The following is a 131,095-nucleotide window of genomic DNA, read 5'->3' on the forward strand; positions in this document are numbered from 1 at the left end:
TTAATAATCTTTATGAGGCTGACGGCGGCTATTTGAAATAATATTTCACCAGAATTCATAGATGTTCAGGCTTTTCCATGTAGATTTAATGCGAAGCTGTCCGACAAAATTTGGAAGGTAAAAATACTCACGATTAAATCGTCCCGCTAACAAGAGACTACAGAAAAACTCAGGCATCTCTTCGAGTTAAAAAATCCTCAACAGGCTAAAAACTTCAAAATAACAAAACCAAATGACGTCGGACGAACTGCTCTTGAACGACCACCGAGCGGTTAGCTTCTGTAGCATCCAGCTGAGTCCTCGGGTGGTCAAGCGATCATGGTGTGGAGTTAGGGCTGGACGAAAGTGTGATTGAGGAGTGTTGGTGAGCGGGAAGGACGTAACTGAGGTGGGTATAGCTTTAAGATTAGAAAAACAACCCTTCACACTATAAAATTGTCTCCTCGAAACAGTTTTGGTGAATCGGATAAAAAGAGACTATTAAGGCGTAAGGCTCTGAGAGAGCTGCTCAGCCACTTAATGCTCTCTGGGCTGTACCTGTTATACCGTTTTTGAGGTCAAAAAATTATAAGCGTCAGTCGAAAATTAGGTCAAGCAAAAAATCGCATAAAAAGAAAACAGGATTAATATAATTGCTACAAACTTCCTTTGAGAGCATTTAAAAACGAGATAATGCTTAACGAAATCCCAGCGCATTTCTCTAGCTAATGATGTACAAATAAGCATTGAGTCAGCAATTTTAAAATTTGGATCTAGTGTGTTTTCATTTCACCGTACCGTATATGCCACTTTCAAAATTTTAAGTTATCAAAGAGGAAGTTACTACGAAAATAGTATGTTAATTAGTGGATGGGTATAGTACGAGTTTTGATCCCAGTGAGGGAGGATAAAAAATCGATTAATCAATCAAAAACTTTTTAAAACTTGTCTTCCTTCCACTTACATTTGACAGGAGGGTCTAAAATTAAGTCTTCCTTCAGAAAAGCTTAAATACAGTTTAAAGCTCAACCTGCAACACATCTCTGTTTCGATAAAGGAAATAATTAAAATGAAAACAGGAGTTTATTAATTTTCTACAATTTAATTAGCATTCTTGATTGTTTCATATGTCAAAATTTACACAATTGCATAGATAAGATATACATACTGAAAATATAGATGGCCAATTATTGATAGTAGCTGTAACAATGGGGAGTTTAATAACAGCAGATACAACAGCACAGGCGTCAACACTGATTGTGGAGCATGCCTACATCAAGTTGTACACGTACCTTTAACATCAAGCCCATCACTACTATGCGCTATATAACTGATGCGTGTTATAAAAGTGGGCACTATCAAACGGCACCAATAAATATTTTTCATTGAGCATGGATCAAAAGGACGGCAGGTGTAAATGAAAAATTGCACACGAGCAGACTCAGTTTGCAAACTTAAGCATCTTTTCCGTTTCGGCTTCAGAGGATAATGCTTCAATTGAGTGAGCCCCCTTAGTGGTTTCAGTATACCCGCAAAACTCGTCTCGAGATCCTCTATTGACAGGATCCTCCTCCTACCCCCCCCCCCCCCCCCCGTTCATGATGTACTTTTTAAGAGCACCAGATGCAATACGTAGTGAATAGCGGTAGGTCTTTTTAACAATTAACACAGCAAAGTAATAGCAAAGTGCAGCTAGCAGAGTTTTTTCGAGGGCATATTACATACATCCTATGAAAGTTACGGGCTATTTAATGGCGTGGTTTGTGTCATTCGACATTCTGGTTGCAAGAAAGGATGCTATCAATATGTGTTGTGCTCAGCAATTGTTTAACAAAAGACACAAATTACTATAACTACTCGTTTTGAACTAACTTTCGATGGAACTGATATAAAAATTTGTAGCACTTAATTTTTGAGATACACTGTAGAAGACGTTGTCGTTCAATGTCAAAATTAGGGCCCAATAGACGCACAATGAGAGCAAAAACTTTCGAACGCCAGGAAGCTCGTAAATTCGCCAATGGATATAATTAACTTTTAACACAATTCGTAAATACGAAGAGTAAAACTTAAGATATAATAACTTTAACATAGACGGCAGATTACAAGAAAAGCTTCACGATAAAACTGTCCTCCATTGGTACTGAAACAAGAAGACCATAGCTGAAAGATTGCAAGATAAAGCTAGAACAGCTTCGTAGATTAGCAGTCTCAAATTAACAGTGTAATTAGTGCTAAAAAGCGGACAAGGCCTATTTGTGTTTAATAACTTCTTCAAATTGTTAAAACTGCTTCCAGACGAACTACTACAAGCCAAAAAAATTGAGCAAAACACTTTTCGCTGAAACAATTATGAGTTAAATCTGAAAAAAAAACGATTTGAAAAAGCCGCATATGATTAAAATCTCAATCTTTCAGAATACTGCAATAACAAAAACCACTCTCTTATTCGCTCTGCTTTTTCACTTTTGTTCAGCAGGTTGACCTAAACACTTATTTTCGCTTATTTAACTTTTGGACATTAGATCCTGTGAAAAGACAAGTCATCGATTAAAAAACATTACTAAAGAATTCCGGAAACAACTCTATGTTAAAGAATAACTTGAAAAAAGATGGCAGATTACAAGAAAAGATCTACGATTAAACTTCCCTCCATTGGGATTGAAACAAGAAGACCATAGCTGAAAGATTGCAGGATAAAGCTAGAACAGCTTCGTCGATTTGCAGTCTCAAAATAACAAAAAAAAAAACGTGGCTGGCAAATTGCCAGAAAAAAGTAGCGATAGCTTTGCAATCTCAAACAGAAATGAAAAAGACCGCCGGAAGACTTTGGGACCAACGAAGTATATGTTCACGTAGGCCGAGCCAAGTAATTAGCAAACAAAATATGCTTCTCGTTCATAGCTATTAATTTGAAACAGTAAAATTTGCGCAAAAAAATTCGCATTCAAAAAGCGACCACCAATTGGAAGAAATAGCTATAAAAGGGTACACACGGAGAAACCAGAGAAACAAAAAGGAAACTTAATGCTTAAAAATCCCCACAAAATGCTACCTCCTAAAAATTATAAGACAACCCTTATAAAATTTGGTGTGCTCCATCAGTAATCCACCAAAAGCCTGTGAGCGATAGCCTAATCAAAAACGAAAAAATGCACACAACAAAAAAACCGGAAAAATTACAACTATCACTAACAGCTATCATCATATAAACATGATATAAAATGCACTATATAACTAAACTATTGCAAAACGCTGAAAATCAGAAAAATTAGGCAAAAACTCTTAGAAAAATGAGACAGATCTTGAACAAAGTTACTCAATTTGTTTAATGAACACAACTCAACTAAACTCAACCGAAGAAAGATCTCAATTGCTATAAAAAAATTGAATATTATAAAAAGTAAAAGCGTACGAGTCAAAATGGCACAAAGAGCTCATAATATTATCTACAAGTCTTAAAATTTCTTCAAATTGTTGAAACTGCTGACAAACATACTACAAGACAAAAAATGGAGACAGTTTTGGCTGAAATAATGATGAGTTAAACTTGAAAAAACTGATTTGAAAAAGCCGCAAATGATTAAAATCTCTCTCAGGATACTGCTATAACGAAAACCACTCTCTTATTCGCTCTCTTTTTGAATTTTTGCTCAGTAGATTGACCTAAGCACTTATTTTCGCGCATTTAACTTTTGGACTTTACATCCAGTGAAAAGAGAAGTCATCGATTAAAAAACATAGCTAAAGAATCCGGAAACGATTCGAAGTTTTGATAACACTTAACATTTTTGAAACAATAACAGGAAAATTTATATGAGAAAATCAAAATGAAAAAACAAAGAAAGTATCTTATTCAAGCTGCGACTCCAAAAGTACTCTTGGTAAGGCTCTGTAATGCAGAAACAGGTATTTGGCAACAAAATCAAACAAAATTGACAGACAATATAACAGGTCCATAAAGAAAAAATCGAGCAAAAGGACAGTTGATGGCAAAGGCAAATTGAAATTAGTTCTCTTTCAAACAGATTCTTCTAAACAACGATAAAGAAGCAACGAAAAATTTAAAAATCAAGGTGAAAAAAAGTGAAAATTGTATAGTGCCCTGTCTAGTTTTCAAGTGTCACTAACAACACGTATAGTAAAAACACCCGTAGAACTGATCTTAATTAGAAAACGATCACAGCGAGAACCGTATGAGTGGAACAAATAGGCAAACAGCTTAAGAAACAGACAAAAATAGGCAAACCAATTTTATTTACCAAAAACAACCGAAATTAAACACAAACCTCCTTAAATGCGATCAAAAATTGAAGAGAACGAAAGGTGGTCAAAAACTTAAAAACAAGGCAAAATAGTAAAAAAAATCAAAATTGACAGCAAACGTGTAAAAACGAAATTTATCTTTCATCCAAAAGAAACTATATCCAAGAGCACTATTATAGGTTTACATTATTGAGAAAAACCTCTTTGACTGAAAACTTGGTGCTAAAACTAAGAAACTGCTTTCAAAAAGCCGGATGAAATAAAAACCCGCTTGCTTAGCGAAAATTTTTTCACACAAAATTTTCTCGCTCTCTCATATTAGAACAGAAACAGAAAACCATTCACTTCTCTCACAGCTCTTCTGCAATTTGACCAAAAAATTAATTTTGTTTTCAATCATTTCACTTCCTGATTCAAACGACCTCCAGCAAAATTACCAATCAAAAACAAGACCCTCCACTAATCCTTCTCTTCGATTCATAAAAACAGACCAGAAAAGAAACATTTCTTTTCTTTTAATTAATTGGTGAGATTTAAAATTTTGATTAGGAATCCATATAGCTTAAAACAAATTCTATTAGCTGCTCTCAAATAACCTTCATTCAGTTGTTATATACGCAGTTGACTTTACCTTATTGAATTAAAGTAAAAAAAGACATTTTGACAGCCAGGAAAGTCACGCACGCAATTCAGTAGAAATTGTATGAATGAACGAACGAACGAACAGAAGGCAAAAGTAAAGTGATTGTGATGTATTCTTATGATTGTAAAATCTTGACGTAAAAATTAATATAGCAGGACAAGTACCAAATTTCAATCCAAAGAATCGAATTAACAAAATACCTGATAACCAACATACTTCCGCAACATTAAATTTCACAGTCAACAAAGTAAATAGTCCAACGTGCACAAAAACAAAATAAACAAAAAATATTAAAAAACAATATTATCTCAAGCAAAATAGGCAAACACTGAAATTTAGAGGAAACAACGTTTTTGAAATAGTAGCGTCAAAGAAAAACAATAAACTAAGAATTGACATCCTTAATCACAGCATACAAAAAATTTTGGAAGTTAAAAATTCACCTTTAGCAGTTTCGTTAGGCCAAAAGGGGATAAAAGGAACGCGAACAGAAGGCAAAATTCAAAAATTCGCCAAAAACCTTTGATAAACCAATGGTATCTAAGTCAATGAAAATGATACAAAAAAAGTTGAAGCCGATAAATGACGCACTAGAAGGCCAATGAGATCAATTATTTTTAAGACTAAGTAAAAAAAACCATACGAAAAGCAACAAACAGGCAAAAAATCTACTTAAAATTTTTCAAGAGAAATATTTTAATGAGATAAAAACTACTGCTATGGACTTAAATCATAAACTTTGTTCATGTATGCCTTATTATGCCAATTAAGTCAATATTTTTGGGAAAACAATTTGTCTCAACGTCAAGGAAGTGTAAGCTATGAACCGAAACCATAAATTTGATATTGCACGCATTAAAAGCAGCCAATCTCTGATCTGATGATTAATCAGATTGAATTATAGAACAACAGAAAAACACGCAAAACTCGATGAGCACTGTAATTAATGAGATTAAGCGATAAGACAAAAAGAACTTAATAAACTGATCAAGACTAGAAGAGCCACCATTTTTTTTAAAACAAAATGTAAAATAGTAGTTTAAACATTTAGATATCAATTCACATTATTATATAGCTTTTTACGCCTCTTAGAGATTCAATGAGACCACTCATTACAGACTAAAAAATAGAACAACGAAAAGGACTACAAAAACGAGCACATAAAAACAATCGACTAACGTCGGTCAAATTGCTCTCAAACGACCGGCTGGATTTGGTAGTAGCCTGCTGTGGCTTAGGGATGTGAGTATTTGGGGTGATCGGTGTGTGTGTGTGTGTGTGTGTGTGTGGGGGGGGGGGGGGGGGGTCAAGCGATGGGGGCAGGGTTTTGTGAAGGCTACATGAGAGGTGGTTCAAATCAGGCGGAGGAGGGTGGACAATTCGTGTTTTCAAGGGGGGGGGTGACTGAGGGGTCAAACTTTGAAGATTTAGAACCACCCTTCACACCACGAAAGTGTCTCCTCAAAACAGTTTTGGTGAATCGCATTCTTAAGACACTAGTAAGGCGTAAGGCTCTAAGAGCACTTAAAGCCCTGTGGGCGTTACCTGTTTATCCCATCTTTGAGGACTAAAAGTCAAATGGGTCAAACAAAAAATCAACCAAGCGAAAAATCACATAGAAAAAAACAGGCTACAAACTTCATTAGCAGTTAATCACTTATAATACATAAAAAACGGCTAAAAACTTTGTAAGCAATTAATCACTTATTCATCATTTTTGTCAAAAAAAAAACAATGTCATATAAACCATGAACTCCATTTTGATGAGTTACAAAAACAATTATCATTATTAAAAGACAAGTATGACATTTTGAATCCATTACTGAAAAAGATAAAGAGAAAACCTACTCGCTATTTTGCTCCCTAAACTAAACTACTTCCGCGTGATTGAAATCACATCTCCTTAATGTGAATTCTCATTGACATGAAAAAGTTGCAAAATGGGAAAGGATCATAAAATCTAAATCCTTAGATTTTCAAAAAACAAGAGAAGTCCAATAATAGCCCCAGCTACCATTGTGTGGCTATTAAAAAGAAGGATTTAAAAACTACAGAAAATATCAGCTTTTCTACTTAATTTGGTGATGTTCCGAATTAATTATTTATATACTTCAAAGCTGCCCTCAGATTACATTAAATAAAATCAAGATACCATTATTTGACCTCAAGTCCATCAATTCGAGAGTCCGAAGTCTACTTGAGTTACGTGTTGTCAGAAAGCTATTCAAGCAAATGAAAAAATACCCGCTTCACTGAGCGTGAAAATAAGGTCACACAAGCTATTTAGTTTTTTAAAAAGAAGGTTCTTTCTAATTATAGCCCCCCATGAAATTATAGCCAGCCCCCTATTATTGTATAATTATGTTGGGGGGGGGGGGGGGGTGGGGGTCAAGCGATGGGGGTGTAGGATTTGGAGGCCTGGACGAGACGGGGGTTGGAATCTTGAGAATGAGGAGGGTGGCAGTGTTGTGTGTGTGCGTTTTTGCGAGTGTGTGTGTGTGTGTTTGTGTGTGTGTGTGTGTGTGTGTGTGTGTGTGTGTGTGGGGGGGGGGGGGGGGGTCCACGGAGGCGTAAAATTTTTAAGATTAAGAACCTGCTTTCACACCATGAAACATCTTAAAACACAAAAACGTCAGACGAAAAATCGGTCAAGCAAAAAATGGCATAAAAAGACCACAGGACTAATGAAATTGCTTCGTATTTACTAACGTAAATTTAGTTTGAGAGCAATTAAACAAAGGAAGCAAAATATTTCTCACTGAAATTATATGTTTATCCTCTTTCTTTTGACCTTTTGATTTTGCTTTTTTGAGTTTGACCGTATTCACTACATTGTGTAATTCAATACGTGAAAGAATATAAAAACCATTCAGTTGAAACAGTGAGGTAAGTCCGAAGTCAAACGTGAAAATCGTGACGAATGTAAAACGAAAAATGTGATCAAAAGGTAAAGCAAAATAAAAAAGCATAGCAGGACAAGTCCTGACGTACAATTCAAAGAAGTTGCATTGACTAAACAAAAACTTGACCTAGAACGGACTATGAGTGAATTGGGAAAACCATTTCCAACAAAATCAGATCAAAAAATTGAAAAACTGCAAAATCAATGTCAAAAAGCCGCATGTGAACAAAAACCACTAGTGAAAAAAGAGAAACTTGGTTCAAACAACTAATTAGGCCTAGAATGATTTATGAATGGATTGGGAATACCATTTAGAAAAGAATCCGATGCAAAAAAAACAAAAAACAGTATAAATCAACGTGAAATTGCCGCATGCGAACGAAAAACCACTAGCGAGAAAGCGAATTTTTGTTCAAACACCGTTTTCTCACTCTACTTTAAAATTAGAGCGAAAAAAAAACGCCGCAAAACCACTCGCTTTTTCGCTCCAATTCCTGTTTCGGCCTGACCAAAATCACCACTCCAATTCTCCAAAAATCATGAAAATTTGTGAACAGATCTTTAAAAAGATCACGCCCAAATACAATTCAAATTCTTTGAGTTGTAAAAAAAGGAGAGCGCTTATATAATAGCCGTTGAGAGGCTGGCGGCGGCTATTAAAAAGGAAATGAATTATTTGCCAAATTGGTGTACACTTGTACTGTGATTGAATAACTCTACTTAACAAAGCCTCACATGATAGAGTCGGAAGCTCGGTAAGATGCCAACGCATAACATTCCTACTCCTCTCATAGCCAATTATCGTTAATTTTTTGTCAACTGCAGAACAGAGCGTAGAATTTCAAATAGTGAGAAACCTAGAAAAAAGACTTTGTTGAAACTGTTGATGAAACAAGACACCAGCTTAATCTAATAAAAATTGGTAGAACTAGATCATCATCACTATAATGTGAAGGAAAAGAAGAACATGAAATGTCAGCAAAATATCTGAAATTGGAGTACATTCTATCGTGAACTCGCCATATGTTGATTAAATACTTGAAGGCCCTTAAACAACGGACAATATGAATACGCTAAAATGGCAGAAGAAAACAACTAATTATTTGAAATTGTTGTTAAAAATCCTACAATTCAGCAGTTTGAAAATGATTACTTCAATAAATGTTTAGAGTACGATAAAGAGTTTACCGACAAACTGACTCTCTGTATTCTGATTTCAGTTTCAAAATAGACAAATAAGTAATTCATCTAAAAAACGGAAATTGTCAAATGGACCAAGCAGAGGAGTAATAAGTAATTATTTATTCCTCTGTCTTAAATCGTTCTGTCTCCTGAAATCTAAAAATCGCAATTTCAAAAATCTATAAGTAGGAAAAAGAAAGCAAGATAGAAAACAAGCCGAAATCATTAATTTAAAAAAAATGTAAAAATTTTGCGAAATAATCCCATAGTCTTTGCTTTTTGTTCGTTTAAAAATTCCAATTTGATCACACAATTAAGGATTTCATGACGTTTACTCTTTTAGATTGCATAATTCTTAAATTTTAAGGACAAGTTTTCCTCCATCCCTACACCAAAACAGATCTTGCTTTCAAAACAGAAATTTTTCTAAAACACTTTTTTAAAAAATGCAACAAAAGATAATTTGCGGAGAATCGGAAAAACTCCAAATTCTTGGTGAAAGAGACCTTTAGTATACTTTTTGAGGAATAGTGTTCTATTGCCTTGTTCTATCTCATGAGCAACAAAAACGTTCACTAATGCAACTAACTGCAAAATTCAACAAAAGAATTTAATAGAAGGACAAGCAAGTGAAACAAAACCGCTTGATAATGACAAATTCAGCTAAAAGTAGCCTTTAAAAACAGTTTTGATGTCAAAGAATTTCACTATAATATACAACTGAAAGGTAAGAAGAAATGCAGTAGAAAATAACAGTCTCTGCAAGTTTAAACCCCAACAAAGGTTTCTATTGACTACCACGCTCAGTTTTAAAAAATGAGGCTGATAAGGATGGCTCTCGAACGACTGGCGAGACTAGAGAAACGTTTATGCTCCAAAAATTAGGAACTAGCGGGGGGGGGGGGGGCATTAACCACTACACTACAAGGGCTACGTACGATATTTGCTCACAATCGGGATTTATTCTAGCAACAGACAAAATTTCTGATTGCTCGACATTCAAAACATACCCGGCCGATTGCCCGCAAATAGTCGCGATTGATTCCCACAACCCCGATTGGGATTGAAAGAACAGAAAAACTCATTGATGATAGAAAACTGCAAAATTTTTTTGCTTCAATTTGTTCTTACGCATACTCCTGTTAATTAATTAGAGGAGAGGTGCTAGTAACAATAGCACAAATACCCGGCATATTGCCAGACAAAATCCACCGCTGATTCCCATAAACAAGATTGGGATTGAAGAAGAGAAAAAAAACTAGTGAAAAAATGATATTTGCGGAAACAATTTTAATGTCATTTTAGAGCTGAACGTACTCCTGTTTCGTAGTGAGACCATACATGGGGCTGTTATCAATACGAATAAGCATTCGAGATGGTAACTAAGAACAAAGTTCGAGTCACGGGCATCTAAAATCGGGCTTTATGGGTTTATTCGGTTTCTATTTCTGATTTCGTTTTTTGATACTGACTCTGTTCATTTTGAATAGCTTTGTTGAGCAACTGCTGTCTAAAAACCCTTTTTTAGCAGAATGAAAGGACTGAAACTAGCCTAGAGGGGTCAAAAATATTCCACGCAAAATGTTCAACAAGCTGTGAACTAAGGTAAAGCGAAAAAATTTTATTCGACGAAGTATAAAAACATAGCAGGACAAGTCCTAAAAAACAATTCAAAGAACTGTATTAATTTATGCGCTGACAATCATTAACTCCACTTTAAAAGGCAAATGAGAGCTGATTGTGATGAGACCAAGTAATAAAACAACACCAGAACAACAAAAACAAGCGAGAATAAAAATTCAACTTTTATTTTTTAAAAAGACAGGATCAACATCAAAAAAAAAAACAACTGCTAAGAACTCAAACTGCCAACTATAATCTTTTGCTTCCCATTCACGAATATGACCTAAAAACAGAAATGATGTCACGTACAAAAATTTTAACTGCAAATCAGTAGAACTTAAGTCATTGAAAAAGTCAAAATTGAATCATCGATGAAGACGACGAAATAAACAAAACATAGCAGGACAAGTCCTGAAATACAATTTAAAGAAATGTATTAATTTATGACCAGACAATCATTTATTCCGCTTTAAAAGGCATATGAGAGCTGTTAGTTATGAGACTAAGCAACAAAACAACACAAAAACAAGCCGGACCAAAAATTCCATTTTTATTTTTGAAAAGGCAGCATTAACATCAAAAAACATTTCCTATGAACTCAAGCTGCCAACTATATTCCTCTATTTCTCATTAGCAACCTGTCACTAAATGACGATGAGTCCTCTCACTAAAAGTATTAAATAATAAGACAAAAATAACGAAAAATTGCCATAAATCTCGCTGAAACATTTCGAACACTTAGCATGAAAGTCACAGAACGCAACAGATACTGAGGGATCGCAACAGCAACCAATGCATACAATTACATCAATTATTTGAGTCCTCAATGACCACCGCCGAGTCCTGTCATCAATGAGATTAAGTGATAACACAACAATAAGTACAACAAATACTAGAAAAACTGAAAAAGTCACCGATTTAAAAAAACGAACAAGCGTATAAGTCTCAAAAAGCAATAAATACGACTTGAAAAGACTTGCTTTAATTGAAGCCTTTTTAGCAACTAACGAAACCTCTCGATAATTAGACTAAAATAAGACGAAAAGTTGAAAAGAACTTCAAAACCCAAAAAAAATCGATAATTATAATTCAAAACAACTAGTTTATTATTATTATTCTAGTCAGAGAAATCACAAGCTTTGAACAAAAATAATTGAATCGATTAAATTAAACCCCTTTTAGCAGCATCAAAGACCTGATCCAACGAGATTAAACGATAAGACATCAAAAAGTACAAATACTTGCATAACTCAAAAATTCACTCAAAATTTTTAATAAAGTAGTGTCAAAGTCATAAAAACGACTAGCCATTAAATCGAGTCATTAATGAGGTTCTTTTAAGCCTCATCAGCAATCAATCAGACCTGTCATTGATAATACTAAGTGACAAGACAACAGATAATTTTAAAAAAGGGTGGCAAATTCTAAAAATCACTAATATTTGGACAACAAATAGTGGCAAAGTCATAAAAAGTTTCAGCTTCCCCTTCATGAATTCAAGCAAAGTCAAATAGGCACAATTAGAACATATATGCAAGAAGCAGAGGAAACTCTGAAAACAGAATCACCAATCAAATTCGACTTCTCATTGACGTGGAAGAGCCGAAAAAAAAGCGTGAACAGATCTTAAAAAAAGACAGCGCACCAATACAATTAAATTCTTCGAATTGTGAAGAAAATTAGGAGCGCTATAATAGCCGGCAAAGAAGCCGAGGCGGCTATTAGTAAGCATTAAAGAAGGTAACTAAGACTTATAACAACGAAATTCAAGTAGCGGGCATCTAATATTGGGCTTTGGGTTTATGCCGTTTAATTCTGATTCTGTGTTTTGATACTGACTTTGTTCATTTTAGATTGCTTAAAACTTTGAATATAATGAGCAAACAATTAAACCAGAAAAGTGAAAACTATTTTACGTAAAATGTCGAAAAATCGGCAAGAAAATAGGAACGCAATAAAAGTCTATTGAAAAACCGACGACAGCTATTAGTCACTCAAACAAATCAAAAGTCACGCATTAAAAGTCATACGGGAAGTGGATTCGGAAGAATTTTCGGGACGAAAACGGTCAAGCGAAAACTTTCCATAAAAAAAGACAATGGCTTCAAGCTTCGTTAAATAATTTTTTCAAACTTCGTTCAAAAGCGATTAATAAAATGATAACTCCCGAAGTGAAAATTTCAATTTCTTTCTTACATTTCAAAACAATTAGTTTTTTCGATCAACACATAGCCTTTCTTTGATGGCATTTTAACAATTGGGAAGTAACAATATAGGTACTTTATACCGAAAACAATAAACGATTATTTAAAAAATTGATTATTTTTAAGTCTGAGAAAAACTAAACCGAAATTTATGCTGTATGCTGCTGCTGGTGAAACCACGAACTTCTAATGAGATAAACTGGCATCGTACGCCAATCTCTCTAACACGAACCAAAAACAAAATGCATCGACAATTCAAAATAAATTGGTTTTCATCAAATCATTGTGAATAAATTATAAATTTTTTTTCAGATCTTTAGCCGAAACGACAAAATTAAGCATTTGATAATTTGTTGAATCTTTCGGAGGGAAAAAACAAAATTTAGAAAAAATCACAAGAACGAAGAAATATCTGACATATTGCAGATTGAAACAAATTCATTTTATATCAAAAGAAAACGTTCAAACTTATGCAAGACGACTGGAATAAAAAGGGACACACGAAAGCCCCACGTGGTGAAATGAACGAATCTAGTAAGCATTTCAAAATTCCTCTACCTACATACCTACATATATGCATGAATATGCAGACAGCAAGTGGTGCATGATTTCAGGCCATATCTGCCGGTACTTTCGAAATTTTGACGAATAGCCTGTTCTACTCCAATAGTACATTGCATTCATGACATACGTTGAACAGCACCAGAAATGACCAGCAGTGAATCTAATTTAGGTAGCCGTCGAAGAAACGGTAACAAAATTCTTTAGCATAGGGTGCGACACTAACTGTTTGCACATCAAATAGGCCCATGAATCATTGATCATGACACAGCGGCTACTATGACAGGGTAACGATGCAATGCAAGAGTTAGCGTTTCTTATACATAATATATATAGCATGAAACGATATGGGGCTTCTTCTACGGAAAGCATAAATAGTGTTCAGTACGGAACTGCAAAATATATTGATTCTAAGCTTAAGAAAGGGAGCGATTGCCGAAATTAATTTGGAATTATTAAATAAGCATATGTCATGCTCACAGGCCCACTCCAACTGTATTCATGGTCAAGACGAACCGAGAGTTGTAGAAAGCAATATTTTTGACACACGACGATATAAGCTCCGGAATTTAACTTTCATCCATTACTAATTTTTTTTGTTAAAATTGTGACCAACGAATCAGTTGCGTGATTCTAGTTGAGCATGCCAGCGTAGTGTTCAACTATTATGCAAAACTTGAATATCGAGTTTCAAAGTGGCACAACGACTTGCACGAAGCTGACAGGAAATCTTCCCACTTTCGGATTGCCATCTAGACGACCCTCGAACCAGTTGTCGTCTATCTTCGATGTGAGCATTATCTTCTGGCCCTCTTTGAAACCCAGTTCCTCGGGAGACTCCGCTTCGAAATCAAAAGTTGCAACGCAATGGGGCCTGAAGCATAAATAAAACATTACACGCAACGGAATACGGCAGGTGAAAACTCTTAACTATGATGTATAACTACGGGCGCGATAAGTAATATTGTCTTAAAATTCTAGGACCACGACGCATTATGTGATTTTTAGCCAGAGAATTGAAGTACGACAACTATTTCAAGCTTTCCGAGACACGCTCAGTGAGCAATATCTTTCTTAAAGACTGGAGCCGACACTCACCAACAGGTGTCATCACATGCTTGAACGTAGCCAGTTTGCCCACATAGTCTAGCTTGACCGTCGCGTATAGACAGCAACCGATAGAGAAACAAACCAATTAACTTCGGATGAATTGTTCTCAATCGGAAGGCGGGGGGCAATTTAATTTAGGGGTGCAGCTTAAACTTTGCTGGGTGCAAAAACTCGGATCTGATAGGGGTTCAAAACCGCGACCTTACGGAGAGCAGTCAAACTTCTCAACCACTAAGCTACAACTAATGTTGCTCAAACGCTAACAATCACTTTTAAATTAGCAACAAACTGCATTTCAGAATGAGCGCAATTGAAATCACTTAAAATGAAGCACAGCTTGAAAAAGTCACTAGAGAAGTCACAGAATGTTCTAGAAAAAAGCGCAAAAATGGTCAAGCAAAAACCTTGCATAAAAAGAACAGGTTTACATTAATTGCTTCAAACTTCGTTCGAGAGTAATTAAAAATTATGGAGTCACCATTGCAATCTAGAGACATAAACCGACTAACGTCGCATGAGTTTCTCTCGAATAACAGACGGGGCTTAGAGCTTAGAAATATTTTATGGGGTGCAATAGGAACTTCCCCACTGAGGTTCCAAACAGCATCTCCATGTTCACAGCCTTACATCTTTATCACTCAGCTACGAAGGATTTGGTTTCTTTTCTCTCACAACCAACGAACTTTATTTCAGAACGAGAACAAATTAGATCAATCAAAAATAAAGTATGAAAAAACACTCAAGAAGTCAAAAGAATATTCCAGAAAAAAGCATAAAACTGTCAAGCCAAAATTTTGCATAAAACATAACCGATTGAATACCCGAAACGGCTCCAAGAAACGTTCAATATAAACTAACTAACCTTACATTCTTCAGAAAAATAAAAAAGAAAACTATCAAAAACTCAAAAAACTTAAAACCTTGTTAGACACCGTTTTTCTTTATTAAAGAGCGCAGTTACGTGGGAGGGGTGTACGTGGGGGCATAGGTAGTAGGGGGGTTAGGTAGGAAGGTAGGTTGGGCGGGGTCAGTAGTTTAGATCATACCCACCAGATTGTAAGAAAATTGTCGGCGTTGATTACCAAATCCAAGATTAGGATTGAAAGAGAAAAAACTAGAGAAAATGATTTTTGTACAAACAATTTTGAAGAGCGCACTAATTTGATGTCATTTTGAAGCTTAACGTACTTCTGATTCGTAGTGATACCAAAGAGGGGCTATTATCAATACCAATAAGCATTAGAGATGGTAACTACTAAGAACAAAGTTTGAGTAACGGGCATATAAAATTAGGCTTTATGGGTTTATCCCGTTTCTATTTCTGATTTCGCTTTTTGATAGACTCCATTCATTTTGAATTGCTTTGCTGAGCAACTGCTGTCTAAAAACACTTTTAGCAGAATGAAAGAAGAGTAAAACTAGCACAGAGAAGTCAGAGATTTCACGCAAAATGTTGAACAAGCTGTGAACTCTGGTAAAGGGAAAAACTTTTATTCGACGGAGTAAAAAAAATAGGAGCGCTATAATAGCCGGCAGAGAAGCTGAGGCGGCCATTGATACGAAGGAGGTACTTATATGGGATCAAAACTTCTCAAAATGAACTCTTCGCATTGAATATTACCAGGAGTTCCTTATTACTTTACAATACAAGCTAATCTAATTTTAAACTTCATTGTTCGAAAACAGAAGTCAAAGTTCAAAAATGGAGGTAATTGGTCGAAGAGAAAGGAGTCAAAACTCAAGTCATGAACAAACTTGCTTCAGTTAAAAAAATCTGCATAAAACCAATACTCCTCTTCGAGCCCTAACAAGACAGACGTTTATAAAAAGGGCTTCAAGTTCTGTCCGAGAGCAATTATAAGGACAACCAAAAGGTTTCAAAAACTAAATGAAAATTTTTATCAAAAGTCAACTTTTTCGTCCATTCCCCTGCCAAGGCCTTATTAGTACCAGTGTTCCTCAAACAAAAGCCCGCCATTGACCTTGAAATGTTGAGCATATCTTCGAGTGACCTTAGTATTAGAGTGGAAGTTAATTAGAGTGCGCTAAACGATTAAAGATACACTTGATTTGAAAACCTATTGCCTATTCATGCAACGCACAAAATATAAAGGTCCACACTAAGGGAAGAAAAATGCTGTTTTGATGTTTGAGGAGAGAAAACCATCGTGAAATAAACATAGCAGGCAGATTGTTGGAAACTAGGCACCCTTTAAGGATTTGAAACACAAAATTTAGAGAAAAAAGTTACATAATTTGTTTCTAAGTGTCAAAACAGTTCTAATTTGATAAACACTTTCAGTAATATTCTCAAATACTACTTAATTCAGCTTCTATCCTGCGAAAGCTATTAAGCTTTTTACGAATGCCAGCTAGCAATCATTCTAATGCACTTTGGTAACCTTATGCACAGTGATAATGACCGGGCTGTATTGGTTTATCCAATTTCTTTTGATTGAGCTCCTTTGGAAGAAGAAAAAGGACCACTCAAACAAACATGATTAACCTAGCTTTTAACTGCAATAGTCATTGAAACAATAATACGACAATTAATTATGGAAAAGTAGCTGACAACAAAAACTGATAAAGCATCTGATAAACTCTTTACAAATTATTACTAAAAAACTACCGCTAAAAGACCTTATAGATTTTAACTTCCGCTACTTAAAAAACTGCCATTACTCAAAATTCATATAGAAAAAAAAGAAGGACAAAGTCAAAGAACAAAATTCTGGAACAATTTAATCCACAAAATGCTGAAAATTTTAGAAAATATTGTTTTATTACTTTTTAGTATTATTTCGGCTCAAGCATTCACCTACCCATAACCTGGCAGAAACATACAAAAAAAACTATGAAACCGCGAAAAAATTGGATTATTTATTTAAGTGAGAAGTGCTAGCCTTCAATAACACCCTTTGGAGCACAAGCAACCGAAGAACACTAAAATATAGACCTAACCAGAGAAATTAAAAAAAGAAGCACAGCCAGAAGAATTAAGCAAAACAAGTTGTCAAAGAAGATAAAAGTTCGCAAAAATTTATTTAAAATTTATTAAGTAAATTTAGCAAAAACTAACAACTCAAAATTATTAACATAACCAGCTAACGTCGGGTGAATTGCTCTGAAACAACCAGCGAGCGGCTGGCTTCGTCAGTAGCTAGCCACAGTTTAGTTGACCAGCTTTAGCTGAATTAACGAGGCGATTAATATAACTTTTAACAGTAAGAATTGCCGATTGACACGATGAAGTTATCTCCTTAAAGCAGTTTTTGTTAATCGCATTCTTAGAGTATAATAGGCTCAGGGCTCTAAGAGAAGTTAATGCCCTCCGAGCGCTAACTTTTACCCCGTTCTTGAGTCAAAAAGTCAAATGGGTCCGACGAAAAATCGGTCAAGCAAGAAATCGCATAAAAGAGACCACAGGACCAATATAATAGCTAAAACTTTCTTTGAGAGCAATTAAAAAAACAGACCAAAAAAAGGAATTCTCTTCGGTTTTATTAATTGCTGAGACGTTATATTTCTTTAAGAATCTTTATAACTTCTGCTGCTCCCAAAAAACCTTCAATCAGAGTGACGCATACTGTTTACCTTCTCTTCTTGAATTAAAGCATAGAAAAGTCGTTTCGCAGGCAAGGAAAGTCATTTTGTAGACCGAGGTGAGTCAAGAGTAACCAAAAACAACGAAACGCGAATTAAAAAAGCTCCATCGTGGCGTCATATGTTCGCAATGAATAGCTCGCTTTCGCAGTTATCGAAATGAAAAACATAAGAAACAAATAGAACAAACAACAGACAGAATCTAAGAAAATACGTATTTTTTGAGCTGATATTCAAATACAAAAACGATAGAAACCCTTAGCTACAAAACGGAAGCATTAAATTAAGTAATTTCAAAATTCAAGGAAAAAATTTTCTAAAAAACCTGATAAATTAATTTAAGTAAAAAACAATTAATATAAATTACGAAAATTAAACTGATTGGGTTAATCATAATTAGAAAAATTACCCGATGAGATATCTTACTAATAAATCGGACAATAAAAAGAAAAAAGCCCATAAAAGGGCACTATTCGCAACTTCACTAATAATTTGTAAAAACAAATAGTCAACTTATCATGAACCATTACCTACCCCTTTAGGATTTCAAAAAGCTTCAACTATATACACTTAGAAAATATGCAACTCCTTTAAATAGCATCGATGGAAAAAAAACAGTGAAAACAGAAGACAAGTTGACACAAGAGAACAAAAATTCTCTCGAAAACTGAAACTTTGTTCATCCATCAATTTCTCACCCGATTCAAAAAGCCTTTGGAAAATACGTCATTTCTTAAGACCACTCACTTGTTCGCTTCTTTTACTACTCCAGTGTGCCTGCTATTACTACTCTACTTTGAACAGAAGTTAAAAAGTCACACTCAGAGCTATACACTTAGATCACAGCTATAGTAGTAAAAACATAGCCGGCAGATTGCCGGAAAATATCCGCGACAGACGATTGTGGCCTTCCATGAATTGAAACAACTAAAGAAATAAGATAGACAGATCGACCACCAGTCCTTTAATAGACCACTGGACATTCTGGGTTATATTCGGAATGTCAATTTTATGACACACAAGGTCTACAAGGAAACATAGCTGGCATATTGCCAAAAAATAGTAGCAAAAAATTTGTAGATGATCGGCAGTCTTAAAAAGATAGTAATAGAAACAGACCAAAAATTCCTTTTTTATTAAAAGATGAGATGTTATATTTTTATTAAGAATTTGTTTATCCTTATATTACTTCTATTCAGTGTTCTCCAATAACCTTCAATTAAAGTGACGCACACTCACTTGACCTTATCTCTTTGAATTAAAGCACACAAAAGTCAACTTTAGAGTGAGGAAGTCATTTTTGAGAGTGAGGTAAGTCACGTGTGACCAAAGACGTTTTCACGCGAAAGTACAGAAAACTCGCTCCAATAAAAGTTAAAAACGACGTCACACACGCATTTCAATTGAAATTGAATGAACGAACGAAAAAAGCAGATGTGAAGTGATTGTGACGTCATATGGTCGTAACAAAAATCTTGACGTAGAAATAACATAAACCACGATGTCCCCAATAATAGCCGCTATCGCTTCGTGGCTATTAAAAACATACCCGGCAGATTGCCGAAAAATAGTCGCCGTTGATTCCAATAAGAATGATTGGGATTGAAATAACAGAAGATATTGAAAAAAAAAAAGATTTTTGTACAAAAACATTTTTTTAAGTCCGATTTATTTTGATGGCATTTCGTAGTTGAACATACTTCTGTTTCTTAGAGAGAGGCTACAGGGGCTCCTATCAATAACAATAAGCATTAGAGATGGTAAATAAGATTTATAGGATCGACGTTCAAATAGCGGGCATCTAAAATTGGGCTTTATGGGTTTATCCCGTTTCTATTTCTGACATCCATTTTTGTACTAACTCTGTTCATTTTGAATTGCTTTGCTGAGCAACTGATGTTCAAAATCACTTTTAGCAGAATGAGAGAAGAGAGAAACTAGCCTAGAGAAGTCAAAAAGATTTCACGCAAAATGTTGAAAAGGCGGCAAAATGAGGTAAAGCGAAACATTTTTTTTATTCGACGAAGTAAAAAAACATAGCAGGACAAGTCCTGACGTACAATTCAAAGAATTTTCATTGACTAAACAGAGAAACTAGACCTAGAATGGACTATGAGTGAATTGAGAAAACCATTTTTAAAAAAATCAGAACAAAAAAATAAGAAATAAACAGAAAATCAGTGTCAAAATGCCACATGTGAACAAAAAAACCACTAGCGATAAATGAAAATTTAATTCAAACAAAAAACTAGGCCTACAATGAGCTGTGAATGGGTTGGGAAAACCATTTAGAAAAAAATCCGACCCAAAAAATCGGAAAAATAGTAAAAATCAGAGTGAAATTGCCGCATGTGAACAAAAAACCACTACCGAGAAACCGAATTTTTGTTCAAACACCGTTTTCTCACTCTACTTTAAAATTAGAGCGAAAAAATTTCACGCCGCAAAACCACTCGCTTTTTCGCTCCATTTCCTGTTTCGGCGTGACCAAAATCACTACTCCAATTTGACTTCAAAAATCATGAAAATGTGTGAACAGATCATAAAAAAAACATAGCAGGACAAGTCCTGACGTACAATTCAAAGAATTTTCATTGACTAAAAAAACTAGACCTAAAACGGACTATGAATGGATTGGAAAAACCATTTAGAAAAAAATCCGATCCAAAAAATCGAAGTGAAATTTCCGCATGGGAACAAAAAACCACTAGCGAGAAAGCGAATTTTTGTTCAAACACCATTTTCTCACTCTACTTTAAATTTAGAGCGAAAAAATTTCACGCCGCAAAACCACTCGCTTTTTCGCTCCATTTCCTGTTTCGGCGTGACCAAAATCACCACTCCAATTTGACTTCAAAAATCATGAAAATGTGTGAACAGATCTTAAAAAAAAAGACAGCGCCCCAATACAATTCAAATTCTTTGAATTGTAAAAAAAAGACAGCGCCCCAATACAATTCAAATTCTTTGAATTGTAAAAAAATAGGAGCGCTATAATAGCCGGCTGAGAAGATGAGGGCGGCTATTAAACAATAAATGGCTTCGTTAACAAACCGACTAACGTCGGATGACTTGCTTTCGATCAACAGTAATTCTACCGGTGAAGAAAACAACCCGGCTCTTGATACAATTGGATGAAATCAGCATGATATATCACCTTTTCGGAACGGCAGGTAAATTTGGAGGCGGTCCAATATTCGCTGGTTTAGGGACGACAGGTGGGGGATTAAGCGACGGATAAAGTGAATTTCCTCCTTGTTTTGGAGTGGTTGGTGTAGTGCCAAGACTGGAAGCAAACGGGGTTGCAGCGGAATTCTGACGGAGAGCTGGGACAGGTCCAGAGGGTGGAGGCATGCTAGGCGAAGACCAAGGATCTCCGGTGGAGTTGGACGCATTGTTGAATGGGGGAAGCTCCCAGGGGTCCTGAGTTGTCGGATGTGCCGGCGCTGGGCGACTGTTACCGTTTAGCATAGACGAGCTGTTTGCTAAGTCTGGATTGCGCGCTGACAAATTGTTGGTTGAATTGCCAAACTGATTCAGGTCACTAGGAGCTAAAACAAGCACACAAGGTTTTTCCTTGATTGATAAAGTTACTATTTGACAACAATCGTGCAAAGACTTTGTTACATGACCTTCATATAATTGCTTGTTCAGTCCAGAAACAGAGATTGGTTATTTTATTCAGTTAACTTGAGCTGCTTTTGTTGAAAAGAAAGAGTGGATGCCCTAGGGCAAGCTTCTGTGGTCAAATCACGCATCAGATGATAGACTGGTGGCAAGTTAGACCGAGGACAGTTAGTTAGGAAAAGACATATTTGTCCAAAATGGAATTATTGGTGAGTAAGAAGATAGAAGGGACGCAGTTTGTACCTGGAGGAGGAGTTGAGTAACGAGGTGGTAATACGCGACCTGATAACAAAGATGACTAGTCAGCACTCTTTAAGGCTATTTTCTACACACCGACAGAAAAAATAACAGAGCCAGCAAACTGCCGGACAATGGCCGCCATTGACCCACTTGGCGCACAAAAAGTTCTTATTTGATGTGCAGTTGCAGGTAGATTCTTAAGTTAAACTTAAATCACCTCCTAAATAAACTGAATGCTAACAAAATTACAACTCATGTCAGTTAGAGAACCCAGGGTATAATTTCATCGGTCACTAAAACTTCGAGGCTGAGAGCTTAGTTTGAAATTTTGAACTTATGAGTTGAACTTAGAAGTGAAAGTCTAATTTTTTGTCCTAAACTTAGTGTCCTATAGTAGACTTTCACTTCTTGAATCGAGCCGCTACCAAATTATCCGCTGCTACGCTAGCAGAGAGGGAGAAGTTTGGTTTATTTCAACTCTTGTATATTTTTAGGAAAACTTTTCTTTCATTGATCTGCAAAACTGTGCAGATTAGTGAAAGAACACTTTCGTACCCTTTGGTTCTCGTACCCAAATACTTTGGAACAAAATCTTGGTCCCTCGGGCCTCGTGCCAAGCACTCAAGCGCATGCGCTCTCGTGTCAGTGCACTAAGTCCCTCGCGCGACCAAGATTTTGTTCTAACATATACATAGCAATCTCACTAAAGGACTTTGAAACCAAATGAACTTTGATTTATGACCGGGTTTTATCGGTTTATCGTTTCTCCTTTTGCTCTTTTCACATTCACCGTATTCACTATATTGCGTAATGCAATGAGTGAAAGAATTTAAAATCTATTCAATTGAAACAATGAGTGAGGTAAGCAAGAAGTCAAACGTGAATGTTGTGACTTATTTATAATGAAAACTGAAAAACGTGATCAAAAGGTAAAGTGAATTAAAAAACATAGGACAAGTCCTGACACACAATTCAAAGAAATTTCGCAGAAGAAACAAAAAACTAGCCCAAAAATGGACTACAAATGGATCCGGAAAACCATTTAAAAAACGAGCAAAAAACGAAATCAATGGTACAAATTAAAGTCGGATTGCAGCATGTGAACAACAAAATACAAGGGAAAGCGCAAAATTTTGCTCAAACAGTTTCCTTACTACGATTTAAATTAGAGTAAAGACATTTCACGCCGCAAAATCACTCGCTTTTCCGCTTTAATTCCAGTGTCGCGAGGACTAAATTCATCACTTGATTTTCACTTCAAAAAATCATTAAAATGTGTGAACAGATGTAGAAAAAGACAGCACCCTAACACTATTCAAATTCTTTCAATTGAAAGAAATGAGTGCCCATAATTAATAGCAGTTGAGAGGCAGACGGTGGCTATTAAACAGCATTCAAAATATCAGCGGTTTTTGAAAAAATGGAAGGAAGTCATAATTACGTTTAAAAAATCATCCAAAAAGAACATATAAAAAAATCGTAAATTAAAACAAAGAAAAGTTTAGAATACGACCAAACAGAACGAGGTCACCAAAACTAAAAAATCAGAACGATAAGAGAAATCCGCCAATACAAAATTTTATCTCTTGTTTCATAACCATCAATTCGTAACTATCAAGTTCTTGATTGCTATATTACATTTAGAACCGTCCAATCCAAGGCGACTAGAGCACGGTAATAATGCAGAAAAAACCGGCCCTGATTAACTTGACCAGAAAACAATGCATTCATTACGCTGTGTTATCTAAACAGCCGCAGTGTTGTTAAAATGAGAACATGAAAAAACATGCTAAACTGAGAAAAATAGGAGTTGAGTTAAACCTGTAATACATCAGGAGACGTCCAACGGCTTTGGGAAAGAGAAACATAGACGGCAGATTACCGGAAATTAGCCGCCGTTGACGCGCTTGATGCACATCGGGATTGAAACAGAAAACGAAAAAGAAGATAAATTGACCAAATTTTTTTCTATTTTTTCCAGTGTCAAAAAGTGTTCCAATTCGGCGTGCAGTTTCGGTTGGATTCCAAAACTATACTTAATTTAGCTTTTAAACTGAAAGCTAATAAGCTTAATACCAATAACAGCTAGCAAACACTAATGAACTTTGATAACCTAATTCTCAATGACTTAATGACCAGGCTTTATCCCGTCTCATTTGATTTTGCTCTTTTTTGACCTTGACTGCATTCATCTTGCGTAATTCACTGAGTGAATGGGTTTAAAAACCATTCAGGTGAAACAGTGAGTGAGGTAAGTCAGAAGTCAAACGTGAAAGTCGTGACTTATGTAAAACGAAAAACGTGATTAAAAGGTAAAGCGAATTTAAAAAATGAAAGTGCCTAAATAATAGCCGTTTGAGAGGCTGACGGCGGCTATTAATTAAAAACATTTCAATGTTACCACGTAGAGCGCAATGTCAAAACTAAAAATTATTGCAAAACAGGTGGTTTTGAGATACTTTATAGTACCCACGGTTTTGAATTATAAGCTGTGATGAGACCATTCCATGGATAACGAAAACCAGGAAAAAATCTTGATTGAGTTTACAGCTCTCAAGACCCAATAGTTGTTGCATTAGCCTCCACAAAAAAGAAGACCGAACTAACGTTGGGCGATTGGAGTGAGGGGGGGGGGGTGTTAAGTGCTGGGGGTGGGGTGAAAGAGGGGGGGGGGGGTCAAGATTTTAAGACAAAGAACCGCCCTTCACACCTTGAAATTGCCTCCTCAAAACAGTTCAGTGAATTGCATATTTAAGGACTAGCAAGGCGTAAGAATCTAAAGAGAACTGCTCGACCACTTAATTCCCTCCGAGCACTATCAGTTATTCCCTTATTGAGGACGAAAAATCGGGTCAGACGAAAATTCGGTCAAGCCAAAAATCGCATTAAAAAACCAAAGGTCTAGTATAATTGATGCAAACATCGTTTGAGATCAATTAATCACTTTTTTTCTTGAATCCCTGAAACTTTCCATTGATAGAACTGTGAGTGAGAGCGAAAACTTTTATCTGAAGACAGATTTCAACGACAACTATCTTCACCATAAAGAAATAGAATTTATGAAAGCACTCCTAGCAATTATACCCTGGAAGCCTGCAAAAACCAAGACCGCCATGAAAAAATACTCTCTTAAAGATTAAATCATCAATATTAAAAACTGACAGACAACCCAATAAAATGGGTTCATATAGAGAAACTTGAAGGGAAAGGAGATGACGGACAAAATCGAAAAATATTCTCTAAAAACTCTGAAAGCAATTTCTGAACTCAACTCTAGTTGCAATTTCAGAATCATTAGTTTGAGAAAATATTAATTACATTCTCTCGTACATCAGTCACCCGACCAAAGTTTGACAGAGAAGTAACAAACAACAATTTAAATATAAGAAGAGCAAAAATAATTTGAAAATTTGCTTAAATTAATTGCGTGAATGTTCCCTGTTTAGCTTTCAAGATTCTTTCCTACCATTATTCGGCAAAGAATTTTTATAACTTTTCCCGACAGATAAGTCACTGATGAACAACGCAGGAGAGAAAAATCAGTCGACTGTTGAAAACTGCTAAAAAAAACTGGAAATTTTTTTAATTGTAATTTATGTTTGAGAAAATTGCCCTGACTAGATTCGAACAGTCACTTTATAGTAGCAGCACTTAAAAAGTAACTCTCAACTTAGAATTAACTGAGAAAATTGACAGCAGGAAGCGTAGGGTCAGAAGAAATTGCCAAAAACAATAAAAAACATACAGAAATCGGCAAACTATCAATCAAACTATCGATCATAATGAACAACCACCAATACTGCTATACCTTTTGTCAGTCACATAAATCTGCAAACGCTATAAAATATTGAAGAAGAATACAAAAAAGCTAAAAGCTTAAAATTGGCGAAATGGTTGAAAATAGATGAAGATTAAATGCATGTGTTATATTTGCTTCAGATGGTTGAAAAATTTTCCACAAACTACTACTGGATATTTGTGGCTAATTGTGAGAAAAACTTTTTTTGAAAAATTGGAATTGAAACAAACTGCTTTAAAAAAGCCCAGAAAATTCCCTCGATTAAGGAATTTTTATACCTAGTTTTGTTGCTCTTAATATATACAACGGTTTTCAACGATATGAACAGAAAATTACTCTATTTTCTCTGTTTTTCCATTCCTTCAGCGGCACTGACTTTAACATCCTGTTTTAAATAATTGATCCAAAATTTTATATATTTATTTAGCAATCATGGCTCAAAAACATTTCAAAGCAATGTTTCTGTCTAAAAAAAATAGACAAACTGAAAAACGGTTCCAAATATTCGCTAAACTTGAGAACTTTATAAACTTTAAAATTATAAACATACCCGGCAGAGTGCCGGAAAATAGCCTCCGTTAACTCCCATAACAACGATTGGGATTGCAAGAGAAAAAATTGAAATAACGATTTTTTTTAAGGAAACAAGTGAGAACTATTTTGATGTCATTTTGTAGTTAAACATACTCCTGTTGCAGAGTGAGACGATACAGGAGCAAGTATCCTTACCAATAGGGATAAGAGATGGTAACTAATTCTTATGAGAACAATGTTAGAGTAACGAGCATCTAAAACTGGGCTTTATGGGTTTATTCCGTTTCTAATTCTCGGTTTTTGATACTGACTCGGTTCATTTGGAATTGTTTTGCTGCGCAACTGCTGTCTAATATCACTTCAAGCAGAATGAGCGAAGAGTGGAACTAGCCTGGAGAAGTCAAAAAAATTTAACGCAAACTGTTGAACAAGCTGTGAACTAAGGTAAAGCAAAAAATTTTAGATCAACGAAGTATAAAAAGGAGCGCTATAATAGCCGGCTGAGAAGCTGAGGCGGCTATTAAAAATAAATTAAAATTGCAATCTTTAACAAATTTTCGAGAAATTTCAAAGATTAAACATCAAAAAAGAAACCATTTATTAATAACACGAAACTAAATTACTGGCTGGGCACAGAACGTGTTCCTATTCATTAAAACGAAAACAAATAAAAATAGGACAAAAATTACAAAAAACGGATTATAATGTATAAAATTTGATAAAACAAAAAAGAATTCACGTTAAAAAGAGTTGTTCAATGCACGAATTGAACGTTGCCACATACACTGATTTTTCGGGAAAAAAGTCCGCTCAAAGATCCAATAAGGAAGAAATCAATGAAAAACCTAAAACTTAACTTGAAATATGAGCCGATTTTACACTTGAAAGGTATTATTAGGCTCTGCAAAACTTTGTGTTACCATTTTCAGAAATTTATACATCAATGAAGCTTCGATCAAAAACAATTTCTTCAAAAAATTAAAATACAAGTAAAAACGTTAAGCCAAATGGACGAAAAACGGTTATCTATAAGAGCCCTGCTCTCAAGAACATTTTTCAAAGTCAAAAGGTCATCCACTGAACGCAGCGCATGATCAAAAAAACTTCTCTCGCTTAGCTAAAACCTGTTCACCATGAACGCTTTTCTCACTTTCGCTGCTTTGTCAAAAGGTCGCGTGAACAAAACTACTTCTTGTAAAAAAAATGAAAAAAGACTGATAGAAAACTAATACTCCTCTTCGAGTCGTCAAAAAACCGATAGAAAACTAATACTCCTCTTCGAGCCATAAAAAGGAGAGCGCCTAAATAATAGCCGTTGGCTGACGGCGGCAATTAATAATGATATTACAAAAACCATGCCAAAGAAAAACAGCCCATCAGATGAATTAATTTTGACAAAGTAATTTTTCAAAAACTATTTCTCAAAACTGATGATGTATTGATATTGAAATGTACTTAATAAATAAACCATGTACATTTATGAACTGTGTACAATGTGATAAATGTACCAATGATATTGAAAGTACTTTTAATTCAATAACAAGTTGTGCCCTATCAGAAGTTAGGGCACAACTTTAAGAGGAACAGCTAACCAAATTCACCTTTTAGAAGATGTGGTTACAGAGATATAGAACGGCAGAAAATGAACATAGAAGGCGAATTACTAATAATGCTAGGAACAAAAATATAGAATGTGCAATGTCAGTGCCAATGCGGAGAACACGTTTCTGGCCATTTTATCATGATGGCCAAAGATCTTAACAAGATCTCAACAAATTGGATTTTATATTATCTAAGCGGTTTTTCCTAATAAAAATGAGCCACCATTAAAAAAAGGCCGAAAAATATTCTTTTGGATTTGTCGCTGTGCAAGAAGCACAATTTCGTTTGTTCACTTTATTCTAACAAAATTTTTGGACTGGCAAAGTAATTGAGAGATGAAGCAAAATTGCTAGTTTAACGTCTCACAATGCTTGTAAATAAAGGTATCGATAAGAGCTTTTTTCCCCCTACGGAACATAAAAATCATTTGTTGCTCTTGTATTTAAACGGGGCGAATTTGATAATGCGAAGAAATTCATACCTATTTTAGGTAGAGGCGCAATCTAGTACTTTTAAAAAATTGAAATTTAATCAAATATACATCTTTCTAAATGATAACAATATAAACAACCGTAACAGCGCTTATCTAATTCAATCTCTCAAGAGCTTGACTTAAAAAAGCATGAAAAACATGCACATCGGGATTGAAATCGAAAAAAAACATAGCGGGACAAGTCTGACGTACAATTCAAAGAATTTGCATTGAATAAAAAATTACACCTAGAACGGACTAAGAGTGAATTGCGAAAACAATTTCCAACATAATCAGATCAAACAGACACTATCTCTAGCATAAACTATGAATGGATTGAGCAAACAATTTAGAAAAAAAATCCGATCCAAAAAATGAAAAAAAAACAGCAAAAATCGAAGTGATATTGCCGCATGTGAAAAAAACCACTAGCGAGAAAGAAAATTTTTGCTCAATCACCGTTTTCCAACTCCACTTTAAAATTAGAGTGAAATTTCACGCCGCAAAACCGCTGGCTTTTTCGCTCCACTTCCTGTTTCTGCGTGACCAAAATCACTACTTCAATTTGACTTCAAAAATCATGAAAATGTGTCACAGATCTTTAAAAATTAAAAAAAAAAATTTAAAGACAGCGCCCCAAATAAATTCAAATTCTTTGAATTGTAAAAAAAAGAGAGCGCCTAAATAATAGCCGTTTGAGAGGCTGACGGCGGCTATTAATAACTTACAATGAAAAACAATGCATTAAAAGCGACTATTTGCCATTAACAGAAGCAACCTCAAAAACTGAACTTTTTCCGAAATAATTTACAGTGTTAAAAGCCATCAATCGATCACTTTTAAACTCATTTTGGATATCGCTTCGGTTGTAACCAGCTGGCTCCCAGAGATGATAGCATTTGGAGGGGGTCAATTGATTGGGAGAGGTTGAGTGGGAGCAAACTACCAAGATTAAGAACCGCTCTTGAAACCAAGCATTTGTCGCCTCAAAACAGTTTTGGTGAATCACAATCCTATAGACTGGTTAAGCGTAACGCTCAAAGCGATCTACCCTCCGAGTCTTACCTGTTTATTTCATTTTTGAGGACGAAAATTCACAGGGTCAGACGAAAAATCATTCAAGCGAAAAATTGCATAAGACCACTGGACTAAAATACTACGAACTTCGTTTGAGGGCAAACAACAACTCAATTATGCGGTAAATCCAGTTTCAAAAGGAAAAAGTTTCACCGTTCCCACAATTTAAAGTTACAGCATACACTTCAATTAAAATATTTGGTAAAGCCATCCGCTTTTCAAAAATTAACGAAACAAGAACTCTGCAATAGCAAAACATAGCCGGCAGATTGCCGGAATAGCTGCGAAAGATTAGACTTGCGTGCCATATAAAATAGAGATAGAAACAGACACAGATTTAAATTGAAAAAGTTATCGACGCCGCTCAAAAAGCTATGTAACATAGCCGGCAGATTGCCGGAATAGCTGCGAAAGAATAGACCTGCGTGTCGTATAATAGAGATAGAAACAGAGACAGATCTAAATTGAAAAAAAAAATCGACGCAGCTCAAAAAGCTAGGTAAAAAACATTCAGCGATAAATTAATGAAGAGTGCTAAAATTCATCCCAAAGAAGCCTTTTATTAGGGACCTTTACTGCACAAATGAGTTCCTTTGACCTTAAACAAATTCAACCAAAATCACTACTTCAATTTGACTTCAAAAATCATGAAAATGTGTCACAGATCTTTAAAAATTAAAAAAAAAAATTTAAAGACAGCGCCCCAAATAAATTCAAATTCTTTGAATTGTAAAAAAAAGAGAGCGCCTAAATAATAGCCGTTTGAGAGGCTGACGGCGGCTATTAATAACTTACAATGAAAAACAATGCATTAAAAGCGACTATTTGCCATTAACAGAAGCAACCTCAAAAACTGAACTTTTTCCGAAATAATTTACAGTGTTAAAAGCCATCAATCGATCACTTTTAAACTCATTTTGGATATCGCTTCGGTTGTAACCAGCTGGCTCCCAGAGATGATAGCATTTGGAGGGGGTCAATTGATTGGGAGAGGTTGAGTGGGAGCAAACTACCAAGATTAAGAACCGCTCTTGAAACCAAGCATTTGTCGCCTCAAAACAGTTTTGGTGAATCACAATCCTATAGACTGGTTAAGCGTAACGCTCAAAGCGATCTACCCTCCGAGTCTTACCTGTTTATTTCATTTTTGAGGACGAAAATTCACAGGGTCAGACGAAAAATCATTCAAGCGAAAAATTGCATAAGACCACTGGACTAAAATACTACGAACTTCGTTTGAGGGCAAACAACAACTCAATTATGCGGTAAATCCAGTTTCAAAAGGAAAAAGTTTCACCGTTCCCACAATTTAAAGTTACAGCATACACTTCAATTAAAATATTTGGTAAAGCCATCCGCTTTTCAAAAATTAACGAAACAAGAACTCTGCAATAGCAAAACATAGCCGGCAGATTGCCGGAATAGCTGCGAAAGATTAGACTTGCGTGCCATATAAAATAGAGATAGAAACAGACACAGATTTAAATTGAAAAAGTTATCGACGCCGCTCAAAAAGCTATGTAACATAGCCGGCAGATTGCCGGAATAGCTGCGAAAGAATAGACCTGCGTGTCGTATAATAGAGATAGAAACAGAGACAGATCTAAATTGAAAAAAAAAATCGACGCAGCTCAAAAAGCTAGGTAAAAAACATTCAGCGATAAATTAATGAAGAGTGCTAAAATTCATCCCAAAGAAGCCTTTTATTAGGGACCTTTACTGCACAAATGAGTTCCTTTGACCTTAAACAAATTCAAATTAAACTTAAGTTTTAAAGTGCAAAAGTCATTTTATTGAGTGAGGTAAGTCACTTGTGATCAAAATCTAATCACACAAAAAAACTTTTGCTAAAGAGAGTGAGAAATGACGTCACGCGCGCAAATGCCGTTAGTGAGAGGAAGAAGTCATTCAGAAAATTTGACTTTTTCAGCTTTGCTGTGTGAACAAATGTAAAACGAAAAAAGAGCGTCAGACGACGAAACAAAAAAAAACCAAGAGCACCGCAATATAGCTTCGCTCAGCTTACAGCTTCGCAGCTATAAAAAAACATTCAGCGATAAATTAATAAAGCTTGTTTGTTAAAATTCATTGCGCAGAAGCCCTTTCACTAGGGACCTTTATCACACATGAGTTTCTTTGACCTTAAATTCAAATTAAACAAGTTTTAAAGTGCAAAAGTCACATTTATTTTGAGTGAGGTAAGTCACTTATGATCAAAATCTAATCACGCAAAAAACTTTTGCTAGACAGAGAGAGAGAGAGAGAGAGAGAGAGAGAGAGAGAGCGCGAGAGAGAGAAAGAGGAAGGACATCAACGCGCAAAAACCGTTAGTGAGAAGAAGTCATTCAGAAAATTTGACTTTTTCAGCTTTGCTGTGTGAACAAATGTAAAACGAACATAGCAGGCAGATTGCCGGAATAGCTGCGAAAGAATAGATCTGCGTGCCAAATAATAGAGATAGAAGCAGATACAGATCTAAATTGAAAAAATCGACGCCGCTCAAAAAACTAGGCTGAAAAACATTCAGCGATAAATTAATAAAGCTTGTTAAAATTCATTCCACAGAAGCCTCTGATTAGGGACCTTTACTGCACATGAGTTCCTTTGACCTTAACTAAATTCAAATTAAACTTAAGTTTTAAAGTGCAAAAGTCATTTTACTGAGTAAGGTAAGTCACGTATGATCAAAATCTAATCACGCAAATAACCTAAAAACTTTCGCTAAAGCTAGTGAGAAATGACGTCACGCGCGCAAATGCCATTAGTGAGAGGAAGAAGTCATTCAGAAAATTTGACTCTTTCAGCTTTGCTGTGTGAACAAATGTAAAACGAAAAAAGAGCGTCAGACGACGAAACAAAAAAAACCGAGAGCACCGCAATATAGCTACGCTCAGCTTACAGCTTCGCAGCTATAAAAAAGAGCGTCAGACGACGAAACAAAACAAAAACAAGGACACCGCAATATAGCTTCGCTCAGCTTACAGCTTCGCAGCTATAAAAACAATTGCCGCCCTTTGACAATAATGTGATTCCAGTGATACCTAAAAGCTGCATCTCGCAATCACTACACCATAGAGTAATGATCTGATCAAATTGAACAATTTTTGGTGGACAACTTTCAAACAGTTAGGAATATAGCAGGCAAATCGCCGGAATAGTTGCGAAATATATTCGCATACCGTATATTACAGATACTGATATAAGTTGAAGTTATCAAAGCCGCTCAAATAATTGAAAAATATTCAACGAGTCATTAAAAAAGCTGGTTAAAAAAGTTTAACGATAAATTAATAAAGCTAATTAAAAATCAGCAGCTAATTAGAAAGCTAATTAAAAAAGCTAATTAAAATACCGCAGAAGCAGTTTTATAAGGCAACATTATTACACAATTGAGTTCCTTCGAAATGAACCTAATTCAATATAAACATGAGTTTTAAAGAGCAAAAGTCATTTTATTGAGTGAGGTAAGTCACGTATTATCAAAATCTAATCACAAAAAGAACTAAAAACTTTAGCTTCAGAGAGTGAGAAATGACGTTAGTGAGAAAAAGATATCATTCAGAAAGATTGAATTTTTCAGCTATACTGTGCGAACAAATGTATCAAAAAGAGGCCCAGACAACGAAACCAAAACATAGCTGTAAGAATACCGGAAGTAACTCAAAGCATCGGCCCTACCAAAAGACGAAAACGTCACTGAAGACGGAAAAATTATTGTGTGTCTGAAAGAAATTATTCTTTGTCTCAACAAAAGTTAACTAAAATAATTAACATAGCTGGGAGATTGCCAGAAAACAGCCGCAATAGCTTCGTAGATCTGCAGTCTCGACAAAAAACAAAAAAAAGACTGACAAAAAAATTAGTCTTTTCATTGAAGGCTGAGATGTTATATTTTGATTAAGAATCTGTATTAGTTTTTGCTGCCTCTATTAGCTGCTCTCAAAGAACCTTCATTTAGAGTTACACACATTCACTTGTCTCTTTCAATTACAACCTTATCTCTTTAAATTAAAGTAAATAAAGGTCAATTTCAAAGTGAGGAAGTCATTTTTGAGAGTGAGGTTAGTCATGTGTGACCAAAAATTAAATCACGCGAATGAACATAAAAATTTGCTCCACTAAGAGCAAAAAATGACGTCACACACGCATTTCAGTTGAAATTGTATGAACGAATGAAAAAGAGACTGTAACGTCATATGGTCGTAACAAAAATCTAGACGAAATAAAAAAAAACATAGCAGGAGAGGTTCTGATGTGAACTAAAACAACAACTAGACCTATAACGGACGATTAAATTTGAAAAATTTGGATGATTAAATTTGAAAAACAATTTCCAAAAAATTCAAATAGAAATTTTTTTTTAAAAAAAAACTGAAAATCAATGTCAAAAAGCCGCATGTGAGCAAAAAACCACTAGCGAGAAAGGGAAACGTGGTTCAAACAAAACAACTATGCATGGATTGGAAAACCATTTAGTAAAAATTCAGATCCAAAAATTGAAAAAACAGTTAAAATTTAAGTGAAACTGCCGCATGTGAACAAAAAACCACTACCGAGAAACCGAATTTTTTTTCAAACACCGTTTTCTCACTCTACTTTAAAATTAGAGCGAAAAAATTTCACGCCGCAAAACCACTCACTTTTTCGCTCCACTTCCTGTTTCGGCGTGACCAAAATCACTACTCCAACTTGATTTCAAAAATCATGAAAATGTGTGAACAGATCTTAAAAAAAGACCGCCCCAATACAATTCAAATTCTTTGAATTGTAAAAAAACCAAGAAAAAGCCAATAATAGCCCGAACTATCGCTGTGCGGCTATTAATAAAACTATCCGCTGACAAAACCAGACAAATTACAGCATTGACACCATTGAAGCGCTCAATGAAAAATTTAGGATGTCATTCAAAAACCAAAAAAAAAATTGACAAACGGAACTAAATCTTAAGACAAAAAAACAATGATCGTGAAGTCTTTAACTCGCAAAATTTGTATTACTTTAACATCTCGTAACGTTACAACAAACTCCAATAAATTTTCCATTTTAACGTCAGCACTTAACATCTTAACCACTAAGTGATAACAGCTTGGATCCTCAACCACTCACAATCCCTTTTATATTAGCAATAAAAATTGTGAGCAGTTGAGATCACTCAAAAATTCGAAGTTAAGCGTGACAAAGTCACTTGAGAAGTCGAAAATATTCCAGAACAAGCAAAAAACGGTCAAGCAAAATTTTGCAAAAAGAAGACAAAACCTTTTACAATAATTTTCTCCAACTTCGTTCGAGAGAACTTAAAAAATTTGTAATTAGAATGAAAAATATGAAAACATAGCTGGCAGATTGCCAGAATATAGCCGCAATAGATTCGTAGAACGGCAGTCTAAAAAAAACAGTAAATAAGACAGACCAAAAAAATTCGTCTTTTCATTGAAGGCTGATCTGTTATATTTTGATTAAAAATCTGTATAACTTATTGCTGCCTCTATTAGCTGATCACAAATAACCTTCATTTAGAGTGACACACACCCATTTGACCTTATCTCTTTGAATTAAGGTAAATAAAAGTCAATTTTCAAAGTGAGGAAGTCATTTTTGAGAGTGAGACCAAGTGTAAAGACTTTTAAGTCAAGTGTGACCAAAAATTTAATCACGCGCATGAACAAAAAAACTCGCTCCACTAAGAGCGAAAAATGACGTCACACATGCAATTCAGTTGAAATTGCATGAACGAATGAACAAAAAGTGGCTGTGATGACATATGGTCGTAACAAAAATCATGACGACGAAATAAAAAAAAACCAAGAGAAGGCCAATAATAGCCCCAGCTATCGCTGTGCGGCTATTAATGAAAAACTTTTCTTTGAATTTCAAACATTTTAAGCAAAAATATTTTGATTTTGATTAAAACAAAATTTAAAGCTCTCATAATGCACAAAAAGGCACATTCTATTAAATCAAACAATAATCGAAATTAATGTAATTGACTAAACCCCAAAATCGACTTGGCACAAGTAAAGAATTATACCGAAAAACGCTTCACGATAAAACTGAAAAAAGCAACGCCTGGTTGTGGACAAAACCTTTTTTATGTACACTGATTATCAAAAAGTTAACAACGAGCAAAAGAAATAAGCCAAATCGACGAAAAAACGGCTAAAAATGGTTGTAAAATTCAGTCCTAAAATTTTTCGAAGTCAAAAAGTTATTCAGTCAATGCAAAGCATGAACAAAAATTTATCTCGCTTAGCAAAAATTAGTTCTTTCGCTTCTAGCTCAAAACAGCGCCTCAACACATTATACTTCCGGTTTCTCAAGAAAACCCATAGTCCTCTTCAAGTTTTAAAAATAACCAGGAACTCAAAATAGCTACCGCAAAATAGCTACGCCCAGCTTACAGCATCGCAGCCACCCGCGCCTCAATTTTATTCTATGCTGCGTTTGACATTTATTTTATGAAATCGAAAAATCTGTAGCTAAAAGCAACGACATGACAAGAGAAAGTGTTCATGGCAGTTTTAGATGGTATAGATTCTCACTGGATGTGCTGAGACTACTGCTGGCTGCGAGTGACTGAGGTGGCTGAAGTTTGAATCCTGAATTGCTGGTCCCAAAACTTCCCAAATCACCTCCCATCTGGCCAGAAGCTGCCCCTCCTCCATTAGCAAAACTAGGGGGTTCCGATCCAACTGGTGTGCTTGCCGCGGATGCAGCTTTGTTCCTGGGCGCAGCTGTCGGAGTGCTGCCCAGCAATGAGCCCCCTTTGGGCCGAGATGCTGATTGTGACTTCGCTTCCTCAATGCTGAGATAAAACTGCTGGATTAATCCAAACTGGCCACTGAAGGGTTTATCCAAGTAATAACTATAGTATCTTATAACATTTTAGCCCAAAAAGCACTTGAAGTTGTATATTGTGATGATTGCCAAGCTAAGAGCATTAGCGGGAATGGTTTCTTCATATTTACAAATAAAGTGATTCGGCATTTTCATCATGGAATATCGTTTGTTACTTTTAGCCCTATATCCTCGACACCAATACAGTGACCCACATTTTAAAAAGAAAACAATTGCAATGAGAAAACCGATCACGGAACAGAATAGCGTAAAATTTTCCTCTTTCACTAACATTGTCAGTTTGTTTTCCCCCACATGAGTACCGTAACTACTATTTTTTTGCGCCAAAGTGTTTTCAGATTATCTTTCCGCAGAGACAAAAGTATGGAAAGACAGACTTGTGGGCAATTGATATGGTGGGCAATTGCAAAGGTCAGGTAAAATTGGAGGACTTGAACTGCTGTTATTGTTTCTTAGCCACTACCCTATAACACAAACTTAGCCACTACCTTTTAGCCATTGTTCCCCTAGTTATCGAAATAAGCAAACTTTTAAAATAAAACACACCAACAGACGGCCACAAAATAGCCGCCATTTATTCCCATAACACAGATTGGAATCGCAAGATCTGAAAAATGATTTTTATACAAGACATATTTGAAGTGCGAACTATTTTGATATCAATTTGCAGCTAAACATACAGATGCTAGTACCAATACCAATAAGCATTAAAGATGGAACCAACACATTTGAGAACAAAGTTCGATAAGCCTGCATCAAAAATTGGGCGTTTCCGTCTCTATTTTTCATTTGGTTTTTCAATACCAACTCAAATTCTCGATTGATTTACTGATCACTTTGAGTGAAAAGAATGATCTTAGGCAAAAAAACAAAGGAAAAATTAACCAAAAAAAGAGATCTAAAAACAAACATAGCTGGCAAATTGCCAGAAAATAGACGCAATAGATTCATGGATCTGTAGTCTCAAAAAGAAGGTAAAAAAGACCAAAAAAGAAACTTATTCTTTTCATTAAGGGCTGAGATGTTAAATTTTGATTAAGAATCTGAATTATTGAACTTATTGCTGTTTCTATTAGCTGCTCTTAAATAACCTTCAATTCGAGTGACAACAAGCACCCATTTGAATTGATATCTTTGAATTATAGCAAAGAAAAGTCAATTTCTGCGAGGAAGTCATTTTTGAGAGTGAGGTAAGTCACGTGTGACCGAAAATTTGAATCGCGCGAATGAACAAAAACTAGCTCCACTAGGAGTGAAAAATGACGTCACGCACGCAATTCAGTTGAAATTGCATGAACGAACGAAAAAACAGATTTGAAGTCGTTGTGACGTCATACGGTCGTAACAAAAATCTTGACGACGAAATAAAAAAAAAAACAAGAGAAGGCCAATAATAGCCTCAGCTATCGCTTCGCGGCTATTAATAAACATAACCGACTACTAACGTAGGGCGAATTGCTCTAAACGACCGACGAGCGGTTGGCTTCGTCAGTAGCTAACCACTGTTTAGTGAGGCTAGCTTTAGATTAATTGAAGGGGCATAAAGTGAGAGAAGCGGTGTGAACCACAGCGGGGGTGAAAAAGAGGATTGGGGACTGATATGGGGGCGGTGGATGGGTGGGGGTGTGGTATGAATTTCTAAGAACCGCCCTTCACACCATAAGTATAAGTCTCCGAAACAGTTTCTCTTAATCGCATACTTGAAGACTAGTGGGCTGAACGTCTCTTAGAGAACTTCATGCAAACTGGGCGTTCAAAAGGGTCAGACAAAAAATTCGCCAAGCGAAAAATTAGGTAAGAGACAAACAAGATTAATATATTTGCTACAAATTGCTTTTGAGAGCAATTAACAATGATTTCCTAAAAAGTGCCTGTTAAGTCATTTATGATAAAAACATTTTTACTACAACTCATTGTTAATGAGGATCAGAGATGATGAAGTTACGCCACATAATAGCAGCCGAAGTGCGGTATCAAGAAAAAGAGAAAGACAGACAGAGAGAGAGAGAGAGAGAGAGAGAGAGAGAAAGATGAAACGTGAACGAAAGAGAGAACTAAAGAAACCCTAACCGACAGAGGGAGAGAAAGAGAGATAGAAATTTTTTTCAAGATGGGATTCGACTCCGCGACTTCTAGTTTTCTAGCCTTGCTAGTAAATAAATCATATAGAAAAAAACAAAAGGAAAAATTAAAAACAAAAGTTTTCAACTTCGCAGTAAAAAAAGTTCAAAATCAATTTCTGTCTTGAAAGTTCTGTCGAGTATTCAATAATATTAGCAAAAATTTGAAAAAGCTAAAAAGAACTGCTTGATTTGCCGCATGTGAACAAAAATTTTGCTCGTTCAGTGAAAATTTTTCAAAAATCTATTCATCGCTCTCTCGAAAACAGCTGATTGAAAAAAACTATTTTCGCTCCATTCTCCGATTTTATTCAACGCCCAGACCATTTTTTAAGCGTTTTAGTCCGTTCCCTGCTTCAAAATTCACACTAATAAAGTTGATTAAAAATACCGTCATTTTCTTCTTCAAAAATCACTCCAATAAAAACTCATTAAAACTTCGCCAGTTCTGCTCTTCGAGTAGTTAAAATAGACCAGCTTTAATAGCCGGCTGAAAGGATGATAGCGGTTACTAAAAAATCTCCCCAAAAGCATCTCCCCAATAAGAGTTTCGTTCCACTTCATTTCGCAGGCCGTAATTACAGCAAAAAAGCTCTGACATTAAATTTCAATAGAAGCACAGCAGATAATTTTCTTAAAACCTGTGAGATAAAATGCTTAAAATGCAGTCAGGGAATTCTCCATCTCGAGAACAGAGCCGACAGATTTTACATAAAAGCCTCGAAAGGGGCCACTGTGTCCCATCATTGCAACCGACAAATAAACAGGCAAGAACAAACAGTTAAAATCTAATAGCAAATTTTCGCAGATTCAACTATATTTGTGACTTGGAAACACATATCCTAAACACAAGTTTATACAAAATTCTCAACTAATTGTGGCATCCCGAGAATCTTGAAGATGAAGACCGTTTCGACAAGGTCTCTGTTTAAACAGGGACAACCGATACCGCAGAAAAATTATGTAACAATGATAGAACTCAAATCAGACCCGGCAGATTGCCGGAAAAAAGCCACCATTGATTTCCATAACCCCCTTTGTATTGAAAGAACAGAAAAATGAAAATATTGCCTGTTTACAAAAAAAAAAACATTTTTAAATTGCCAAATTTTTAATTTTGTTGTGTAGTTAGGCATACACCTTTCTCTTAATGAGAGGGTACAGGAGCCAGTAATAATACCACAAAGCATTAGAAATGGTAATTAAAACAAAAAAAGGTTTAAGTAGCGGGCGCATGTGCCGGTCTTTATATGGGTTTATGTAATTTCTGTGTTTGATTTCGTTTTTCGGTATTAACTCCGTTCATTTTTAACTTCTCTGCTGAGCAACTGCTCTTTAAAAGAACCATGAGCAGTGTGAAACTAACCTAGAGAAGTAAAAGATTCCACGCTAAATAATGAACAAGCTGTGATCTAAGGTAAAGCAAAACAAATTTTTATTCGACGAAGTAAAAAACAGGCCAACTATAACAGAACCCTGGGAAGATTAGGGCGGCTATTAAATACAACTAAAAAGCAAACAACTAAATAAAGAATCAAATCAACTAACTTGGGACAAATTGCACTCGAACGACAGGCGAAGTAATTTTAATCAGTAGCTGTCGCCTGGATAACAAACACATTATGGGCGCAAAAACAACCAATCAAAGATGGATCCGAACCCCGATATACGGAGTCATTGTCAAACGCACTAACCAATCGACTACAACGCCCTTTCCTATGCTAAAATATCTTTTATTTCAGGACCAAACTTACTTCGGAGTGAGTGCAATTCAATAGTAGTCAACGAATGATCTTGAACAAGAGCACAGAAGCGATCGGGCCAAATTGGTGCATGACACGCGTTGAAAAAAATGCTTCGAACTTTGCTCCTGAGCAATTAAAAAGGCTAAACAGAAAATAGCACAAACTCAAGAAGTCAGATAAATGCTTACAATGGTCAAAAATAGCCAACATATTGCCAGAAAAGAGCAACGATAGCTTCATAAATCATTCATATCAAACAGATAGTAAAAAAGACAAAAGATGTCTATTCTAAATGCTGGGACGTTATACTTTGACTAAGACTCTATGTAATTTATTGTTGCTTCTGTCGGTTGTCTTTAGATAATCATCAATCGGAGTGACACATGCTCGTTTAATGTTATTTCCTTGAAGAAAAGTGAAGAAACGTCAACTTTAGATTGAGGAAGTCATTTTTGAGAGTGAGCTAAGTCAGATGTGATCAAAAACTTAATCAGACGAACGAACAAAAACCTCGCCGGTCCACTTAGAGTGAAAAATGCCGTTAAGCTTGCAATTCAATCAAAACAGAATGAAATAATAAAACGCAGATTCGAAGTGATTGTGAGGTCAGATGGTGGGAGCAAAAATCTTGCAGACGAAATAAAAAACCATAGCCCGAAAAATTCCGGAAACAACTCAAAGTGAAAACATAGCTGGCAGAATGCCAGAACATAGCCGCAATAGATTTGCAGATCTGTAATCTCAAAAAGATAGTAAAAGAAAGTGCCGAAAAAAAACTTTTCATTAAATGCTGAGATGTTATATTTGGATTACGAAGCTCTATAACTTATTGCTGCTTCTATTAAATAACCTTCAATAAGTGACATGGACTAACTTGACCTTACCTCTGAATAAAATTATAAAAAGTCAATTTCAGAGTCAGGAAGTCATTTTTGAGAGTGAGGTAAGTCACGTGTGACCGAAAATTCGAATCGCGCGAATGAACAAAAACTAGCTCCACTAAGAGAGAAAAATGACGTCACGCATGCAATTCAGTTGAAATTGCATGAATGAATGAAAAAAAGCAGAAAAATAGAAGTGGCTGTGACGTCATATGGTCGTAACAAAAATCTGTACGACGAAATAAGAAGAACCAGGAGAAGGCCAATAATAGCACCAGCTATCGCTGTGCGGCTATTAAAAACGACTAACCTCGCTGACCTAATGAACATTCAAAAAACAAACCAACTAACGTCGGAAAAATTGCTCTCGAACGACAAGCGGGGAAATTTAATTCAGGGGCTGTAGCCTAGATTAATTTTCCTTAATGGTTGCGAAAACATCAGCCAAAGGTAGGTTTCGAGCCCCGACCGACTGAGTCCAATTCCGTCACCTCAACTAAGGACTTAACCACGCGCCCATCAAGGCTTTCTAATCGTCTCTCTAACAATCGGATGTCAAAGAAAAGCGCAAAAGCACTCAAGCAAAAATCTGCATTAAAAAGACAAACACGTTTACAATAATTGCTTATAGTTCGAGAGCTTTTAAAAACATACGCATTTTGAAACACCAGCAGGAAAAACAACACGAGAAAGCTAACTGACAAAAACTGATAAAAATTACTTTTAATTCCGACTCCAAAAAAAACAATGGCCCCCAAAAAAAAACAATGGACCCAAAAGACCCTGTATTATAGGTTGTTCGGAAAAAATCATTGCCAATTACAAGACATTTTCAAAAATGGGTTTCATAAAAATTTCATAAAGAACAAACTGAGGAAAGACAACGGAGCTGACGATGGACAAAAACGAAACATTATTTTCCAAAAATCCACCCAATATTAGGCGGAGAAACATTAACATAACCGACTAACGTCGGGCGAATTGCTCTCAAACGACCGGCGAGCGGTTGGCTTGGTCAGTAGCTAGCCACGGGGGGGGGGGGGGGTGCACCGGGGGCTGATGGGGGCAGCACTGGGTGGGGGGGGGGCAAAAGCGCGGTGGGGGGGGGGGTGGAGCCAATAGTGGGGGTGGGGGGTCAACAAAGGGGGGTGTCAACCTCTAAGAACCGCCCCTCACACCATAAGTATAAGTATAAGTCTCCAAGACAGTTTGAGCTGAAACAGACCTGAAAGGCTCTAAGAGCACATAATGCCCGCTGGGCGCTACCTGTTTATCCCGTTTTTGAGGACGAAAAGTCAAAAGCGTCAGACGAAAAATTGGTCAAGCGAAAAATCGCATAAAAAAAGACCGACAGGACTAATATAATTGCTACAAACTTCGTTTGAGAGCAATTAAAAACAATAATTAACAAATGCAAAGAAAAAACCTCAAAAACGAAAAATTTGTATAATTTATTTCAGATAAAGTGCCATACCAAGCCTTCGAGTGTCACCTCATAGTCGCAACACATGTACAATATCTCTTTACTAAGAATTGACCAAGAAAAACTTATTTATATATTTAAGTATAGTTAATATTTTCCCCCAGATCAATGATACTTTAAATTTCCAAAATACCAATAATATTTTTCAAACTTGAGGAAGTGAGCAAGGTACACCTGGTTTGAAGGGACGATTGTATCTTTCGCAATGCAGAGAGGGAATTGCTGAAGTAGTCAATTTGCATATCCACTAAAGACTTCATCGTCGCCAGCACCTCAACCTAAATTACAGAAAATAACTCACTAAGGTCGAAGAAACGATATCAAGCTACGTAGATTGTCAATCGTAGCGTGCTTCAGAGCCACGTAAGTTGGGCTTTAATTTCACTAAAGCGCTTAAAATCTTATTAATTTCGCTATGGCGCTTGTCAGTAAAGATCATAATAGACCACTACTGACATTTGAACGAACGACCAAATCTCGGTGCACTTTTGAGCAGATTTTTTGTAGTATAATGCAGCCATTTAAGTACAGCTGCTGAAAAATTCTAGGATCACTTCCGTTGGTGCCCCCCCCCCCCCCGTACGTTAGGAAACCCAGTTAATAGGACCTGTCATTACATCAGGAACCATTATGCAAAAAATTGGTACATGCTTCAGGGGGTAACAAATATTATGCACACACCAAGCTTGGGGGGAGCTTAGGCAGAAACAAACGCGAAAAAGTCACTCGAAACATTAAAGCGGTGAGACAAAAAACAATCACGGAAGACATTAAACGAAAACTAGTAATTATGTCGAAAATTTAGTTTGAGAGCAATTAAAAACATCTCTATTATACGCACAAGTGATACCTCTCCAAAACTCAATATTCAATGCAATAAAGTTTTTGATACAATGATTTACGTCCCTTTAAGAGTAACTTTCACAAAACGATTAAATCAAGCTAAAAGTAATTTTCGGATATCTGAAAATTCTGAAAACCAAAATTTATCAGACAAAACCACAACTCACAGAATTTTGGGGAAAAACCCGGAAGAGTCTAAAAAAAATCTAGAGCCAACAGTACTTTAGACAGCATATTGAATAGGAAACGCCAACTAAAAAACATACCCAGCAGATTGCGGTAAATAGCCGGCGTTGATACCCCTAACTCCAACGTTCTGCAAAAAATGCTCAATAGACAGCTGTCACGATGCAAGAGGAAAAACTATACATTATAAAATATATAATAAAATAGGTTTTGTTATAGGAAAAGCTTATTTTGTGTATTCTGAATCAGAAATGCCGCAAAAATTAAAATGCGCATGCAAAAATGTTATATATTGTAAACTAAACGTAATACATGGCAATCAGTTATAAATCATTAGGGTACTGGTATAAAGCTGAAACATTGTGGCAGACGTCTTAGCATCATAACAGTCCAAAGGAAGGTAAATTGGTATACCATGTACCATAGCCACCCCTTACTTCAATTCCCTGGCATTTTTAGCGCTCTAGCTAGGCCAACTTAAATTGGAAGTAATGCTATAATGGCAACATGCAGTCTACTTCACATGCAATACAGGGCATGAGAAACACTGGAGAGAAAACAGGGCGCATCATCATGAAGAAGGAAAGGCTTTGGCGCGTGGATTTATTGGAGGTATTAGCAGTGCGCTAAAAGCGGAACAAAGAATAGACTTTAAACAAATGACCGTATGTGGCAAATTTCAATTCACTCACACAGTCAAGAAGTGCACTCGAGGCACTGAAGGCAAAATTGGGCAGGATGTGTAGAACACATTATCAGGAAAAGACTAAGGATTCTCGCAATTGAAGCTACCAACACAGCAACAATACGTCTTTGAAAGCCGCCCCAGAAATTTTGAAAACTGAACAATTGACCGGTTTGAATGTAAATCCCTCCGAAAATGATAAAATTCAGGTCACAAATACTTAGATAAACGGGCAATTATCGGTCAGAACCATTGAAAAATCAAGATATGACAATTGTAATTAAAGGAAGTCATTTATTATAAGATTAGAGAAAAACGATTTCAGAAATATACTAGACAACTCTTCTGCTAAATGGCCCGTCTTATGAGCCTTAAGGGACAGCATTCAATACGCATATACAACCACCCTAAATTGTAGTAATATGCACCTTTGTGCAACTCGTGTTCAATTTTTTTTTTACACTTCAATATTCCCTGTGCGACCTAACTCATTGAAAAAAGGTAGATTTTGAAGAGAATAATTTACTTCAAGTGCTTTTTTATTCTAATTTGATTACCAACGTTGATTGATAACAATCGGTTTGAGGTTCAACAAACGCAAAAGCAAAGGGTAGTACTACCGATACTATTACGTGCAACGTGCTACCTCTGAGTGACCGCAGACTTTTAGATTTTTAGGAAATATAGCAATTGAAAACAAAGTCTTTAGATCAAATTGCCGAAAAAAATTGGAGAACACAGAGTATTATTCCTTTCATATAATTTTTTCGGGAGCAAGAAAAGGTGAGAAATTTCTCTCAATATTTTACAATGACTTGCAACCCTTTTCCTTCTTTTAGCTCATTTTTAACCAAATTGGTTTCACTAGTCTCCATTAAAGGTTCCAAAAGGCCTACAATTTTATTTCATTGTATCCATTAATTAATTGAATCCAGATTAAATGTCAAGCACATTCAAACATTTATTTCATGTTTCCTTAGCTAGACATTAGTTTGGTACAAGATTTAGTTTGCAAAAACAATAAATTGAGAACACAACCGACTAATGTAGGAAGAATTGCTCTCGAACGACTAGTGGGGCCCCGAATTTATACAGCCTGTTTCAGTCCGTGGGGGAGTAACTAAATTCACTCAGGCGGCTACAAATGACGCACTTACAGGTTATTATATACAAGCATAAACATAGCTGGCAGATCGCCAGAAAATAGCCGCAATAGATCGTCAGTAGATCGGCAGTCAAGACAGGCCAAATAAATTTGTCTTTTCATTGAAGTCTGATCTGTAATATTTTGATTAAAAATCTGTATAAGTCAATGCTGCCTCTATTAGCTGATCTCAAATAACCTCCATTTAGAGTGACACCCACCCATTTGTCTTTATCTCTTTGAATTAATGTAAATAAAAGTCAATTTCAAAGTGAGGAAGTCATTTTTGAGAGTGAGGTAAGTCAAGTGTGACCAAAAATTTAATCACGCGAATGAACAAAAAACTCGCTCCATTAAGAGCGAAAAATGACGTCACGCATGCAATTCAGTTGAAATTGCATGAACGAATGAACAAAAAGTGGCGGTGACGTCATATGGTCGTAACAAAAATCATGACGACGAAATAAAAAAAAAACAAGAGAAGGCCAATAATAGCCCCGGCTATCGCTGTGCGGCTATTAAACACTAACATAATTTAAGGTGAACAAATACACCAATTGGACTTTTAGTAGTGAACTGCCGCTACTTAAGTTCAACTATGGAAACTTGTGAATGAGAGACACTTAGATCTTACAAAACGAAAAAGTCGAGGCAGTAGTAGAAGTCAATTGAAAAGGAAAAATGCTCAAGCTGAAAAATTAGCTGACAGATTGCCAGAAAATAACCGCAATAGCTTCGTAGATCGCAGTAGCAAAAAGTAGTAGAAACACAGACAAATGTCTTCTTTTCAATATATGCGGAGACGTTATATTTTAATTAAGAATCTGTATAACTAATTGCTGCTTCCCTTAGTTGCTCTTAAATAACCACCATTTAGAGTGACACACTCACTTGACCTTATCTCCTTGAATTAAAGTGAAGAATGATTTGAAATGGACATCATATGGTCACAACAAACATCTTGGCGAAATAAAAAAACCAAGAAGAGGCAAATAATAGCCCCAGCTATTGCTTTGCGGCTATTATCAAAAACGGTCAAAACGTTTACAATAACTGCTTCAACCTTCTTTCGAGAGCAATTAAAAAATAATCACTTAAACAAAGTTCACTTCTCTTCCAAAACTTTTATATTCAGCAGTTTTGCGTTGCTTAGGACAAATTCGTGACTAAATCCGCTGGGTTTGCAACCTTTCTCCAGTTTCCTTGTTTTTGCTTTTTGCCAAGTTCAGGGCAGTAACGGACATATCTCGTTTGTAAGTGTTGATATCCGATGGAATTGCAATTTCATATGTTGCTGATGAAAAATATTCAAAAGGAGTTTTTGATTTGGAAAACATTTTCCTTTTTAGAGCGTACTCTTTGTTTTTATCTGATCATTATCTCCATCAGATCGCTTTCTCGGCCGTAAAAACAAGTTCAATGATCAAAATGGGACAAAATTTTACTTCTTATAGGTAAAAAACGCTGGTAATTTAAATCAAATTTTGAAACCATTTTTATTCGTTACAGGGCACAACAGATAACTGTAAGCAATCTTTGAATCTGATGAGATTATCCTCAATGAGGCATGCTTCACGGCACTGCAACCCTGGAACCTTCACAAAACCTGGCAATTAGTCCGTGACACAAGTTTAAAGCATCATCGGAGAAATTGACCCTCAGCAGTGCAGTTGTCAATGGAAACAAACATTCATTTATTTATTACGTAGTCAATCCTAAGACTACCGACAGCCTCAATTGCGAAACATAACCGACTATTGACGGACGAATTGCTCTCTAACGACCGTTGAGCGCTTGGCTTCGTCAGTTAGGGCAGTAGGCTTCGCGCAGCTTGGGTGTGGGATGCATCGGGGGTTTGGTGGGGGCAACGGTGAGGGTGCACGTGGCCACGTCCTTACGGCCTGAAAGATGTACAGTGGTGGGGATTGGGGGAGGGGGGCTGATGTAGGAGAGGGGTGAAGTGTGTTTGTGTGGGGGGGGGGGGCGTCAATTTCTAAAAACCACCCTTCACACCATGAGTATACGTTTCCAAAACCAAAACAGTTCTGTGAATCGCATATTTGAAGACTAGCGAGCTGAAAGGCTCTGAGACAACTTGATGCCTTCTGGGTGCTACCCGTTTATCCCTTTTTAGGAAACAAAAAGTCAATCTGTTCAGATGAAAAATCGCGTCAAGCAAAAAATCACACACAAAAATAAAGACCACAGGACTAATATAACTGCTACAAACATTGTTTGAGAGCAATTAAATATCTTGTCTCCCATATATTATTTTTAAAAACTAAATGAAGCATCAACATTAGCTTTACATCAAAACCTTTCGAAGCTGCTTTCCTGTTGCTATGAGCCATGTTTTCTATTCTGCGATTTTTAATTTTTTCATTAGTCCACTCTTTATCCCGTTTTTGAGGACGAAAAGTCAAATTGGTCAGACCAAAAATCGGTCAACCGACAAATCGCATTAAAAAAGACCTCAAGACTAATATAATTGCTACAAACTTCGGGTCGTTCCCATTATAGCCCCCCCCCCCCCCCCCGTTTAAGGCTCAGATAACCTATATCCCCCAACCATTAAACAAAATAATTTCATGGGGGGCTATAATGAGGAAGATCCCCAAACTTCGTTTGAGAGCATTTTCAAAATCAAATTGGAGTATAATTCGAAAATGCACTCATATTTTTTTGAAAAAAAAATGCTGAGTTATTATAATGAATAGATGCTGAAAAATTAAACAGACTAAAACTCGCGTTTCACTCCCTTTACTGCTCTGGCTTGACTAAAGTCATCACTAGATTTTTAAGACTCGAAGATGAGTATTGGCATTCTACAGGTTTTTTAATTTAACTTCGACCTCGTTTCCGAAGGCTTACTTCTGTTTTTGAACGTTTACTTCTGCTTTCGAACTTTGGCCGTTAACAGCAGCCTAGTTTTAATATAATTATGAACTGCTGGTAATATTAAAGGTCAAAACATCATTTAGAGAAATTTTCTTGATAACGGTATCCTGTCCTCCTTTTAATGTTTACAGAACAGCTTCTACATCAATCTATTTCAATATTTTGTAAAATTGGCATTTGGTGTAATCTCAACTTGACATTATTGTTCAACTAAAATGCACCGAGTTTTAAAAAAGCAGAATTTTGGTGCCAAATTTTGCAATAAACGGACTCCAATTGAAATCAATCGAAGAGCGATTTAAATATTGTAGAAAAAGAGACATTATGCGTCAACAGCTCATGCAGAAGAAAAATAAAGTCGATCACGCGAGATAAGACAAATCTTTCTATTTGACCATTTGGATTCTAATAAAACTTTCGGCATAGATTTTCTAAACCAAGAGCCTATCAGCTGAATTTTTGGACTAACATCGGAGTTGATTAGAGAACGCATGGCAGTTTCACATGTCTGTTTGCTTTCGTTGAATTTGTCTTCTGAGATAGTCATTTCAGCCTCACTGATCTGCTTTCCCTTTTCCTTCTGTCGTTTTTTACAATCGTAATCAAGTCTACGTGACTCCAGCTTCTTCAGGTTTGCCTAAAACAACAACAACAGTTTCAATCATTCAACTAGATGAGGATTTTTGCTGCTACCTGGCAATTTGAACGTCTGGTACTACACATGTCAATCAGAATTAAAATCAGATTTTCAACTAGACCAAATTGTAAGAAGATTATGATGGTCTCACAATTAGTTCGAGTTATATATATTGGGCCGGACCGAAAATATTTTTCTTCCTTTCAATTTTCAGGGAACACAGGGACACGGGCTTTAGAGCATTGTGCACATTTGATATGCTTCTTGCGACGCCGTTCCAGCAACTTGCTAAAGAAGTCAAAAGATTATAAATGGTCAGTTACACGAGGACAAAACCTTTAGCGAACTTAGACCGCTATTTATCAATACTTTACTCATTTGGCTTATAAAAATCAAATTCTCTTTTTGAGCCATTCAAATTTTCCATTGCAGACCACCTTTAACATTTTGTCAATTGTAGACCCAAAGATGAGGAAGTGAATAAGAGAATAAGGTATGCACACCACTCTTTCTCAAAATTTTTCTCTGCTCTTGACATTTTGATTGCCCTACACACTTGTTTGCCGCATCAACTTTTACATCCTGTTTCCGTAACACTTATCCATTAGAAAAAATGCGACATTACTCAATTACAGCTGTTGTTTCACGGCTATTAATAAATCATTTTAAAAATTCTCCTGAAGGTATTTTGAGGGATCAGTGTGTGCAATGAACATTATCTTACCTACAATCTGTTACTGCATTTCACTCAACGTTACTCATCGAGATCTCCAACAAAATATTCATTTCAGCACTACGTTTTTCTATTTTGGAACAAATAATGAATCTCCTCGCCCCTTCTCTATTTTGTCCTAATTTTTCTGAATAGAGCGTGCGTTTGTTCACAAGACAATCGAAAGTTAAGAGCAATCAGTATCTCTTAAACATGTTTGACTTAGAACTATAGCTAACTTTTTCCCCCCACGTTGTTTAGAGCAACTTACAAGAATAGATTTGATCTCTTTGTTCTCCAGACAAGCAAGTGGTTCCAGAAATGTCTGTTGGACACCAGTGTCCAGATTGTCTTTGATTTCTGCCATCTGGCCATACCCTTCAGACAGATTCCGAAAGGTGACCGCTGAAATATTCAGCATAATTATCTGAAATTAAGGATCAAGCAAACACTAGATATACGCATGAGTTTTGAGGTCCAGGGATTGACGTGCCATGATAGACAAAGTATGTACATATTAGACATTAGGACTGGTTACTAAATAGCAATTTAAACTGAGCTGACCTGAGGCCCCAATTGTTGCGCATCACTAAGGGCAGTTTCGGTTTCAGTTTTCTGATTCTCATTAATAGTCTCAATGATATTTGAAGAGCTGATGTGATAACTAACCCAAATTGCCTGGATGCCCTTCAAACTCTTTCGAGTATTTCTCTAAAGTGTCCGCAAACTCCTGCTCCGTCTGCTGATACTTCCCAGATCTCGTTTGTTTCCCTTGCACTTTACTAGTCAAGCTCTTCACGGTTGCACTAGCTCTCATGGCTAAAAATTAACAAGTTATCTTGTGCATGACAAAAAGGATCATAATAAGCCCTCGCAAATCATTCAACCAAACTTTAACACTACACAATGACAATTTAATGGATCATAGTATGTCAACATGTTCCCATAGAATGTTGTTAAATGTTCCCATAGGGTTGCAGATTAAATCTTGCATAATAATTTCCAATAAATAAAAAACATGAAAACGGAAACGTGTTCTATAACAATTGAGTGAAAATATCTACATATATTTTGCGAACAACTTAAAAAATGTAATCGTATTTTATAAAATTGGACAGCAAAAATCTCTAGTTTGTACTTAGCAAAAAGACACGAAAACAAAATTTTGTCATATGACAAGACTTTCAAAAGTTTATTATTTATGAAATATTATTAGTGAAAAAATATGAAAACCGAATAATTTTGGCTATTTGAGCATCTTTGAAATAAAAAAAACTGTACCCTCTTTCCAAGTTCACACAAGACTAAAAGAGATGAAAACAGAGAATCTGAGTCCTTTTCACTTTAGATTGATTTTGTTAATTTTGAAGAAGAAGCCATAAAACATTTGGAACAAAACAATTAGGCAGGTCTACTCTTATCAATTCAATACTTTCCCTGGCGCGAACCGTTTTTGGTTTGCGCGATAGGGGTGTCAATTCCCAATTTTAATACCAATGACCAAGTAACGTCATTTAATGACCAGTAGCCGACAATATTCCCCCCACATCAATTTGACACATCTTTTGTCTTAACGAAAGCAACACTTGAAGATAGGTACGACCAAAATTTGCAGTCAACAGGCAAATATGTGGATTTTAGCATTCAAAGACCATTACTCAATGCAATAAACAGCCGGGCAGCTGGCAGGATACAAACGTTAAATTACATTAAAGTTATGATTGCATCATAGCGCATTTTTCAGTTTTCATCCTACTTTCGATTTGTTCATCGAATCGGCTTTGCACGAGATCATCAAGAGCTAAATTGGAATTTCATGTTTTAAAGCTGTACTTGAAGGTAATGTTTTGGTCACTTTTATTAAGTGCACGTTTCAATTGTACTAGATTGTTTTTCAAATTTCTCAATCTAGCTAATAATTTATCATCGTCAACGGACTTTGAGTTGTTACAATTTACCCCAAGAAGTTTTTTTGGCGACTTCAAAGTCGCCAGCTTAACTAAATCATCAAGCTTGTTCTACAGACTTACACATTGGTCACTTCGAATAGTTTTTACGATAGATCTTTGATTAGAATGCATTCCGATTTCCTACATGAGGTTAACAGGCTGACAATGCTGATGAAAGTATTGTTCTGCATGATTTTAGCTATTTTTGAAAGATGAACATATAAGCCACAGTTTGTTTTGGATCAAATTTTTGTTGTGAAGCAAGTTTTGTTAGGAATCGGCACTAATTCTGGGTATTCCTGCTTTGTGTTCTTTATTTGCTTATATCAAATCGCAAATTAACAACTTCAAATTTCAACAATCTTTGATATTGAGATGGGTAGCGAGAAGACCTAAATATTTGCTTTTTCTGATAAACTAATTGCAAGAAAGATCAATCTACAAATATAAGCTATCATTTTCAAATGCCCACATTTGAGGTAGAAATCAGCAGCTGTCAAAATTGGTGGGTAGGTAGGTAGGTCAACATTCAGAAAGTTAACTTACAATAAAAATTTGATCGAAGCGAAGTGCAATTTTCAGTATTCGCACGGTTTGTATTTTGTTCATTTCAATCGGCTTTGCTTGAGAAAATCAAGATTTAAATTAGACTTTCAAGTTTTGCAAATTCAAATTTTAATTTTTGGTAACTGCGCATTCATTGTGAACTGAAGTGCATATTAAAGTGAGGTCTTTTCCGTATGTACCCCCCCCCCCAGTACTTTATGCACCTCCCAGTTACAGAGCACGTGACATTACATAGCAACTCATTGTAAAAATATGATACCTGCGTATGGAGGGTCCAAACAATATGCACCCATTAACTTGGAGGGGAGGGGGGGACAAAGGGCAAAGATCCCTATAATGCATAACAAAGCACGTTTTAATATTGTCGACGGACTTTGTTAATCGAGTTGTTACTATTTTTGTCCAAATGTTTCTGACATGTTTTACTTTACAAAGAATGAAGATTGAAATACATAACCGAATAAAAAAAGAAACACTGAATTCCGAGCCATATCAACGAGTATACAATTGATATTAGTCCGACAGTGTAATTATTTAAATTGATTTATTGTTTACATATTACAACAGAAAACTTAAGTTGATTCAAATTATGTCGCATATCAAAATTAAAAAATTAATTAAGTTTATAATGTCAACCCAACCAGTAAAAAGTAGTTCTAAATCATTTTTCCACATTTATAGTCACGCCATGTTGAACAAGTAACCTTGCACAAAAATGGGTTCATTTTGTAAGCTGACCGGAAGAATGTTCTAAGTTGCTTGGGGAAACTTTTTTGTCTTGTTTGATTTTAATTCCACTTGGTAGTTCATTCCAATCTAGTATCGCTAATCTAACAAACGAGTTTTGCATTTTGATAGATGAAAATTTTTGGTCCCAGAATAATTTTTGTCCTTATAGACTCGTGAAGATTCCACGGGGAGATTACGGGGAGTATATTCCGAGAGCAAATAATATCATGAACAGATTCAAATTTTTGTCTAAAAAAGGTTGCTCGTAATGACCAGTTAAGCTGTTTTTCAAGAGATAACATTAAATTTTGCTCAATTGCGTGAATGATAACTGCTGAGTAGTGCAATTAATTAATACCAGGGCATTTAAGACAAGTATCAATAGTTTTTGTGGAATTGATTTTATAATAGCATAAATTGTTTCTATTCCTCGGGTCATTTTTCGTAGGATATGTTTCACTTCCTCTTGAAATGTTAAATTGCTGTCTATGTGAACCCCTTAATATTTTACTTCAGGTTTCTCGTCTGTTGGAATTGAATCTATAATTATCTGTTCATTAAAATCTTTTCTTTTGCTCTTACCAAAAACCATGAATTAAGTTTTAGAGGTATAAACTGTGAGGTGATGTTCATGAAAATATCGAGTAAGTTTGTTTGCATTTTGCTCTAACTTGATCTTGCTTTTCTCGATGGAGGTATCAAAAGTTAAAATAAAGGTATCGTCAGAATATTGTGTAAATTCAGTTTCATTGTCAACTCCTGTTGCCATGTACAGATTAAATAAGAGCGGGCCAAGTACTGTTCCTTGTGGTAAACCTCTATGAACCATTAGCTCATCTGATATGCAATCTTGTAATATAACGGATTGGCGACGGTTTGTAACAAAACTTCGTAATAGACTTTTTGAGCTCTCATCAAAACCTAAGTTGGCTAACTTGATATCCAAAATGTCGTGATTGATAGAATCAAAAGCTTTTGATAGGTCAAGAACTGCTGCTGTGACAGAATTGTTAATGTCAGTTTTATTTTTGATGAGATTGTGCAAAATAATAGGGAATCGATGGTTGAAAACTTTTTCCTAAAACCATACTGATTTTTACTTAGTAATTTCTTGTCGTAAAAGTACGTCAAGATAGTTTCAATGATCTTAGAAAGGCATGGGGTAATGGAAATTGGGCGATCGTTATTAGGTTCCTCAGGGTCATCTTTCTTGTACAGTGGAACAACAAGTGCTTGTTTAAGCTCATTGGGGAAGCAATATAATTTGATGCAGTAGTTCACGAGAAAGTTTAAATGAGGAACAACCACAGAGCTTGAGTCCTTAATATTCCATGCAGGAATGTTTGATGGTCTGATTGGTTTATTTCTCCCCAGTGCCCTAATTGTATCATAACAGTCACGTTACATAATGAAAGCTAAAATTTTTTGTATAGGATTGCATATCCCAGAAATCTGTAATTGATGCTGCGGGCCTTGGAAGTGTAGAGAAACGATAGTTCAACAGGTTAGCAATTTTTTTGTTTGGGTTAAATAACCACCAAACACATTTCTCAAACAATATATTCTGGGTTTTATTTTTTCAGAGTTTCTTACTTCAATTATCACCATCCATTCTTTTCTGTCATTTTCTACTGCTTCAATAAGATTTCTATGAAATCTGTTAAAATCTTTGTCATTAGAAATACTAAACTGGTTTATCAGATCAAAGAAACTTTCATAGTCTTTATCATTAAAAAACCTATCCCGATCGACCATCAATTGTCTTGATTTTCTAGTTAACCATTTGTCTGTTAATAAAGAAAAGTTTTGTCATTTCAGATAAAAACATTTTTTCAAGTGGGGCGTTTTTCGAAAGTGCTATCGCAAAATTGTCAGTGAAAACTTGTAGGATTGAATCCAAGTTAGTCTGAACATACATTTTTTGCCAGTTTTGTTGTTCTAGGCAGTGTTTAAAATCAAGTGCATTATAGTTCTTTTTATCGAAAAATTATTTCTGGACTGGTACCTTTTTAGCCTCAACATGAAGCCCTAAGAGACTTAGAGTAGCAAAGTGGTCACTTTTAACTATGCTATCACAAATTATAGTGTCGTTTATAGTTGAACATTCAGTAATAATGTAATCAATAAGGCTTTTGGTATTGTTGCCCCGGTTTAAACAAGTTGGATTGGCTTGGTTCTCTACATGCAAATCATAAAGAAGTATTACTGTAAGCCTAGATCTTTCCAAGGTATCTAAATAGTTAATGTTATAGTCACCCAGAAGTATTATCTTTTCGTTTTTCGTAATTGCATTTTCAATGTTAATTGCAAGTTGGTCCAAAAATTCAGTGCTATTTTGTTTATTGGGGTTATAGGGAACATTCACCAATAAGGAAGGACAAGTTTGTGTTTTCAATGAGACCCATAAACACTCAAATTTCCCGTAAAATTCAGATCAATACGAATTTTTGCAGAAAAAATCTTTGGCACAAGCATCATACCTCCACCACCTTTTTTCGTTTTCGTTCCGGTCGTCGAAACACGATCCGTTCAGAAACAACAGCATCTTTCTTTGTCAGGATTGAAAACGTTTTTATCATCAAACTCACAAGCCATGTTTCTGTGAAACAAAAAATGCAGTTAGGACCAAGCTCGTGCACTAGCGTGCGCAGTTGTTCTTTCTTCCTAAGAATGCTTTGTACAATTAGATGATAAATTTTTAATTCCGACTTTCTTCTTAGAGTCATTTCGATAGACTCATTGTATGTTAAAACAGGTCCTGGATTTGTTTCTATATCACCAGCTCTTAGGAGTAGCGTTAAGCTAATCAGAAAATGAAATATAGTAATAAGAAATCCACAACCTACAAATAAAAGCCCTGTTCGTGGAAGGTACTAAAAAGCTTTTCCAAAGCCGTCGTCGGAAGTTATTGTTTTGCTATGTAATATAATTGCCACTGTAGACGCGGGAATTCTTGAGGCCAACAGTAGCAAAACTAAATAAAAATATTTTGATTGTTGGGTTGACAAAAAGAAGATTTCAATATCATATATTTTAAACAATTGCAACAACAGTTCTCTAAATCATCAGCATTACAATTTATCGTTTAATTGGAATGGGTCTTTGATAGGATTGGGCATAATAATTAGAAGCACCTTTATAGTTTAGCGCGGAGTATCTTTGATTCACAGGCTGATATTTATTATTAGAAGGCAAGAAATTTTTTGTCTGTTTGGGGGTAGTTGTATGGTTTATTTCGATAATTAGAGCTGTAAGCGTATGGAGGAAAATCGAACTAATTGCTCCGAGAGGACAGAGTATTGGGGTGGTCAAAGATTAGCAACCACCATTCACATCAATTTAAGTCTCCTCAACAGTTTCGGAGAATCACACACAGATACTAGTAAGGCTTAAATCACCTCTGGGCTTTGCCAGTTTACCTCGTTTCTGAGGACGAAAAGTTTAAAGCGTCAGATAAAATATTTTCAGGTTAAAAATCGCATAAGAAACCACAAGACTAATATAATTGCTACAAACTTTGTTTGAGAGCAATCAAAGAATTGCCCAAGAGCCGAGCAATATTGAAAACGAAAAACAAAAAAATTGCAAATAAAATTCACTCGAGAAGTGAACTCAGAATAATGTACTAGATGAAAGCAGTCCAGCAACAATTTTGCATAGAGGAGACACACGTTAACAATAATTGCTTCAACTTTCGCTCGAGAGCAAATCAAAACAAAATTCCTTAATACGAAACATATGCAAAACCAATCCTTTAAAGGTAGTTAGATTAAGTACTATTGTAAAAATCAGTTCAAATAGCAGGTGTGTGCAGCGCAAAAATATTTTTAAAATCATAAATTCCACTTTCAGCTTTTCAACTAAGGTCAGAAAGTCTATCAAGCCTTATTCATGGTGCATGCGTGCTGTTTCAATTATTATACTTTCTTTCTGCACTAAGCTCGAACATATGTGGTATCGTTTTCAGGCACCCTGCTAGAACTCAACTTCCAAGAGAGACATTACAAATACCTGGTTAATGAAAAGTCTATGGCTAATTAATTTTCGGTGCAATTGAGACCCTTTCGGCAAATTTTCCGGTCCTTTTGCCCTTCTGATATTCTTGGCTTTATCTTGGTTCTACTACAGTAAAATCATCAAAAAATATGAACTTTAGTGTTTAAAATGTGTGCTGTTTAGATGCTCAAGTTCAGAGCTGACTATTTGAGTTAAAATTTTTACCACGGCTAAATACTGAAACATTTAACCCATTTATGTGTTATATGAGTTGACCATGAAATGGTAGATCTGACTTTCCCCGTTCCGGTTGATTCCCAATTAAGGTCGTCCTGTAATTTTTGACCAGAATTTGCTAGATGAATACGTATATGGAATGATTACTTTTCAGTGAAATCAATCTTTGAAAGATCAAAACGTGAAGTGATCTAGGTGAAGCTTTACCGGGTATACTTAATTGCGACAAAACTAAAAAAATCAGCAAGTGAAAGAAGCAAACAGACCTGTGCCTCTGATACAAATTTACAGAAAAACAGCTAAATAATGACGTTTTAACTTTCTAAAGAAAGTCTTGGAAAATTAGAGAATGGTCACGATTGGTAGAAGATGGTTCCTATCGAATATCAAGGTTCAACAAAACAACCGATTAACGTCGGAAGAATTGCTCTCGAACGACAATTGGGAGCTCAAATATATTGCAGTCTGCTTCAGCCGGGGGGGGGGGGGGGTCAAATGACGTCATTAGAGGTTATATACCACTATAACCACTAATGAAATTTAAATTGAAAAAATTACACCAATTTTGAAGCACTAAATGACATTTAAGATAGTTTCCCCTTGTGCCCCCAAGCTTAACGGGTGCATTATTAGTGAGCTGCAGCCACTTGAGTTCAGCTGTTGACTTTTTACTGAGAGAGAAATTTAGATCCCACAAAACGAAAAAGTCAAGGGTGCAAGTCACTCGAAAAGTCAACAGGGTCAAGTAAAAAAATTGTGCATACAAAATTGCAGCCGGTAGATTACCCAATGAAATATAAAATAAAGACAATCAAAAACAAACTCAAACGAATTGACACAATATCTAGTTAATAATGTGGGTAGGTACAGGGGTACGAAGGTTGGGGGTAGGTAGAGGGTTGGCAGGTACGTGGAGGTCTGCTGTTTAAAACATACCCGGCAAATTGCCGGAAAATAGCCGCCGTTGATTCCAATAAGCATGATTGGGATTGAAAGAATAGAAGATATCTAAAAAAGATTTTTGTACAAAAGCATTTTTAAGTCCCATTTATTTTGATGGTATTTCGTAGTTGAACATACTTATGTCTCAAAGAGAGGCTACAGTGGCTACTATCAATACCAATAAGCATAACAGATGGTAACTAAGACTTATAGGAACGACGTTCAAATAGCGGGCATCTAAAACTGGGCTTTATGGGTTCATCCCGTTTCTATTTCCGACTTCAATTTTTTATTCTGACTATGTTCATTTTGAATTGCTTTGCTGAGCAACTGATGTTCAAATTCACTTTTAGCAGAATGAGAGAAGAGAGAAACTAGCCTAGAGAAGTCAAAAAGATTTCACGCAAAATGCTGAAAAAGCGGCAAAATGGTAAAGCGAAAAAAGTTCAATGAAGTAAAAAAATAGGAGCGCTATAATAGCCGGCTTAGAAGATGAGGGCGGCTATTAAACATAACAGACTAACGTCGGGCGAATTGCTCTCAAACGACCGGCGATCGGTTGGCTTCGTCAGTAGCTAGGCACGGTTTAGTGAGGCTAGCCTTAGCTTAATTGAAGGGGCGTAAGTGACTGCAACGGGGGGGGGGGGGCTGATGGGGGTGGAAACAGTGGTGGGGGTCAATCTCTAAGAACCGCCCTTCTTGCCATAAGTATAAGTCTCCAAAACAGATTCTGTGAATGGCATACTTGAAGACTAGTGAGCTGAAAGGCTCTAAGAGCACTTAATGCCTGCTGGGCGTTACCTGTTTATCCCGTTTTTGAGGACAAAAAGTGAAACGCATCAGACGAAAAATTGGTCAAGCGAAAAATTGCATAAAAAAGACCGACAGGAGTAATATAATTGCTACAAACTTCGTTTGAGAGCAATTAATAAGGAGGGTCTTATATGGTATCAAAAATTCTCGAAATGACCTCTTTACCTTGAATATTACACCGGCAAATCCTAATTACTATCCATTACAAACTAAGCTAATACAGTCCAAAGTTCGAAAACAGAATTCAAAGTGTGCAAACATAGGTAAATGGTGAAACAGAAAAAAAGTGAAAACTGAAGTCATGCACAAACTTGCTTCAGCTAAAAAAACTTATTGAATAGCAATAATTCTCTTCGAGTCTTAAAGAGATCAAATACGTTAACAATAATTGCTTCTAACTTCGTTCGAGAGCAATTAAAAATGCTAAAAGAATTTATTAAGTTTTGGGTGATGAAGCAGTTTCTGTATTCTCAGCTGGGAAACAATAACCCTTGCAATCTTTTAACAAGTGGAAATATGTGTCAAAATAATGGCATCTATAATTATTATTTAGACAGCGGGAAAGAGCCGCGAATTCAGTGAAAGTTATAGAATACGCCCTTGATAAGAGAAAATAAAGCCTCTCTGACACAATAATCCCATAAATATCTACAAAAAATTGACTTTTACGAAAAGTCGAGAAAATACAAAAAAGCGGGACACTTTTTGACAACTTTTGTTTTATCTTAAAATTTTTAGATTGACCACGAAAACTGGCAGTCCTACCTACAGAACTAAACAAAATTGAGGTTAAAAAATTAAGATCAATTAGACAGACTTGGCCCAGCTTCGTTTCAGGACACCCTATAAATGGATCTGCATCAGAATTTTAAGATGATAAATGAACTACGGGGTCTACTTTCAGTTATAATTTCTGTACCTAATTGCCACCATTTAAGTTGAGCTCCTTTAAACTCTGTATTAGGACTATTTAAAAAAATTATAATCAAGCATAAGAAATCCGCTTGAGAAATGGTCAGGCGAAACAACGGAAGAAAAAAATTGCATTTAAGAGAAGACCGACTTGTCTTGTACTCCTGAATACTGCTGCACGTATATCACATTTTTTTAGATGGATTGTTCGATCGTTTCTGTTCATTATTGTAACTATCCGCTTTTTCAATACGATGCGATAGTTCACCAGACCATATAATTTATATACTGAAGGGATGTTTTGTCCGTTCACATAAAAGCGAGAAAATTGGCGATTTTGAGACTCAATATCAGGTTTATTGTGATACAATGTAGCTCACATGACTTAATACGGCCAGTTAAGTTGATTATTATTCAATATTGTAGGTCAAGAAGTAACAATGCTGTAAAAATTAACATGGTATCAGATTGCACTAAATTAGAAATAACAGATCAATAGAAGGGTTCAGACCTATTCGCACCTTTTTCCTCCAGCAGTGATCTGAAATCATATTGTTCAATCTACGTCAAAACAGAATGCCCAAATATAAAGCCCAAGAGAGCTCGAGCAAAACGTTTGAAAGCTGCATCAAACCTTCAACGCAGAATATGACAGATGAAACAGGCAGCAGCAGTAGTGATGCATGATTTAAATGCACAATAAAACCCCTATAAATTTTACTTCTACTACACTGACTTTAGCGTGTCTTCCGCGTTGGAAAAATGGCACGCCTACCTAATGCTCCGGCGTTTTCGATTATTCTTTTAAAGAATAAATTAAACAAAGAAATCCTTCATTATGTCCGGTACACCAAGAGGCTCGATCTGTGAAACATTTCTGCAATTTTAGAGCGCATCTCAATAATTTTATCGCGTCTTGTGGGAATCAATTGAAGTTCAGCGTCGTGAATCGCCTTTATATACAATTTGGTCGCTGAAATTCAGGTAATCATTCATAGGGCCATGACAATTTGGGAGATAATAGTGTTTTGATCTCGCTAATCGGCTATATGATTCCGTGAAATGGTATCGGATTACAGCGGCAAGACTGGGAGACACTATTTCGTAACAGACACACTTGGATTACTGAGGAGGGTTAAGTACAATCAATATTCAGCCTTTTTAATACTTATGTCTTTTGCGTTCCTCCATCTGATTCTTTGCTGATCAGATCTTACAAACGACTATACAAGTAAAATCGAGCCATTGGATTGTAATCAAAGGTACGAGCGCAATAAATAAGGGAGCGAATCGGCAGCAACTTGACAGTTGAGTTTGCTGGAAAAGCTTCTTCAAATAGCCCAAAATTTGCAAAAGTTTAAACATCAACTATTCCTCTTACAAATTATCGCCCAAAATATATTTGATACATCCTATCTATGTAAAATACAAATTCAAATAAAGAGATACATTAATTGCTGAAAAAAAAAAATAAAACAAGCTTAATTACAATTTGTGAAGAATGCCCAAATCATGCAAAATAACTGTTCTGACCCCACTTAGTGGAAGGATGAAGTATATGCTCAACTAGTATTCTTTGTTCAGTCAATTTTGGCCGCTCGATATATTTAACGTAGTGCTATGAGTGCCAGGTCAAAAGTAAAATATTGAACTCAAGAAATTTTCTAATTTCGTCATTTTAGAATTACTGGGGTCAAAACTCACAAACATTCTAGAAAAATTTGTGAGTTTTGGCTGATTTTCACCACTTTTTTAATCTTTTTGCTGTAATTTTGTTTTATTTTGCCAAAATAAATAATAATATGCTTGATTACATTTCTTTTTATTTTTATACGATAATACAGACGATTTCGGCTGACTTTTCTGGTAATTTACACTTTTTGATCAAAAACTAGCACCGCATAAGTCATTTTCGCTAAAACTGCCAATAATTCTCCTAAAAACTGCATCAAAACACGTTCTGACAATCTTCAAAAATTGAAATGAGGGCTATTTCAATATCTATCATCCAACAAACCAACAAAACAGTGAGGGTAGCACTGACCTTATCGTAGATGTCTGCAATCCAAAGGACTAAGTATATTGGGAGCTGAGTTTTAAAGATCTGTTTCTACATTTTTTTTTACTTTTGATTTCAATGGAAAACCAAAATTGATTCGAGATTATAATCACACAGCAACAGTAAAGAGGGACCCCAAAAATGAGCAGTTCTAAAGCGAGGGTTTTTTAAACGTCGTTTTGAAGTGAAGTAAGAAATTGGTGTTCGAACAATCTTCCGTTTTTCACAATTTTTTTCTTCACGTGCAGCAATTTAAATTCTGGCTTTCCTGGTTCTTCTCTTGATTTGTTCACCAATGCTACTAATGGTGATATGCATATTCGCTTGTTGAAATCCATCAATGGCCCCTCCTGATTTTTATTACTCTCTTTTCGTAAAATAGTTAGTATTTGAGTTTGGCCCGTATTTTCTTTTTTTTGTTTATTATATAATCTTAGAACTTCCAGGTTCTATTGAAGCTTTAGGGAAGTTACCTTAGCCTAAAACAACCTATTCAATCTTTTCAGGTAATGGCTTATGGTTTTTATGACTCTGACGCTGTGTATTCAAAGTTCTTTGCTATGGCTGAACCTGGTGTTCCCATTGTACTCTTATTTTGTAGACATATTGCCAATAGGTCTATCTGGTTTTCTGCACATGCATGCGTTAACTCTTAAAATAAATTCACTTGATAGTCGAAGGCCGGCAAGACTATTTATGTTTTTGACAAATTCTAATGACAAAAACTAACGAACTTTTGAGCTTCGCTCCTTTAGTTTTTTTTCTGTCGACAAGTCGAAACCTATCTGAATCCAATAAAAGGCTGTAAATTTCGTGTGCTTTATGATTTTGAATGTCGTTATTAAAAGAAATTTCTAGTTTTTTTGGTTGATAAAATGAATCGTCTTGATTTCCTTCTTTAAACTAATTATTTGTCCATTTCACTTTTATTCAATGCTAAGGAAATAAAAATAACCTGAATGTCATAAGCTCTCTGTCCATACTTGAGAATACATCAAGTATCCTTGAGAATTCACCACTGTATTATATTAAAAGTTTCTTATCTCTACTTCACTTTTCGAAGAATGTGGATAAGGGGCATCAGAACATTATATGCATCGCACAATACAGAAGCTTATTGTTGTTCCGACCCCTCTTGAGGAACTATATACTCAAATGGGTTTTTTTTGTTCAGTCAATTTTGGCCGATTGATATATTCATCGTAGAGAGTTGAGACTGGTATCATTAGAAAGCTTGTCCAGCGTAAAATATGAATTAAAAATATTTTTTTGATTTTCGTTTTTGACAGGGAGATATTGAGGTATAAACTTTCGAGAAAATAGAGTCAATTCCGTTGATTTCATTCACCTTTTTTTCGGAATTTTTGACTAAAATTTCGCCAATTTTGATAAAAAATTTTTAAGAAGATGTTTATGATTTTACGTTTAAAGACAAAATATATTGTCGGCTATTTTCATTGAACATTTTTGACTTTTTTGTCACAAATTCCAGCTAAATATTTCACAAAATTCAGACTTTTTCATCAAAAACAGCACGAAATAAGTTTCTTCAGTCCATTTTGATTACATTTGCAGGACGTGCACACCCAAACACCACTAACACATTCTTTGTAGACTGAACAGGGGGCTAATTCCACTTCAAGTTCCGCTGAGAGTGCTCTGTAAATAAAACTTTGCCGTTTTTTGCTAACTTTCTTCGTTGATTTTAAAAAACGCAGCATTTATTTTTGATTTTTTAACTAACGAAATATCTATATCAATGACATTCCAAAAACTGAATACTCCTATTGGACAAACAGCTTTAGCAGGACTAGTTCTGTACCAATCTTGGACCGTTACAATAGAAAAATAGTTCGGATTGTCAGTCGGTATTTTATTCGATGTTTTTTATATTAATTAAATAACAGAACATTTTAAATCAAAGCTCACTAGTGATAGGTCCTATTGGCCTCCTAATTAGCTCGAAAATAATTTATCTAGTTGATTGCTTGAAAGCTTATGGTCGTTTTGACTTTTAAAATATTTGATTTTTAAAATGGCTTATTGAACTTTGCCTCCATTTTTCTCTTAATTTGGTCAACTTGTAGCTTAGTTTCATCAATCAAAGAGTGCTCCTTCTTTCTGCCGAATTCAAATTTAGTCTTTATTGCGGTTTTACGCCTTAAGTTATGGTGTTCTGGCTTTGATACTACCAGATTTAACAATTTTTTTTTAATTTTTAGGTATTTGCCCATTTTTCATGTTTTCTAGTTTTGTCAAATTATCACGTTATTGTCAGTTCGTATATCACATTTTTCGCGTTCAAAATAACGCACAATTGATAATATTTAAATCCTTAAAGATATAGATTGTGGTTCTTTACCGCTTCGACAGTACTTTCTCGAAGAATTTAAATGAATTTTTTAATTGTCTTTAACTGTCGTTTTTACTTTGTCTTTTTAGTCGTATTTAATTTCCTGTACAATGACCCAGTTTGATTGGCTTTTCTTGGAAGAGTAGATGAGCCGATGTTCTGATATTAGAAGATAGATAATGGCTTTCATGACTTTGAAAACAATTGTTTTCCAAAATGAAAAAAATATATTTCAACTTCGCAAATTTGTTCTTTTTATTGTCTGTTTGTTACCTGGTCTCGTTAATTAAAGGTTAAAGTTGACATTATTTTTTGTCAAGGGAAGTCGTCAAAAAAGGGATTGGTGTCACAAAATCTAATGTTTTTAAAGAATTCGTTATGAATTTACTGGCTTCGACACGGGATTTTCAGAAAGTAAATTAATTTTTGAGTTTTGTCATATTTGGCGTTCTTTTTGTAGACGTAAGACTTGTTCTGGATAGTTGCAGGTCTTGAGGGCTTCCTAAGGAAGAATAAACGAACCTATTCAAGTTTTTCATTATGTAATTAATGGCTTTCATGTCTTTGGAAATAATTTTTTTTCGATAAAAACAAGTATTACATAATCTTGCTCTTTCGTTTTGGTCCAATTTTTACCTAGTTTCATTAATGAGAGGTCACATAATACATTTCAAGGGAAGGTGTCGAAGGGGATTGGTGTCACAAAATCTAATGTTTTGAGAGAATTCGTTATGACTTTACCGGCCTCCAGACGGGTTTTTCATAAAAAATGTAAATGAATTTTTGATTCTTGTCATATTTGACGTTCTTTTTGTAGACGTAAGACATATTCTGGATAATTGCAGGTCTCAAGGGCTTTTTTGGAAGAATGGACGAACCTATTCAAACTTTTCGTTTTGTAATTAATGGCTTTTATGTCTTTGGAAATAAATTTTTTTCAAAAAAAAAACAACTATTACATAATTTTGCATTTTTTTTCTTTTTATCTAATTGTTGCTTATTTTCATTAATGAGCAGCCACATAATACGTTATTGGTGTTCGACAAAAGTGCAATCAAACATTATAGGGGGCCAAAGTATGGCTTTACGGCTTCCAAAGCATTTTCTGGCAAGTTTTAATTGATTTTTAGTTAGTTGTCTATTTGTTGTTCTTATTGTAAATGCATAAAAAATTGAATACCAAGAGATCTTAATTCCCTTCCATAGAAGCATTGATAATTGTAAACCTATGGGATATTTTTGTTGATTCCTAATGGTTTTCATTACTTTGAAATTAATTGTTTTCTTTAAAAAAAATTCAGCGAATTTTCTAACTTTAAAGTTTCGGTTCTTTTTTGTCTAATTGTTATCAAGCTTTATTATGAAAGGGTGAATAACCATTTTTTGTGGTGAATTACAAGTTATTTTGTTTATTTTTAGTTTTATCTGACGCTATTTTGACTTTGTTATTTAGTTTTGTTTTTTAAAACGGACAATTTTTTTTGATGTAATTAATGTTTGTTGTTGTTGTTGTTTGATTTTGCCGTTCGTCTTCGCTCGCTTTCTTAATATCGGCATATCTCATCAATCTAATGCATCATTTTTTACTCCACTGAGTTATTTGATTTGGAGGCTATCTTTTCGTTCATACACCAGTTTTTTTTTTGAAAAATACTTGAATTTTTTTAGTTTTTCCATCTGTTCCTCATTTGATAGACAATTATGCCAAAATTGTGGATGAGCGGGGTCGGAACCTTATGTGCAATCGCACATTACCGAGCCACCTTGTTTCTTTTATAGTAAATATATCAATTAAAACTATCAGGCCAAAACTAGACATCTTGAATAAGTTTCCGAAATCACCGCTTCTAGACAGGTTTTCCCGACCAAATAAATTATTTCCAACCGAAAGAATGTCTAAAATTTTGATTCCGATCTTTGACCCCCATTCCTATCTTTGACCCCCATGTAACAAACTCGGCGAGCCACAGCAATACAATGCACGTTCCGTATAATATAACATATAATTTAAAAGATATATACTTACTTGGATTGGGCTGAATCATCTCAATTGTCTTTCCTTGTACTTCGTGTACAAAACCGGCAATTGAATGAGTGAGCTGAAAATGTTCTCATTATTAACAGAACGGGTGAAAGTCAATAACATATGTTGAAAAGAACGACAGCCAACCTTCTCATTCTCGTTGAACTCGTCTTCGTGCTTAGTGCCTTCGACATTCCATATTTTCTCGCTCATGTACTGAAAAAAACATTTAACTCGTCAGCATCTCAATGATTAAAGGACAGTTGTGGGCCAGACACAATGGAAAAACGCTGTTAGGTATAAGCTTACCTGATTAACTTTGTTATACTGCTTTGCTAATCCTGTGAACGACATATTGGAAAATGATCTCCCAGAAGCTTGTTTTGGTTGCTTTCCTACGTTGAAAACATTGTCTAAAAGTACTCAATTGACATCGCGTTTCCTATATTCAATAGAAAAAATTAATTTAGATGTGACATGCTCTTCACAAAAACTGCAGGAACAAATCAACTATCATTGGATGAGTGGTGCTGACACTACCGCGTCAGGGGACGGTGAGGCATAAATTCAAATTTAGTTATTAGATTTAACGCAACCCGATTGAGGTAGTAAAATGTAGTAAAACTCGAGAGGGATCAATTGACTTAGGCTGCCTATATTCTAAATGAGAGCGACATACATCGGCAAATGATGCGTTAATTAAGATCAAATCAAATCAAAGAAAAAGACCGACAACTTGGGTTCAGTTGTGGGTGTGGGGAGGGATCCAAACTCACCTCCCCGCGGCGCCCCTGGGGAGGCCGTTCATTGAGCTGCGAGCTAACGAGGTCCTGGTCGGGTTCACGGCTCAAGAAACAACGATGAATAGTCAAAGCCAACGAAAAACGGCATCAAGCAAACTCAACATGCTAATGTTCACGCTGCCAAAAAGAAACTGCGAATGAGAAATGGACGCGGAAAAACAATCAACATGGAATGTTTAACCAATGCTTCAAACATAACCAAAAAAAGTCGGCCGAATGTCTCTCAAACGACGATGGACACTTCAATAAATTAAACCAGTAGCTATTTTTAGGAGGGTGGACGGGGGTTGACAGAGGGGGAACATTTAGAACCACCTTTCACACCATGAATTGATGTCCCCTTAAAACAATTTTGGTGAATCGCATAATTATAGATTATTAAGATGTAAGGCTCTAAGAGGGCTGCTCAATCACTTCATGAACTCTGTCATTTACCTGTTTATCCCGTTTTTAGGACAAAAAGCCAAAGGATTCAAACGAAAAATCGGTGACGCGAAATAGCGCACTAAGAAATCGAAAGACTAATGGAATTGCTAAAAACTTCGCTTGACAGCAATTGAAAAGGCAGGATCAACGAAGCTGTCAAGAAAATGAACTTCTTATTTCAGGAATTTGCGAAATTCGGTAGAATAAGACTGGAATGTGCAATCGGCAAAAATAAAAAATCCTCTGGTCTGGTAATGAAGAACACCAGACGAATTGCTAATCATTTCGATAGAACGTCAGAAGCATGCACAAGACGATAACTATCATAAAATGCTACGTCCCTACCAATGTAGATGACGAGACAGTAACTCAATTTAAAGAACGGGTCAAAAAGCAGTTGTCAGTCCCGGGCATGGAAAACTCCTCGTTGTAAAAGGAGACAAACGCAAACATAAGAGATAAATTTTTGATCAAGCACGCCCAACTGCTGCGCTCATGTGGAAGAAGACAGAGATAACGAAAATTCACCTGTTATCACAAAAGTAGGAGTTGACCTGCAGAAAAGTAATTGTAATAAACGACTGATTCCAATTTGTGGAAGGACATACATTAAAAAGAATGACGAAACAAGGAAACGAATACTTATGATTAAAAAGCTATTTTGCTGTAAAAATTAAAGTATTTATTAAATCAAAACGGAACTTTCTGTAAAAGATCATTGTTAATAGGATCTTTGAAATTGTTAAAAGGCATTTTGAGAACAAGTATGTTTATACAAATGATTTCCAACCATTTGTTCTCTAAAAAGAATTCATCGGCTGATTGTTTTCTTGCTTCCCTTAATCACAAATAGTTCTAAATCAATTGCACGCGTCGTTTTGAAGCTAAACACTATCCTGAAAACTTCATCCACCATTTTCTTTGCTTTTTCCCAAAAAAAACAACGGACTATTTTTTGTCTCTGGAGTTATGTCAAGGAAGTCATCTGCAAGACTTGAAAAGCTTCGTTGGCCAGTAATGACCGTAAACTCAGAAAAGGACAAAAATATTCAAAAATTTTGAAAACAGTAGCAAATTTTAACCAAATCTTGCTAAAATTCAAGATATTAAAAACTTCAAAAACATTTCATTACCTCAAGAGACTATCCAGTATCCCAATTTCAAGTTTTAAAATAGTTTTTAGGATCTTTTCCGTTTGTGCCCCCCCCCCCCCCAGTACGTTATGCGCCCCCCAGTTATAGAGCACGTGCCATTAGATAGTAAATCATTATGTAAAAATATGGCACGTGAGTCTGGGGGTGCAAAAAATATGCGCCCACTAAGCTGGGGGGGGGGGGGGGGGCTTAAACGGAAAAGATCCAGTTTTTAAAGGCTCATAGAGATCCATAAATTTCGAACATAATAATTTTCCGAAAATTTGATTAAAATTGCATTAGCTCTAGAAACTATGAGACAGCTTATAATCAAACCTTGGAGGTGGTCCCTAGGACCCTGTTGCCGGGAAAAATATTCAAAGAACTTGAAAATTGCAAATTTTTTAAAAAAAATTGCAGATATAAAAACTCGAAAAACATACCATTACATCTAGAAGCTATGAATTAACCTATAATAAAAAACCCAAAGGAGGCTATGTAGCTCTTGAAACTGGAAAAGCTCTTGGAAAGCCAGAATATAGAAAATAAATGTTATAAAGTAGAAAAAAAATTGCAAGATTTGTGGGAAAAAAAGCTAAAATTCGTGGTGTTGAAATCTCGAAAAACATTCATTTACATTTATAAACTATAGAAACCTATCGTCAAATTCTGGAAGAGGTTCCCCGACTCTTGAGGCTGAAGAAAACAAAAACGGACAAAAATGTTCAAAAAACTCGAAAAAAATGCAAGTATAATAAAAAATCGTAAAAGTTTGTTGTATCAAAATAATGAAAGGTATTCAATGGCATAAAAAATTTATTAACTATTATTATACACTAGTAACTTATTATCAAACACTTAGGGACGTCTTCTGGTCCCTGCGTCTGTAAAGACGTGAATAATTCAAAATAAATGTCAAAATAATTGTAAAACTTTGCAAAATATTGCAAAATTTAACACAGAAGCTTCCGGATTTGGCAATGAAGGTGTTAGGAAAAAATTTTTTGTCTCTTGAGTTTTTTCATGGAAGTCCTCTGCACGACTTGAAAAGCTTCGTCGGCCAGTAATGGTTTTTGAACTCAGAAAAGAAGAAAAATTTTCAAAAAATTTGAAATTAAAATCAAATTTTAACAAAATCTTGTAAAAATTCAAGATATTAAAAATTTCAAAATCACTTCATTGTCTCAGGAGACCATCCAGTATCCCTATTTGAAGCTTCGAATGCCTTTATTGGCTCATAAAGAACCATAAACTTGGAACATGATAATAATTTACCGAAAATTTGAAAGAAAAATTTAATTTTTTCATAAAATTGCTAAACTAGGGGGAGGCCCTAGGCCCCTGGTGCTATAAAATAAGATAAAAAATATTCAAAAAAGATTCAAAAAACATTAAATTGCAAATGTTTTTAAAAATTGCTGTTATGAAAAAATTGAAAAACATTCCATTATTTTTAAATGCCATGCATTAAACTATAATCAAAACTTAGAGGAGGCTATGTAGCACTTGAGACTGGAAAAGTTCTTGAAAAGCCAGAATAAAGAATAAAAATGCCAAAAAAATTGAAAAAAAATAGCAAATTTTGGAAAAAAATGCAAAAGTTTGTGATGTTAAAATCTTGAAAAACATTCCATTAAATTTAGAAACTATAGAAACCTATTGTCAGACACTAGAGGAGGTTCCCCGACTCTTGAGGCTGATAAAACCAAAAAAACACGCCAAAAATTTTCAAAAAATTGAAAAAAATGCAAGGTTTACCAAAAAAATGTGGACAAAATTTGCCATATCAAAACATTGAACGCTATTCCATGGCATATGAAATTTTTTCAGTAAATTTTTATCAAGCCCTTAAGGACGGGTTCTGGCCCCTAGGTCTGTAAAGATGTGAATATTGCAAAATAGGTGTCAAAATACTAGAAAAAATTTGCCAAATTTTGCGAAAATTAACAGAGAAGCTTCCAGATTTCGCATTGAAAACGTTAAAACCTATTTATTGCTCTGGAGTTATTTCTTGGAAGTTAATTGCAAGACTTGAAAAGCTTCATTGGCCAGTAATGGTCGTTAAACTCAGAAAAGGACAAAATTTTCAAAAATTTTGAAAACTTAAAAATTTTTAAAAAAAATCTTTTTAAAATTCAAGATATTAAAGATTCAAAAATCACTTCATTGTTTCAAGAGACTATCAAGTATCCCTATGTCAAGCTTTAAATGTTTTCACTGGCTCTTAAAGATCTATAAAATTGGAGCATGATAATAATTTGCCAAAAAGTTGAAAGAAAAATTAAATTTTGTCATAAAATTGCTAAAGCTGGAGACATTAAAAAATTGATAACCATTCCATAAACTCTAGAAACTATGTGACAGCTTATAATCAAACCTAGGGGGAGGTCTTAGGCCCCTGGTGCTATAAAAAAGACAAAAAAATTCAAAAGGATTCAAAGAACATTAAATTGCAAATGTTTTTAAAGATTGCTGATATGAAAAAAATGAAAAACATTCCATTATTTCTAGAACCAATGCAATAAACCAAAATTAAAATCTAGAGGAGGCTACATAGCACTCGAGACAGGAAAAACTCTTGAAAAGCCAAAATAATGAAAATAAATGTCAAAAAAAATTTATGAAAAAAAATATAGCAAATTTTTAAAAAAAAATGCAAAAATTTGTGATGTTGAGATCTTGAAAAACAATCTATAAAATTTAGAACTTATAAAAACCTATTGTAAGACCTTAGAGGAGGTTCCCCGACTCTTGAGGCTGATAAAACCAAAAAACACGCAAAAAAATTTCGAAAAAATTGAAAAAATGCAAATTTCACCAAAAAAAATCCGACAAAATTTGCCATATCAAACTATTGAACGCTATTCCATGGCATATGAAATTTTTTCAGTAAATTTTTATCAAGTCCATAAGGACAGGTTCTGGCCCCTGCTTCTGTAAAGATGTGAAAAATGCAAAATAAATGTCAAACTAGTTGAAAAAATTTGCCAAATATTGCGAAATTTAACAGAGAAGCTTCCAGATTTCGCAGTGAAAACGGAAAAAACTATTTATTATCTCCGGAGTTATTTCATGGAAGTCACCTGCAAGACTTGGAAAACTTCGTTGGCCAGTAATGGTCGTTAAAATCAGTAAAGGACACAATTTTCAAAAATTTTAAAAACAAAAGCAAATTTTTGCAAAATCTTGTTAAAATTCAAGATATTAAAAATTACAAAATCACTTCATTCTCTCAAGAGACTATCCAGTATCCCTATTTCAAGCTTTAAAGGGTTCCACTTGCTCATAAAGATCCATAAACTTGGAACATGATAATAATTTACCGAAATTTGAAAGAACAATTAAATTTTATCAAAAAATTGCTAAACTGGAGTCATTGAAATATTGATAACAATTCCATAAACTCTAGAAACTATGTGACAGCTTATAATCAAACCATGGAGGAGGCCCTAGGCCCCTGGTGCTATAAAAAAGATAAAAAATTCAAAAAAATTCAAAAAACTTTTAATTGAAATGTTTTTAAAAATTGCTGATACTTGAAAAACTTGAAAAACATTTCATTACATCTAGAAGCTATGCATTAAACTACAATCAAAAACTGCAGGAGGCTATGTAACCCTTGAGAGCTGATGAAATCTTGAAAAAATTTCCATTATCTCAAGAAACTATAAAACCCTATTGTCAAACCCTAGAGAAGGTTTCCCAATTTTTGAGGCTGAAGAAACAAAAAATCGACAAAAATTTTCAAAAAACTCGAAAAAATGCAAGTATAACAAAAAAAATTGTAAAAGTTTATTGTATCAAAATAATGAAAGCTATTTAATGGCATATACATTTTTTTTAGTAACTTATTATCAAACACTTAGGGACGTCTTCTGCTCCCTGCGTCTGTAAAGACGTGAATAATGCAAAATAAATGTCAAAATAATTGTAAAACTTTGCAAAATATTGCAAAATTTAACACAGAAGCTTCCGGATTTGGCAATGAAGGTGTTAGGAAAAAATTCTTTGTCTCTTGAGTTATTTCATGGAAGTCATCAGCACCACTTGAAAAGCTTCGTGGGCCAGTAATGGTCGTTAAACTCAGAAAAGGACAAAAATTTTCAAAAAGTTTGAAAACAAAAGCAAATTTTAGCAAAATCTTGTTAAAAATCAGGATAATAAAAATTTCAAAATCTCTTCATTCTCTCAAGAGACTATCCAGAATCCCTATTTCAAGCTTTGAATGGTTTTTAGGATCTTTTCCGTTTGTGCCCCCCAGTACGTTATGCGCCCCCCAGTTACAGAGCACGTGCCATTACATAGTAAATCATTATGTAGAAATATGGCACGTGCGTCTGGGGGTGCAAATAATATGCGCCCACTAAGCTGGGGGCACAAACGGAAAAGATCCAGTTTTTAAAGGCTCATAGAGATCCATAAATTTCGAACATAATAATTTTCCGAATATTTGGAAAAAGATTAAATTTTATCCAAAAATTGCTAAAGCTGGAGTCATTAAAATATTGATGACAATTGCATTAGCTCTAGAAACTATTCGACAGCTTATATTCAAACCTTGGAGGTGGTCCCTAGGACCCTGTTGCGGAAAAAACATTCAAAGAACATGAAATTGCAAATTTTTTAAAAAAATTGCAGATATAAAAAATCGAAAAACATACCATTACATCTAGAAGATCCGTAAACTTGGAACATGATAAAAATTTACCGAAAATTTGAAAGCAGAATTAAATTTTGTCATAAAATTGCTAAAGCTGGAGTCAATAAAATATTGACAACCATTCCATAAACTCTAGAACCTACGTGATAGCTTATAATCTAACCTCGGTGGAAGCCCTAGGCCCCCGGTGCTATAAAATAAGATTAAAAAGTTCAAAAAAGATTTAAAATTGCTAAAGCTTGTCATATCGAAATATTGAAAGCTCTTCCATTGCATATAAACATTTTTTCAGTAATTTATCATCAAAACCCTAAGGTCGTCTTCTGACCCGTGCGTCTGTAAAAACTTGAATATTTCTAAATAAATGTCAAAAAATGGAAAATATTGAAAAATTCGTCAAAAAAATGCAAACATTCGTGATGCTAAAATTGAAACCATTCCACAACCACTAGGAACTATGCAGTAACCTATTATTGCACCCTAGAGGAAGTTTCTTGACACATAGGGCACGAAAAACAAAAAAAATGACTCAAATATTCAAGGAAATTGAAAAAACTTGTAAAAATTAGTGAAAAATTTTTCCAGTATCCCCATTTCCAGCTTTAAATTGTTTCACTGGCTCATAAAGATCCATAAACTTGAAACATGATAATAGTTTTCCAAAAATTTGATACAAAAATTAAATTTTATCCAAAAAAATTTAAAACTGGAGTCGTTAAAAATTTGATGACCACTCCATTAATTCTAGAAACTATGCGAAAGCTTCTAATCAAAACCTAGAGGTGGCTATGTAGCTCTTAAGACTGAAAAAGCTCTTTAAAAGCCAGAATAATCAAAATAAATGTCAAAAAGTTTGAAAAATATTGCAATTTTTGTGAAAAAATGCTACAATTCGTGGTGTTGAAATCGTGAAAAAAAGTTCCATTACCTTTAGAAACTATAAAAAACCCATTGTCAAAAACCAGGAGAGGTTCTCTGACTCCTGACTCTGAAGAAACCAAAAAAACCGACAAAAAATTTTCAAAGGAATTGCAAAAAAGGCAACTTTTATCAAAAAAATTGCAAAAATTTGTCAATTGAAAATACTGAAAGCTCTTTCATGGCACATAAATATTTTTCAGTAACTTATTATCAAACCCCTAAGGTCATCTTCTGACCCGTGCCTCTGTAAAAACCTGAATAATTCAAAATAAATGTCAAACAATTGAAGAATTTGAACGTTTCCTCAAAGAAAAATTGCAAATATTCGTGATGCTAAAAAGTTGAAACCATTCCACAATCACTAGGAACTATGCAGTAACCTATTATTACACCCTAGAGAAGATTTCTTGACACATAGGGCACGAAAAATAAAAAAAATGACTCAAATTTTCAAGGAGCTTGAAAAAACTTGTAAAAATTAGTACAAAAATTATTCCAGTATCCCCATCTCCAGCTTTAAATTGTTTCACTGGCTCATAAAGATCCATAAACTTGAAGCATGATAATAATTTTCCAAAAACTCGACACAAAAATTAAATTTCATCCAAAAAATGTTAAAACTGGAGTCGTTAAAAATTTGATGACCATTCCATTAACTCCAGAAATTATGCGAAAGCTTATAATCACACCTTGGAGGCGGTCCGTAGGACCCTCGTCCGGAAAAAAAAATAAAAAAATTCAAAAAGATTCGAAGAATTTTAAAAACATTCCGTTGCGTCAAGAAGCTATGCTTTAACCCATAATCAAAACCTAGAGGTGGCTATGTAGCTCCTAAGACTGAAAAAGCTCTTTAAAAGCCAGAATAATCAAAATAAATGTCAAAAAGTTTGAAAAATATTGCAATTTTTGTGAAAAATGCTACAATTCGTGGTGTTGAAATCGTGAAAAAAGTTCCATTACCTTTAGAAACTATAAAAAACCCATTGTCAAAAACCAGGAGAGGTTCTCTGACTCCTGGGGCTGAAGAAACCAAAAAAACCGACAAAAAATTTTCAAAGGAATTGCAAAAAATGCAACTTTTATCAAAAAAATTGCAAAAATTTGTCATTTGAAAATATTGAAAGCTCTTTCATGGCATATAAATATTTTTCAGTAACTTATTATCATACCCCTAAGGTCATCTTCTGACCCGTGCCTCTGTAAAAACTGAATATTTCAAAATAAATGTCAAAAAATTGAAGAATTTGAACGTTTCGTCAAAGAAAAAATGCAAATATTCGTGATGCTAAAATGTTGAAACCATTCCACTACCACTAGGAACTATGCAGTAACCTATTATTAAACCCTAGAGGATGTTTTTCATAGGGCACAAAAACTCGAGAAATGGCAAAAAATTTCAAAGAGTTTGAAAAAAATTGTAAAAATTAGTGTAAAATTGTTTGTTTTTTGATCGGTTATTCGAACGTAACAATGCAAATTCAAAGTCAAAGAAAAAATGCAAATATTCGTGATGCTAAAATGTTGAAACCATTCCACTACCACTAGGAACTATTCAGTAACCTATTATTAAACCCTAGAGGATGTTTTTCATAGGGCACAAAAACTCGAGAAATGGCAAAAAATTTCAAAGAGTTTGAAAAAAATTGTAAAAATTAGTGTAAAATTGTTTGTTTTTTGATCGGTTATTCGAACGTAACAACGGAGGTGGCAAAATTGGGGGGTCAACAGATGGGGTGTCTCCAACCTCTGGGGGCCGCCCTTCACACCATAAGTATAAGTCTCAAAAACAGTAGAGCCGAAACGGAGCTGAAAAGCTCTAAGAGCACTTAATGCCCGCTGGGCTCTACCTGTTTATTCCGTTTTTGAAGACGAAACGTCAAAAGCGTCAGACCAAAAATCGGTCAAGCAAAAAAAATGCATAAAAAACTGAAAGCACAAATTTAATGGCCACAAAAATTGTTTGAGAGCAATTAATCAGTGAAAGATTGTTTCTAATTTTCTGATAAGCTATTGGCAACATAGCAAGAAAGTGTAGAGCTACATATGATTTGGTCGTTGCATTGGAAAACAAACAAACAGCGGGTAATGATACCGTTCTAGTTTTCGAATAACCGTAGTTGGAGGGTGCCAAACAGAACAGACATATCTGAGCACAAAAACACCTTCGGAACGTACCCATGCTTTTTTGGTTCGAACGAAACCCCAACTGATACAGTTTTCCCGAGATTACAACAATTGTAAATGTAGACAGAAAATGACTCTATGTGACGTTCCCACGAAGGATTGAATGAAACCCTTAAGCCTGATTTTTGAATATGGGTTGATTTCTCTGACAGTCTTGTCGAAATAAGGCCGTGAAGTTTTTGGGAAAAGATACTTTATTTTTGCTGTGCTGGATTATAAGATTTAATTGCGGCCCACGTGGACGAAATATCAATAACTGATACTAATTTTGGATGCTTGTAAATATTTCAATTGTTAACTTGCACGTGTCCGAAAAAAACAGACGTTTTGCGTATCAAATATAGGCTATTTGCCTTTCCAAAAATAGATGCAAAAACCTTTCAAAAAATTGGTTCTCTCAATTCGTATATGCTTGCTATACAAGAACCTAATTTCAAGTCTTGCAGAAACAAATGAAAACTGTCTGAAATGTCTCATAATAGTGTTCAAAATAAAAAGCTTTTTTCCTAGTCAAATTTGTCCGCCAAAAAGAATTTATTCAGTTTGAGAGAATATAAATTTTCTTTCGTATCAACTGCTGGAATGAAGCAACATTTTGGTAGAAAAACTTACCTTAATAACACCAGAGGATGCATTTCTCTACGTTTGATTAGTTGGGTTTTAAAGTTTTACCAGTGCTGGGTGTAGGAAGAGTTTTTTTAAAAAAAATGGTTTTAAACGTATTCGCTGATAAAATCAATTAAAACCCTTGTCCAATGCTTGAGAGGATGAAAACTTACCCTAGTCAAAGCAGGCTTTTTTGGAGACCTCAACGTGACATTGTAAAAGGAAAGGTTTCGATACATTCAATTTCTATCAAATATTAGCGTTGAAAACGATTCAATGAACAAAACAAAATGATATGAAGGTGGAACCAACGGTTTGAGAGAAAAAAATTGTAAAATTGGTTAAAATGCCGATTAAATGAAACCGCACATGCAGCAAAAAATGGAATTATTGGGGCATTTTTGGAGAAAATTGGCATTAGCTCTAATAAAGCATCTAAAAGCGCACCATACGATAAATCACAGCGCGAAATTTTCTAGGTAAGAATCTTCAAAAGATTCTTGATGCTAAAATTTTGAAAACATTCCACTACCACTAGAAACTTTGCAGTAACCTATTTTGAAACACTAGGTGAGATTCCTTGACACTTAGGGCAGAAAAAACTCAAAAAATGACAAACACTTTCAAGGAGCTGGAATTTTTCTTTGAAAATTAGTGTAAAAATTTTTGGTTTAGCGATCAGTTGTTCTAACGTAGCCAAGAGGGGGGGGGGAAGTTCAGCGGGTGCTGATGGGGATGGGGGGTTGAGCAATAGTTGGAGATCAACTGTGTGGATGTCTTCAACCCTTAAGGACCGCCCTTCACACCTAAGTATAAGTCTCCAAAACAGTAGAGCCGAAACAGAGCTGAAAGGCTCTAGGAGAACCTAACGCCCGCTGGGTGCTACCTTTTTATCCCGTATTTGAGGACGAAAAGTCAAAAGCCTCAGACGAAAAATTGGTAAAGCGAGAAATCGCCTTAAAAAACCGACAGGACTAATATAATTGCTACAAACTTCGTTTGAGAGCAATTAATCAGTGAAAGATTGTTTCCAATTCTCTGATAAGCTATTGTCACATAGCAAAAATCTTTAGAGGTACATGTGATTTGGTGGTTGTATTGGAAATCAAACGAACAGCGGGGTAACGATACCTATCTAGTTTTCGAATAACCGTAGCCGCAGGTTGCCAAACAGAAGAGACATATCTAAGTGGAAAAACACCAGCGAAACATACCCATACTTTTTCGGTCCAAACGAAACCCCATCAGATACAGTTTTCCCGATAAGGATTACTACAATTATAAATTTAGACAGAAATTGCCTCTATGTGACGTTCTCACGAAAGATTGGATGAAACCCTAAAGCCTGATTTTCGAATATGAATTGCATTCTCTGACAGTCTTTTCCAATTAAAGCCATGAAGTCTTCAGGAAAAATACTTTATGTTTGCTGTGATGGAATTTAAGAGTTATTTGCGGCCCATGTAGACATAATATCAATAACTAATATTAACTTTGGTCGCTTGTAAATTGATAACTTGCACGTGTCGGAAAAACTAATACACACATTTTGCGTATCAAATATAGGCTATTTGCCTTTCCAAAATTAGATGCAAAAACCTTTCAAAAAATTGGTTCTCTCTCAATTCGTATATGCTTGCTATACAAGAACCTAATTTCAAGTCTTGCAGAAACAAATGAAAACTGTCTGAAATGTCTCATAATAGTGTTCAAAATAAAATGTTTTTTTCCTAGTCAAATTTGTCCGCCAAAAAGAATTTGATCAGCTTGAGAGAATATAAATTTTCTTTCTTATCAACTGCTGGAATGAAGCAACATTTTGGTAGAAAAACTTACCTTAATAACACCAAAGGATGCATTTCTCTACGTTTGATTAGTTGGGTTTTAAAGTTTTACCAGTGTTGGGTGTAGGAAGAGTTTTAAAAAAAAACTGGTTTTGTACGTATTCGCTGATAAAATCAATTAAAACCCTTTTCCAATGCTTGAGAGGATGAAAACTTACTCTAGTCAAAGCAGGTTTTTATGGAGACCTCAACAAGAAAGTCATTGTAAAAAGATAAGTTTCGCTACCTTCAATTTCGGTCAAATAGTTGATATTAGCGTTGAAACGTTTCAATAAACAAAACAAATTGATATGAAGGGGGAACCAAGTGGTGTAGAGTAGAAAACCGTAAAATTGGTAAAATTTCCGATTGGTTAAAACCACATATGCAATAAAAAGTGGAAATATTTGAGCATTTCAACAAAGGAAAATTGGCAGTAGCTCTTAAAGCATCTGATTGCGCACCATACGCTAAATTGCAGCACGAAACTTTCTAGGTAAGAATCTTCAAAACCTTCGGATTCACTCAACTCACCCAAAGTCATGCTTAACTCAGAAAGGTATGCGAGTATTGGTTTCTCGTTATATTTTTATTAAGTTCGGATGTTTTTCATCGAAGCATACATTGACATTTAATTGAAAATAGAAGTATTATCAACAAGTTACCACCATTTGACAATGTTTGGCCCTGATAGCACAAATGGAGCATTTAAATTCTGATTTTTATGATTAATCATCTCAAATCGTTCCACAGAAATCTTTTATTTGCAAAAAAACGGGTGGCTAAAAGTTAGTAATTCCCAAAAAATAGTAATTCCCACCATTGCGTGATTTTTTCCTAAACATCTGAATATCATTTGTGGGTTAATACGAGTTACCAAAATGGGTAAGAGTTTACGTAGCAAATTGCATCTTCAGGGTAGCACATTGAACAAAGACCTAATCCACAAAATTTAGCCGGCTTTAATCAAATTGCTCTGATTTTTTTCAGCTGTGTAATATGTTACTGACACGACTGTTGTACGAAACACCAATTTTAAGAACTCCGGTAACATTGAAAGTGAAGCAATTTTGTTTTCGCATAAATTGCAGGACGCTCTCCCTAACATTCCACAATTGGAACATTCCACGTTTGGAAGTTTTTAAACATTTGAAACACTTTCTTATGCATTGCTATTTTTAAACGTTAGCACAACTGTTTTTTAAGCAACAGATTTTGTAACAAAGTTCAACTGTAAAAATCAAGAATTGTAAATTATTCCTATAAATTTCCTCCGGTAATATATTTCAATCATGGCGAATGCTGAAAAGTTTAATAGTTATTCAAAAGCGGATCTTTATAAAATTTATTGCCAACTTTATCAAAAATTAGCAGAGAAGGACAGTCTCATCGCCGAGCATGTGGTAACCGTGAGTGAATTCCTTAAAAATTCACAGGAAACAGCTTCTTCATCTATAATAACACCAAAAATTAACACGATTGCAAAAAATGACGTTTTTATTCAAAAATTTGAAACCATAAAGTTCGAGGAGAAAACAGAAAATTTTTTAGTTGGTAGGAGTATCATCAAACTCCTGGCTGGAGATCGGACATTTCCTCATGACTGCAGTATACATGCGTACAAAGGCTCGACGACCAAGGAAAAAAGGAAACACTGCAATTATTACACGGTTACGATCAAAAAAGATGAAAACAGTCATTTTACAAGATGGGACCAATGCTATTCTAAAACAAAAAAGTGATTATTTAGAAAGTTATTTGCAGATAACAATGATCTCCTCTCCGCAATAAAACAAAAGTTCAGCCCCGATAAATTGGTATTAATGGATATGCCTCCCTTAAAAAATTGCCGAAAAACGAACAGTAAAACAACACAATTTATGAATTCAATGAAGAACTGTGCGAGTACATTACACATGAAAACGCTGAAAAATCAAAATACATCCTGTCTGCAACATGTTAAGTCAAATGGCAAATTACAACGCTCTCTTTTACGATGATATACATTTTAATTTTCAGCAGGGAATTCCGTTCATCAAAATTGCAGTTTTAAGTCATTTTCGTTTAACTTCTGGCAATCTTCTTCGTTTACAATCATCGCAGTATTCTCGAAGTGCATATGTGAGCAAGTCTAACACTTACAAACCACGGAGGCAAAAATATCGTTATACAAATACATTTTAGCTGCAAGTTCTGTTGTGTTTTTAGCTGATTTGCAACTTGTATTGCATTATCAAGTTTTGCTTTGAATGGCAGGTATTCGACTGATAGTTATACTATGTGTACTACTCAAGTTCTCCAATAATATTTCAGAATTTTTTTTGCAGTTTTTTGCATCTCGGATACCTTCATTTAAGGAAGCTGTAGCATCAAACAATGTGCCTTAACATCCAAATTCAACATTTTTTTTCTTGGTTGTTATATGGTGCCTTCGACTAAAAAGTGGCGATCTTGAAATAAACCCGGGACCAATTTTGCCATATGCACTTATGATCAAAGAGTTAGAATTATTTGATTCAGGAAAAAAATTTCAACATCAAAGCGCCAGAAGTTTAGCAGGACGACATCTGCTGTTCAAAGAACTCAATCAAGACAATGATTACAACTGCATATATGCGTTTAGTGAAACAGGGTTGTCACAAAACTATCCGCAAGAATTTTGACATGTAGATAAGCAAAACTTTGACTGTTTTCGAAAAGCTCACATCCAAACAACAAAAACAAAAGGCGATGTATTAAAATGTACATTCCGAAGTTTTTAAAAATTCGTCTCCATGATGATCTCAAGTGCTTTCCGGATACAAATTTCGAAAGTTTATGGGTTCAGTAGAGAATAAAAAAAATGCGCACTAAATTTATTAGGAGGTCCCGAAAAAAAACTTATTGAGATGTATTTGTAAAAATTGGTCCAGGGAATTGATGTTGCTCTGGCTGAAGCAAAATCTGTCTTACTTGCTGGAGACTACAACTTAAACTATTTTGCAAAGTGCGACAGAAGTTTGCTGCAATCCATAATTTCTCCATTTGATCTCAAACCATCCAATATAGATACAGCTACAAGAATGACTAACTCTTCTTCAACTCTTATCGGTTAGATCATAACAGGTGATTACGAAACTGGCAGAGTACCAGAAAAAATTTTGAAAACTGATCATTTTGCAACAATCAAAGTTCTTAAATCTGTGATGTTAAATTCCAAAACAACGAAGGAGAAATTTTTTCGACAAAAAAATATTCAGCCATAGCGTTCCAAAACCTTGTTGAATAATCAGACTAATCAGAGTAATCATTTTTAAGGTGAATTGACGGGAGATATGATGTAATTAGAATTTCAAGGAATTATTGAAAGAGCATTAGCACTTCTTGCACCAATTAAAGTCTGTTATATTAGAAAAGACAAACCAAAATTTTTGCTTCAAGAAAATTGCTATATGAGAAAACGAAAAAACTGTTTTCAAGAATTAGCGATGATGAAACTAAAAACGACTTGATTAGTCAAAACCATTTTGTACAATTCCTTCAAATTTTATGGAGTTAAACAGTAAAAAACCATGATGTAACTTTATTTAAAAATCTTCGTAATAAAGAACAAACAACAGTCCTCCTAAAACTGCTTCGAGAAAGTGTTTCAGGTTCCGAAATATAACAATCAAGGAAACAAATGTTCCCACAGATTCATTGCATACAAATAAACCACTCGGTCTTTCAAAAATACCAGCTTGGACAATAAAAGATGCTAGAGCAGTGCTAGCGGAACCACTATGTTATCTCATTTTTCAGTTCATTACAGAAGGAAAATTTCTAGAAGGTCTTAAAGAGCTTGTGTAACTCCACTTTTCAAAAAAGGAAATCTTGAAGACCAACTTAATTATAGACCTATTTCTGTCACTTCTGCTTTGTCAAAAGTTTTTGAAAAGGCGTTCATTTCACAAATCACAAGTTTTCTAGAACAAGAGAAATTATTCTCTATTAGTCATTTGGTTATAGAAAATAAAAATCAACAATTGATGCTATCCGAAATCGACAGAAAAATTAAGATTAGAACTCAATAAGGAAAAAATGTAACAGGTGCTTTTTTAGGTCTTTCAAAAACTTTTGACTCTATAGACCACAAAATAATGTTACGGAGACTTGAAAATATAGGTTTTGACAAACATGCTACCAATTAATGGAAACTGGTTTGAGTGAATGAACGCAAAGAGGTGTCCTAAATGGGATTGAATCAGATTGGATAAATTTGAAAAGAGGAAGGCCACAAAGTACTATTTTAGGACCTCTATAATTTAATAATTAAGTCAACAATTTAGCAAAGATTGAAGAAAAGGATTGCACGGCCGTCAATTTGCACCCGCTCTTGGGGACTTGAAACCAACTTGTATAATCTTGTGAAAACAAAATGCGTATTTAACCAGCTTGTAGTTGTATTTAACCAACTTCTATAATCTTGTGAAAACAAAATGCGCAAGACACTTTTTACAGAAATTGCACTGCTCTCAGACAGTTGCAGAGACGTCGCCATTTTGCACTCCCTCTTTGAGACATGACTCAGACTACCAGTCATTAATCAAATCAGAAACTAATCAAAAGCAACCAAATAGGAAAGTTGAGTGGAAAGAAGGCCATCATGAGATCTAAGTTCAAATTGGAGGATCAAACTGGACCCAAAACTGCAACGATCAGAAACACAAAATCATCAAACCACTGAAATAAAAAAACACAGACAATTGATGACCGTTTCCTTGGAAAAAATCCTCCCTAGGACATTATCAGATGCTCGTTTTAATTGATCATTGTTTTGTAGTCACCTCAGGGGAGGTACTTTTTTGCTGCGATTGTAGCATGTATTATCATATTAAATTTTTTGTTCTGCCAACTAAAACTGATCACCATCTAAATTTAAGAGAAATCAAAACCCCATTAGTCTAGTTCTAAAATTAGAAACGAACATTTTTTGCTATGACTAGCATTGTCAGTTTATCTCTGTGAATTTTCCAACCAAATGAAAATATAGCATCAATTAATATAAAGATTAAATTTTTGAGTTCTTGTAATTGGTCAACTAGTTTAACTCGAATTTTTAGAGTTTTCGAAAATCATTGTTTTTCCAATTCCAATTTCTAATGTCGCTGATTTGAAATTTTTGGGGACTGTTTTCCAACAGTAACGTGATTTTTGGCAATTTTGCATATGTTGTGCGCTAACTTTATTCGGACATCCAACTCATATATCAGACTAATTCATGGGTGTCAGCTCCCGCCCCCTGTGTTTTTCGTACGTATTTATTTTCTGCTTCCGTTGCCTTATGTGCAAGGCCTACACAGTGATCACTTTTTTTGTTTCGCTTCACTGGTCAATGATTCGCCGATTAAAAGCCTTTCACAAACCACAGCGGTCGTTAACTTTCTGCCGAACCAGTTAATCAAATCTCTGGTACTATATCATCCTCGTGGTAGTTTGATGGCGTGTCCGATCAACATAGATCAATTCACCTCCACTACAATATATGTATTAAAGCACATGAGATTTCAAATGTTTTAAATAAAAATTCGACTCAGGTGAAGGCAGGCAAGATTTCATTTTCCTAGTCGTAAGAAAACTATTTAATCAAGATATTTTTTGTTGTTTTTGTTTCAACTGCACGTTTAAATTGCCACCGAATTGTACTAAAGTTGGGATATATTTCTTCTTCAGTGTTATACCTTTTTCGCGGTATTTGAGGCTTATTTCCTACAACGAGCGTTTCAAAAGTTCCGTTTACAATGTCAGTCCAATTGTCAGAGTACTGATTTCTCAACCAAAAATCTTGGTTTTTTTGTGCCACAGCAAATCTTTTCCAATTACTCCCGCAACTGAAAATCCTATGCATAGTGCCTTGCACAATGATTTTTTTAGGTTGCAATGGGGCAAAACTATGAAAGTCTAAATGTGTAGAGCAGTAGGCTTATGGTACCTTTTCCACGAATTTTCATTTTCCTCGCCAACACATGTATTGATACTTCTTACAAAGTACCAAAAAACAGCAACGCTTCACTGAAAACCTTTGTCTTATAGTGTCGATCTTAGAAAATTTGACGAACAAGTAACTGTTTAATGAGGAAAGAGTACTTGAGGAGCGATTACGAAATGTCTTAAATGATCTTAAAGACCGGAATATATAGTTCAATTTTTCTGTTCTTGAAAAAATCCACACCTCTGGATGAAAATCGGCGAGAACGAAAACAATTGGAGGCAATGCTCTGACTGGTTTTGATGCAGGAGTACAGATACAATTATTGACCACGTGAGATCTCTGCAGATACGATTATTATCTTCCTCGTGAGATCTCTGCAGAATTTATCAAAACCTGCTAGGATAATTGTGTCTAAAGAGTTGGATTTCTTGAATTCCTATAAAACTTGTCGCCTGATTGCAGTCAGATAAAGCTCTTAGTACAACTATTTGATATTGTTGATGACTTAAAAACCTTTAGGCTGGAGTTCCATCAGGCTAGAGTATAGTGAAGTGCTTCAAACGAAATCTCCGGTTATTGAGGGGAAACATAAAGCTGTACCTTAGAGGAAAAAGTTGTATTTAACATTCTTTTCATGCAAATTGCTAACGTTTATATTTAGATTGTACAGAGTTGACACATTTCTGAATATTGTCTTGAAAACATTTAACAATTCAAATAGAAAGTTTAATCAAGAGAACATTGGAAAGCTTTGTCTATCGATTTACAAGACGCCACGAGTCCTTTTATAGAGAAAAACTAAATCAATTTCCAGTGATGTACAATAAAAGGTGATTCAGCAGCCATGACAAAATACTGCTTTATTGTATTTGTGCTGTTGCTAAATTTGAGAATAAAAATTGACACGTAATTTTCTGATTGGAATTGCGGCAATCTCTTAAAAAAATGTAAGTGATAATTCTATACTTCTAACGAAATCGTTAAACACTGAATGTTTTCCAACCGTAAAAGGAACATAAAAAGTGCTAACAACATAAATTCTTATTGCACGATTCCAAATTTCGTCAGTCTGATGGTGCAAGCCAGAAGTTAAACTGTGAAAAAAATCCCATTGCACTCAAGTTGATTTATATTGAAGTGTATTCTCTGTTCTCGTTAGAAAAAATGATCCGAGAGTTATCCTAGTTGAAGAAAGGGCAGACGTAATATTAAGATATGTGAGATGTTTTTGAATAATAACTCCGCAGTAGCAGAAAAAATTTTAACAAGATTATGAATAAATACATATAACTCTTGAGATATTCAGAAAAAAATCTGGAGCATGCCGGGTCCAAAAAATTGACTTTGAAAGACCTCATCATTGAATAGGAGATATATTCTCTTGATATGGATATGCACAAAAGAGCATATTAGTTTTCTACGCAATTCCATTGAAAAAGATCATTTCGGATTAACCAATGGAAAGTTCGGAGAAGTAATTTCCCGTAATTTCCCGTAATTTCTCGAAAATGGCCATCGACGGTGCATAATGAACAATAATCAGTTGATAACAAAATCAGGCTACACACATAGCAGACAATTTTACTTCCGTGAGCATTTAGTCAATCTGCTCAAGTGTTGTTTATATACTGCTCGGCTACTTTGTGTGATGACATAATTGTAAATTTTGGCAAAAATTGCGTTTTTGAGCGGAGGATTTTTGTTTTCACCGCATTCACCAAAAGTTTTACAGAAAAGTGCTCTACATAGGTTTGTACTTTTCACCTCCTACTTGTCAATAGCTTCCAATTTTGATGCTCATCTGTTACTTACATCTAGAATGCTCCTTGTGAATTTAAATCGGAATCAAAGTTATTGAAATCAAATGAGTTGAAATTTTGTAAAATTTTTGGTTTCTGGCGCTGAGTCTTTAATTTCACTGCCAAATTAACAGCAACAGAAAGTTCTGAAAATAAAAAATTCAACGCTAAGAAACGATTTCTTACATAAGTTAACCGGAAAATTGTCCAGTAATTTTTATCGATGAATTGACGTACAAACGCTCAATGTTTTGGACTTACCATTAAAAAGAATCACTGAATATTAGTTTAAATTGATCTCACTGACTTTTTGTTCCGATTAAAGTCCACTATCATTGAAAATTTTTATTATTTTATATGCAGCTAAAAACGGCAGAAATTTCAATTTTCCCTAGAAAAGGTGCATCCAAAATCTTGATGTTGTAGACTTCCGATACAGCAAGGAAGATTGTTGAATAACTTCTTCGTCACTTAAAATCCAATAGTTTTGATAGAGATTATATAGTTTGTGTATAGATGCTTTTTTAAAGGCTTCGACGCCGTTTCCTCACAAAAGTGTGTAGAATTTTCAATTTTCGCCTGTACTTTTGTAGTTGTATTCTGTTCTGGGTAAGAACAAGTGTCAATGTTTTTGAATTAATTTGTAAATGCTGTTAAATGGCTTCAGATGATTTTTAAGGCATTCATGAATTTGAATTTAATTGCTTTCAAGAAATGTAAAACTTTTTTTTCTAAAATTGCCTTTTTTGTTTTTTTTTAATATTTGTTTATTGATCTCATTAAAGACAGGTCCCTTGTCTTCTTTGGTGAATTTCAAGTCAATTGGTTCAGGTTAGTTTCCATTTGAACCTATTTTGGCCTTCTCCTTGAAATTTTTCGGAAAAATAGGTGAACATTGTGTTTCTATCGTAAGCACTGCGTGTTGTTTTTACTTCATTTTGTTGTTTGGCTTGTTTTGTGTTATTCTTTAGTTTGCACATTGGTTTGAGTCTAAAGCGATTTTTTAAATGGATACACTAATTACTTTTGAACGAAAAATAAATCTTTTGAAAGTTTTTTGATCTCTTCTTCAATTGGCGGACAATTAGGTCAAACACGTGGTTGAGCGGCTTGGAATTTTTTATGCCAACGCACATAACCGAGGCGTCCTGTTTCAGTAAAAATTTGAATCGATAGAAAAATGTGAAACTTGGTGATGAAATTTTGTACGTTATACCTTTTTAGCGGTTAATTTTGTTTTCACCGCCCTCAACAGTTTCAACGCTTTTTTTTTTACAGTTTTTGCAATTTTTTCTGAGATGTATATATGTTATAAATACAGCGGAGAAATTTTACGTAATTTTCAGATATGTGAGCTTCTTCTGAATAATAACCCCGTAGTTGCAGAAGAATGTATATCATTATTGAATAATAACAAATAATTCTTCAGTCAATCAGAAAAGAAATCAGGAGCAGGGCCAGTTAAAAAAAGACCTCATAATTGCAAGACCACATAACTGAAAAAGAGGCAAACTATCCAGATACGGATATGGAGAAAACAACGTCTATGGAGTTTGGAGATGTCATTGCCCCTAGGAAGTGAGAGTTCCCGAAAATGGCCATCGGACTGTGCATAATGAGCAATTATTAGCTGTTCACAAATTTGTGCTCATAATGAGGCTACATGCACAGCAGACTTTATGATATCGCTAAATATTTTGCCAAGCTGCTCAACGTTCTTTAATATACTACTCGCTCGTTTTTGCGTTTCAAAAATTGAACTTATTTTTTGAGGGCACTTACATCAGTGATTTTTCAATTTTCTCGTTCTGGAAGCAAAATCGATTGCAAAATTTTAAAGAACAGAAACAAAATAGTGTTAAAATGTGGCCGCAAAATTGTTTGTTTTAAGATATTTTTCAAAAAAATACAGGGCTTGTATTGAGAATGATGACAACGGTGAATTGTTTTAAGAGTTGCGGTTTCTAGCAGTGAAATTCTGTTGTAATCGAATTCAACAGAATTTCAACAAAAAATGCTGTACACTTGTTTGCACTTCTCACCTCCTGCATGTCTACAATTTCTTATTTTACTGCACCATCTGTTTCCTATTTCTAGGATGGTTCGTGTGATTTTAAATCAGATTCAACGTTATGGATAAAATTATTTGAAATTCTGTCGATTCTGTCAAAATTTTCAGTTTCTGGCGCAAAAATTTTCTATTTTCACTGAAAAACTAATATGAACAAGAAGCCGTGAATATAAAAAATTTACCGCTAAAAATGGACTCCTACAAAAGTTATCCAAAAAATTTGCTCCGTGATTTTTACCGCTGATTTGATGTAAAAACGCTTGATGTTTTAGACTTACCATACAGAGGGATCACTGACTATTAGTTTAATATAATCTGATTAACTTTTTGTTCCGATTAGTGTCAACTATCATTGAAAAATTTTATTCTCTTAATGCAATTATAAACGGAAAAAAATCAACTTTTTTTCCCAAATGAGGTGCATCCAAAACTCTTGAGGTTTCAGACTTCTTATACAACGGGGAACTCTAAAAATGAGCTTGAAGTTTTTTTAGGAAAAATATGTTCTTGAACCCAAAAATTCCTTACCTTCAGTAAAAATTATATAATTAGTGAATAAATTTTGCTTTTCTGTAGGCTTCGATGCCGTATCCTCACAATATTAAGTTGAACTTGCAGTTTTTTTTCATCTACTTGTTTTTTTGTAATTGTAAGATATTCTGGGTAAGGATAATTGTCAATGCTTATGAGCTAGGTAGTAAAAACAATTATTTGAATTCACATGATAGCTAATGGCTTTCATGATTTTGAAGTTATGAAGTGTAAACGTTTTTTTTTCTAAAAGTGCCATTTTTTTGTGTTTGGTATATTTTTTTTTATTATTCTCAATAAGGACAAGTCCCTTATCTTTTCTGGCAAATTTAATATCATTTGGTTCAGTTTAGTTCCAATTTGGATCGTTAATGACTTTTTCGTTGAAATTTATTTGACAAAAAATAAATAGATTTTGATTTGTGATCATTTGTTGTGCCTGTTGTTTTTGTTCGATTTTGTTGGTTGTCTTATCTCGAAAATGGCCATCGGACTGTGCATAATGAGCAATGTTTAGCTGTTCACACTTCTTTGCTCAAAATGCGGCTACATGCACATCACATACTATGACATCCGTGAACATTTTGCCAACCTGTTCAAGAATTTTTTTATATACTGCTCGGCTGTTTTGTTTTTCAAAAATTAACTTGTTCTGAGCGGACACTCACTTCTGTTTTAATAAAACTTGTACTCACAACCAACGAGGAAGATAGTGATTCTTCCTGTTTCTTGTTTAGAAAGCAAAATTGTTTGTAAATTTTTTTAAAAAAATTGAAAAAAATAGTGTGAAAATATCTCCGAAGAACGGTTTTGAGGCAATATTTTTCCAAAAATTACAGGGCAATTATTGAGAATGATGACATAACGGTGAACTGTTGCAAGAGTTGCTGTTTTTAGCAGTGGAATTTTGTTGTAATTGAATTCAACGGAATTTCTACAAAAAAGTTTAGTACACGGGTTTGCGCTTCCCACCTCCTGAATGTCTACAACTTCTTATTTTACTGCTCCATCTGCCACTTACTTCTATGATGGTTCTTGTGAATTTAAATCAGGATCAATGTTATGGAAAACAAATCTGTTCGAATTTTGTAAGATGTTTGGTTATTAGCGTTGAATTTTTTTATTTTCATTTCCAAAATAAAAGCAACAGGAAGTGGTGAAAAGAAAAATTTCACTGCTAAAAACAAGATCTAAAAAATGCTACAACAATTAATCGGTGGTTTTTACTGTTAAAGTGACGTAAAATCGTTTGATGCTTTAGATTTACCATACAGAGGGATCACTGACTTTAAGAGTGAATAAATCTGATTAACTCTTTTTTCCGATTGGAGTCAACTATCATTGAAAAATTTTAATCCCTTAATGCAATTATAAACGGAAAAAAGTTCAGCTTTTTTTCCAAATGAGATGCATCCAAAACTCTTGACGTTATAGACTTCTTATACAACGGGGAACTCTGAATATGATCTTGAAGTTTATTAAGAAAAATATTTTTTGGTTCCCATAAAATTCACTAGCTTCAATAAAAATTATATAATTAGGAAGTACATTTTGCTTTTCTATGCTTTTATATGCAACTAAAAACGGATGAAAATTCAATTTTTTTCCTAGAAGACGTGCACGCACAGTTCTTGCCGTTTTAGACTGCCCATAAAACTGGGAAATCTGAAAATGAGTTTGAGGTTTATCTAGCAAATACTTCTTGTTCCCATAGAATCCACTAACTTCGATAAATATTGTATAATTAGAAATAGATTGTGCTATTTTTGTAGGTTTCGATGCCGTTTCCTCTCAAAATTGAATTGACTTTTCAATTTTTGCCTGTATTTGTTGATGCCGTTAAATGATTTCAGATGACAGCTAATTGCATTCATGATTTTGAACTTAATTGCTTTCAAGAAGTGTAAAGATTTTTCTAAAATAGCCATTTTCGATTTTAGTCGTTTTGTTCTTTATTCTCAATCAAGACAGGTCCCATATATTTTCTGGTGAATTTAATGGCATTTGCTTCAGGTTAGTTTCTATCTTAATCTATTATGACTTTGTCGATGAAATTTTTCTGAAAGTTTTGAAGACTTTGAGTTTTGATCATAAGCAGTACTTGTTGTTTTTGTTTAATTTTGTTGATAGTCTTCTCTCCTATTTTCATTCATGGCAGGTATCATTGGTTCTCTAAAATATTTTTGTTTATTTTTTTCAAAGCGATTTTTTAAGTGGATACACCAACTACTTTCGAACAAAAAAATTTTTGGAAAGTTTTTTTTATCTTCCTCATTTGATGGACAATTAAGTCAGACAAGTAGATGAATGGCATGGAACAATAACCGAGGTACTTTTTGTTATTTACTTTTTTGTTAATTACTTTTTGTTGCGTACTTTTTGTTAGTTGCTTTCTGTTTCATTAAAAATTTGAGTTGGTAGAAAATTGGGCTAACTTAGTGGTGAAATTTTAGTACAGTATGTGTTATTATCGGTGACTTGTTGTTTTCACTGCTTTCATCGCATTCATCGATATCCTTATTTGTTCCTCAATATTTTTACTATGGAGATATGTGTTATAGTGCGTAATATTCAGATGGTATCCAATGACATGGCAAATGACATGTCACTATGGTACCAGAAAGCAAATCACACCTGAAGATTTTTTAAAAAGCGATACAAACATCAAATATTACATCAAATTGAGTCCAAAATTCTTCTCTAAAAACACATCATTACTCTTTTAGCTTTTTGAATGTCTAGAAGTTTTCATACAGGTTTCTCACGACGTTTTTGTCATTTTCGTTCCAAATTTTATACAATTTTTCTTTTAAATTTTCACAAATAAATGTCTGCTATCTTTGCTTCAAAATTGCACATTTTCAATAGGATTCACAACTCGACTTTATGCTGGCCATTCTAGTTTTTTCCACTCATTTTCTGGGTAAAAAATGCCAATGATCTTTGATTTATGCACAGGAGCATTATCTTGTTGGAAAAAATGTGCAGAAAATGAATTTTATGTGATTTTGTAAAATTTCTAAATAACCGGCAGCGTTTAGCTTGTTTTGGACACTTAAAAAACCATCTGATCGTATTGCACCCAAAACATGAAATTTTTCTTGTTATTTTTCAAGAAATCTCGTTCAAAAAATTCAATCAATTCCGTCGCGGGATATGCGCACCCTTGTTTCATCAGTAAAAACAACATTTTACCAGAAAGAGAAAGGCTTCTTGAGTATATTGATACACCATTTGGAACAAAACACTTGCTTTTCTTCTTCAAACTAACTTTTTTTTGCAGCATTTCTTGAAAAAATGCGATATTTTTGTTAGAATTCGTCTAACTGTACTTCTGGAAATTGTATCGTAGCACGAGAAAGCGTTATGAGCCACTCTAATTTGCTCCAGTGAGGTTCTGGGATCTTTCAAAACATCGGTAACTAACTTTTTCTCTGATTTTTTGGCCCTTCTGGGGGTCCTCTGCCCAATTTTTGGGCCTCGAAACTGTTATTTTTCAAGTAACGTTTGTATGCATACTGTGCACTGGATCTTGATCTCAAGTTGAGTTGCTTTTGTATTTTAGACCATGAAAATCTGACATCTTGTAGCGTAACAACTTGGCGAACGGGAAATGACAAAGCTGTTTAACCATTCTGTTTAAGCGAAGAAAGTGAGAATGAAATTTCTCTTAACTTCACACCTTTTTTTCACACCTTAGCGCAAGTCATGCTCATTAAGCACGACTCTTGCTTTAAAATCAGAAATGGTGCTGTACGTAGCTTTTTGTACCATATTGTATGTGAGCTGTTTTTGAATAATTACCCCGTAGTTGCAGAAGAATTTTTAACAACACTAAAATTGCAATTCTTACATATTTCTAATGCATTCCCCGCAATTCATGAAAAAAGCTTTTCAATGTCGGATTCTTGTCAACTTCCCATTTAAATGGGCTTCCCGAACCAAGTTCTATTTGGCTTCCCAAAACAAATAATTAAAAAAAACTTTTTTTTTGAAATCGAAGCACCAGAGTATTTTTGAGGGAGTAAAAATGACTTTGAAGGTCCCGTACAGTTGCTATTTTCTATTTTCCACTGGTGAAACAATGTAATCGTTAAGTTATACTCTGGCTGAAGTTATATTGTTCAGCTTTGAAGAGGGCGGAAGGAATCTATATCATCTTTGAGATACTTGTCATTCAGTATTTTTCCCGTTGGAAGTTTTGCCTGGTTCTGACGTCAATGTTTTTGCGAGCTGTACTTGATGTGGCCTGCTTGAGTCTACTTAAGTTTGAAAATTTTTGCCGTCAGCAGTTGACTTCGAAGAATACTTGAATTTGCATCTTTGCATGTGAGAAAAATTTGCATCATTGAATGTGAGAAAAATTTGCATCTTTGCATGTGAGAAAAATTTGCATCTTTGCATGTGAGAAAAATTTGCATCTTTGCATGTGAGAAAACTGATTGTTCCGTTTTGCGTCCATATTATGACAGCTTGCTTGCTATTCAAGTTGTGCTTTGTACAGTGTAACTTTGGGATGTGCATTTGCACGGATTGGTAATTATTTGAATATTTTACTGGGACAGAGTTGTGTCCACTGATGATTGCCGACGGAGCTTGAGCAAACTACTTTAGACTATTGGCTGGGAGCTTGCTCGTGTGTTGTTGTCTGAGTAAGCGGAGTAAGCGAGAATGAAAAAAATGTTTTTGAGCAAAGTAACGCTTCAAGAGCAGAATTTGTGCTGCATGTAGGTTTTTAGTACCATAGTGTATGTCAAGTTTCCCAAGTATTGCAATGAGGGCAGGTGTATTCGTTCGTGGCATGTTTTTTTTCGGAGAGATAGATGCGCTTGTTTTTGATGCTCTACATATTGATTTTGTAGGTCGAAGTGTCAACGCTAAAAATCACTGATAAATGTACGATTTGAGGTGAAAAGATGTAATAGCTGCAATTTTTAGCGTTGAATGCGTTGAAAAAATAGAATTAGTCGCTAGGAATCGGAAAATTTAGAGAAATTCAAGGCTAAATGTACCAAATATCTTCACCGCAAAGAAAAAATAATGCAAAAAAGATGCAAGAATGGCGGTGACTGCGTCGGCAGCGCTTAAAACAACAGTTCACCAAAAAAAAAATAAAAACAATGACCAAAGAACAAAAATTCACCGCTTTGCGGTGAAAAATTCACGGTTGCTTTGCGGTGAAAAACATTTAAAAGTATTTAAAAAATACCGCTATTCACAGCAATACTTACATTTTTTTTCTTAAAATGCCTCGACGTGGTACTGGTATTTTAACATGTGCCTGTCATCACGACTATGGTCTATGGGTGTAAGTTGTTCTACGCATTATTTGATGAGAAGTTGGTCGGTTTCGCGATCTCAAGGTTTGTAGAAGTTTCTTAACGTTCTGTCAATTTAAAATGCCTACGTCGGATTCAATTGCTAAGTTTTTTTAAAAAAATTGTTTGGATGTCTTCCCACATGCGCTTGATAGGTTTATAAGTTACGCCATATGTACATATAAATTTTTGAAGGAAATTATGGCTGAATTATGGCTGATAATATGGCTGAAAATATTTGCTCGAGGTTTCAATGGCTATTGATGCATAATTATCATGTCCTCGGTCAACAAAGAAGGGTAAGATACAGTCTAGTTGTCTTTCTTCATTTGGTTCCTGAGGTTTCGATAATGTTTACTTTTATACCTCTGAACTACGATGTGCTTTGTTTTCCTATCTCAACTTAGAGAAATAAACAATAAACATTCGGACATTTAAGTTAAACAACAATTTCCGGAAATTCTGACAGAAGGGACTCTACCATTGCATTCTTTAAAAAATGGGGATTGCTACGTGTACATATTAATCCTGTTGGAGGCATTAAAATTTCCTGTAAGAATAAATGTATTTCCACAGCAATGTATTTCTTTGCTTGAAATACCACTTTCGCGAAATGTTTGTTGAAAAAATATCAAGAAAATCGAGAAATCAAAAATTTTTGTCCATAAAAATTCCCTGCTTTTAGAAAAAAAAACACAATTCGTGGCATCCTGTTGCTAAATGGGGTTGTTTTGTTTACATATTTTGTAATTTTTGCTTACATTTGATCACTTTTTAGTAAAATATGATAAAATTATGATAAACATTAGTCTCATTGGTTTTACGTTTAAAGATCAAAAACAGTTGGAGCACTGTTTGAATATACGTTTTCGGCAAAACGTTCAGCCAAATTTTTCAAATCTCATCAATTTTCATTTTTCTATTTTTAAAAATAGCAACAAATATGCCTATGTGGTCCACTTTGTCAAGTTGGACGGGTGGTGCGGACATTGAAACTGCTGACACAATTTGTGTTTCCTCAGATATGGGTTAACTGCGCCCCGATTCTTTCAAAATATTTCCGGAGCAAACAATTTTTCTTTTGGTAAACTAAACCGATATTTATTTAAAAGGTTAAGGAAATTTTATTCATTTGTGATATATTAAGATTTTTTGATGCCAAAAACGTAAAACAAAATACGTAACAACGAAACGTAAACAGGCAATGAGAGATAGCAAGGCAAGTTTAGTCTCATCGTTGAGTTTTGAAAAAGAATGAAAAAAGTGTTTTTATTATTTTTTCGGTCTGCCTTTTTGAAAAAAACATTTTTGCTTGTTTTTCATCTCAATCATCAGAGCGTCTCTTGTCAATTAAAAGCACAATTTATGAGAGGTCTCATTACATTCAATTAAAATCTAATGAATCAAAACTGTGTTATTTTTATGGCTCCGACAAATTGTTGTAAATTTTTTTTTCGTTTTTCTTCTGATTTTTGACCATTTGCTGTTCATAGTGTTGTCTTATGACTGTCTCAGTAATGAAATGATAGTGTGAATCTAGTGAGCTATCAAAGATTTTGTCTAATGCTTTCAGTTGTGTTGCGGCTGCTCAAGAATCTCAGAGGAACCGATATATCACAGCCTGGTTCTCGAGTTTTACGCCGGCCTGGTTCTTTACTGGGTTCGATTGAATAAGGATCTCGCAGAAATAATTAGTTGCTCGGACGTATTAAAGGACTGTAACTTTAATTTTGTTGATTGAAGTTAAAAAAATCCTTAGTGATAGTCTATGTTCAACCTCGTGCTGAAGTTTGTAAGGCTTCAGGCAGTAGCTGGTATTGTTGCTAACTTCTCGTTAAGTAAGCTCAACTAACTTAAATTTCGCAAGATCTTAAGATCTTGCAAAACTTAGCAAAAAAGACTAAAGTTGTTAAAGAATCAAATTTTAGTCAATCTGAGAGTCAACTGCTCTGTATAACAGTTTCTAATTGTTCTAAATACAATACGGTTTCAATAATCAAACAATTGGGTTAAAGTAAATAACAAAATATTTATCATTTATAACATCATCGCTACTTGTTTCTGATTGGTTAATCAAGAAAATGATTTAGGTCATTGTTTACATAGTAAATGTCAAATTACTGCAATATTTACTTTTGTTGACATAAGCACAGATGGTTATTACGTAGCATTAAATGCCTCAAAAGTATGAGATATCAACTTTAATAACACCCAAGGGATCACAGAGTTAACAATTTGAGAATTTTAACAATAAATGACAAAATATCAAAAAATACACCTTTTGCACCATATAATTGCTAATAGCCTCACTTGTAGGTATGATGCAATAATGTTCGTTGGGTCCATGGATAGCTTAGAGATTACCCTATCCGTGTGCTAGAACCTTGTGTTTCTCAGGAATTCCCTTCCCAAAATCGGGGGGGGGGGTGGACAAATTTTCGGTCCCAACTTGTAAAGTTTTTCAGTTTTGACCTTTTTTGAGTTTTGACAAAATTTCAAGTTTTAAGGTTTTAATTTCATTTCTGTTGGTCTGATGGCTCATGCATCTGTTCATTAGTGGCGCCAACATCGCCGGCTCTGTTTTCGATCTCGGAAACGCCATCATAGAGGACTGGCGCCAGTTTCACTACTGGTCTGTTGAATTCGTCATGTGCCATCTTGACTCTCGCTGATCGTACGACGCCATCGTCGCCTTTGAAAATTTTGATGACTCGTCCCATCTTGTTTTCACATCTTTTCACTGAATCATCTACCATCCACACAAGTTCTCTTTCTTTCAGATTTCGTACATGTTCTTTTGACCACTTTGATCTCTGGTTCCATTGTGGAAGATATTCACGTGTCCATCTTTTCCAGATCATGTCGGCATATGTTTGAGCCGTTTTGAAGGATTTTCTCAGGCTATGGTAGCATTCGCTGGATGGAATAAATGGTGCACTTGCATTTTCTCGTCCTAGCAGGAAGTGATTGGGTGTACGGGCTGTCAGATCCTATGGGTCGTCAGTTACTGCTGTCAGGGGTCTTGCGTTGAGAGTTTGCTCTACAAGACACATCGTTGTACTGAGTACCTCATCTGTAAGGCTTTGGTTGTCCAGGATTGCAATCATGGCCTTCTTGCAACTTTGAACCAGTTTTTCCCAGATTCCACCAAAGTGTGGCGCTCCAGGTGGGTTGAATTTCCAAACAAACTTTTTCTGAGCTGAGTCGCTTTCAATCTTATTTTTGTCCCACTCATCCATGAATGCTTTTAGTTCGTTGGCTGCTCCAACGAAGCTCATGAAGTTGTCGCGGATGATGGTGCTTGGAGAGCCACGTCGTGCGATGAATCTTGTCACTGCAGCTAGACATGACTCGGTGTCCAATGACTGTGCAACTTCGAAGTGTACTGCTCTTTTTGTTAGACAAGTGAAGAGGCAGCACCATCTCTTCACGGTACGTCGTAGGAACTTCACATCGATGGGTCCGAAGTAGTCAACTTCCGTATGGCTGAATGGGAAAACATGCTCATCAAGTGCTCTCGTGGTAGGTCAGCCATCGGTGGGTGGATTGGGTTGGCGTTCCTGTGTCTGCATTTGATACATCTCGACTTGATTTTTCGTAATGCGTTTCTTTTTTCAATGATCCAGTACTCTTGATGGAGCATTTTTCTCACGTATTCAGTGCATTCGTGTAGATTGTCACGATGTGCTCTCTCGAACAGAAATTGTACTACTGGATGCTTCGCTGTCAACAGTATTGGGTGTTTGGCATTGTAAGCGAGGTTTGAATGCTTCAGTCGACCTTTCACTCAAACTGTTCCATCTTCTTCTATGAAGAGTGACAATTTGGCGATGTTCAATGTTTCTGAGATTTCTTTGCTGTTAGTTATCGACTTTGAAACATTCGGGAAGCTTTCGGCCTGAACAAATCGAAACAATATTTGTTCTGCTTGATGAATTTCATCTGTTTTGAGGGTACCCCTCTGCTTCGTTTTGAACATCATGCAGTAGGCAATGAAGTTTCTGATTCAGCTGAAGGTACTGTATCGTCTCCAGTCAAATAGTTGGTCTAGTTTTGTTTCTGTTGCTGCAGTACTGGTAAATTGCTCGGGTTCGAGTTCGTTCTCTTGACACCATGGCTTTGGCCAGTTATTTTCATCTGCCTGGAGCCATGCCGGCCCGTTTAGCCATGCGGACTCCTTGACGCCTTTGATGGACATTCCTCGGGTTCCGATGTTGGCAGGGCTTTCGACACCTTAAACGTGTCTCCATTGATCCATCGATGAGTTTTCCAGGATTTCCGCTGCTGTTCGCAACGAACACTTGTTGTTTCTTGTGCGCTGCTTGTAGCTACTGTAGCGCTGTTGATGAGTTGGTCCAATGATAGATTTTTTCAAGTCTGACATCATGTTCATTGAGTATCTGCTTTCTAAGACGAATTCCGTATACCGCGGCTTGGAGTTCTAATTTCGGTATTGTCTTATGTCAGATGGGTGCCACACGACATTTCCCTATTACATATGTCAGTTTTAGCGTTGCTTCATCCTGCAGATATGCAACAATGCACATTGCTTCCTCTGATGCATCGGTAAAGATGTGAAGTCTCAGGTTTGTGCATCCGTTTTCAAACTAAAGTCGGTTTATTGACATCAATCTTATTTCTCCTAACTCAGAGCACAAACAACTGAACAGTTTTGAGTGTTCTGCTGACAACTTTCTGTCTCATGCTTGTCTCATTGCTGCCCAAATGCTTTTAGTAGAAATCGCATTCGTATCGTGAAGGGTGAACATAATCCAAGCGGGTCGAACACTGCTGAGACAAACGATTGGACAATTCTCTGAGTTATTTTTGCTGGAACTTCTTGCTCAGTTCCATGACAGACAATGAGACTATCTGTGTTCACGTTTCAGTTTAATCCAAGTATTGAGGATGATTGAGGTTCAGCTTCAAAAGTTTTCACCACTTTCGTTGACATGTCTGTCTCTGGGATCTGTGACTTGACTTCTTCGTCACTTGATATCCATTTCGTCAATTTGAATCCACCTTTGCTGAGTATGTCTCTGACTTTCCGGTAGATTTTGATCGCTTCTTGAGACGTTCTGACTGACTTAAGAAAACCGTCCATGTAGCAATTTCGCTGAACCGTTTTGACGAGACTTTCGTCGTTGACTGCGTTATCTTTCGCCACTTGATGCAAAGCGTAATTTGCACAAGTCGGCGAGCTTTTTGCCCCAAAAACGTGGCGTGTATACTCATAGACTTCCAGTCTCCGCTCTGGATCTTTTCTCCAGAGAAATCTTAAACATCAGCTATCATCGTTTGGGACAGCAACTTGAAGAAACATTGCTTCTATGTCGGTTGATAAAGCCATTTGGTGTTCTCAGAAGCGAATAATGATTCCAATCAGACTCTGCAGCAGGTCTGGTCCAGATAGAAGTTTGTTGTACAGGGCTACACCTTGGTACTTTGCTGCTGCGTTGCACAATATTCGGACTTTTTCGGGTTTGTGTGGGTTTATGACGATGTGATGCGGTAAATACCACTGCAGTTTGTCTTTATTTCATTCAGTTCAGCTTGATTATTTCTCCGAACGTAACCAGCATTGACATCTGTGTCAATGGTTTCTTGGTAGCGCTTTCTTAGCGTCTCGTCTTTCTGTAGGCGTCGTTCTAGGGACTTGAGCTGCCCCATTGCAGAGTAGAAATTGTTCGGCAACTTCACTTCTTCCTCCCGCCACAGAAGTCCAACTTCGTATCTTTCACCGTTGAATCGGGTCGTTTGTTCCAACGTCTTGATTTCTCGTTGTTCGTCTTGTGAACGACCTGTGACGTCGCAGTTTGAAGCATAGGACTCGATTTCCCACCACTTACTCTGGTTTGCTAGTTTGTCATCTGCACTTGATGTTGCTGTTGTGGCAAGAGTTGCTGCCTGCTTCACTGGTAGCGGTCCACTTAAGGCCCAGCCAATCTTTGACTTCATTGCCCATGGTGCAGCTTTGTCTTCGTACTTCTTGAGATCAAAAGGGCGATGAATGTCGTAAAAGTCTTGTCCAAGAATCAGTTGAACATCGCTTAGATTGTAACTCTGGTTTGGCAAGTTCCTCAGATGTGGGTAACGGTCTTTCAATTCTCGCAGCTTCACAATCTGGTCACCCAACATCAGTTTCTCGTGCACATAGATTTGCACTGTTGTCAACAGTCGAGAATTCTCATGCGCTGAAACAGCTATCGGCACTATTTCAGTCTTGACATCTTGTGAGCCATGGATCCCCGCTACTGATAAGGACGCTTTTCGGCCTTGGAGTTGAAGTTTAGACACCACTGACTTGTCTACAAATGGATACGAGGATCCTGAATTACACTTTGCTAGTACATTTAGGCTTAAGTCTCTGTCTGTCAGCTTGATTAGCCCCACTGGGAGTCCTCCTTGGGTGATGTTAGTTGCTACTGCCGTTGTAGCATCTGAGACATATCTTTGTAGTTTCCTTCTTCGGTAGGTCGCTGTGCAAAAACCAATTGTGTTGCCTTCCACAGCTGGGTACACTGCATCTCCTGCTTTTGCAGTCTTTCGACACGTGACCTGATCTCAAACAATTGAAACACAGTCGGAACTTCTGGAATTGCTCTCATGGTTCATTTACTTTCATCGATTTGAACTTTGCACAAGTCCAAACGGGTTGTTGTCCGTCTTTGAAGGGACATTCAAAATTTTTGGGTTTGCTTGACTCTTCAGCTTTTGAAGCAAAGGTACTCGTCTGCGGTTTATCACGGCTTTGAAATTTGTTTCTGTCAAACGACGAGTTTGTCTGTGCTAACAAGTTCTCATGAATTACAGCTTTGGAGGCAAGCCATTTTTTGAAAATAATCAAGTTGCCTCTCAGTAGTCGGCGATCTTGCATATACTGCAACCACTGTTCTCTCAGTTGCGGAAAAATTTCCTCGTTGTTGAACTTAGCCCTTCTTCGGCTTCTAGGTCTGATGTGTATCCAAGTTGGGTCAAGGTGTTCCCCACATTTGTAAGCACATTTGCAAATTTAACGATGCTAATAAAAATGTCGTGTTGAATTGGAGGATGAGTATGTATTTTCCTGAATTGAGCGTTGACTATGACATTTGATCTGCCTTACTTCTCACAGAGTATATCCCAAGCGTGATAGTATGATTGCGAGCTAAATCCCATTCCCGAAATTGCTGCTTTTGCTTGACCCGTGAGACTGGTCGAGAGGTATTGCATCTTTTCCGTATCGCTGATTGGCTTTTGATGAACAACAACATGAAAAAGATCTGACCACTCTGGCCACTCCAGAGGATCTGAAAACTCAGTCAGTTTTAGTTTTGACAAGCCACTGGCACCACTGCTTGGTACTGGTTGGTAAATGACTTGAGGAGTGGTATGATTCATTGTGCTCCTGTTTCTGCTTTCGGCAGACCTGTTTCGAGAGTTGTTAATAGGACTCTGACTCCTTCTTCTGTCTTGAACTGCTGACGTTCCCTGCTGCTGAAACGTCATTCTTGTCAACGGCGGTGCTGGGTTCGTTACTCTAGTTGGTTTACGGATTTCTTGTTTCTTGAGAATGCTCGTTTCAGTCAGTTGCGTTGAGAAAAGTCCTTCACCGGTTGGAACAGCGGGGTAGTTTTCGGGTAGGTGCTGAAACGTTTGTCAACTCTGTCCAGTGTGACAAGCGTTGGAGGGTCGATAACATTGTTTGGAGATAGTGACCGTCTAGGGACAGACTGTTGAGCCACTGATTCTGCTCATCCTGCTGTTTTTTCTTGATTGCATCCTGATCCAACAGTTTCTATCTCATCTGCCACTGATCTAGATGCCCTTGAGCTTCCTTTGGTGAGCTCAAGTTTCAGACGTCTTTGTTCTTCGTCGGCCTCTGCTTTCCTTCTTTCGTTTTCAAGGGCTCGCACATGCTGTCGAAGACGCAGATCGTCCTCTTGTTGTTGCATCTTTAGACGTTACTCCTGTTTTTTTTGTTGCTGTTGTAAGCGTGTCTCTACTTCTCGTTGTTGTGGTTGCTGCTGTAAACCCAATTCTTCTTGCTGACAGCGAAGTTCTATTTCTTCGCGCTCCTTCTCTAACTCCAGCTGCCGCTCTCGCAGTCGTGGCTCTGTTTCTTTCTTAGCTCTTAGTTTTTTGAGCTCCATTTCTTCAATCTGTCGCCTTCTCGATGATCGCGAGTTGGCCATACTGGGTTGTTTTCTGCTTCCGTGTGTAGCAGAATGCTTGGAAGAGACCTTGGCGTTCTCCTCCGCGTTTTCTATTGCTCCATTTCCTGTGTCAATTACAGTTTTAATTGGTTCTTTATCACCAACCGATGTAGATGACACTAACGATGTTTGGTTTCCACAATCTTTGCTGAGCCTGTACTGTTTGATCAGGTCTTGGAAGTGAATTCTATCATTACTGAAATTTGCAAACCCTTGGAGACAAGCTTCTGTCTTCATTATTTGAAGAGATTCTGCGCAAATTTCATCTAGATTTTCTAATAACCGTTCCGCTTGATCCCACAGTATCTGTTTTGCGGGGTCGCCTAAATTTTCTGCTTTAAATTTTTTTTCGAGGTTTCACAATTCGTTCTCGATTGGAACATAATCTTCCAATAATTTGTACTCTCGCAATGTATCTTTTCGGTAGTCCACGACTACTGCGCGACAATCTTCAATGTCTCGGAGATCTGGTACTTTGTCAACTACCCATCGCAAAACTTTAATCTTTTCTTCTAACATACGCTTGGTGAAAATTACATAGAAAATGTCAAATTACTGCAATATTTACTTTTGTTGACATAAGCACAAATAGTTAGTACGTAGCACTAAATGCCTCAAATGTATGAGATATGAACTTTAATAACAATTTAAGAATTTTTACAATAAATGACAAAATATCAAAAAATGCACCTTTTGCACCATATAAGTGCTAATAGCCACACTTGTAGGTATGACGCAATAATGTTCGTTGGGTGCATGGATAGCTTAGGGATTACCCTAACCGTGTGCTAGAAACTTGGGTTGCTCAGGAATTCCCTTCCCAAAATCGGGGGGGTGGACAAATTTTCGGTCCCAACTTGTAAAATTTTTCAGTTTTGACCTTTATTGAGTTTTGACAAAATTTCAAGTTTTAAGGTTTTAATGTAATGTTTGTTGGTCTGATGGCTCATGCTTCTGTTCATTAATGGCGCCAGCAAGCTGACAAACAATAAGTTTTAAGAAATATAACTCGATAAGTATCCAAAATACATCATATATTATGACTTCTTATATTATATATGTAATGACTTTTTGTTCAAATAAATTTTTTCGGAAATATTTGTTAAAATTTTTTGCTTTAGTGGAAAAACAACGGGAGCAAGGTTAGTTTTGGTGCTAGTGGATTTTATAGTTTATTCATTTTTATTAGGGTGCATAATGTTTTTTCGCTTCAACAGCGTCTTCATAAAAATGTTCGCAAAATTTTTAGTTTTGCCTGTATTGAGAGCTTATGTGTAGTCTTTTGACTTAGTCTCATTAATGACCTGTACCATTCTCTTCCTAAGCGGTAACTCTTCTGCGCAAATTTCATGTAGATTTTCTTATAACCGTTCCGCTTGATCCCACAGTATCTGTTTTTCGGAGTCGCCTAAATTTTCTGCTTTCAATTTTTTTTCGAGGTTTCACAATTCCTTCTCGATTGGAACATAATCTTCCAATAATTTGTACTCTCGCAATGTATCTTTTCGGTAGTCCACGACTATTGCGCGACAATCTTCAAATTCTCGGAGATCTGGTACTTTGTCAACTACCCATCGCAAAACTTTACTCTTTTCTTCTAACATACGCTTGGTGTCATTGTAAAAACTTTCAAAATACTTTGGTTTTAATAGTAACCTCTGCTGTTGTCGGTTGTCTTCCAAGTTGTCGTACGTCTCGAAGAAACATCGATAAGCTCCTTTGACCGTCATTGTTTTGTTTTGTGTCAGGTAGCCCTCTGGCTCGTTGAGGTGTCGGGAGAAGTACTTGAGTAGGTAGCTTGCTCTTTCTCTAACGTCTTGAGTTGACCACTCGCCTTCCAATCAGGTGTCTTCCAGTGTCTGTTGGGACTTTTGCTGGCCATCGTTGCTGGATGTGTATTGGTCCACCAGGTCGAATCGAAAATTCGTTGTTGTTCGTGTCACTGCTGTTGTTGTGTCCGGGTCGGCGGACCAAATGTTGCGGCTGCTCAAGAATCTCAGCGGAACCGATATATCACAGCCTGGTTCTCGAGTTTTACGCCGGCCTGGTTCTTCACTGGGTTCGATTGACTAACGATCTCACAGAAATAATTAGTCGCTCGGACGTATTAAAGGACTTTAACTTTAATTTTGTTGATTGAAGTTAAGAAAATCCTTAGTGATAGTCTATGTTCAATCTCGTGCTGAAGTTTGTAAGGCTTTAGCCAGTAGCTAGTATTGTTGATAACTTCTCGTTAAGTATACTCAACTAACTTCAAACTCGCAAGATCTTAAGATCTAGCAAAACTTTCGGTTTACTAATCAAACAATTGGGTTAAAGTAATTAACCAAATATTTATCATTTATAACATCATCGCTACTTGTTTCTGATTGGTTAATCAAGAAAATGATTTAGGTCATTGTTTACATAGAAAATGTCAAATTACTGCAATATTTAGTTTTGTTGACATAAGCACAAATAGTTAGTACGTAGCAGTAAATGCCTCAAATGTATGAGATATGAACTTTAATAACAATTTAAGACTTTTTAAAATAAATGACAAAATATCAAAAAATGCACCTTTTGCACCATATAAGTGCTAATAGCCACACTTGTAGGTATCATGCAATAATGTTCGTTGAGTGCATGGATAGCTTAGGGATTACCCTAACCGTGTGCTAGAACCTTGGGTTGCTCAGGAATTCCCTTCCCAAAATCGGGGGGGTGGACAAATTTTCGGTCCCAACTTGTAAAATTTTTCAGTTTTGACCTTTTTTGAGTTTTGACAAAATTTCAAGTTTTAAGGTTTTAATGTCATTTTTGTTGGCCTGATGGCTCATGCTTCTGTTCATTAATGGCGCCAACAAGCTGACAAACAATAAGTTTTAAGAAATATAACTCGATAAGTACCCAAATTTCATCATATATTATGACTTCTTATATTATATATGTAATGACTTTTTGTTCAAACAAACTTTTTGGGAAATATTTGTTAAAAATTTTTGCTTTAGTGGAAAAACAACGGGAACAAGGTTAGTTTTGGTGCTAGTTGATTTCATATTTATTCATTTTTATTAGGGTGCATAACGTTTTTTCGCTTCAACAGCGTCTTCATAAAAATGTTCGCGAAATTTTTAGTTTTGCCTGTATTGAGAGCTTATGTGTAGTCTTTTGACTTAGTCTCATTAATGACCTGTACCATTCTCTTCCTAAGCAGTAACATTTAGAATTATTTATTATTTTTTGGTTTAAAATTTACGGTTCTATGTAAAATTTGATTTCGAAAAAACAATGATTTTTTTTAGATTTGCCAGTTTCAAATTTCTTTTCGCAATCTTTAGGCGTAGTCTCAATATAAAAGGAGGTTGTCTTTTTCTTAAGTAAAATTTTGTAGTTTTGATTGTTATTTTATTAATTAAGGAATCAATTCTTGCGTTGTACTACAAGTTTCATAAATTTTCTATTTATTTTTTTTGACATTTTCCAGATTTTTTTGGTTCTCATTTGCCATCTTGTCCCATATTATTGTTCATCAATGACAAGTCGGAAATCCCAATAATTGGCTTTGAAATAAAGCGCAATTGATTTTCTTCGAAATTTTTAGTGAATAGATTTTGATCTTATAGGCTTTGACACAGTTTTCTTGCAAAATTGGGATTACTTCTTGATTTTTGGACTGTGTTTGTTTTTATGTAGTCACATGAAATTCGGGACAATGCAATCAAATGATTATGCATGATGTTATGAAGGAAGCCAATGAAAGATTTTAGTTGATAGCTTTCTGCTTTCATAACCTTGAATTTTTTTGTTTTGCAATAGTGTAAACGTATTTCCTAAATACATCCTTTTTGTTTTCTGTCTACTTGTTAATTACTCTCAATGAAGACAGTTTTCATATCTTTTCTGGTAAAATGCAAGTCATTTGATCCAGTTTACTTTTAATCTGTTGCTATTTTGACTTTTTTATGTTCAGTTTTTCTTTTGAAAAAAAGGAATAACATTGAGTTTTGGTGGTAAGTAATACTTGTTGTTTTTATTTGCTTTGTTGTTTGTCTTGTCTCTTATTCTCCTTAATGGCAGTTATCATCGGCTCTCTAATGTGCTTTTATTTCATTTGTATTTTGGTTAGAGCTTAAATTGATTTTTTAAATGGATAGACGAATTTTTTTCGAACAAAGTGGTTTTTGAAAGTTTTCTATCTCTTCCTCTTTTGGTGCACAATTAGGTCAAAAACGTAGTTGAACGGGGTCGGAACAATGATCACTGGTGCACATTGCCGAGGCTCCTCCTTGTTTGTTGGGAACTTCTTAAATGCAAAGAAATGCCGATGTATTTGGGAGTAACGGTGTAACAAATCTGTTGATTGTTTTGCAAAATGGCAGTTCTGTTGATAAAAACGTAAAATTTCTAATCAAACGATTGGCGACACGCTCTAATGTCTTGTAAGTGACTTACACTGTCCTTCAGTGTCTTGCATTTTGAAACTATCTGGCTTGAACTTCAAACCATAGAATTCCTTGCGAATTCATTGTTTCCAGTACATATACCACAGACTAGTTTGAAGTTCAAATGTTTTGATTTTTTCGGCAAAATTTCAATTGACTGTACGCGATCATCAGTTCAAGATTTTTCAACTTTACGTCACTTCCACGTTGGCAATTCTTGATGATTTTTTCCAATGCTCTCCAATAAAACCTCTATTTTCATCAACTGATACTTATTTGTATATTGTGGTATACAATTTTGAGGTCTGGAGGAGTTTCAAGTTATTCATAACATTTCTTTATGAGTAAATACAGTTGGGGGATTAAAACAATCGTGGCAACAGTGAGTCAGTTTTTTCCTTTGACCTTTCAGATATCATTTTTCAGACTTTGAATGCAAATTGAGAGTTGAATTTTTCTTTTATTGGTGGCTGGCCACAAATTCAAAAGAGCAGACATCACAAATGTTTTATCGAATATTCACTAGTTTTTCTATTCTGTTTTAGTTAAAACCCGAACTAGTGAAGCTGTCTCTACCAATTAATGGTTGCTGAGCGTCCGATACCAACTAGCATTTTCCTGTATGCAAACTTCCGTCAATTCGACTCCTTTGGTTAATTTTTGGCTCCAACTATGCTGATTGCCTCGTTTATAAATATGGTATATGGTCAGATGGGTTGCTTCTAATTTATTCCATAGTTCTGTTCCATGAATCTCGAACGTTTTAGGTTAACGTTTTTCTACTAATAATATTAAACACAGAAGAGAATTTGAGTTAGCTGATCCGAAATTTTTTGAAACTTTGTGGCTGGAGCTAGGCAACCCTTTAACTGATAAATGTCTCATTAACATCTCCTATTGTCCACATCAAAGCCTGGGTGACTTCTTTTCAGACGAATTAAGTGCAGAGGTTTCTAATGCGTTCTCAGCTACAGATAATATTCTCTTATTTGGTGATTATAACATTGATTTGTTGAGCGTAAATGGGCAGAAAAGCCTTCAGAATTTTGCGGCGGGACTAGGATTACAGTTATCTGACATTGATATTCCTACACGCATAGCAACAATAAAAAAAGTTTGATAGATCACTGTTTCTCGACTAATAATAAAATCACTAGTAGGATACTTACCTCCTTTCGATATTGATCGTAATGTAAAATTTTTTCAGAGCAAACTTTTTTTGTTAGAAGAAAAACAAATTTTTTTTAAACGAGATAAAAAAACGAGATCTGGCTCTTGCAGATTGGAGAACAGTTTATCAACAAAGAAACTGCGATGAAATGTTTGCAGAGTTTAACAAAATTTTTCTGACAATACTCGAGAAAAATGCACCAACAGAGACGAAATTAGTTTCTAATATAAAAAAGACTACTTCAGAAAAACATTGGATGACAAAAGAAATTAAACATTTAGTTTCTGAGAAACATCGTTACTTCAATGAGTACAAATTGACACAAAGTGCTGAATCTTTTGCGTCATTCAAAAAATATCGCAACCTTGTAAACCGAAAGTTAAAAGAAGCACAAAATCAATTTTCAGAGGATTTTTTTAAAAAAATTGAAACCACAAAAGAGAAATGGAAATTCATTAAGACACAGATTGGAAAGAAAAATAACAGTCCAAACAAAACTGAAATTGATGAGAATGGTAAAAAAACGAAAGACAAAAAATCAATATGTAACGCTTTTAACAGATTTTTCAGCAAAATGGGCATCTACAGAGGGCAGATTGTTCCGTTGAACGTCGAAAAAATAGAGCGAACTTTTCAAGAGTTTAATTTTAGACCTTTTACTTTGAGGGAAATCTATAAAGTTTTTGACAATCTAGACAACCACAAAGCACCGGGGCCGGGATACATCAATGCTTGGGCATTGAAATCCGGAAAATATGCTATTGGGACACATCTTCAGATTATATTTAACGATTGTATTCAAGAGAAAGTTTTTCCAACAATTCTTAAGGATGCACACATCACACCAATTTTCAAAAAGGAGATGTTTCTGTTTTAACTAATTATCGTCCAATTTCTGTAACACCAACTTTTGCAAAAGTTTTTGAAAGGCTTTTACTTAATCAGTTATTAGAATATCTTGAAAAATTGCGCTCTTGAACAAAAAACAATTCGAATTCCAATCTCGAAAGTCGTCTACTGATGCTGTTCTTTACTTTATTGAAAAAATAATAGGAAATATGCAAGATAACGACACAGGTGCTGTGCTCTGAGATCTTGAAAAAGCTTTCAATTCAATTTCACATGAAATCTTTTTCTAGAAAGCTGAAAATTTCAACCTCTCTCATTCAATAATTTTACTTCTCAAATTTTTTCTCGAAAATCGAACACAATGCGTAAAACTGGGTATTGACTTATCAGATAAATTAACTATTAATCATGGTGTTCCACAAGGAACTGTGTTAGGACCTCTTATTTTTCTGTTATATGTCAACGATTTTTCTGAAAAGCTGGAAGGTGAAAATGATGTTGTTCAATTTGCGGATGACACTAGTATTATATGCAAATTTGAACGTAATGAAAATATTCCCCAAAAATTGAAAAAATATTAGAACAAACAGACAAATACTTGACAGAGAATCAACTCACATTAAATGCCGATAAAACAGAGATGTTATTTTTTACAGATCATACTAATTCGGATCCAGAAATTTCTTTTAAAGGCGAAGTTATCAAACCAGCACATGCATGTCGTTATCTGAGAGTACAAATTGATTCAAATTTAAGCTTTGAAAATCAATTGAATTCAGTTGTAAGCAAAATGGCTAATTCGTTCTTTGTATCTTCTAAGAAATCAAATACCTTTGAAAGTAAGAATTGATGTTTTCAAGTCAGTTGTACTCTCTGATCTTTCTTTCAGTGGAGTATTCCTCCAAACTCTTACAGTGAAAAACATAAACCGCATAAACAGACAAATTAACTGGAGAATAAAAGTTTGTTATTTTCGTCAAAAATTTGACCACTCCATTGACCTTCTCATTAAGGATCGTATCCTGCCAGCCGATTTGTTTATCTCGAAAGTCAGCCTAAGGAAGCTACAAACAGATATAAAACAATGGGAAACATCCGAAAATTTTAAAATGTTTACTAGTCGCCATAACGCCAGACAGAACAACAGAACAAATCAAATTATTATAAAAAAGAAAACGAAAACGAAGTGGAATAACAAATCTTTAATCTTGAAAAGCGCTCAAAAATGGAACAAATTGCCCTCTTCAATAAGAACTTTTAAACTTGCTTTAAAAATGTTTTAACCGAGTTTTTGCTCGATCAACACAGGAAAGTACCCGTTAATAGACAAATAGGAGCCTTCAAATCCTATTTTTACCTATAAAAACGAACAGCCACAATTTGAAGATTACTATATTAATAACAATGCTGATTAATTTATTTGACATTTTAGAGCATGTAGATATCTAACCTTAGGGTTATAGTCTGAGCAATTTACATGTTTCAAAAAAAAATTAGAAGGAGTGATCAAATCCGTTGCCTAGTGACAGTAGAGAAGCTTCCCAAATTTTGGAAACATTAGCTGAAAGTTTCGACCTTTCTTTGACGGTGTCAATTAGACTGCTATTTTGTCCATTGTTCTCCGCGCTAGATTGAAATAAGTGGGTATAATATTTTTTGTGTCTTTTAGAAATATAATTAAGGCATAAAATAGGACAATGTGAGGATCTTTTCAACAATTCCCCCCCCCTTAGTACCTATTACCCGGGTCGAGATTTGGCGGTGAATTTACGTAAGAAATGCGGTGAAATGCGGTGAAAAAAAATAATTTTCACAGCGTATGTCTTACATCTTTTTGCGGTGAATGCGGTGAATTATTTATTTTCACCGCGTTCTCAGTATTCTTACAAAAAAGAAACGTCCCCACTCGGGTTCGTTCCCCTGACCTCCTGCATGCCTTCAACTGCTTAGTCCACTGCGCCAACTGTCACTTTAATCTTTGAAATATCTTGTGAATTTAAATCAGATTGAATAAACTTTGGAAATCATGTGCGGTGATTTTTTGTGAGAAATGCGGTGAATTTTGCGGTGAATTTTTGTAAGAAATGCGGTGAAATGTGATGAATTATTTTTTTCACCGCATTGACCGCTTTCACCGCATTTCTTACATTAATTTGCCACAAAAGTCGATGCGGTGAATTTTTGTAAGAAATGCGGTGAATTTTGCGAAAAATTATTGTAAGAACTGCGGTGAAATATTTATTTTCACCACATTCACCGCAATCACCGCATTTCTTACAAAAATTCACCGCATTCACCGCATTTCTTACAAAAATTTACCTAAAAACCTCGACCCGGGTAGAGAATCGCCATCCCTTCTGTGCTATACTTTAACACGATATTATTTGGCCTACAGTTTAGATAGCCGAATAATGGTTTAAGCGCAATTGCGGACCGTTGTTCATGGCCATGCCTCTCATGCACTGTGGGATGTAATCCGGAAATCACGGGTCGGTTATCGTGGTGAATTTTTTTCGCCTTTTATTCCAGTTCGGCTAGTTGCTAGTATGCGCATGCGTGGAAATTTATTATTCGTCTCTGATTGGTTAATAAATGGCTCGCTTAAATTCTAAGAATAGCCTCCCCTTTTGCAAAAGGTGGGATTGTTGAAAAGATCCCAATGTGACTTGTTTTCTTTATCAAAAACGATACCTCCGTAGCTGCAGTTGTTTGAATAAGTCTTAATATTGGTCTGTTGCCAATTTATTACAGAGTGATCGGGTTTCTGTTGCTGAGATCATGTCCGCGACAACGTTTCGATATGATTTATGTTTTTTTTGTTTCAAACTGCTTTTTCAAACCCAGTTCGAAATTATTTTCAAATTGATGAACGCGTTCTGGGCTAAAAGCCGTTCTCAATAAATCAAGTTGAAACTTTCTGTAGTTAGTGTTAAAAATAAAATATCACAAACAGTTTCAATTTCTAAGTGATCAAGTATGCAGTATTGCCGATTTTACTATTGGATCCCCAAAATTGTTCCATAGATCTTTTCTTTGGTTTCACAATAACAGTGTAAATCTATCGAATGAAAAATTTCTCGAAGATGTGGACGCTCAGGACAAGGTGCGTGACCCAAACCAGCTCTGATCAGACTATCCAGACCAAAATTCGCTCTGATAAGCCGATCCAGAAAAAAATGTGTACCATACCGACTTCAGTCGTGCACTGGGGGTGTCAGACCGACTTGAGTTGCGCACTGGGGTGCCAGACCCACTTCAGTCGAGCACTGGGGGTGCCAAACCCACTTCAGTCGCGCATTGGCGGTACCCTGACTGACACTTTTAACTGTTTAAATAGCAGTAATCATTGGTATAATACATTTTTCAGAAATATATACGTCATTTTATGGATATGGTTTTCAAGTTTTTTTGCTAAGAATATTAGTTTGAAACAAAAAATGTCTTCAACTCAACAACAATTATTAAAACTTGGCGTGGTCTTGATTTTCATCAAGTTAAGTTGGGAAGTGTTCCAAAGAACAGTCCCACGGGGCTTAACTACATCTTTTTCTTCGGGGGGCTGGCTGTCTTTATTGCTGGAACTCTTGGTTCTGATCAGACTTTCCAGACTCTTGAAAGACTTCTGATCAGACCGTACAGACTTTGGAAAGAGCTCTGTTCAAACTATCCAGACCATACCACAAAATTATTCAGACCCTAGACCATGCTCTGATAAGACTATCCAGAAGACTATGGGCGGGGCTCTGATCAGACTGTCCAGACCGTAACTAGTGCCCTGATATGACCATGCAGACTCTAGATGGGGTTCTGGTCAGACTATCCAGACCATAGACAGTGATGCCACACTCTGTGGGTGGTCGCGTTTTACCCCCATGCGGGACCCAAGTCGGTCTGATCAGGGCCGGCTTGGGTCGCGCACCTCATCCTGCGCGTGCATCCAAAGGATTCCAAGGATTTCTTGTTTCGATTGATTAAAAGCTCGCTTTTAGTAGCTGATGGTCCACCTGTGTTTGAAAATTTTTCTCAAAAGCTAAGTGTGATTAGTTAGCACTCTTTTCGATTTGTTTGTCACAAGTTTATCACAACACATGATACAAATTTTTATCCTTTTCCGCTAGCGAGTTTTCCAGTTCATCCATATTTTTCTACATCTCTTTTCATTTGCATAATTCTGCGTATAATGGCTTCTTCTTCATTGTTCCATAGTTGGTGTCGAAGCAAGATTAAGAACTTTGTAGATTGTCTATGATATTTTGAAGTTTGTACAAATAGTATTCATGAATCAGACTTTTGGAAAAAAAAGATTCAAAAGCACATTCCATTTTTTCCACGAAATGGGTAGTACACCTGTAGATTTTTTTATAGCCAAATGAAGTCCTCGATGACTGTCTGCAGCTTGTCCCTTACGTTTTTCATAATCAACGTACACGAGGAGCAGTTACGATGTCCCTAAACAATGCCGTATGTTTTTTTCTAAACTATTTACACGAAGAGTGGTTCCGATTTCCCTGAACAATTTCAGCTTTTCCTAAACGAAAGAAATGAGGAGCAGTTACGATTTCTCTAAACAAGGTGTGCGTTTCGTAAGCAACGTATACTAGAAGCAGTTACGATTTCCCTAAACCATTTGTGTTTTTCCTAAACAAAACAAATGAGGAGCAGTTACAATTTCCATTAACAAGGTGTTCGCTTTGTAAGCAACGTACACTAGAAACAGTTACGATTTCCTTAAACCATTTGTGTTTTTCCTAAACAAAACTAATGAGGAGCAGTTACAATTTCCCTAAACAAGTTGTGCGTTTCGAGGAGCACGAGGAGCAACTGCGATTTCCTAAACATTGTGTGCTTTTACTAAACAACGAACCATTACGATTTACTTCACCGAGGTTGTATGGTATTTCTAAACAACATACACGAGGAGCTGTTACGATGTTCATGATCAATGACGTAAGTTTTTCCGGAAAAATGTAGTCCAGGAGCAATTAAGATTTCCCTTAACCATTCGTGCTTTTCCTAAACAACACACACACGAGGAGCAGTTATGATTTCCGCAAACTTTGTTGCACTTTTTTCTAAAGAATGCTCACGAGGAGCAGTTAAAATTTTTCTATACAATTTGTGTCTTTCCTAAACTACGTACACGAGGAGACGATACGCTTTCCCTAAACAATGTCATATTCTTTTCCTAATTAATGTACAATAGGAGTAATTATAATTTCCCTAAATTATGTAGTATGCTTCTGCAAAACAGCTTAAACGAGAAGCAATTACGATTTCTTAAACGATGTTGTATGTGTTTCCTAAGAACGTAAAGGATGAGTTGTTATGATGTCCCTAAACATTGTCGTATGTTTTTCCTAAACAACGCACACGAGGTGCAGGTACGATTTCCCAATAAATGTTTGTTTTTCCTAAACAAAGTTCACGAGGAGTGGTTACGATTTACCTAAACAGCCCGGTTCGAGTTGTCATCTCACCGCCATTCAACGCAAAATTATGTAAGATGAACGGTGAATGCGGGAAATTTTGTAAGATAAGCGGTGAATGCGGTGAAATTGCATAAATCAGGCGGTGATTTCGGTAAAAAAAATTATCACCTGGTAGCGGTGAGTTTACATAAATTCAGCGCTCTGAAAAAATGTCAAAATTATGTGAGAAAAACGGTGATTGCAATGAAATTACAAAAATGCACCGCTTAACTTAGTGGTGAACTTACAAAAATTCACCGCTTAGAAAAGAGTGTTAAAATTGTGTGAGATCAGCAGTGAATGAGATGAAATTAATGGGGGGGGGTAAGGGAGGAATTGTTGGCTTTAAGCCCCCCCCCCCCCCCAAAAAGAAATTACCCTTAATCTTACATCTTTTTGACACTTTTTTGTAAGCGGTGAGTTTAATTAATTTCACCATTAGAGTAAGCGTGAACTTACAAAAAAATACCACATTTCACCGCTAAATATGTAACTTTAACGCAAATCTTACAAAAATTCATCGCACATGTTTTACAGAAAGTGTGGTTAGTTTAAATTATGTTCAAAACAAAAATACTAGAAGCTAGTGAGAGATGGCGCAGTGGAAGAAGAAGTGCTCGACTTGCAGGAGGTGAGAATTTCGCACCCCTGTTAGGGCAGTGAACTCCAGTAACTTTTTGTTAGTTCACCACTTACTATAGCGTTGAAATTACATAATTTCACCGCATTTCACCACAAAACATTGTACAAAATTTGCGGTGAAAAAAAAACAACTTTTCACCGCTAATCTTACATATTTTTCCTATTATTCCTCGACCCGGGAGTGTCGTATTCTTTTCCCAAACATTGTACATGAAGAGCAGTTATAATTTACCTAAATAATGTGTGCTTTTACTAAACAACGTACGCGAGGAGCAGTTAAGATTTCCTTAAACAATTTCGTATTCGTTTCCAAAACAACGTTCACGAGTAATAGTTACGACTTCCCTAAACAATGCCCTATGCTTTTCCTAAACAACCTACACAGAGTCATCGCTAAATTTTAATCTAAATGGACGAATTTTAAAATAAGTTACCAGCTTATACATAAGACAACTTCAGATGATCTAAAAATGAGAGAGACAACCCAAGGTCCCAAGGTTAAATAAAGGAATTGCGTAACACAAAAAGCCTGTTTAACAGATACAAAATACTTTTTAATACACTTCAATACTTTTACCCCAGTGTCGGATTTGTCCAGTACAGAACTAGAAACCTCTTACAGGATTTTTCAGAAAGCGGTCAAATTGTTCTTGATCTTTCCCGGGTTGAGGTTTTTGGGTTAATTTTTGTAAGAAATGCAGTGAATTTTTGTAAGAAATACGGTGATTGCGGTGAATGCGGTGAATGCGGTGAAAATAAATATTTCACCGCATTTCACCGCATTTCTTGCAATTCACCGCAAAATTCACTGCATTTCTTACAAAAAATCACAGCATCGACTTTTGTGGCAAATTAATGTAAGAAATGCGGTGAAAGCGGTGAATGCGGTAAAAACAAATAATTCACCACATTTCACCGCATTTCTAACAAAAATTCACCTCAAAATTCACCGCATTTCTTACAAAAATTCACCGCATATGGTTACCAAAGTTTACTCAATCTGATTTAAATTCACAATAAATTTCCAAGATTAAAGTGACAGTAGGAGCAGTGGACTACGGAGTTGAACACATGTAAGGCGTCAGAGGTTCGAACGCGTGTGCGGACGATTCTTTTTTGTAAGAATACTGAGAACGCGGTGAAAATAAATAATTCACCGCATTTCACCGCATTCACCGCAAAAAGATGTAACAAATACGCGGTGAAAATTGTTTTTTTTTTCACCGCATTTCAACGCATTTCGTACGAAACTTCACCACCAAACCTCGACCCGGGTTGTTATTCTTGCCACTGATTTTCCAAGACCAAAGCTTTAATCGTCTGATTTCATTTCTCTTTTAAAAAAATGGTTTTTAGAAATTTATTTTATCTAAACAGTTTTTGTCAAAGGGTTTGTAACGTGAGACATTTTTCTTGTTTGTCACTCGTGTCTGCAGACCATTAGTAATAGTGAAATCAAAAGTATAGCTGCGTATATTCAGCTAACTTAGCTAAACCAAAAGTGAGCTAAGTATAACTGTGTTTTGCGATCACGTCAGAATAGTTGAAACTTCGTTTAAAGGGAGATTGGCAAAGTTATTTATAAAAAGTTTTGATGAAGTTAAAAGTGCTTCCGGCAATCATCCTCGAATAAATTTGGAACAAATTTGTAAACTGATATCAGTATAAATACTCTAACAAAATCGAAGAATGCTGGTAAAAATTTCAAAGACAAAATGCAACATTTTCTCTCGTATATTACTCAAATGTGTCAATTATGTATCTCAATTTGATTGTTGAATTTTTTCTTTTATTTTATTCCTAGTAGTTTTTATGCTCCCATCAATAATTGAAAAAAAATCAAATTATCTGTATTCTTTCTTCTTTTAATCCTAACATTAATAAAAGCTGAAGTTCTCATTTTGATCAAATTATATTAAATGTTGCGGAATTTCTTGGCTTAGATCTTTCAAAAGCAAAACTATGTTCCGTGAAAGCCAATTCAAATAGTCAGATCATGATACAGGCTATATTTGAAACCGGTTCTTGCATAATTCTTTTGGATATACTCAGTTAAAATTTTTGATGTGTGCATTAGATATGCAGGAAGAATTTTAGATGTTAGGTAACAAGTTTTTTGATTTTTATCTATGTGGATTGTGGAAAAGAGTGTTTCTATGGGACACTGTGATCAATTAAATAGAGGATGAGCGGTTTGGATGCATTTGGTTTTTATGGAATAAAACGAACAGAGTTTTTGGCAGCTGCTTCACAACTCTTTGATATCTGCTTGATTACCTTCTTTAGCGAGTCACAATTATTCTTATCAAAGTACAATTTTAATGCTATATGTCACTTTTCAAGGTTTCTTCTTGCTTCTAATATTTAAATATGAGAGCACTTGAAAACATGTTTTTATGACACAAACAATTATAAAAACTTCTGTTGTATTATGTTTGTTTATTTGTTTAGATTTAAACATTGACTGCAATTATAGTTGGACAACTGTTGGACATCTTTACAGCTCTACTTGAAAATATTTGAATTCAGATAAAAATTGACATCATTTTTCGGTTTTGCTTGTGCAAAATTTTGTTATTTTTCTTCCGCTGTAAGATGATGATCCCCGGACCTATCGTCAGGCTGGGCAAGTATAAACGCAAGTTTATTATCAAAACATATTCAGAGCTAAGGGTAATGTCATCCTACACCAAAGTCTTGCCCAGAAACGCAGGAAATGCAAAGATGGTACAATCGCAAGAAAATGCTACAATTAAATCTCAAGCTTCCATTATCAACAACTTTTTTCCCTAAACAATAGTTGACAAAACTCAGTTGGCCAGGCCCAGCAAAAAACAAAAAAAATGGAAAAATTTGTAAATTAGAGATAAAATGGTATCGCGTTTCAAATTCAAAACATCAAACAAGATTTGTGTTTCTGAACCTCGGAGAAATGAAGTCAGCTTCTTCAAACAAACATCAAAACAAATATTCTTCAGGCAGATATCCAATTTGTCAAAACGGGAAAATAGAAAGAATATAAAATCGTAACTATAATTAGCTCAAACCACAAGGATTGATAGCTCATAGATGGAAACTTTGAGGCAAATTGAAAGATAGGCAGTCTAATTAGAGACAGCATATTTGAAGTGAATTCATGACAACCTTTAAAGGGCAATTGAAGTTCTAGACAAGGATACATGCTATTAAGCTGATTAGTAATGGGTGTAACGGGAAACGGAAAGCGAATTCATTTAAACATAAACAGTTTTTCCCCCGAATTATTTGAAGTCATGGACATTTTACTTAAGATTGAATGATTTAGCATGCAGGAAAGAAATATTGGTAAAAACTGGTGGACACTGCTATCAGATGTAATTTCATCACAAAAATTGGAATTAAAAATTGTTCATTATTATAGTAAAAAGTATCATATCAAGAAGGTCACCGCAAAAGAATCAAGCTTTTTTTTATCTAATGTACAAATTGAATTAAATCATCAGAACTCTAAAATTACAAAAAAGAGCAAAGGAAAACTAATTGCTAACAACTCAATTTCTTGATCCAATTTTGGCGCATTACCGAAAACAATGCATTTTGCAGGGATTCCTTTTTTTAATTGTTTTTTATTGTAATTTTGCTTGATCGTACCTGCAGAAGGCTTTTTGCAGTTTTCAGTGTGCTGGTAGCAAAAATTTTGTTATATAAAAATATTTACAAAAATCCGGGAACACATCATTTTCAAACCAAAAAATTAACAGATCCTCGATCTTAGGAAATCAAGAAACCTGGATTGAAACTGAAATTGTATTTAACCTAAACGATGGTTCCGTTAGGTAAGCGTACGCAAATATAGGGCGTGTTAGCATTACGAGGAAGTTGTCTATTAATACGCTTGAGATGAAAATTAACATTTTTGAGGTAAAATCGTAAATCCGCCAATTTGAGTCTTTTTTATCAACATCTAGCGTAGAAAAAATACCGGGCAAATGTGCCAGCCTGTTTAGCTGTTGACTCACTTTTACTAAACAGGTTTTGGTGCTCTTCACACAATGATATTAAGCAATGGTCTTTGTCTGAAACAAGTAAAAAAAACCAGTAGCAGTTGGCAAAGCTGGAATCTTTGAGCCATAATGGTGGCTGTCTTGTTTTTAGCGGCGCAGAAACTTCTAAGCCTGAGCGAGTTAATAATTGATATATTGACGTAATTTTGACATTTTTCAAGAACGAGAGTCATTAGTAAATTTCTATAAATGTTGCTCTCTTGTTTGTTGGAGTGATTTAGCGCGACGCTCTGAATTGCCACTAAAATTGAATTAAAATTATTTTGCAAATTTTGCTTTATTGATTGAATGAGAGCCCGGGTCGAGGTTTTAGGGTAATTTTTTGTAAGAAATGCGGTGAATTTTTGTAAGAAATGCGGTGATTGCGGTGAATGCGGTGAAAAAAAATATTTCACCGCATTTCACCGGATTTCTTACAAAAATTAACCGCAAAATTCACCGCATTTCTTACAAAAATTCACCGCATCAACTTTTTTGGCAAAATAATGTTAGAAGTGCGGTGAAAGCGGTTAATGCGGTGAAAAAAAATAATTCGCCACATTTCACAGCATTTCTTACAAAAATTCACTGCGAAATTCACCGCATTTCTTAAAAAAATTCACCGCATATGATTTCCAAAGTTTACTTAATCTGATTTAAAATCACAAGAAATTTTTTCGATGTAAGTGAAAGTTGGCGCAGTGGACTAAGCAGTGGAAGGCATGCAGGAGGTCAGAGGTTCGATCCCGTTTGGTGACGATTTTTTTTGTAAGAATACTTAGAACGCGGTGAAAATAAATAACTCACCGCATTCACCGCCAAAAGATGTAAGAAAAATACGCGGTGAAAATTTTTTGTTTTTTCCACCGCATTTCACTGCATTTTTTTACGAAAATTCACCGCCAAACCTCGACCCGGGAAGCTGGGTATCATTGCTGTTTTTAAACCGCGCTGTATCGGTCTGTTTTTCAGTGAGGAATAACTGCAGCTGAGTTCAAGCAACTGCGGCATTTGCTTAACATACAGATTTGAGATAAAATTGGCAAAGCTGATTCGAGATAAATTTACTTTGTTAAGTATTGTTCCAAACATGTTGGTGCTTGTATTAGACTCTCAAAATTACCATTAGTTGTTCAATTTGATAGAGCTTGTTATCAGAAGCCCAATGATTTCTTGTCTTTAGTTTTTAAAAGTTTTTAAGCATGTGTTTTATCATCAATTGTTCTGAACAGCCGACAGCACAGTACAATAATACTTTTGTTATTAGAAAGATTAACAAAAACTGAAAAATTTGGAATTGTAGTAGGCTATCTATTTAAAACTTAGAGTCTTTCAGTGGTACTTCTGTGTAGACCCTATGGGGTTCTTATGATTGATAGGCGGCCTAGAACAGGGAGTTTTCCTAGATGTCCCAATTCAAAAGGTAAAGTTGCTGATTGTTTTATTTTCAAAACAGTGTAATTTTTCTTATTGGCTCAATCAAAATATACAACGTAACTAGTAAGTTAAACAATCCAAATAAGTCAATCAGCAAATCTATAAAGAAAACAATAAAAAAAATAAAAACTATAATGGTAAAAAAAATAACAAAAATAGTATCTTTTTTGAGAACACTGGTGAACTAATAATAAATTACGAGGTTTCTCGTTTGTATTCAACTCTTCTTTAACTTGCTAACTTCTTGACTCACGGCTCTCTCGAAAGAGAGAAAAGCGTGGTTTGATGAACTTCCTGCTAGACAGTACTTGCTAACTAAAGGAAACAGAAATCGTTCCTTATGGAACGTAGCATATAAATGAACAACGACAAATGATAAATATATCTAGCATATTGTTTAATGGAATGTTTATAATAATGATGTGCAAATCTTGGTTACATTCTCTGGGGAAGTCCTCCATGACATGCACCCCGCCAAACAAAACTTTGGTCTCACGAATTTGTCCATTTCGTTTTGGTTCGTAGGAAATGCTTCTGCTTGTACTATTTGCTTCTCCTCGTTTGGGGTTGAGTCAGTTGTGATAAGTTTGGTTGTGTTTTTGTCCAAGTGTGAGCTATCGAGGGAGACCACTTCGACTGGATTGTTGTCAATGTTCGTTTTTGTCGATGATGTTTTCTTTGCCTATTTGTAATTTTGCCTGCTAGTATTGTAGCGAAAACCACACAATATTGAAAAACTTTGTCTACAAAGCTGTGAAATCAAGTTTGTGGAATACAGTAGTATGCGCGGTATCAGCCATAAAAATATTGTTTGCAATCTATAATTTTCAAACTGTTAGAAACAAAAGAAAGCTTTGTCATTGAGATACGTCTCAGAAAAGAGTTCAATTTGTTCTGGAAAAAAGCTAGCATCGCATAAGTATTCCACCATTTCCTGGAATGTTGAAAAAATAACTCTGGAAAGTTGAATTGCTATAATTGCGTGCTCAAAAAGAGTCGTAAAAAAATTTTAATGGCGCTCATGACAAAATTATTTGATCTGAAATTGCAAAATCTGAAGCCGAAAAAAAAATAACCAAAAATGATAGAGAGTAACTGAAATGTCTTATCAGAACAGAAAAAAATTTTCTGTTCAACCTAAACGTCCCAATGCAAATCTTTTTCACTATATCACGTTATAGTCTTTCATCTCTTGCATCTTCTCTGATCAATGGGGGTTTGATCTTGAAAACAATTTTACACAGCGAAACTGCATTGGTTCTATTCGAATCATTTGAGGTCATTCGTCTGAAGTCTGTAATAAGTTGACAATGAACGGCAGACTTGACCTAGAGGTTTTTCTTCCACAATAAGTTTACATCGGGTAGAAAAGTTCACGCTTGATTGATTTAGCGCAAGTTAGGCAGAAAGATATTAAAACAAACTATGGATTATTAAAAGAGAAGTCACTCTGACATAAAGGACGTATTACTTTATTTGAGTATCTCTCACTATTGTTTGAATAACATCTTCCAAAAATTAAATTTATTGTTCCGTCAACTCCATATCCCTCTAGCAGCTTGTAGGCATCATTATAAAGCTACACCGCTGCACGCAATTCAAAGGCACTCCAAGCAACCTTTGAGACGCAAGATGAGACTTGCAAGTTTCTATTTAGTTTGATTATTGTTCGCTTTCTCTTTTGACCTTGGGAGGAGTGGTGGGCGGAGTAGTTCCAGCAGTTGAAAACAATTAACACTGATTCCTTTTTTAAAATCCATACTATATCTTACCAGCTCCTTTATTATTCTATTCTTATTCTAAAAAATATGCACCAAATGGCGTTAGGCGAGATAACTGGCACTGTTATCTTGCATGATCTTCCAGGATTCTTGCCAGTTATTATCAGTTATTATGGAAGAAGTGGCAGACAGTCTGCATTATTCTGAGTTGTTACGTTATATTGCAATACGGGATCAAGGAACATTTTTGTTTACGATTTTGTCTTTGCCTTATTTACCTAATCTTGCATTTTTCTATGTTTGCAGTAATTAGGAAAACGTCAGTGGTAATTTTGTTAAATTCGTTTTAAGAACAAACCGTAATCTAGTCTAATCGATAAAGATAACTATGAGAAACGCTCATGTATATCTTTCTTTGTTTTTTCTTCGTTTTCGTCTAGACAAAAGAAAGGTAAATCACTTCGGTGTTTGAAAAAGATAAAAAAGATCGATCTATCGAAAAATTATAAAGATCAATCTGTTCATGGTAGAGGGTTGTTAGTGGTATCATTCAAATGCCCCGCCAGCATAGTTCATTCTTTTTCCAGGAAGTTATTGAAGCTTAAATTTTTATGTACATTTGATTGATTACTATTTTTGTTTTCGTAGTTCTACGCAGTTGTTTGCTAACTGTGCTTTAAAAAAGTCAAATTCGTTAGCGATTGTGTTGTTCGTGAAGATACAAGATGCTTAATTTTCCAAAATTCAAGAATGGCACGAAATAGGCTTCATCAGTCAGCTTTGTTTAATTTCGCCTGATTAACGCTCTAACACACCTAAACAAACTGCTGATACAATCTTCGTTAACTTCAAATAGGGCAAGTTTTACTTGAGCTGCCTTTGAGAGTGTTCCTGAATTAAAATTTTAAAAACTTATGCAAATTTAAATCGATAGTTATCCAAAATGCGTATCCATAATGTTTGGAACAATTACGTCGACCTAATGGACGGACAGCAATAGAAGGTCTAGTTTTGGTCTAATCGTTGTTGTTTACAGTTCAAATTTAATCACAGTTTTAAACAGTTGCGTTCTATTTGAAATTTTTTTTGGCATTATTTGCTTTTTCAGGTTAGTTACAGTAATTTCAGGTTAGCAATTGAAACAAGGCCTACCAATAACAGGTCTAATCAGTTTCTTAGTAAGTTTCAAGGAAACAAATCCAGTTTCTAAGTACTATTTTTTAAAAATACTTGTTTTTTTTTATAGACGAGGCCTCATTGAGCGTTGCAATTGTTTTGATCAAATTGTTGCTTATAGTCAGCAAAGAGAGCCAAATTGTCTACCCAACGGAATAAATCACTTATTATAGTTTTAGGTTTTAAGTAATGGATTATTGGCTTTGTTACTACGAAATTGCAACAAGAAATTTGGATTTCTGAGCATTTTCACATCTTTGAGATTATTTTTCTTACCTTGTCACATTTTTGAAAGGTCAGATTTCATATTATTGGCGTCCAAAATAAAAACGAAAAAGACGATTTTTTGTGAGGAGATTTTGTTATTAACTGACTCGACTGCACCATCTATGAGAAAATTGTTGGGAGATATGGTTGACCCTATTTAAAGATTTCAATTGATAGCTAGTATTGTTAGGACTTTGCTTTTAATTATTTTTGAAAAACTGCAAATAAATTGGTAACTTTGCTCTCGTATATTTTTGTCTACATGCTACCTAGTCTCATTATTTAGAGATCACTTATCACGTTATTGGCGTTCAAAGAATGTGCAATCGATTATATACGTTTTAACGGAAAAGATTATCAATTTAACGGTTTCGACACCGCTTCCTCTCTAAACTGAATGAGTTTTGTTTTTCATCATTATTGTTTGCTTGTTCCTGTAGACGCACAAATTCTGGATATTGACAGGTCTCAATGTCTTCATTTGGGGGTATGAATGAACATACACCTATTTAAAGGTTTCAGTTAAATGCTCTTCTGCATTTGAAATCACTTGTCTACTTATAACCGAATCTCATCAAGGACTGGTTCCATGTTTTTATCTACTGTAGTGTGAAATAATTTGTTCAGTTTCATTTTTATTGCCATTTTATCTTTGTTATTAAGTTTTTTCAAAACATTGTTAATGAAATTTTGATGTAAACATTGTTTGCTGCTCTTGTTTGCTTTGTTGTTAGGCTTGTCTCGTAGCCTCAATAATGGTATGTCTCATTGGCCATCTAATATAACATTGTTTAAATTTAATTGGTTTGAGTTTGATTTTTTATTCATATACCAATATTTTCTTAAACTTTTTTGTATTTTTGAAGGTTCTTTTCTCTTTCTCCTTTGGTGGACAATTGAGCCATAAATGTGGATGAGCGGGCTCGGAATATTAGCTGCAAACTCCGATTATTCTATGTTCCGAATGTTCTATTAAATGTTCTATTAAATCATAATTAACTTTACCATTCTTGTTGCTAAACTACTGAATTGACATTCAAAAAACAATTGTTTGTTAAAAGCAAGTAATTATAACTCTATTCATATACACAGTAACTTCTCTTGTTTTATATAGTAAAGATGCCGGTACAAAGCTGATTAACGGCAGTTTTAATAACAAGGACCCGCCCATTCTGAGTTTTTTGTACGTATTTTTTGACAAGTATCCGGATAATTTGCCCATTCTCGATCTTTTCAGAAAGTTATTAGAAAAGTCTTTGTTTACACTTGGAATTATACTTTCAAGAAATCAAGTAGTGTTGCCTACTAGTTAAATTGCTTGGTGTTGGATCCGGTTGCTCAAATCATTTCTTTCATTGAACTGAATGATCGTCATAAAGCTAAAATATCTATATAAAGATTTTTAGTTGTGACTTAACGTTGTAACGGCTGAGTTTTTTATCATCAGATAACGTCCTATCTGAGCACATTCGACCATTATCATTCAATTTACAACTAACTGCTCTGATGTAGATTTTTTGGCGAAATTGTTGTTTTAAGAATTAAGAAGTCTTTGTTGAAAATAGGGGCTACACTTTATTTTGATTTTTTCAATACTCTTTGAAAAAAAGGTGAGGAAGACGACTTGGAGGCTGAAGCAAGATACCGGATGATCGTTGATTATTGTTATAAATAATTATCGTTTAAAAAAACAGTAGCAGATAAACTACAAAAGTTCAACAGTAATTTAGGCATGGTGTGCGATGCAACTTTGAAAAAATTAAACTTTTTATCCGAGAGAGAGAGAGAGAGAGAGAGAGAGAGAGAGAGAGGGGAGAGAGAGAGAGAGAGGAGAGAAGAGAGAGAGAGAGAGAGAGAGAGAGAGAGAGAGAGGGAGAGAGGAGGATGAGGAGAGTGGAGAGAGAGAGAGAGAGAGAGAGAGAGAGAGAAGAGGAGGATGAGGAGAGTGAGAGAGAGAGAGAGAGAGAGAGAGAAAGAGAGAGGGGGAGAGAGAGAGGAGAGAGAGAGAGAGAGAGAGAGAGAGAGAGGGTGAGGGAGGGAGAGTAGAATAACGACGAAGCAAAAATTCTGATTGAATAAATCATACATCAAAAAAGGGCTAAAAGGAAAGTATTGACATAATTAGGTTGTTTATTTTTTTGGTTCTTTCATTTTTTTTTAATTCTATATTTTGGTTGAAAATTTCTCTCAAAAAATTATTCGCATTGGTTTTTGCATGTAACTCCTAACCCGGGTCCGGAATCGATGGGTTAAATTGTTAGAACTTGCAAGTTTCTTGCAAGTTTTTACACGCTAACCATTCTACTTACATGTTCTTACGGATTAACCATATGAATTAAAGATCTTACAAGTTAGCCATACAGCTTAAAACATATGTTCCTAAATAAGTTAATGGAATGTACTTAATTAAAAGATAGTCTTTCTGCCGGCATTGTAGCAAAAATACAGAAAAACTTTGCAAAATAAGAGTGTAAACAGATGTTTAGGACAAAAAATGTAGATTCTCGAAACTTTCGAACTAAAATTATAAAATTAAACGGATGTCTGGAAAATGAAGGGTGAATAGGTTATTTTGAGAAATAATTCTGCCGTATGAAAAAGAATATTTGATCAGAGTCAAAGAGAGTAGAGAATTGTAGAAACGTTTTTAAGAAAAGCAACAGGGAAGAAATTTATTGCCATCTAATATTTTTAAATGAAATGAAAACGGACTTCTTGTGTAATAACACTGAGAAGTAACCGTTTTGTAAACTTAAGTCGCAATATTTTGTTGTTATCCAAACTGAGCGAAAAAACCACAAGTTTTCTACTGTAATTGATAGAATGTTATATTGAAAAATTTTTTGACAGTTGTTGGCCGGATGGAACCCGCAAGGAATATACATACTAAGCATTCGACATTCAAAATCTTAGAAGTTAACCGTTTGAGTTAAAGGTCTTACATTTAAACCATACACTTTAAAATATATGTCCCTACATAAGTTGCAACTTTTGAAAAAATTGAACTTTTTTATCCGAGAGAGAGAGAGAAGAGAGAGAGAGAGAGAGAGAGAGAGAGAGAGAGAGGGAGGGAGAAGAGGAGGATGAGGAGAGTGAGAGGGAGAGATAAAGAGAGAGAGAGAGAGAGAGAGAGAGAGAGAGAGAGAGAGAGGGAGAGAGAGAGGGGGGTTGAGGGAGGGAGAGTAGAATAACGACGAAGCAAAAATTCTGATTGAATGAATCATACATCAAAAAAAGGGCTAAAAAGGGAAAGTATTCTGACATAATTAGGTTGTTTATTTTTTTGGTTCTTTCATTTTTTAAATTGTAACTCTTTGTTGCAAATCTCTCTCAAAAATTATTCGCAATGGTTTGCATGTAACTCCTAACCCGGGTCGGAATCGATGGACTAAATTGTTAGAACTTAAAAGTTTTCTTGCAATTTTTTACACGCTAAGCATTCTACTTACATGTTCTTACGGAATTAACCATTTGAATTAAAGATCTTACAAGTTAGCCATACAGCTTAAAACATATGTTCCTAAATTTGTTAATGGAATGTACTTACTAAAAGATTAGTCTTTCTGCCGGCATTGTAGCAAAAATACAGAAAAACATTGCAAGATAAGAGTGTAAACAGATGTTTAGGACAAAAATGTAGATTCTCGAAACTTTCGAACTAAATTATAAAATTAAACGGATGTCTGGAAAATGATTGTAAATAAGTTATTTGAGAAATAATTCTGCCGTATGAAAAAGAATATTTGATCAGATTCAAAGAGAGTAGAGAATTGTAGAAACGTTTTTAAGAAAAGCAACAGGGAAGAAATTTATTGCCATCCACTATTTTTAAATGAATGAAAAATGGACTTCTTCTGTTAATAAAACTGAGAAGTAACCGTTTTGTCAACTTATGTCGCAATATATTGTTGTTATCCAAACTGAGCGAAAAAACCACAAGTTTCCTAGTGTAATTGATAGAATGTTATATTGAAAAATTTTTGACAGCTGTTGGCCGAATAGAACACGCAAGGAACATACGAATTAAGCATTCGACTTTCAAAATCTTAGAAGTTAACCATTTGAGTTAAAGGTCTTACAATTTAACCACACACCTTAAAATATATGTCCCTACATAAGTTCATGGAAAGTACCTTCTTAAAAGATATTCTTTCTGCCTACTAAGTGGCAAAAACACAAAACAACTTTTCAAGATATAAATATAAACGATGTTTAGGACGAAAAATGTACGTTTCTCAAATTTGCGAACTGAAATCATAAACATTAGAAAAAAAGGTATAAAAATTGAAGGGTGAAAAAATTATTTGAGAAATCTTTCTGCCTTATGAAGATGAAATGTTACGCAGTAAATTAAAAAGAATATTAAGCAATCAGGATCGAGCATTTTAATTTGAATTTAAATGCGTATAAAACGTTGCAATATACGTATAAAATTCCGAAAAACTCATTTAACCTAATTTTAAGTAAATATAAACACTATATGTATCGATTAAGCTGGTTTTCGGCTTAATATTTTTAGGTTTTCTAAGACAATTACCGATTGAATAGGAACTGATTTGACGTCAATGACATCAGACGAAAGAAACCTGTTAAATGAGCATCAAAAAATCTTGCCGTCTTAGTTTTCACTTGTTACATTGATCGTTAATACAGAGACGCTATACTTATACGTTGCTTCCTGTTGAATACCTTTTGCTTTGTCATTTACAAATGAATTGAATTCTCGAACTACTGTTTTCGTCAGAGTTTACATGAAAACTCAATCCAAACTTTAAAGAGAGTAAAGATTTATAACAAAATTTTTTTCCCAAAGGAACTGCGAAGAAGCTTATTGCGATCGACCATTTATTAATCGAATTACAAACGGATCTCTTGGTTCAGAAAATTGAGATTTAACCCTTTTGTCAACTTAAGTGGCTTTATATTTTAGTTATCCAAACTGATCAACTAACTCCCACGCACTTTCTGCGGTAATCGATAATGTTAAATTGAAGTAACTTTCGACAGTTGTTGGCCGAATAGAACTCGAAAGAAGTTACATTTTAAGCATTTGACGTACAAGTTTTTAGCAGTTACCATTTGACTTAAAGATCTCAAAATTCTGCCGTATGAATTAATTATGCCGTGTGAAGATGAAAATTCAATCAATTTAAAGAGAGTAAAGATTTAGAGCAAGTTTTTCCCAAAGGAACTGCAAGGAAGCTTTTTTGCGATCTAATATTTATTAATCGAATTACAAGCGGACCTCTTGCTTTAATAAAATTGAGATGTAACCGTTTTGACAACTTAGGGGCATTATATTTTTGTTATCCAAAGTGATCAACTAATTCCCACGCGCTTTCTACGGTAATTGATAGATGTTAGATTGAAATAATCATTGAGAGTTGAGCTCGGCCAGAAAGAACTCGCAACAAACTTAAAAGTTAGCCGTTCGACTGCAAGTTCTGACAAGTCAACCATTCGACTTGCAAGTTGCTGCAAGTAAAGCATCTTTTGCATGAAACTTGCAAATTCTTTTAAGTTAAGCATATTTTGCAAGAAAGTTGAAAGTTCCTACAGATTAACCATTCTGTCTCGACCATGAGAGACCTTGCAAGAGAAGTATATTTGCTAGACTCCTTAATGGGTGAGTTTGTTTTTAAAAAAGTAGCAACATCAAAAATTTAAATTAAACTTCTCTTGTAATGAAGATAACTAGCATCACGAATAATTTAGAATGCAGCAGGCAATTAACTTCTTCATTAGTGAACAAAACTATACAAAATTCACAGTTTTTGAGCGTAGTACAAAACAACTGCCAAAGTCTACGGCTAACTTCACTCAATTGAAAATTGATGTTCGTGCAAAAATTTAGGTAGTGAGCAAATATCTGAACTTGAATTTCTGTTGAACAACTTTGAGAGTTTTTCTTAAGTTGAAACAAGCAGTTGAGTTGAGTAGATAATTTCTATAAAATTTAAAATTGAAAATTGCCCAAGAAACTGAATTCGAACTGCAAAAACGATATTTGCGCATAATCATTGCACTCAACTATCCAGGTATTTAACATTTGTTTGATCAAATTTCTCAGAGATCATTCCTTAATTGTTTCTTGAACTTAATGCAGAAATTTAGGTCCAAGCATTTGTTTACCTTATTAGCTTTTTCAAACCTTGCTAAGCAAATCTACCATTTTCACATAGATTAAAGTCTGTTGTACGCTTTCTGCCCTCTCCTTTTTGTTCTCGGCTAAAAAGCATAGATATTATCACTAATACAGGTAACAGAGTTTAGTTTCTCTATTACTGTTATTATAAATTATAAATTAAAACGGTATAGTTATAAGAAAGTTCTCATAATAAAATTACTTTTTGCAAGGTTTTGCTTTATTATTACTGTCTCGGATCCTGTATTCGTATACTTAATGCAGGCTAAAACATCTGTTGTGGCGTGCGACAACTTATACAAGATTTATTTAGCTTCATCTTTTGATTGCTTCCCAAGGTGGACTGTGGATACTAGTCTAGATGGGGCCAGGATATAGGGATAAATGTTGGTAAGATGGCGACTTGGTGATACTTTTGATACATTTGTGCTAACTTAGTTGGCCACTCAATTGCTTTCCAGTTTCTAATAGGGATTTCAAGCATCAACAAAGCTTAAACATGGGTGCCTACAAAAAGCTGGATTTATAGTTGATACAGAGTCAAAAGAAGCTCATAAACCATAATGGCCAGAAAATTTAATAAAGATGCTGTAATAACAACAGATGTTTTAAAACCGGTCCTTTCATAAATAAATTCGTTCATACTCTATTGTTCACATTTTGAAAGGCTTTGATCGGCCAGTTTACCGCCTGCAATATAAGACTATTGAGACCGAATGTATGAAGCTTGAAACGGTTCAGTTTGAGAATATCTTTTTTGATTGAGATTTTTATGTTGAGAAACGAAGAGAGTATTGTTTACTTTCCAAACTAGTATCTTATGTATTTTGATTAAGACTCTTATTGCCTTGCAACACAACTGTTTCCCTTTGTCCGTCCAAATTCCTAATGTCAATATTTTGTTCTTCTTTCTCTGATAGCATTGCTTCTTATTCGTCACAGAATGGAGCATACATAGAATAAAAGGAGGATTGTCTCTTTACTTATGGATGCTATTGTGTTAAATACACGGAAGGAATTTGGATGGCAGAAATGGTGCTTCCTAGGGATTAGGAATGACTCAAAACATCAAGTGTTCATCCCATTGAGACTTAAGCTGTTCACAGATGTTAGAGCACATAGGAAGGGGAGGGGCTTGTGAATGGCTTTTAGAAACTACT

The 131,095-nt window shown here is 35.3% G+C and overlaps 1 protein-coding gene across 2 annotated transcripts; it reads right to left on the reverse strand.

Annotated features, from left to right (window-relative positions):
* Positions 1–13,324: 13,324 nt before the first annotated feature.
* On the reverse strand, positions 13,325–67,562 carry LOC142358712 (endophilin-A2-like). 2 transcript variants are annotated; one of them, XM_075410244.1, is made up of 11 exons: positions 66,503–67,562; positions 66,341–66,409; positions 66,197–66,269; positions 50,283–50,432; positions 49,885–50,018; positions 48,734–48,901; positions 42,683–42,786; positions 35,964–36,226; positions 21,944–21,982; positions 21,231–21,624; positions 13,325–14,234 (listed from the first exon to the last, which is right to left on the reverse strand). In XM_075410244.1, exons 1-11 carry the CDS (start codon positions 66,545–66,547, stop codon positions 14,051–14,053), a joined length of 1,623 nt encoding a protein of 540 aa, XP_075266359.1. In that variant the 5' UTR covers positions 66,548–67,562; the 3' UTR covers positions 13,325–14,050. The 2 variants fall into 2 exon arrangements, with proteins under 2 accessions (XP_075266359.1, XP_075266360.1); XM_075410245.1 differs by lacking the exon at positions 21,944–21,982 and having other exon boundaries at positions 13,328–14,234; positions 66,503–67,560.
* Between the last annotated feature and the right edge of the window lie 63,533 nt (positions 67,563–131,095).

The sequence above is a fragment of the Convolutriloba macropyga genome, chromosome 2 (genome assembly GCF_964194025.1).
Source record: "Convolutriloba macropyga chromosome 2, txConMacr16.3, whole genome shotgun sequence".
NCBI lineage: Eukaryota > Metazoa > Xenacoelomorpha > Acoela > Convolutidae > Convolutriloba > Convolutriloba macropyga.

Bases quoted from the DNA above. Each gene is read 5' to 3' on its own strand.
- LOC142358712 (XM_075410244.1), bottom strand. From the start codon at position 66,547: ATGTCGTTCACAGGATTAGCAAAGCAGTATAACAAAGTTAATCAG. The intron at 42,787-48,733 runs GTTAGTCCAAAA...TCTGTAATTTAG, and splicing joins GTTCTCTAATCAACTCCGAT to GTTGAGGTGCTGGCGACGAT. The intron at 21,625-21,943 runs GTACAAACTGCG...TGCTTGTTTTAG, and splicing joins TTACTCAACTCCTCCTCCAG to CTCCTAGTGACCTGAATCAG.